Raw genomic sequence first — 144,179 nt, 5'->3', positions numbered from 1 at the left:
GTCGGAGAGAACCCTGCACTGGACAGTGCCACATCAACTGCTCTTAAACCAAAACCATGTTTAATTGATGTATAAAGCTTCCTGGGGGTCAGTCTCTGTAGCAGAGATTGAGTTGAAGAATAGAATGAAGTCCAGACTTGGGAACGTTTCAATCGTGTTTACTTGAATAACTTGAACTTGACCTTTCAAGGATTTAGCTAAATTCTCTTTTCCTTTACCATGGGGGCATGCCTTAGTACTCTGCTCTTTTTGCTGTGCTAATCTCAGTCTTCTGGCTGGTTACTGCACTTTCTAGAGGTTCAGTTACTGTTGAGTGGGGTGCCTTTGGCTGTTGACCCCCTCGTAATATTCAATCTATTAAATTCAAGGAGTGAAGGTGCTCCACAAGCTGCTTCCCTTGGAAGTATCCTGCTGCAGAAGGGGAAAACACTCACTCATTGCGCCATGTTTCACTAGGTAACCACACAGACAGGGCAGATGGAATATCCCAGGTCAGGTGCATAGTTCCTGCACCCAGCAAAGCTGAAGACAGACTCACCCCCAATCCACAGCTCACAGGATAGTAAAGCAGGTTAACAAGATCATCTGACTACCTAGCAAACACACCAAGACTAGAATATTAACCCCACATGAACCGAGATAACCAGGGAGGGGAGTATGCATATACAGAGAACAGTTTACACACAGGCTGCCGCAAGTACAAGTCCCCCAAGACAACCAGCCTACACAGAAAGCCTGCAGCCAGTATGCCAGAGCAACTAAGGTGAGCTCACACGGCAACCGGTGTCACAGTGAACCACATTGTGACAGGACCTCTTCAAGACCTTACTGCAAAGTAAGAATGCTTTCAAAAATGGAAGTTTTATTGGTTTATTTTTAGCAAAGTGCAAATTGAAGAAAAAAGTTCAATATTTGGTGTGACTACCCTTTTCCTTGAAAACAGCATTAGTTCTAGGTAGACTTACACACAGTTTTTGAAGGAACTCGGCAGAGAGGTTGTTCCAAATGTTTTGAAGAACTAACCATAGATCTGAATTTCAGGTACGATGACAAAGTATCATGAACAAACAGGGATAGTGTAGGCCTAAAAACTTCTGAGACCCACTATCCCTGCCTACTTGCAGAGTCACCCTAAGGGGTGACTGTTTATAAGTTGATTTTCTGTATTTATTTTGGTTATCAGATGCAGTCATTGTTAATACCAGGAAAGCCGTTCATGTCAAACAACAGATATGGGCCCCATCCATAGAAGGCCAGTCTAGGTCAGCACAGACCAGAGCACAGTTCTAAATGTGTTTGTTTATTTAACATATGGCATTGTTATTCTGTACAACAACCTCCACAGACCAACAGTGAACAACAAACTTGTGTGGCCAACTGAAAAGGTCACAGATTTTTGTAAAAACTCTATATATATTATAGAGATGAGCAAAACCACTAATCAATAGGTTCCCACCTGCCTCTTGAATGACAGGGTCATTTAAGTGATAGAGGGAGCCTCTTGGGCAGCCAGGACAGGCCCTCGCTGCATAAGAACTGTGATGTACGAATCTATTCGCTCATCTCTAATAGAGACATATCAAAAGTTTTGATCGGTGGGGGTCTGGGTGCTGAGACCCACCCAAATCGCTAGAATATGGAGAGAGAAGCGCCTACATATTGCGCTCTTTCTCTTGCAGAGAAAGGAATCAAGATGGGGCCCATAGACTTCTATTGAGCCCATCTCCTGGAGCAAGGAGAGAGAGAGAGTGATTTAGCTATCAGTTGAGGTCTCAGCACTCCCATCTATCAAAATTTTGATATGACTCTATGACATATCAAAAGTTAAAAGAAAAAATCTGTTAATACATTGCCTGTACTGAGCGCTGGGTGATGATATAGCAATGCTTGCTTTGTCACATTTGCAAGTTGCAACATTTTCTAATTGAGATAGATAGGATCAGCTATTAAAATATAGAACATAGCATTTTCAAATATATACCCCAAGGCACATGCTGATCTACATCTGTAGAAGAAACTTAAAAAAAATTACTTGAAACAAAGTTCAAAGTTTAAGCTGTAGACTTTTAGGAGGGAATTTATCATGAAGGTAATTTTTGAAGTCAGCTTTGCTCAAGTCTGCGTTGTAGTACAATGCACAAAATTTGTCAAATATTGCATGGTGTTTGTCATGTTCTAGGGGTCAACAGACCCTCTGAACAGATCACAAGCATACAAAAAACAGGCAAACGGATCAGAGAAAACAAAATGAGACTTTATTAAACATGACCAAACATGAGAGACATAATCCTGGACAAACAGGCAAAGTAAACAGTGGCAGAAAGAAAACCACTGGACCAAGTGCACTGGCTTGACTTGAGGCCAAACCCTAAGGGTGTTGTCTAAGTAAACCCCTCGATCTTCACAGTATCCCTGATAGTGGGGATAGACTTTGCCGAGGGTTTACCCGGTCACTAGCTCCTGGGAAGGTCCCGTGCACTTGGCTGAAACCTGCAAGATAACCGACGCTGGCGGCGGTCTAGGCACAAAAACAAAACAGGAACTGGAACTCAAACAATCAGAACATAGGATACTATAGCCAGCAAGCACCACCAGCAACCAGCATATATGGGAAACGCCCACAGCCAGTACACAATATCGCAGGCAGCCAGCCAATACGGCAACACAGAGAACTGTCCTGTGATACAAACACAGCGAATAGCTACATACACAGGCCCACGTTCAGACACAGAAGACTATGGCCAGCATGCAGCAACCAGCAAACACTGGTAGAAGCCTGCAGCCAGTACGCAGAGCTTATGCAGCCAGCCTGCACTGCAAGCAGTGTGAGGAAATGCACTGTGATGCAGACACGGGGAGTACACATTCACAGGCCCACATTCAAACACAGAAGGCTGCAGCCAGCACATAGCACCCAGGTAACCAGTGTACATGGGTAGAAGCCTGTAGCCAGTACACAGAGCGCATGCAGCCAGCCTGCAAGGTAACAAGTGTCCCAGTGAACTGCACTGTGACAGTGTTTGTTAAATTTGGTGCATCTTTCAACCTAACACTTTTGTCTACAAATGTTACTTCAGTTTTCCTATGCCCCCTTGTACTTGAATGAGTCTGCAACTTTTTTTTTTTTTGCAACTTTTTCAAAAGTTTCAGTGATAAATCTGGAGTGAATATCATTAACATAGCTAAACATGTTCATTTTACCACCCACTTTTCAGAACTGGAGTGAATGGTATAAAAATGCAAAAAGTCACAAAATGTGACTCAAAAAGTCACAATGTCCCTATTATGCAACTTTTCGAAGCCAGAATTCTGAAATGCAATCTATAATAAATTACCCCCATTGTCTTAATAATGGCTATATACTTTTTGTAAGTGTGTAAATTGTACTTTGATCCTGATATGAAGAACATCTGTATTGCTTCTTGAGATAAGAATCAGGACTCCAAAGGATATGGGGAGTGAAAATGAATCACTGCAGAAATATGTCCTGTCGAGGACACTTGAGAAAAAGGAGATTTTTAATGCCTTTATCTATGCAAGAAACTTAGCCTTCCATTATCATGTGACACTTATTTCTACTGACTCAACCACATACATGCGCACTCAGGTATTGCAGATTATATCACCATAGGTCTTATATTGCTCATAACTTCGATGATGACTGTACATAATATGAATAGAAAAGATGAACACTAATAATTATTGTACTGTATGTCATTAAATGGATTGTTTTTTTCAGCCTTTAGTGATTATGATAGCATTTTATGGAGTTCTCCAGGAGTATAACACTGATGGCCTAGACCAGCGGTTCTCAACCTTTTCATGTCAAGAACCCCCTGGTGACAAGTTTGGACTGAGTACCCACAAATTATAAATGTAAAAATAATAAGGTTATTCTAACGCTGCTGTCATGGGCTTAGTTCTAAGCCTCTGTCAGCAGTTCCTTCAGATTTGACAAAATGAATAGTGCAGCATGCAGCACTAATCTTCCTGTCATATTGACATACACCACATGATGGATGACTATTTTTAAATAACATTCTGCACTACCAAACATACAGGAGAATACAAACTCTACATACCTCTTACATCCAGTGACATCTCCTCTGATATAGATGTTCGTTTCCTCATCTTCTCCATTTGGACCACACCACCATGACGACTTCTTTCAGCCATCTCTGCAGAGTTTGTGACTGAGTTTGTGGCATATTAGACTCCTAATTTTCCATCATATTCCTCACCTTCTGAACACCCCATACTGCCATCCCCAGTACTGTGCCCACTTTGTTCCCCAATACTATACTGCAGAAACAGTCCTGCACAGTTGGTGCCTCCTTCAATAATTATTGCCACACAGTAGGGATGTCCCAATACCGATACCAGTATCGGTATAGGGACCGATACTGGGCATTTGCACGAGTACATGTACTCGTGCAAATGTCCCCGATACCACTGCCGATACCTGTGCACCGCTTCTATGTGTCCGTCCGCGGCCCCTGCATCTCCCACAGCTAACAGCTTCACAGGCAGCAGCAGGCAGTGTAATTGGAGCCTAGAGTGGAAGCTAGCCCCGCCCCTCCCCGCCCTCCAACCAATCAGAGGCAACCAGCACTGACTCACAGCACAGGGGGAGTCGTGCAGAGACTCAGAGAATCGTCTGACAGTTTATTAGTTAAAAGAATCCAATGAGTCACAGACTGTGTCACCGAGTCCCTGCCAGGCTTCCTGCTCTGCGGCTCCCTGTAAGTCCGTCCGGGGAAGGGGGGGCATTATTAGCATAGCATGTAGTGGAGCTGTGTGTGTACAGGGTGCATGTAGCAGAGCAGGAAGTCTGGGGTGACACAGTCTCTGACTCATTCGATTCGTTTTAACTAATAAACTCTCAGACGATTCTCTGAGTCCCTGCAATAACTATACATTGTAATTACATCAGTCTGCTCCACTGCATTCACTGCAGCAGAGCTGTGTTTGCCAGGAGCGAGTCCCTCTAAAGGTGATAGTGTCTGTCTTCTATGGCCCTGGTCCTTCCCTTCCTGCCTGCAAGCTGCACATTGATCTCTAAAAGCAGGCATTAGGGCAAGTAGAAATATACATTACTGTATGATGGCCACAAGACTATTATACTGAGGAGGGGGGGCTTCAAAAATTGACTCCTTACAGTAGCGTCTCCTTGTGGCTGCCCCCATACAGTGTAACGTCTCCTTGTGGCTGCCCCCATACAGTATAACGTCTCCTTGTGGCCGCCCCATACAGTATAACGTCTCCTTGTGGCTGCCCCATACAGTATAATATCCCCTTGTGGCCCCCCATACAGTATAACGTCTCCTTGTGGCTGCCCCCACACAGTATAACGTCTCCTTGTGGCTGCCCCCACACAGTATAACGTCTCCTTGTGGCTGCCCCCATACAGTATAACGTCTCCTTGTGGCTGCCCCCATACAGTGTAACGTCTCCTTGTGGCCGCCCCATACAGTATAATGTCTCCTTGTAGCTGCCCCATACAGTATAATGTCTCCTTGTAGCTGCCCCATACAGTATAACGTCTCCTTGTGGCTGCCCCCACACAGTATAACGTCTCCTTGTGGCTGCCCCCACACAGTATAACGTCTCCTTGTGGCTGCCCCCATACAGTATAACGTCTCCTTGTGGCTGCCCCCATACAGTGTAACGTCTCCTTGTGGCTGCCCCCATACAGTATAACGTCTCCTTGTGGCTGCCCCCATACAGTGTAACGTCTCCTTGTGGCTGCCCCCATACAGTGTAACGTCTCCTTGTGGCTGCCCCATACAGTATAGAACGTCTCCTTCTGGCTGACCCCATACAGTATAACGTCTCCTTGTGGCCGCCCCCATACAGTATAACGTCTCCTTGTGGCTGCCCCCATACAGTATAACGTCTCCTTGTGGCCGCCCCATACAGTATAACGTCTCCTTGTGGCTGCCCCCATACAGTATAACGTCTCCTTGTGGCCGCCCCATACAGTATAATGTCTCCTTGTGGCTGCCCCCATACAGTATAACGTCTCCTTGTGGCTGCCCCCATACAGTGTAACATCTCCTTGTGGCTGCCCCCATACAGTATAACGTCTCCTTGTGGCTGCCCCCATACAGTGTAACATCTCCTTGTGGCTGCCCCCATACAGTATAACGTCTCCTTGTGGCTGCCCCCATACAGTGTAACATCTCCTTGTGGCTGCCCCATACAGTGTAACATCTCCTTGTGGTTGCCCCCATACAGTATAACGTCTCCTTGCGGCTGCCCCATACAGTATAACGTCTCCTTGTGGCTGACCCCATACAGTATAATGTCTCTTTGTGGCCCCCATACAGTATAACGTCTCCTTGGAATGTTATAGTTCTGTTTTTGGGCCTTTTTGTTGGTCAGTGGTCAGAAAATACATGTGTGTGTATTTTATTGTTAAAATTAGTATCGGTAATTGGTATCGGTGAGTACTTAAATAAAAGTATCGGTACTCGTACTCAGTCTTAAAAAAATGGTATCGGGACATCCCTACCACACAGTGCCCTCAAAAATAATTGTTCCCAGCAAACAGTGTTCCTAACAGTATTTGTGCTAAAATGATACTGTGCTAGGGTGCCCCCTCGCCAGTAATAGTGCTCCCCAAAGTCCCCCCAATAATATTCTCCCAGAGTACCCTTAGTATTAATAGTGCCCCTACTCTGCGTAGTCCCCCAGTAGTACTAATTTTCCCTATGGTTCCACCAGTAGTAGGAAAACCTACCATAATCCCCACACTCACTGCGCCTGCGCCGAATACAGAAGTGAACGGCGCAGGCGCGGGATTTTGTCAGCGATGCTGCGAACCGTGACATCAATCAAGAGGAGCGGGGCGGGCAGAACAGGGGACCTGGGCGGGATAAAGGGTGAGTAGACGGAACCTCTAGGTGCTGATTTTACGCCCACATAGCATCTAGGGACTCATTAGCATATTATAAAAGTGCTTATTTTATCAGAACGGCTGCAGGGAGAAATGTAAAAAACATACTGTTATGTAGTGCTGACATTAGTGCATCGCTAATGTCAGTCAGCTCCATAACAGTATTTCTGGTGGTAGAAACCCTTTAAACTGCATGGAGACTGCAGGGAGATCCTAGGTGCCTGCTGTACTACAGACTCTCCTACAACTTATCGCTGCGTACATAACTGTGCAGTGCTGCAATATTCAAGTAGTGGCCCTATGACAGAGTGGGAAGGTGGCAGCAGCAGCAGTGGCAATAGCAGTGACAGTAGTGGCCCCATGATAGAGTGGGAAGGGTGGCAGCAGTGGTAGTAACAGTGACATTAGTGGCCCCATGACAGAGTGAGGAGGGGGTCAGCAGCAGTGGCAGTAGCAGTGACAATAGTGGCCCCTTGACAGAGTGTGGAGGGTGAGAGCAGCAGCAGAAGCAGTAACAGTGACTATAGTGGCCCCATGACAGAGTGGGTAGCGTGGCAGCAGTGGCATATATCACAAGATATCAGCAGATCACAGTAGTAGCAGAACCTAACAACAGCAGTGTGATAGCAAGACCCAGTGGTATGCATATCCATGTACTTATCAGTAGGCCAAGAAGCCCCATTGTATGAATGGCATTAGAGGCAGCAGGTGGGTGGCATCAGGCAGGTGGCAGCATCAGAATGGTGGCATGAGGAAGGGGGCACAAGTAACAGCCCATCATTCCAGTAGGGCAGCACACTACAGTATGAGTATTAGTGGCAGAATCATTTATTCTGTTGCATCAGGCACTGGTGTCTGGAAATCCTGGTTGATCCAAGCCTGATTCATCTTTATAAAGGTTAGTCTCTCAACATTGCCACACTACTTGCTGGCCAGGAAAGTATGCCCATGGCAAACTCGGCCAGTTGCAGCCACATTTTAAGTTTGCATGTCCAGTAGTCCACGGGATCTTAGATCATGGGTGACAGGGTGCAGTCCAAGTATGCCACGGCTTGCTGGTTGAGGTTCTGCTGGATGTCCTGCTGCTACTGCTGGGTGGTTTCTTTAGAAGGTGGCTGAAGAAAACTGCTCATCAGAGACTCCAGACTTAAGTTGCTGCTTATGGAGCTGCTCCTGCCTCCTCCCACCCAACACCATCATGGTGGTGGAGTGCAAGCGCAGAGGTTCCCCCCTGGTCACACCTTCGTGGTGTTTGTGGGCAGCAACCAACCGACTACACAGCATGTCTTTATAGTAGTCCATTTTTGCATCCCTCCAAGGGTCTAAAAAAAAAATTTGACCGGTAGCGAGGGTCTAACAATGTGGATAGCCAAAAGTCATCCCTCTGCCGAATCCTGACAATGCAGCTGTCACTACAGAAACAGGAAAGCAAGCATCAGGCTTTTTGCACAAGGGACTCGGAGGGCCTCCCTGCCATGTCCACTACATAATGCCACGGTCTGTCGGGGTCATCTGAGTCGTCTTTCTCATTTCCCTTAAATAAATACATAATTGTTGAGGAACGGTTGAGACGTATGCATATATCCATGCATGCCTGCAAACACGTGCGGCCATGTATGGTATATATCTGCATACATTAACCACAGCATCATGGGACGATGTGCGCAGATGTGCCCAGCATCTGCGCACGTCTGCCCATGGTGATCCCCAGGGGCTCATGGTGGCCCTTGTGGGAAATATGTGGTCCCTGGAAGCTGTGCCCCCTTATATGTGACCTCTTATAGTTAGTATATATTTCCTGTATGACCGTGTATATATTGGCCCTGTATGGCAAGTGGGGACATATGCATGTCCCCTGTATGTGATGCCCCAGATATATGCGAGGGTGTGTGTATATATAGATATGTGTATATGTATTTGCACACGTGTCTATGTATATACACTTATGTCAGCATGACAGTATGTATGTGGGCTTATTGCTGCCCATTCATACCCCCGGTTTTGTATGTGTTTATAGGTGTGCCCCAAGCATCTGTGGATATATATATGCATATATGCAATTCCAACTGTTATCAACAGAGTTGTTCTGATAGCCTGTAGGATAACAGCTGATTAGCATCTAGTCCCCTTTTGTTCAGGCCCCTTACAATCAGACTCTCTGGCACCGTTAGGGCCTTCTAACCAGAGACATCATAACCTGTTTTCCACACCTCTGCCCCATGGCCATGCCCATTACTCCCAGCATTTTTGGGACTAGGAGGGGGGACTAAGGCACACTATGATGTCACATGCCTGAGGAAGGAGGAGGGGGTTGCTTTTGGGCTATAAAACCCCAAACCGGACAGAGGTGCCTTCTCTTGCAACCAGACTAGATTCAGAGACGCATGGGAGAGAGGAGCTCCATGATGACCACCTGGAAGAGGCCTACTCTGGAAGGATTAAGTATATCCCCTGACCCCCGACCGCTATATCTCTCCCCTGGTTAACCCACACCCCTGGTCCTGTAACCCCTATCCCCCAAACCCTTGCCTTATTGTATCCTTGTTTGTACCCCTGATCCTGTGCCACTGGTTGTATTTGTGGTTCAGTTACACCCCCCTGATGACCCCCACTGTAACTCCACCGTGTAACCCTTTTCCTACCCTGATTAACCCCTGGTGGTAACCCCTGCTCAAACCCTGCCACCCCCCCCCCCCCCCTCACTGTACACTTGCAGGGTATTCACCCTTGCATTGCTGTACAGTTCTGATATTATCCCCATTGTTAACCCTTTGTGTTTGTGGTCGGTTTACACCCCCGTAGGGACAGTGAATAGTCAGGTGGGGTGGGCGGTTATTACTTGTATGTGTGAATTGTCTAGTTAGTTGATGGGTGGAATTGGGAACGTGTAGTGTAGTTTAGGACTGTATATTTAGTGCTGTATTGTTAGTATTGCGTGCATAGTGTATTGTTAGTAATAAATACTGTGTTTGGTTTATAGCTGTATATCTGTGTGGCGTGTAGTTATTGGCGATAGTTAGTTTAGTAAGGCGCATGCAGCTAGCGTAGTGATTTAGTGTAAAACATAGCGAAGGTATTGTTATTATTATATAAAGGCATAAATGGGCGGAGTCATCACTAGATGGCTCCTCCGATTTATGAATATTAATTATTGATATTTGCATAAATATTGATGATCAATACTCCCCCTTTACATTGGCGAGTCAGGCCCACTGCTTAGATTTTGAAATCTGTGTTTGGTTTTGAGGTTAGAGGTCGGTCATCCTGTGAATTGTCAGGCAAGAGAGACGTGGTCAGCGGTCTGAGCGTCTAGGACCTGATAATTCGGACAGGTAACGCGACTCTTCCTTACGGCACCAAGCGCAGATCAAAATCTTTAGCAGAGAATCTATAATCTGTTCTGTGAATTAATATTTTGCTATTTGCTTTGCACGGTCACTGCATCGCTCAAGTGATTGCAAGGGAGAAGCGGACACGTCACTGAAGGAGATCCATCTTCGTGGGAGCGGCGTACAAGTCCGGCTGGTCGGGAAGAAGCGATCCGGGAAAATGGACTTCTTCCAAGCAGCTGCGAGGTACGGCGCCAAGGAGAAGATGGACACTCATCAAACGGTGAGTATGGACTTCCCCACACTGCAACACTTGAGCAGACACAGCACATTTAACCCCATCCTCCCCACTACATACAAGTCAGCAGAAATGCTGTGGTCCGATTTGTTAGCACAGGCTTGTAGTTACGACAAGCTTTGTGTTAACAAACGGACGGTTTTGAACAAGGCCACCAAACGGCTTCGGATGCTAGCCAAACTCGTTCATACGTTTGAGGCTAGCATCTGTAAGCCAAAGGAAGTGGCGCTGGTGTCTCAGTCAACGGAGACAATTCCTCCGGCCATTCACTGCCAGTGCTGTACCAGTAATTCGTGCAGTAATGTGCAGTCTACTGTTGACCGAGATGCGCAGGTGGCTAGGATAGAGTCACAGTTAGTAGAGCTGCAGAGGCAGCAAGGAGCGGACTGCCTCTACTGACGTGACGGTAGCCAAATTGAAGGCTCAGGTTGCTGTAAGGTCCCAGCTAATGTCTGGCATGCAACAGGTTATCACCAAGTTGGTGCCGGCCCTTTCTTTTTCCGTAAAGCCAGGGTCGGACTCTCCCAAAATGTTGCCCTGTGCAGGGCCACAAGGGGGGAGAGTAGTCTGTGACCGGTCTGATCATCAGGTCAAGCCGGTCCAGACTAACAGAGATTTTTCCCTGACTTTGGGAAAAAGAACTGTGAAGAGTGCGTCCCTGAGGATGGTACAATTCAGGAGAAGGGAGCACGGCTGCAGTGTAGACGGACCTGGGCCATGCAGAGCAAACATCAGATGTTTTGCATGTGGTGGCCTAGGTCACATAGCGAGACACTGCAAAACACACAGGACAGGAAACCAAGTTACGTGTTTCAGGTGTGGGAACAAAGGACACATTGCAAGGAATTGCCCTTGTGCAAGTAATTGCAATGTGTCCAACAGTATCAGCCAGGTAACAAATTGTGCAGTGGGGTCTAGTCAGCCTGGCCATAAAGGGGTTACCTCTCGGCAGCATCACCGGGTGCTGAGGGGTCAGAGTGGCCAAGCTAGGCTAGGCAACATTTGACACCCCTGTACTATTTGTTACACCGTTTGTTCCCTGTGTATGTCCATGTTGTGTGTTTTTGTTATCTGTTTGTAAGTTTTTCTTGATGTTGATGGTGGTAGTCCTTGCCTACGGATGTGTTCTACCATGCTGATTTATGTAGTGTTGTAAGTCCCGTCTGCTGTCTTGTTTCATTCTGTGTCCCCTTGGAGTGGAACAGTGTTATACTGTGGATCGAGAACGTATAGGTTCGCGAGCAGATAATGTCACACGGGAAATCCTGCTGGTCGGGAGAGGGCATAAGGACCTTCTCCATGCAGCACACAAAGGATGATGTGATATTATTCTGGGCAACCAGGGTCTCAGATCAATACGGATAACACTGTTTTGCTCAAGGTTTTCGGTAGGGCTGTGTTGCGCTGGGGACAGGGGCGGACAGACAACATTGGTGTAATGTTGTGCTGCGCACTTAATTCTAGTCCGAGCAGGCAGCACAGCTCTGACAGGGATTGGACGCAGAATGTTTGGCAGCAGAGTGTGGACTGTGTTCTTGTGTTGTGGGGGCCTGGGGAGCCAGGGCATGCCTATGCCATTGGTTCTGCGGGCCTCCACAAGGCGGGATCACAGGGGGAAATCAGCCTGGGTACACATGGGTGGACAGGGATGCGGTGCCATCAATAACAAGATGGTGCTTTGTCCACAGAACTCCAGTTATCCTAACCTAGTAGGGTGGCCATCCTTATCTGTTGGTGCAGAGGGACACGCTCCTCTGAAGGTAGGATGTTCAGACACCAGTGTTGGGATGACGAGGGGTCCTGTGAGATAAAGGGCAGCCCAATACCTTTCTCTACCCATGGGTCAAAGGTATTGGTGCTGGGAATTTTCACATTTAATTGCACTGTTGGGGGAGAAATTCCCCTGGGAGCGCCTGGTGTTTTCTTCTGCCATAGGTGTGATTTTATATGGAGCGGAAGAAAAACCTAGGAGATGCCACAGAAGAGGCCAGCTATTCCCCCTGACACTGTTGTGAAGCTCCAGAGGATCCCACTGGATTTTGGCAACGAAGCGACCTCTGCCTAGAGGTGTTCTAGAGAAGACTGTGCCACAATCCAGCGGGAGCATTATTTAAGGCTCTGGAGGAAGACTTGGGAGACGTTCGGGTGGAAGAACTTATTCAATTGTTTCACCCAGTGAAACTTCTTCTGGTTCTGGTCATCGTAATCGGAGGGTCAAGGGACTTACTGACCAAATACACCAGAACCAGACAGAACTTTACAGAACTATCCGGAGGAGGAGGCTCAGGACATAACTCAAACATGGTTCCTGTAACCAAATATTGTATGGACACACTTTGTTTCCTATGAGGGTTCGGGACGTATAACTTGTACTACCCCGAAACCCCATAGCACATTGTATTTATTGATTGATTGTGTTTGTTGCTCGATGGTGTACCCATAGACACTCTAGGTACAAATGTGTGACAGCCTATATTCGGCTGTACACATTTGCATCCTATAGTCGTTTCCCATTGACACAGGGGTCTGCGACCTACCTGTGTCTTTGGAGGTGTAGAGATATGCCAGGTTGCATGAGTCTCTATGGGTACACATACATATAATGATTTTGGTGGTGTTGGGAGGGATGTGACATGTGTTTTGTGTGAATGGGGATAAGGTTAGGTCACGATAGGGACAGGCATCATTCATTTGCCACCTTGAACCCTGGAACGGTGAGGTTCTTAAGGGAAGGGCTGGAGGTGTAGTGTGGCGGAGGTGTTCTCCGCAGTAGAATTTAGGTACTATGACATCACCGCTTAAGAGTCTGACCTGCCTTGTAAAGACCTATTAATCTGTCCACGGGAGAACCGCACCCATCAAGATGGAAACAGACATTGGATAGAAGAAAGTTGGGACAAAGACTGTAAGGGTGAACCCGCTCCAGAATTGGGGGGGGCGAAGATACCTGAAGATCGGCAGAATTACCGAGAGACTGTGGGGGTGTGGCCACTCCAAAGTGGGGGTGGCCAACACCAAGAGACTGTTATAGAAAGGTAAAGACTGTAAGGGTGAACCCGCTCTAGAATTGGGGGGGGACGAAGATACCTGAAGATCGGCAGAATTACCGAGAGACGGTGGGGGTGTGGTCACTCCAAAGTTGGGGGTGGCCGACACCAAGAGACTGTTATAGAAAGGCCAGTTAAAGACTGTAAGGGTGAACCCACTCCAGAATTGGGGGGGCGAAGATACCTGAAGATCGGCAGAATAACCGAGAGACTGTGGGTGTGTGGTATCCTAAAGATGTCAAGAAGTAGACGGTGTATCCTGTGGACGGAGGAGGAGGTTACGGTGAAGGGCAGGTCGGAGGAAGATGAGGGATGTCTAAGTACCTAAAGATCAGTGTGCACTACAGTTCTTCCTGAACTTCCACCAAAGATGGGGTTGAAGGGGGGCAAATATATCTCAACCCGTTCCCCCAAGATATTGTCGTATTATAGACCGACAACAGGGGGATTGTTGAGGAACGGTTGAGACGTATGCATATATCCATGCATGCCTGCAAACACGTGCGGTCATGTATGGTATATATCTGCATACATTAACCACAGCATCATGGGACGATGTGCGCAGATGTGCCCAGCATCTGCGCACGTCTGCCCATGGTGATCCCCAGGGGCTCATGGTGGCCCTTGTGGGAAATATGTGGTCCCTGGAAGCTGTGCCCCCTTATATGTGTCCCCTTATAGTTAGTATATATTTCCTGTATGACCGTGTATATATTGGCCCTGTATGGCAAGTGGGGACATATGCATGTCCCCTGTATGTGATGCCCCAGATATATGCGAGGGTGTGTGTGTATATATAGATATGTGTGTATGTATTTGCACACGTGTCTATGTATATACACTTATGTCAGCATGACAGTATGTATGTGGGCTTATTGCTGCCCATTCATACCCCCGGGTTTGTATGTGTTTATAGATGTGCCCCAAGCATCTGTGGATATATATATGCATATATGCAATTCCAACTGTTATCAACAGAGTTGTTCTGATAGCCTGTAGGATAACAGCTGATTAGCATCTAGTCCCCTTTTGTTCAGGCCCCTTACAATCAGACTCTCTGGCACCGTTAGGGCCTTCTAACCAGAGACATCATAACCTGTTTTCCACACCTCTGCCCCATGGCCATGCCTATTACTCCCAGCATTTCTGGGACTAGGAGGGGGGACTAAGGCACACTATGATGTCACATGCCTGAGGAAGGAGGAGGGGGTTGCTTTTGGGCTATAAAACCCCAAACTGGACAGAGGTGCCTTCTCTTGCAACCAGACTAGATTTAGAGACGCATGGGAGAGAGGAGCTCCATGATAACCACCTGGAAGAGGCCTACTCTGGAAGGATTAAGTATATCCCCTGACCCCCGACCGCTATATCTCTCCCCTGGTTAACCCACACCCCTGGTCCTGTAACCCCTATCCCCCAAACCCTTGCCTTATTGTATGCTTGTTTGTACCCCTGATCCTGTGCCACTGGTTGTATTTGTGGTTCAGTTACACCCCCCTGATGACCCCCACTGTAACTCCACCGTGTAACCCTTTCCCTACCCTGATTAACCCCTGGTGGTAACCCCTGCTCAAACCCTGCCACACCCCCCCCCCCCCCTCACTGTACACTTGCAGGGTATTCACCCTTGCATTGCTGTACAGTTCTGATATTATCACCATTGTTAACCCTTTGTGTTTGTGGTCGGTTTACACCCCCGTAGGGACAGTGAATAGTCAGGTGGGGTGGGTGGTTATTACTTGTATGTGTGAATTGTCTAGTTAGTTGATGGGTGGAATTGGGAACGTGTAGTGTAGTTTAGGACTGTATATTTAGTGCTGTATTGTTAGTATTGCGTGCATAGTGTATTGTTAGTAATAAATACTGTGTTTGGTTTATAGCTATCTGTGTGGCGTGTAGTTATTGGCGATAGTTAGTTTAGTAAGGCGCATGCAGCTAGCGTAGTGATTTAGTGTAAAGCATAGCGAAGGTATTGTTATTATTATATAAAGGCATAAATGGGCGGAGTTATCACTAGATGGCTCCTCCCATTTATGAATATTAATTATTGATATTTGCATAAATATTGATGATCAATACTCCCCCTTTACAATAATAAATACAAATAAGACAAATAAAGTGGCCTCCTCAAAGGGCCTGAGCAAACAGCACGTGTCACGCATGAGCTAACCAGGAAGTTACATCGGAGAGTAGACCTGTCCGTCTGCAGCATTAAGAAATCTTGGACTGCCTTCCTCTGCTCGAACAGGCGGTCTAACATATGTAGCGCAGAGTTCCAACGGGTGGAAATGTCGCATATCAGATGATGTTGGGGAAGAGTTTGCCTTTGCAGCTCAAGGAGGGCGTGTTTTGCACTCTAAGGCTTGGTTCAGACCTGAGCGTATTCGATATGCGCTTTTTACAGGCGTTTTTAATGGGCGGAAACAATCAAACGCCCATTTAGGCGCGTTCCCACTGAAGTCTATGGGTGGGAACGCGTGACAATACGCCCCAAAGAAGCTCCTGTACTTCTTGAGGCATTGGACATTTTACAGCGCGTTCGTACGCGCTGTAAAACGCTCAGGTGAGAACCATGCCCATAGGGAAACATTGTTTAATTCCTGTTGAGCGTTTTACAGCGCGTAGGAACGCGCTGTAAAACGCTCAGGTCTGAACCCAGCCTTAGACTCGCTGAAGTGCATGCACAGTTTCCTTGCAGTTCAGTGGAAGACTTGAGGAACTGGTTGACAGCAATATTGAAGACGTGCGTCATGCAGTGTTCATGGGTCAGCCCTTCCTGATGCAGCGCAGACAAAATGTTCTTCCGGTTATCAGTAACCATGGCTTCTATCTCCAGTTGGCTAGGAGGCTGCCAGTGTTGGAATTCTTTATTGATTACGCAGTTCCTCCTTGGTGTGACTCTGTTCGCCAAGGCCGACCAGGTGCAGAACCGCGTGTCAATGTCTAGTTTTGCATAGGTGATATGCAGGAGGACCACTGTGAACTGTGCTTGAGGGGAGGATCAGGATAAGGTGGTGGATGAGGAGGCAGACGAGGACATTGGCGCAGAAATCCCAGCATTAAAACGCACATGCAGCATTGCGATCACCTGGCCAAGTTGCTGGTGTGCATATGCCAGAATCACATTTTCCCAGTAAGCTGTGAATGACATATATTGTCTTTGACCATAGTTACAACTCCATATGTCAGTGCTGGTGTGCACAGCTGGTATATCTTTTTTGGAAAAGTAATGTCAGCTTGGGACTCTTCACTTTGGGTGGGCACAAGCCATCAGTGCTCTGAAATGTGCAGAGTCAACTACATGGAAAGGGAAGGACTGTAGTACCAGCAACTTGGCCAGGTGCACGTTCAGCTTCTGCACCATTGGATGAGCACACACATCCTGTTGTCTTTTTGCAATCGGTGATCATAGTAACATACTGTAGTAACATAGTACATAAGGACGAAAAAAGACATTTGTCCATCCAGTTCGGCCTGTCATCCTGCAAGTTGATCCAGAGGAAGGCAAAAAAAAAAAACCCTGTGAGGTAGAAGCCAATTTTCCTCACTTTAGGGGAATAAAAAATTCCTTCCCGACTCCAATCAGGCAATCAGAATAACTCCCTGGATCAATGACCCCTCTCTAGTAGCTATAGCCTGTAATATTATTACACTCCAGAAACACATCCAGGCCCCTCTTGAATTCCTTTATTGTACTCCCCATCACCACCTCCTCAGGCAGAGAGTTCCATAGTCTCACTGCTCTTACCGTAAAGAATCCTCTTCTATGTTTGTGTACAAACCATCTTTCCTCCAGACGCAGAGGATGTCCCCTCATCACAGTCACAGTCCTGGGGATAAATAGATGATGGGAAAGATCTCTGTAGCGACCCCTGATATATTTATACATAGTAATTAGATCTCCCCTCCCCTCTCCCGCCCCATTCCAGTTATTACTTTAGTTGCCCTCCTCTGGACCCTCTCCAGCTCTGCTATGTCTGCCTTGTTCACAGGAGCCCAGAACTGTACACAGTACTCCATGTGCGGTCTGACTAATGATTTGTAAAGTGGTAGGACTGTTCTCATCACGGGCATCTATGCCCCTTTTGATGCAACACATTATCTTATTGGCCTTGGCAGCAGCTGCCTGACACTGGTTTTTGCAGCTTAGTTTGCTGTTTATTAAAATTCCTAGATCCTTTTCCATGTCAGTGTTACCGAGTGTTTTACCATTTAGTATGTACGGGTGACTTGCATTATTCCTTCCCATGTGCATAACCTTACATTTGTCAGTGTTAAACCTCATCTGCCACTTATCTGCCCAAGCCTCCAATCTATCCAGATCGCTCTGTAGTAGTATACTGTCCTCTTCAGTGTTAATTACTTTACACAGTTTAGTGTCATCTGCGAAAATTGATATTTTACTATGCAAGCCTTCTACAAGATCATTAATAAATATATTGAAGAGAATAGGGCCCAATACTGACCCCTGAGGTACTCCACTATTGACAGTGACCCAATCTAAGTGTGTACCACTAATAACCACCCTCTGTTTTCTATCCCTCAGCCAGTTACTTACCCACATACAGACGTTTTCTCCCAGTCCGCGCATTCTCATTTTATATACTAACCTTTTATGTGGTACAGTGTCAAATGCTTTGGAGAAGTCCAGATGTACGACATCCATTGATTCGCTGCTGTCAAGTCTAGAACTTACCTCCTCATAGAACACCTTCTGATTTATACTTTTTAACATTTATATAATTGAAGAACATTTTAGGGTTAGTTTTACTCTCTTTGGCAATTAATCTCTCGGTCTCAAGTTTGGCCGCTTTTATTTGTTTTTTACATGTTCTATTTTTTTCCTTATAGTTTTTCAGTGCTTCCGTGCTACCCTCCTGTTTTTGTGATTTATATGCTTTCTTTTTGTCATTTATTGCTTTCTTTACAGTTCTGTTTATCCACATTGGTTTATTTTTGTTCCTTAACCTTTTATTCCCATACGGTATGTACCTCCCACAATGAGATTTTAGGATGCTTTTAAAGATATCCCATTTTGTGGCTGTATTTTTATTTTTGAGGACTTGGTCCCAGTTAGCTAGGCCTATAGCCTCTCTTAGTTGGCTAAATTTAACTTTTTTGAAGTTTGGTATTTTTGTTCCTCCCTGTAGAAACGCTCTTTTGAATGATAATTGGAAGGTAATTACTTTATGGTCACTATTTCCCAGGTGTCCCCCAACCTGCACGTCTGTTGTTCTGTCAGGCCTATTGGTTAATACTAATTCCAGTATGGCCGTCCCTCTAGTCGGGTCCTGAACCAGTTGGGAAAGGTAATTGTCTTTGGTTATTGCCAAGAACCTGTTTCCTTTATGAGATATACAAGTTTTAGTTTCCCAGTCTATATCTGGGTAGTTGAAGTCCCCCATAATAACCACCTTATTATAATTTACCGCCTTGTCTATCTTGTTTAGTAGTGGATTTTCTGTGGACTCTGGTATATTAGGTGGTTTATAGTAAACTATAAACTTATATTATTAATTTATTGTTGTTTTTAGCTCCATGTATCTCTACCCACAGTGACTCCACATGTTCATGTCCCTCACTTATATCTTCACGGAGTGTGGGCTTTAGATAGGACTTTACATAAAGGCAGACCCCTCCCCCTCTCAGGTTTTGACGATCCTTTCTTACAGACTGTAACCTTGTACATTAACCGCCCAGTCATAGCTATCATCCAGCCATGTCTCAGTTATTCCCACTATGTCATACTCCTCCTCACACATCACTAATTCCAGTTCCCCAGTTTTATTTGTCAGGCTTTTGGCATTAGTATACATACATTTGAGAGGTTTATGTATATTTTTAACCCTACACCTTTCCTTCTGAACTGTTCTAGTACCTCCTTCCATTCCTCCCCCAGTACCACTACCTTGCCCCCGGTCTCTATCTGCACTATTTTCCCCTCCTATAGTGTAATTTCCCTCCCCCCCAGTCCCTAGTTTAAACACTCCTCCAACCTTCTAGCCATCTTCTTCCCCAGCACAGCTGCCCCTTCCCCATTGAGGTGCAGCCCGTCCCTACGATAGAGCCTGTAGCCGATTGATGACGAAACAAGTGACACGTCGGAGGAGCATCAGGAGCAATAGACGACATTGAGGTTGATGGGAAGAAATGACAGCTTCCTTCTTCTGATGTTGATGAGCCCTGACTGCTTGAGAGGCGGTGCGGGTCGGTGGGAGATGCAGCAGTTGCTGCATCAGGCTGTAAGACTAAATGAGCAACAAGGTTTTCCCACGCCAATTTATGGTGATGCTCTATGTGTTGACGCAGGGCCATTGTGCCAACATTAGCACCCTGGCCACGCCTCACCTTCTACCCACACATCCTGCATACTGCCACACTAACATCCCCCAGTGACTTGGTGAAAAACTCCCACATTGCCGAGTATGGCATTTTCCCTCCACCACTGCGTGATGCCTGCCTACTGCTACTTTTATAAACCCATGCACTTTAGTGTGTTGCTCACAGGCAGCAGACGGTGTACCCCTCCCGTGTTTGGTTCCTGATCTCCCACTGCTTCCACCCTGCTGCCTTACTGTCGCATGGGCACGCTGCCACCCTCGCCCCCTGATGATGCCCCTCTTCACCTTGCTCCCATGTGCGATCGGCTACATCATCATTTACAAATGTTTTGTCGTCGCTTGTGTGACACTCACCTGTCTCTTTTGCACGCTCCTGACCTCTCGCAACATGTGCTCCCACCCAAGGAGCAGAAAAATCAAGAGGCAGATTCAGGACAGGTAAGGGCATAGAGGCTGTTCCTGAGCCATGCCAACTAAGCGTGGTGTCAGAGGTCACCAATTCTTGGCTGTGTGTATCTGTCGTCACTTGAGATGATGTTGAAGAGCGAGGCAACCATTCAAGTACAGCTGGATTATTGGTCAAAACACGCTGGATGACAGTGACAGCTCTGGCCTGTTGCTGTGGCTGCTACCATCCCCCCTTCTTATGTTGCTACTTGTGCCTGCTACAGCAAAATTTTTGCCACTGTCCATTCCTTTGGAGGGCTCAGGCAACTATCTGTTAGCCATAGTGTATAACAACTGTATCGCAAGCAGAACGGATTAGCTATAATACATTTTACTCCACTGCACACCTATATACAGGGCAATACATTACACCTGTCCATGATATGGACACAATGTAATGCTACAGACAGGGTGGATTTGATTTAAATCAAAATGATTTAAATCACGATTTAAATCACGATTTAAATTACTAGTCAGTAAGGCTTGATTTAAATCATAGTTTTCTACATAAAGACTAATTCTTGCTGGTATAACTTATAATATGCAAGTAGATGAAGATTTAAACAACTTTTCATATTAGTTTGATTAGGTTGATTCTGCATTCATAGGTTTGTAGGAGTTAGGATTAAGGTATTTTTCTCAACTCTGTTCATGTTATAACATTGTTGCTGTGAAGAAGAGGCATGTGATCTCTGCTGAGTCAAATTCAGTTTTGAGAACTGCAAAAGTAAACCAAGCATCTGTGATAATATCTTGTAGGCAAAGAAACTGCCCAATAATCTTACAAAAACCTCTGGAAGAGCAGGACATTGTGAATGGATTAATAGAATTTATTTACCAAAAAAATTACACATATAGAAACATAGAATGTGTCGGCAGATAAGAACCATTTGGCCCATCTAGTCTGCCCAATATACTGAATACTATGGATAGCCCCTGGCCCTATCTTATATGAAGGATGGCCTTATGCCTATCCCATGCATGCTTAAACTCCTTCACTGTATTTGCAGCTACCACTTCTGCAGGAAGGCTATTCCATGCATCCACTACTCTCTCAGTAAAGTAATACTTCCTGATATTACTTTTAAACCTTTGCCCCTCTAATTTAACACTATATCCTCTTGTAGCAGTTTTTCTTCTTGTAAATCTTCTCTCCTCTTTTACCTTGTTGATTCCCTTTATGTATTTAAAAGTTTCTATCATATCCCCTCTGTCTCGTCTTTCTTCCAAGCTATACATGTTATGGTCCTTTAATCTTTCCTGGTAAGTTTTATCCTGCAATCCATGTACCAGTTTAGTAGCTCTTCTCTGAACTCTCTCCAAAGTATCAATATCCTTCTGGAGATATGGTCTCCAGTACTGAGCACAATACTCCAAATGAGGTCTCACTAGTGCTCTGTAGAGCGGCATGAGCACCTCCCTCTTTCTACTGGTAATTCCTCTCCCTATACACCCAAGCATTCTGCTAGCATTTCCTGCTGCTCTATGACATTGTCTGCCTACCTTTAAGTCTTCTGAAATAATGACCCCTAAATCCCTTTCCTCAGATACTGAGGTTAGGACTGTATCACTGATTGTATATTCTGCTCTTGGGTATTTACGCCCCAGGTGCATTATCTTGCACTTATCAACATAAAATTTTAGTTGCCAGATTTTTGACCATTCCTCTAGTTTTCCTAAATCCTTTTCCATTTGGTGTATCCCTCCAGGAACATCAACCCTGTTACAAATCTTTGTGTCATCAGCAAAAAGACACACCTTACCATCGAGGCCTTCTGCAATATATATTAAACAATATGGGTCCCAGAACAGATCCCTGAGGTACCCCACTGGTAACAAGACCATGGTCTGAATATACTCCATTGACTACAACCCTCTGTTGTCTGTCCCTCAGCCACTGCCTAATCCATTCAACAATATGGGAGTCTACGTACAGCCTTATTCTACATAATTAAAAAACTAATCTTTATTTCATGATGGAATAACCTTTGGATGGTAATATATTTTCCTCAAAAAGCATTTTATATAAAAAAAAAATCCGATTTAAATAAAAAAAAATCAGATTTAAATAAAAAAAAATCAGATTTTTTTGATTTTTTTTTTAAAAAAATCATTGATTTTTATCCACCCTGGCTACAGATAACAGAACGAATTAGCTATGATAAATTTCACTTTACTACACACTTGTGTGCAGGGTAATGAATTACACTTGTCTGTAATACGAACGCAACATAATGCTACAGCTAACAGAATGGATTAGCGATGCATGTTGGTGCAGTGCACAGTAATGTACACGGCGATAAATGACACCTGCCTTTAATACTGAATCACACTGACTGTATCACTAAAATTACATATTAAATCTGATTGTCGGTGCACTAGAACGTGATGCATACGATGATATATGACACCTTCCTGTAATACTGAGGCACACTAACTGTATCACTAAATGACAGATTAAAGAGGTTTTGCAGCTTTTTGTTACTGATGATCTATCCTCTGGATAGGTCATCAGCATCTGATCGGCGGGGGTCCAACACCCAGGACCCCCACCGATAAGCTGTTTGAGAAGGCAGCGGCGCTGCCAGTAGTGCTGTAGCCTTCTCATTGTTTCCCTGCAGGCCCAGTCGGGTTGTCACCCTGCCGGTATCTCATCGGTATTTTAGTGGCCCTGCCGATGCCGGTAATTTTTTTATAATGGCAATATTAATTGCCGGTATTTTTCTATAAGACCTGTTACTAATGAGCGCGTTCATTGTGGAGCGCTCATTAGTACAGCCTTTACCTCCCCGCCACTTATGTTAATTATAAAAAAAAAAAGCATGCTGGAGCACAGGTCCTGTCCTGGGCCTCCAGTCAGCAGCGAGTGTTCACCGCGGCGTGAGCAAATGGATGAGGTGATTATTTTTATTTTTTTGCAGAAGCAGAGAAGGGGGCACTAATGGGGAGTAATTCACTGCGAAAAACAATACTGTGGTTTACGTTCCACAACTGAAATAACCTATAACTGCCTGAAGGAACGTTGAAAACGAAAACATTAATTCTTTATAAGGTATCTTAAAAAAACTTAATACGGGAAGAAATAACCCTATATAAATCAGAAATGTCAAGGCTAAGGTGATAACTGAGGTACCGAAGGAGGTATTTAACACCCCCGAGGTATTTGATTCATCTGACACTTCTGAGACTCTGAGCGCAAGGTCGCCCCTCGGAGTAAGCCTGTGTAGGGGCGATGGGGAATCGTGGCTTAGCCGCGCCTCCTGCCTTCCTATTCGCTGGCTTAGGGGCTCTATCCGCTTGGTGGGAGGGGTTTCCTCCTTATAATGAGCGCATGTTGGTGACCATGTTACAACCACCCCAGCGCCGATGCCACCGCCTCACCACACTAGGCGGACAGCGTTCTATCTGTTGTTTGTCTGCGCTCGATGTACCCACAGCTCCTGATGACCCTATATGACGAAACACGTAGAGTGTATGTTAGGGTAGAGCTATACGCACGCAGCTAGTCATATCAGTGTTATAAAGATGGCGCAATATCCGCTGTTGCTACTGGATCCATATAAAAACATTATGTATGAGCGCGAATAGGGGAATGGGGGCACGTGCACCTTAAATGGGACACCAAATAGGCCACTTGTTAATAGTGCTTACTAAGTAGCCAAGACCTCGGCGGCAATAAATACCTCCTTCGGTACCTCAGTTATTACTTTAGCCTTGACATTTCTGATTTATATAGGGTTATTCCTTCCCGTTTTAAGTTTTATTAAGATACCTAATAAAGAATTAATGTTTTAGTTTTCAACGTTTCTTCAGGCAGTGGTAAGGCACTAATGGGGGCATTACTCTTATTAGGGGCACTAATGGGGGCATTATTCTTACTAGGGGCACTAATGGGGCTACTACTCTTACTGAGGGCACTAATGGGGCCATTACTCTTACTGGGGGAGCACTAATGAGGGGCATTAATTCTGGGGCGCACTAAGGGCACGGCTAAGCCCCACTGAAGTGAACAGGGCTTAGTCGTGATTAGGCCAGTGATACTAATCGTGACATCACTGGGCCTGCGGGAAACAACGAGAAGGCCGCGGTCCTTCTCAAAGTCCTGATCGGAAGGGGTCCCAAGCGTCGGACCCCCGCTGATCATATGCTGATGATCTATCCAGAGGATAGATCATCAGTAAGAAAAAGTAAGAAAAAGCTGCAGAACCCCTTTAACTCTGAATGTCCATGCATTGCACAGCAATGCACATGGCGAGACACTCTCCCTGCAGTCTCCGTGCATTCTCCCTCTCGAATATTGTCCTATTAAGACTTTAACACAGAAACCTACATTCACCTCTGTAAATTTGTATTTTTGATTAGAGCACAAGCCTCATCATTTCAGAGTTCATAAACTTCACCATGATTTGACTGTTAGTCACCATTTGTCAAAGTGTCATTTCTTTTAGTGTGTGTAGTGGGGATTGACTAATTAAAGGATTACCTGTCTAAGTGGCTTGTAGAAACATGCTGGCTGACGAGATAGAAAGGGTTAGAGCGACTGGCACTAGGCCATGGAGGGGGATCTCACCAGGGGTACATATGTACAAATTTGTAATTTTCTAGTTTTTAACACAACATAATGTTTAATGGCATATACAGGGAGAAAGAAGACATTTATTAATTACGCTAATGATGGTTATGTGAAGTCTCTTTCACTTGAATCATATGTTTAGGCTCATTAGACAAATTTAAAGGGGTTGTCCAAGTTAACTATACATTTTCCCAATGCCACTAAATGCTTTGAAATAAAAAAAATCAGGGACGTAGCTATAGGGGAAGCAGGGGAAGCGACTGCTTTGGGCCCCGAATTCAGAAGAGGCCCACCCAGGAGGAGGACTAAAAGATTTTATTGTCGAGGTCTCTTCAACAGTATCACACAATGATATTATATACAGAATATACATGTAGGAAACCAATAGAGCGGCTGCCATGCTTCATCTAAGACAGCCATGTAGACTAGCCACAGGAGTTGGGGTTGCAAAAAAGTTGCTGAGGGTGGAGGGCCTGTTCAAAAATTTGCTGTGGGGCCCAGTCATTTCTAGTCACAGTATGTCACTGTAAAAAAAAAAAACATTATATACACATGTTTCTCCTGCGTTGCTCTCAGCACCGCCGGTCTGGATCTCTTCCTGCAGCGACAGACAGGTATATGCACATGACACTGCTGAGGACAGTGATAGACTGCTGAGGTCACGTGCTGTATACCCCTACATCACCACTGCAGCCTTATATGCAAAGTAGGGGAGGAGGACTGGACCTGAGATGATGAGAATGGTGCAGGAGGTACGGTATGTTTAGACGACGATTTAGCATTTTAAAATATTTGGTGGTTAACTTAGACTTGAATGGGGCCGCAAAAAATGTAGACAGCATGCGGTTTTGCGGACAAGAATAGGCATTTGTAACATACAGCAGTACCTGCAGAAGGGGTCGGTAGCCGTGTTTTGCAGATCGGTGATTGTACATGAGGCCTAAAGGTCCTTTCATACAGGAAGATTACCCAAGGAGATGTACTGCTGAAAAACTGTGATTTTTATGTCAACGAACCACAAGTATTTATTATTTGTCATCTGATATCTGGACATGTTTACAGAGGGCGATGATCAGGCGTGACCCCCATGTAAAAGGCACTTCAAATATAATTGAATTTTCCATATAAAGTTAGTGGGATTATTTTTCATGAAATGAACAAAAATTATTTGGAAACCCCCAATGAATAGAATACTAGGCCTACAAAACCATAGGTGCCAAAAGTAGCATTTACTGCAATACAGACATAATTGAACTGACACAACCTATTCCCTTAATGACTGGTCCTGAAAGGGCATTAATAACCAGCTGAAAGGGAATCAGTTACCTCTGGCAAAGTATCTGGAATATTCCCATCTGGGTCATTGATGGCATATGAGTGTGAAGAATCCCACGTCTGGTGCCCCCGAACTGAAGGAGATCATACCGCATATTGGCAGCTCGCTGTCCATTCATGTCCATGAACTTTTGAAAGTAGCTGAGTGAGTGCACTTGGCAATTTCCAGAAGTCCCATAGCAGTGAATGCAGATCAAGCTGCACCAGCACGGCAACCCTCCATTCACCACTAAGAAAATGCCGGGCTAACCCAGCACTTGGCTATTTTTGGAACTCCCATAGCGGCGTATTAAGGGTGACCATGCATGCACAGTATGCTCTCCCACCTCTGACGTTGATGGCATAACCCTGCAGGGGGCAGAACGGTGGTTCAGTGGTTAGCACTGGTGCCTTGCAGCGCTGGGGTCTGAATCTGACCAAGGACAACATCTGCATGGAGTTTGTATGTTCTCCCCGTGTTTGCGTGGGTTTCCTCCCACACTCCAAAGGCATACCAATAGGGAACTTAGATTGTGAACCCCATTGGGCACAGTTGGATGCTAATGTCTGTAAAGTGCTATATAACTGCATAAAATAAATAAATATACCATCAATGTCCCATATATAGAGCACCTGCTGCCGACTGTGGATCCCCTATTTGTATGCTGTTACTCACTGCTGTTCCCCTGCTGCATGCTTGTAAACTAGTTGCTCAATACATAGAAAGGGCTTCTCGTCCTGTCCATTAGGGCTCATGCACACGACCATGGCGTTTTTGCGGTCCACAAACCACGGATACCGGCCACATGCATTCCGCATTCTGGGGAACGGAATGCCCTGCCATCTATAGAATAGTCCTATCCTTGTCCATATTTTTTTGCAGGTGCCGCTGAACGGACATATGGATGCAGACGGCACACCGTGTGTTGTCCGCATCTTTTGTAGCCCCATTGAAGTGAATGGGGATAAAAAAAACACGGTCGTGTGCATGAGCCTTTATATGCATGCGCCCATGAGGAGCCCTCTCAATGTATGACAGTTTGCAGGTGCACAGTGGGGGTGCGGAGGATTGAAGGAGGTGACAGACCACATATCATTTTTTCTCGCTTTTGCCTCTGACTCGGCAGCCATAACTTTTTTTTTTTCCACTGGCGAGATGTTTTATGTCGGGTCCAATAGGGTCAGATACTTCCTCCATAGAGCTCATTCAGTGGTAGATAGGGTTAAAACAGAAGAGAAAAGCAATTATAAATCTCAAATAGCCGGAATATAATCATTACTGCAGCAATGGTGAAGGGTGCTGCTGTATACCTGCACCGCTGAACGATCGCTAAGGTGTGGAAAATATGAGTAACATTTGTAACAATTATTGCTATTCATTTCCTATTATATTAAATCTCATGTTATTACAGTATATCGGGTCATCTAAAAACACTCCGGATAAGACTGTGAATGCACTGTTATGTCTGATGCACAGCAATTCTCTGGTGATCTTTGAATCTCTGCTTGAAATGTCCATTTTTTATTAGGAAGGCTAAAATGGTTACACTTTATAAAGGCATTGCTGACCATTTTATTGAGGCAGCACAGATAGTTTTTTTTTCCGTATGGCCATGAGAATTGTTCAAAAAGACAACAAAAATGCATTTTTATGTAACACATAGATTCTGTTACATTTCGAGAACTCTATTTTGTCAGCCTTAGGGCATATCCAGGACTTAAATGAGAATCACAACCATGTGAATTTACTGCTAGTGTCAGACTAAATGGATCTTTCACATGTCAACTGTGTAGATCTTAATCGAGGACATTTGACAGACCAGGTGTGTCCTCTGCTCTCTGTGCTACATGAATAGTATTCATCCTCTGAACATTGCAGTGTAATGCTGGTGATCACAGGGCCTTCTATGGTGAAATATACAATAATATATCATGTATAGACTTTGATTACAACTTTCATGATGTTCTGCTGTGATAGGTATAACACAAAGCTCTTGGACCTCGACACTAAATCTGTAACAACTATCATGTCCCCAACAATCATGGGTAGTGGTCTGCTGTCATGTGGCAGATGGGCCCCCTCAGGTATCAGGACCCAGACTGCCACCTACACACTTATTAAGGTTATGTTCCTCTCTGCCCCAAATAGAATGTACAACGAGCTGAGTTATGATGATTGACTAATTATCTTCAGCTGAAACCATGATTTTGGTAGGACCTCCCCGAACAGGAGATGTCAGAAGAAAGAAGAATTGGGCAAGTTGAAATTCCATGCCTGATTCTTTTGGTCAAGCGTTTAAAGTGAAAGGGTTTTTTACCTGTGAATCAAAAAATGTGATTTACTTGATTAAGTGTCCGTGTGCCTGGGATATGTGGGAGAAACAATGCAGACAGTGAGGGACAAGATTTGTAAACACAAGTCCACCATTAGGACCAAAAATCTCCTATTACCACTACCGTATCATTTTGATAAGTGTAGACATTGAATCTCGCAGTTAAGATTCCAGGTCCTGGAACAAGTGACGAGACCAAGGAGAGGAGGGGATATCAAAAAACTCCTCCTCTACCGTGAAGCCTATTGGATACATATGTTGGATACATTGTATCCAAAAGGTTTAAACCGTGATTATGCGGTTGCTAGACTGTAATTTATGGTATTATTAATGATATGTGCTTCTTTCTTTCTTTCTTTTTCTATTTAGACACAGCAGATCCGCTGATTTCTATTCTCTGGCACTGGATATCCTATACTCTCTGGTGCTCCTCTTGATGAATAGTAGGTGATCGATTGGTGGGTAGTGAATACCCTCCTATTAGTGGGTGGATGACATCACTTGTACCTGTAATTGATCTGCCTATATATATCTGTGTAACACATGTGGAATGTACTTGCTGAGAAAGGCAGTGTGCCGAAACGCGTTATATATTGTTACTTCTTACATAATAAGCAATAAAAGAAGAAGATTCAGCATATTTCAGCAGTTGCCGGGATTTACTTTCACTTTCGTTCTCGTGGAGTTTCACTCCTCCCCGCAGCAACGCTGACTCGCAGTAGCTAGCGCTGGCTGGATTTGTCTTGATTCTTTTGTTCTGACAGGAGATAGGCCACCATCAGAGGGTCTGGCAACCATACACTCTCTTGCCACTGAAGACACATGCATGCTTGGCAGAACTGTGCATGTTTATGGTGGGAGAAATAGCGGTCAGCTGAACGAGCGCTCAGCCAACAGCTATTGAAAGAATATTAGCACCTTTATACATATGCACTGTAATGATCAGGTATTAAAATAACACCAAGCTACCTGAAAGCCCGATTGTGAGACGCAGATAGGTTAACATAACAGCCAGGTCCTAACAAAAGTCGCCAAGTCTGACATAAGCCTCTGCTTAACAGGTTGCCTAGTGAAAGACTAACATATAATAATTCTTTGGAACATTATGGGTGTCATTTATTAAACAGAAATACGACTAAATTAGGTGTATTTCTGGCGCAGGTTGCGGCCCAAAGGTCCTTTGCACCGCAATCTGTGACTCCTCCCCGCTCACGCCAGGTCTAAAAAAGTGGGTGTGGTGTAGGCGGCGAAGAGAGACGGACCATCGGGCCTGTCTTATTTACCATTTTCTATGCCTGTTTTAAGCGTAGAAAATGATCTAAATATAAGACAGATAGGAAGCTGTCTTGCATTTAGAAGCCGCGGTGGATACTGTGCCTGCTCCTCTTCATAACTCAGGCGGATCCACCGCCAGATAAAACGCTGATCTTAATAAATGTGCCCCTATGTTTTTAAAAGAATTATGTAAGAGAGCAAGAGATCAGTGGTTCAAGTCCTCCTAGGGTAGTGATCTCTAATTTGTGGCACTGCAGCTATCAGGGCATGATTGGAGTTGTAGTTTTGCAACATGTGGAGAGCCACAGTTTTGCGATCACGCCCTAGGGACACACACACAAAAAAAAGGAAACCTAAAGGTCATCCCTTTCCTCTCCTGAATTGGTCATCCTCTTGAATACTAAGTAATTTGCAGTATTTAGGCTACTTTCAAACTAGCGTTTTTGCTGGATCCGGCAGAACTCAGCATAAACACTTCTGTTACTGATAATACAACCGTCTGCATCCGTTATGAACGGATCCAGTTGTATGACGGATTCATCATGAACTCCATTGAAAGTCAATGGGGGACGGATCCATTTTCTATTGTGTCAGATGTCAGAGTTAAACGGTTCCGTCCCCATTGACTTGCATTGTGGGTCCGTCTTGCTTCGCATCCCATGATGAAAACAAAACTGCAGCATGCTGCGGTTTGCTCTCCGGTATGGGAGAACAACCAAATGGAACGGAATGCATTTTGGAGCATTCTGTTCTGTTCAGTTACGTTTTGTCCCCATTGACAATGAATGGGAACAAAACAGAAGTGTTTTTTTCCGGTATTAAGACCCTATGACGGAGCTCAATACCGGAAAATAGAAACGCAGGTGTGAAAGTACCTTACTGTTATTAATCTGACTACTAGTATTGTATGTAATATGCATGACTGTACATACACTTTGTATTATTATGTTCCCTTTCTATTTGTATGAACTTTAAAATTCATTAAAATAATTTGTTTTGCAATAAAGTTTCATTTAAAAAAGTCTAAATAAGCCCTTTTTTAAATCCCTTTTTCATTAAAAATTATTTTTTTATTTTTTTAAAAATAGTTCACCATTAAAAATAAATATTTTGTACTGACGCAATCATAATAGCCAATAAAATAAAGATAACTTGTTATGTTTACCATAGCAAAACAACAGCAAAGGACAGTGAAAATAAAAAAAATGGTGGAACTGCTGTTTTTTTTTTGCATTCCTCCTGAAGACCGTGATCAATCAATTACAGTATATGTGCCCCAAAATGGTTCCATGAAAAACTACAAACAACAAGCTCCAATAAAGCTATCTTGAAGAATAAGCCAAGGGTCCTGGAATGCTTCGACACAAAACCTTTTTCCATAACACATTTGCCGCCGTGTGCTACGTCGGCATTAATAGGGCCTGTGCTGCCGGAGTAGGCATGTAATTTATGACGAGGTGTAGGCCTGCCTCCTCCGCCTCTCTGTGCACCAGAATGAAACCTACGGCAGCTCAGCGCTGCTATCTGAAGATTATAGTCATTATTTACACCAGCTTCTAGTGTAAATAATGATGACTTAGCTGGGGCCAATGGCCCCGACCTGGAACACTCACTCCACCATTCCCATGCCCATTTTTGTAGACTTGGCGAGGGCGCGTAAAATGAAGATTGCGACTAGAAATGTCACAAATGCATTGAAAAGCTGCACATTCTGTGGATCTGCAACTTTTCTATACCAAAAAAAAGGGGAATGATAAATTTCCCTCAGTCTTTTTATTGTAAAAATTTAGAAAAAAAAGTACACAAGAAAAAAATATTTGCCGGAATGCGGCCGGATCTCCAATGGTCCGCATTATAGTTAATGGGGCCAGACGGAGACTTACAAACTTCCAGCAATGCTGGAATGCAAAGAGATCCCTGCCTGAACAGCCTGCTAGTGTGAACTAGTCTAATCCCCCAAACCACTACCCAAACTTCAGTTTTAAAACACAAGAAACACTATATAAATATGCTATTGCTGTAATCATATTGATCCAGAGAATGAAGGTAACAGGTCAGTTTTACTGCATAGCGAACGCCATAAAAACGATTCCCATAAAACTATGGGGCAATTGTCGGTTTTTTTTTCCAATTCCACCCGATTTTCACTATATCGTAAGCAATATTAAATGGTGCCATTAGAAAGTGCAATTTGTCATACAAAAAAGCAAGCCCTCATACATCTATATTTACGGAAAAATAAGTTATGGCTCGGAGAATGCATGGAGTAAAGAATTAAAATGCAAAAACGGAAAATCTTCAAAGGGTTAACAGTAATGGTCTTTTCTGAACATATCTAATCTGCGATGGAGACACTCAGTATTATTAGTTAGTGGACAGTTCCAGTCACTTTTTATGCTCAGTCCAGGATCAGACTGGCTATAGACCCTACAGGGAATTTTACCCGGTGGGCCGATGCCCACAGAGCCACCCGAGCACTCCTCACTGCTGCTGGCCGGGTACATATTACTGGTGAACTGTAGAGGTAATTATTAGAGGAAGTCCAGGCAGAATGCTGAAGGTAGGGCTGGCTTGGTGCAGGGGCCCCCATCTCACCTCCTAATCCCCCTGCCCCATATACATATTAGAGACAATTGGAGGAGGAGGACAGAACATGGCAGCTGATGATCACCACAGAGGGACACGCTTCTCGGGAGGTTTTTGTGATGTATTGTGGTATTTGGTTCTGTGGAATGGTATTCTGTGCTGCAGTATGGTATTACTGACCCTACCAACTTGAATTGGCCCCATCTACCTGTGTTGCAGCATCTTCTGTCAATTTGGATCCACCTACAATATTGGGGCCACTTTTAAGTTTTTTCCAGGCCACTTTAAGTTCCCAGTCCACCCTGGCTCAGTCACATAGTACTTAACCTCAGGGCTCCACACTTGTGCTCACTTTGCAGAGGGGTCTCTCGCACAGCAATGCTTCTTCAGTGTGCAGTGTCACTCAGACCCAGGCACGGCCTAATCAGGAACCAGTCTTTATCTCTGTGTGCTCTGCCTGCATTCAATTCACTCCATCCAACTACCTGGGGATAACCCCGGAAGTCACGTAGTCTCCTAGAATCAAGGGCATCCAGTCTTTCTCTCTATGTGCGCAGCCCGAATTCAATTGTGGAATCCTACTGCCTCTGGTGCTACATCTAACTAACCGGCGATAACCACAGCAGTCACGCAATCTCCCAGAAACAAGGGCATGGCTTAAAGTAGTTCCTCTCACTTGCAGAGCTATGCTACACACTCCTCTGCTCTCAGACTGTGCTCTCCCTCTCTCCTCGGGGGCCTGCCTACAGGAAGTGACATCATCCAAGATCTCTCATCGCTCAATGTGCAAAAGACCACAGTTTTGACACCAGATGGAAGCAGAGCAACAATAATTACATTAGTATGCAAAAATAATTTTGCATAGCTTTACAGGATGTTTGTCCTTATTCAGCTTATACCCCTTACACCTCCATCTGGGTGCCTGGCCCTGTCAAGTGAAAAGGCAAGTGTCCAGGGAAGCAGAACAGAGGCGCTAAGGTACAACAAGACACTAGCTCCCTCCTGGTGCATTTAAGCCCTAATTTGCACATAAAAAAATAAAATAAAAAATACGGATTAGGAAAAAAGATATGTTTTTAGCCAGCAGGGTCAACCCTACCAGAGAATTATTACTGGTTTAATAGAGTTGATCCCACTGACAGATGCCCTTTAAATTTCTAGGAGTCCCCTGAAAGGCAAGTTGGAAAGAAAAACAAATTTTGTTGGGTCAAGTAGAACAATCATTGATATGGGTATTAAAGCTTTTAAATACTGATGACCTATCTTCCATCAGATCTGTGATGGTCCAACACCAAGCACCAGCACTGATCAGCCTCAAGCACCAGAAACTAAACAATGGATGAAGTCGGAATCAGAAGGCTCCATCCACTCCATTCAAGTGTATGGCAGCTGAGTTGTAGTACACCGACACATCGACTACACAATGGAAGGATTCTTCTGCTTCAGGCTCCTTCCACTGTTGTGTTACTGGTGCTGCTCTGTGACAAAAATGCTGATAGATTGGGGTGTTTGATATTTGACCCCCCACCAAACTAATTGGCCATCAATATCTAAAAGCTGGAATACCGCTTTAATAGGAAGCTCTGGGTGACTAGATCCCTCACTGGAGTTCACAATCTACTTTCCTCCTAATATTGTAATCGCTAAAGACCTGAAAGTTTAAAAATAGATTTCTTAGAAAATAAAGTCTAAATTATTTCTTAAAATCTAAAATTATCTACACTAATTCTATAGATGAACTATACACACTTTTCCACTATAAATAACACTCACAAACATGGCTTTTGACCTGTGCAGCAGAAAACAGGGACTACAAAGGCAAAAAAAGTAAACTTAAGATAGCCTCACCTTTGAAGACCATATATCCATCAACACTGAAACGGAATATCCGAGCTTTGACACAAGCATGCACCCATTATTCCATGGATGCTGTAATTTTTTCATGTCAAAGGTCAAATAGCAGATATTATCAGTAAAGCTGCAGGCTAATGGTGGTTACATGTTATACCATTTGCTGATTACTATGTCAGAATGGTTAGCCATACACTAAAGGCTAATTGCAAATGTTCCCTGACTGCCTGCCCCACCATGTTCAAGGAAAAAATACACCTTTCTACTATATTAGCCAAGAAAAAAATAAAATAAAGTGTCACTCACTACTTAAAAGAGTCTTCCAAGATTTTAATATGGATGACCTATCAACACTTGGGACCCCCGTCCATCAGCTGTCTGAGAAGGCACAGGTGCCCCTGTGAGCGCCACGGCCTTCTTCATGCTCACCAAGCACAGCGCCGTACATTGTATTGCGACTGTGCGTGGTATTGCAGCTCAGCCCAATTCACTTCTATGGGGATGAGCTGTGCCTAAGCCATGTGACCGATGAACGTGTCATTACTCAGCCTGGCAAAAACAGCGAACAGCTGATCAGCGGAGGTGTCAAACCCCCACCTACCAGATACTGATGACCTATTCAGTATGCAGACCAATCCAGTATTAAAATATCGGAAAACACCTTTAGGCTGGGTTCACACGGGCGTTGCCGGAAAAGATGCGGGTGCGTTGTGGGAACATGTGCGATTTTTCCCTGCGAGTGCAAAGCGTTTTAATGCGTTTTGCACGCGCGTGAGAAAAATCGGCATGTTTGGTACCCAGACCCGAACCCGGACTTCTTCACAGAAGTTCGGGTTTGGGTTCAATATTCTGTAAATTTTATTATTTTCCCTTATAACATGGTTATAAGGGAAAATAATAGCATTCTTTAATAGAGAATGCTTAGTAGAAGGTCAATTGAGGGTTAAAAAAAATAAAAAAAATTAACTCACCTCCTCCAATTGATCGCGTAGCTGCCGGTCTCCTGTTCTTTCTTCAGGACCTGTCGTGACGTCACTGTGCTCATCACATGGTCCATGGTGATGGACCATCCGATTGGACCATGTGATGAGCTCAGTGACATCACCACAGGTCCTTTGACAGGTCCTGAAGAAAGAACAGGAGGAGGTGAGTTAATTTTTTTTAATTTTTTTAACCCGTAATTGACCTTCTACTAAGCATTCTGTATTAAAGAATACTATTATTTTCCCTTATAACCATGTTATAAGAGAAAATAATACAGTGAATAGACTTTTATCCTAGCAACCATGCGTGAAAATCGCACCGCATCCGCACTTGCTTGCGGATGCTTGCGATTTTCACACAGCCCCATCCACTTCTGTGAAAAACGCACAATATAAAGCTTGCTGCGATTTTTACGCAACGCACAAGTGATGCGTGAAAATCACCGCTCATGTGCATAGCCCCATAGAAATGAATGGGTCCGGATTCAGTGGGGGTGCAATGCGTTCACCTCCCGCATTGCACCCGCGCGGAAAACTCGCCGTGTGATTAGGCCCCTTTCACACGGGCAAGGTTATGACTAGAGTTGAGCAAACCTGCCTTTTGGCAGGTTCGAGTTCGGGTTCGGGGTTTAAGTGAATTGCGTAATGGATTCTGTTCTAACAAAATCCATCCCATAATTCAATGCCAGCATGCCGCATAATACAAGCGCATGGCCAGCTCTGAGGGATCCGTTCTTCTGGCCATACACTTGTATTATGACAGCATGCTGGCATTGAATTACGTTATGGATTTCGTGAGAACGGAATCCGTTACGTAATTCACTTAAACCCCGAACTCGAACCTGCCTTTTGGAATCTCAACTTTTATCTTCTCTGCCCCGCCAAGTTACAGTCCTTCCTGAATTCACACCAATGCTGTAAACGGATTCACCTCTTCAGTTACAGTATGTGTTGTTTTACATAGAAACTACAATGACTAGAAGACGGAAATGAACAACCCAGTGTCCTCCAAATTGGAACATTTCACTGGTTTACGCAATTTTTCTTAAAAAATAGCCATAACATCATATTGCATTCTATATATGACACATTTGTATGATAGCAGTGACTGTATGCCATGACATAAATGTACACAGAATATATATCTTCATATAATGCCCTGTTCAAAAGTCGGGCACTGCTGTGGTGTTTTAGATTCTAGCCTGAATGCTCACTCCATGGAATTTATAATATACAGGAATATACAGGAAACATACATTGATCACAAAAAAGATGAATTCCCCCAACAAATACAGTATAAAATCTCTAAGAGGGTCATTTATGATTAGATATACACCACTTTTGGTGTATATCGGTCACAGATTTTGGCGCAAAGGTTCTTTGCCGCAAAATCTGCAACTTTTTACACTTTTATGCCGCTCGCGCCAATGCAAAAAAAAGGCGTGGCATGGGAGTGCAAAAGAGCTGTCTCATTTACCATTTTCTACGCCATGTTTTGGCAAAATATTTATTCTCTGACCTGCTAGAAAGTGATGTCATGTGACCAACTCTCTGATCTCCAACTGACACAGGACAGGAAGTCAGTTGCTTCTCTATTCATTCCTGTGAGACTGACATTGAGGCTCCCATAGGAATACATAGAGAAACAGACTTCCTGTCCACACAAGATGCTGTGTTATTTGGAAAGTCTGATTGCTGGTCACATGACACAGCTGAGGATCAGAAGGGAGGGGATAACTCACAAATGCAGCCACTGGTGAGAAGATTATAGTCACTACAGATTACATCATGTACCGTTCTAACAGGTCAGAGAATAACATTTTTAGCGGAAGTTCTTCTTTAAATCTACGCCAGCTCCCATGCTGGTGTATGCTGGCAGATCATGCGCCAAAGTTATGTAAAGTGCTGCGCCTCTATCAAGTTCCCTATCAATATGTCTTTTGGAGTTAAATACGTTACCCAGGATTATAAAACAATGGCTTTTTTCTTTCAGACACAGCACCACCGCGGGGTGTCTGGTTTGGTTCTCTACTCCATTCGGCTGAATGGGGCCGAGCAGCAGTACTGTACCACTCAGATCTTGTGGACATTCATGCCTCGGTTTTTGGAAGACATAAGTGGGATCAGACCTACGTAGCAGGCTAGCTTTTGCTTAACATGTTCTTCAATGAACCTTTGATTCCCATTCCCTTGTTGCCAGTTCAAGGATTGTCCTTCTTTGGACCACTGCATCCCAGGAGTACCCCTCAAGACCTGCCCATTTGGAGATGTTCTGTCCCTGTCGTTTAGCCATCAGTTTGACCCTTGTCAGAGTTGCCCAAATCTTTACAATTGCCCATTTTTCCTTCTTCCAACACCTCTACTTCAAGAACGGATTATTTACTTGCTGCCTATTATATCCCTTTCCATGAAGGTGCTATCTTATGTATTGTATTAGTGTATGGCTGATCAGTGCATTCAGCAGTGCTATATAGTACATGCTAAGGGCTCATTCAGACGGCCGTATGAATGAGTCCACATCCGTTCCCCAAATTTGTGTAATGGGGACCAATTCATTTCATGCAGACCAATTCATTTCAATAGGGCCGCACTTCTGTTCCGCAGAAAAGATAGAAACAGACAAGAATAGGCATTTTCTATTATGGTTGCGGCCATGTGGAATCCGCTAATTGCGGAACACACACGGCCGGTATCCGTGTTTTGCGGAACCGCAAACTGCGGATCTGCAAAGCATTACTGCCGTCTGAATGGGCCCTAAAGGCCCGTCATATCTGTAGTCTTAGCTTTTTGCAATGTACAGTACTACAGATTATGTAAAATTTATATGAATGAACTGGTGGAAAATGGAAATCATATGGCTATGGCTTTTTGGCACCAGATAAATAAGCAGGTGCTTAGGCCTCGTTCACATCTTCGTCAAGCAGATCCAGCAGATTTCAGCCTGCTAGATTTTGCAGGATCCGGCATTGCCAGAGTCTATAGTTCAGCGCCGGATCCCCATTAAGGGCTCGTTCACACGACCGTATGGCTTTCTCTGTGTTTTGCGGACCGTTTTTCACGGACCCGTTGTTCCGTTTTTTGTTTCAGTTGTGTTTCCGTTTCTGTTACGTTTTTCCCTATGGCATATACAGTATACAGTAATTACATAGAAAAAATTGGGCTGGGCATAAAATTTTAAAAAGATGGTTCCGCAAAAACGGAACGGATATGGAAGACATACGGAGGCATTTCCGTATGTGTTCCGTTTTTTTGCGGACTCATTGACTTGAATGGAGCCACGGAACGTGATTTGCAGGCAATAATAGGACAAGACCCAAAATGTAGTGGAACGGAAATGCGGACATACGGAAATGGAATGCTCATGGAGTACATTGCGATTTTTTTTGCGGACCCATAGAAATGAATGGTTCCGTATACGGAACGCAATAAACGGCCTGTATACGGAACGCAAAAAAACCTTTGTGTGAACGAGCCCTAACTGTAATGAAGTCCGGCAGTGATCCATCCACTTTCCGGCATAAATGTCAGGTTTCGGCCAGACAAAAAATGTTGCGTGCAACAGTTTTTTTATCCAGCTGACAGTTGTGCCGATCAGGCTTGACTGAGATGTGAACGAGGCCTTACAGAGAAGGTGGCTTCATTTCTTGTAACTGTATTCTGAAGACATCAGAAGACTGTTCATACCAGACATAGCCAAATGTGGAATATTTGCGATAAACAGAAAGCGACAATGAGCACAGCCTGAGGTTGGAAATCGGGGGTGATTGTACTTTTCTTGCGCCGGTCTGCACATTACCCCAAGGCTGAAGCATCCAGAGGTAAAATAGTTTTTTGTCAAGTGGTTGTAATAATTGACAACTCAGTTAAGACTTTGCTAAAGGTGGAAGAGCTCTGCATAAGAAGTGTAGAGTAGCACCATCCTCAGCATTGCCCACTAACAGACACCTGTCAGACGGCGACTCGCTGAAAGGACAAATGTCATCTCTTGTTAAGTGACTGCCCAAGGGAGTAATAGAAACTCAGTCGTTACAGATGTAGTAATTGTTGAGCAAATTTGCTAACGTTAGTTTCATGCTAGTGCTGTTGACCATAAGTAGTCGTCACTCCGCTCCTTTAAATAAATCGGTCTGACCTATAATACTAAGGCTACTTTCAGACTCGCGTTTGGTGCGGATCCGTCATGGATCTGCACAAACGCATCCGTTCAGAACGGATCCGTTTGTATTATCTTTAACATAGCCAAAAACGGATCTGTCTTGAACACCATTGAAAGTCAATGGGGGACGGATCCGTTTTTTATTGTGCCATATTGTGTTAGTGAAAACGGATCCGTCCCCATTGACTTACATGCGGATCCGTTTGGCTCAGTTTCGTCAGACGGACACCAAAACGCTGCAAGCAGCGTTTTGGTGTCCGTCTCCAAAGCGCAATGGAGGCTGAACGGAGGCAAACTGATGCATTCACAGCGGATCCTTATCCAGTGTGAAAGTAGCCTAAATATGGCCCAATAGTGGACTGTTTCTTAAAAAAATAAGACCCCATTTCCTAGCCTAGTGCAACCCTTTGTTGCAACCTATGCCAGGAGAAATTGTAAAATATCTCATCCTGTAGTGATCTCCTACATGTGAGGGTCTCTTCTCACGCTGCACTGAAAATCAGCCCATTCACTTGAATAGGCCAGCAAAGACATGGATTTCTGCACGTCCCATTCAGGTGAATAGATGTGGTTTTCAGCTGCGGAAAATTCTACAACAAAATCCGCAACGTGTAAAGGCACCTTGACTCTTCACCTGCAACTATCACTGCATGCTGGGAGTTGTAGTTATGCAACAGCTGAAGAAACATAAATTGGATTGCTGCTTTAAAGGGGTTGTCTCATGATATCAACTTGGGCTGTCCTTAAACACCAAGGTGCGAGTTCATGTAGGGCAGCGTTAGGCCTCTTTCACACTACAGTTTTTTTTTTTCGTCTTGCGGGCCGTTTTTTGCGTTCCGTGTACGGAACCATTCATTTCAATGGTTCCGCAAAAAAACTGAATGTACTCCTATGCATTCTGTTTTTCCGTTTTTCCGTTCCGTTGAAAGATAGAACATGTCCTATTATTGCCCGCAAATCACATTCCGTGGCTCCATTCAAGTCAATGGGTCAGCAAAAAAAACGGAATACATACGGACATGCATCCGTATGTCTTCCGTTTTTGCGGAACCATCTATTGAAAATGTTATGTCCAGCCCAATTTTTTCTATGTAATTACTGTATACTGTATATGCCATACGGAAAACGGAACGGAAACACAACTGAAACAAAAAAAAAACGGAACAACGGATCCGTGAAAAACGGACCACAAAACACTAAAATAGCCATATGGTAGTGTGAAAGAGGCCGCAATACACGGCCACAGTTCCGTGTGCATTCCGGATCACCGATGCGGACCCATTCACTTCAATGGGTCCGCAAATCCGGAATTGCGGAACGGCCGCACGGAACGGAACCCCTCGGAAGCACTACGGAGTGCTTCCGTGGGGTTGCGTCCCGTACTTCCGTTTCGCAAAAAGATAGAACATGCCCTATCTTTTTGCGGAACGGGAGGATCGCGGACCCATTAAAGTGAATGGGTCCGCGATCCGATGCGGCTGACCTACGGCCGGCGATCGTGCATTGCGGCCCGCAATTTGTGGGCCGTAGCACGGGCACGGGTCTCACACGTTCGTGTGAACTCGGCCTAAGGCCCCTTGCAGACGAGCGTGTCCGGATTAGGTCCGGATGCGTCCCGGTGCATTGTGGCAAACCCGCGCGAGTAGGTACTCAATTGCAGTCAGTTTTGACTGCGATTGAGTTCCGATGTTCAGTTTTTATCGCGCGGGTGCAATGTGTTTTGCGCGCGCGTGATAAAAAACTGACTGTGGTACCCAGACCCGAACTTCTTCACAGAAGTTCAGGTTTGGGTTAGTTGTAGTGTAGATTGTATTATTTCCCCTTATAACATGGTTATAAGCGAAAATAATAGCATTCTGAATACAGAATGCATAGTACAATAGGGCTGGAGGGGTTAAAAAAAAAATAAAAAATTTTTTACTCACCTTAATCCACTTGTTCGCGCAGCCGGCATCTCTTCTGTCTTCATCTGTGAGCAATAGGACCTTTGATGACGTCACTGCGTTCATCACATGGTCCATCACATGATCCATCACCATGGTGATGGATCATGTGATGAGCGTAGTGACGTCATCAAAGGTCCTATTGCTCACAGATGAAGACAGAAGAGATGCCGGCTGCGCGAACAAGTGAATTAAGGTGAGTTAAATTATTATTATTATTATTTTAACCTCTCCAGCGCTATTGCACAATGCATTCTGTATTCAGAATGCTATTTTCCCTTATACCCATGTTATAAGGGGAAATAATAATGATCGGGTCCCCATCCCGATCGTCACCTAGCAACCGTGCGTGAAAATCGCACCGCATCCGCACTTGCTTGCGGATGCTTGCGATTTTCACGCAACCCCATTCATTTCTATGGGGCCTGCGTTACGTGAAAAAAAAACAAAGAGGAGCATGCTGCGATTTTCACGCAACGCACAAGTGATGCGTGAAAATCACCGCTCGTGTGGACAGCCCCATAGAAATGAATGGGTCAGGATTCAGTGCGGGTGCAATGCGTTCAACTTACGCATTGCACCCGCGCGGAATACTCGCCCGTGTGAAAGGGGCCTAAGGCCTCCTGCACATGACCGTTTTTTCCCCCGTTTACTGGCCGTTTTTTGCGTTCCGTATACGGTCCGTATACGGAACCATTCATTTCAATGGTTCTGCAAAAAACCGGAATGTACTCCGTATGCATTCCGCTTCCGTATTTCCGTTTTTCCTTTCGTTTAAAGATAGAACATGTCCTATTATTGCCTGCAAATCACGTTCTGTGGCTCCATTCAAGTCAATGGGTCCGCCAAAAAACAGAACACATACGGAAATGCATCCGCATGTCTTCCGTTTCCGTTCCGTTTTTTGCGGACCCATCTATTGAAAATGTTATGCCCAGCCCAATTTTATCTATGTAATTACTGTATACTGTATATGCCATACAGAAAAACGGAACGGAAAAACTGAACAGAAACGGAAACACAACGGAAACAAAAAACGGAACAATGGATCCGTGAAAAACGGACCGCAAAACACTGAAAAAGCCATACGGTCGTGTGCAGGGGGCCTAAGGCCTCTTTCACACTACCGTTTTTTTTTTTCTGATTTGTGGGCTGTTTTTTGCATTCTGTATACTGAACCATTCATTTCAATGGGTCCACAAAAAAAACGGAATGTACTCCATATACATTCCATTTCCGTGTTTCCGTATCTCCATTCCGTGCAAAGATAGAACATGTCCTATGTTTGGCCGCAAATCACGTTCCGTGGCTCCATTAAAGTCAATGGATCCGCAAAAAAAATGGAATGCATACGGAAATGCATCAGTATGTCTTCCGTATCCGTTCCGTTTTTTTGCGGAACCATCTTTTGAAAATGTTATGTCCAGCCCAATTTGTTCTATGTAACTACTGTATACTGTATATGCCATACGGAAAAATGGAACGGAAAAATGGAAACACAACGGAAACAAAAAAACTGAACAACGGATCCGTGAAAAACAGACTGCAAAACACTGAAATAGCCATACGGTAGTGTGAAAGAGGCCTAATATATATTATTATGGCCCACAATATAAAAATATGAATCCACAGAACAGGGTGGACTCAGTACTCAGCCTCTGGCAGTTCCATGGAGAATGAATGGAGCAACATTCATGCGATCAAAGGGGATCCCAGTGATCAGACCCCTACCAATCAGATATCAGTACATCCTATAAAATGAAGTGAACGCGCAGGTGCACATCACTGTAACTTAACCAAACACAATACAACAGCACCCTGCAAACATTGAATATATACATTGTTACATTTGCCACTTTAACCCCTTGGATACTGGAGGTTTTTTTTGTTTTTGCGTTTTAATTTTTCTTCCCTGTCTTCCCAGAGCCATAACTTTTTTATTTTTCTGTTCACATAGCCATATAGGGCTTGTTTTATGAGGGACAACTTGTACTTTCTAATGCCATCATTTAATATGGCATACTATGTAGTGGGAAGTGGGAAAAAAAAACTCCAAATGGGGTGGAATTCGAAAAAAAAATTCGGCCATAGTTTTACGGGTTTTGTCCCTACGGGGTTGTCTATGAAGCAAAACTGACTTGTGCCCTTCATTTTCTGGGTCAGTATGATTACAACAATACTACAGATGTGTAGTTTTTTTGTGTTTTAATACTGAAAAAATTATAAAAACTATGGTGATGTAAAAAAATATATATATTTACATCACTGTATTCTGACCCCCCATAACTTTTTTATAGTTATGTCTACGGAACTGTGTGGGGGCAAATTTTTTGCAGGATGATCTGTAGTTTTTATTGATACCATTTTGGAGTGTGTGACCTTTTGTTCACATTTTATTAAATTTTTTTGGTATGTGAAGCGATGAAAAAATGGCGAATCGGCTATTTAGTTTTTCTTTTCTGTTACACCATTTGCTGTATGGGATAAATATTTAAATACTTTAATAGTACAGACGTTTTGGAACGCGGCAATACCCATAATGTTTATATTTTCTTTTGTTTATGAATTTATTTTTTTATTCTAGTGAAATGTGGGGTGATTAAAATTTCTATATTTTTTTTTATATTTTTTAATTTTTTTTTTACTTTCTTACACTTTTTTTAGCCCCTCTAGAAGGCTACACTATTTACTAGTTAGATTTAATTTTTTAGCTTATGCTATAGTTCCATAGAACTATAGTATAAATTGAATTAGTTGTTATCTTATGTTGGACTGCCACCTGCAGGCCAACATAGGAACTGCAGCTCTAATACGCTGGGTCTCTTTGGAGTATTAGAGCAAAGGACTATCTTCCCCGAAAGACGCTTGGGGGAGCCAATCTTAACCTGGAAACATGCCTGCGATCTGCATTATTGCCAGTTGCAGATATTAGCCATGGGCCTGTGCTGTTTGAAACAACAGATACCCACTGGCTATGGCACCCACTGCATGTGTGGGTGAACGCCATGTTCAAAGACCCTCCCAGCGCTGTACATGTAAGGCGCTGGGAGCCTAAGGATTAAACCTAAGACTTTTGTCAAGAAGCACTACACCCACTGGAGTGACTTTGTGACTTTTTACAGAGGTGTAGCTAGGCTTTCCTGGGGCAAGGATTCAGATTTGCGCCTACACTAAACTTCTCTCCACCTGGCTGTGCAGGAGGCTGATTCCTGGGCTTTTAGCGCTCCTCCCACAGCCAGCAGTATGATGTGCGGATTCCTGGGCTTTTAGCGCTCCTCCCACAGCCAGCAGTATGATGTGCGGCCTGATGGGGGAGCGCCAGAGCTCAGCAGAACAGTGAAGCAGGGAGTAGACCGCTCCCTGCTTCACTATGGAAAAACATTGCCTGGCAGTGAAAGGAACTGCCAGGTGGGTGTGCCGGCCCCTTATCCCCAAGCCTCTGCGCCTGGTGCACGTGCTCCTTCTTCCCCCCTCACTACACCCCTGCTTTTTAAAAAGTTGCAGTGATAAATCTGGAGTGGGACTAATTAACATATCTAACCACACCCACTTCCCTATGCACTGTTCAAAACTGGAGTTAGTGGTGTAATAATGCAAAAAGTTGAAATTTTTTTGCAAGTAACCACAAAAAGTAGAAAAATCCCTATTTTGTGACTATTTGAAGCCAGAATTCTGGAGTGCAGGGCATTAATGAAGCTGGACAGGTGCCAGATACAGATAAACAAATTGATTCGTAAGAGTTCTGCACCTGTGATGGTCTAAAGACGCCCCCCTTGTGCTTGATTGACAGGACTGAACATCTCGGCCTGTCCTAACAATCCTAGTATATACTGGTAATGAGTTCTTATCTGTACATTGAGATATAGACCTGTACAGGGGCGTAGCTATAGGGGAAGCAGGGGAAGCGGCTGCTTTGGGGCCCTGACCCAGAAGGGGCCCATCCAGGAGGAGGAGGACTAAAATATTTTGTCCGGGCCCCCTCAACAGTATTACACAATGAAATCATATACAGTGGCAGTATAGACGGTGTAGGAAACGGATGGAATAGCTGCCGGGCCTCGTCTAAGAGAGAGCGATCTTTACTAGCCACAGGAGGGGGGCCCCCATTAAAAAATTTGCTGTGGGGCCCAGACATTTCTAGCTACGCCACTGGACCTGTATTACTTATAATATTTATCATTCATTATGGTTTTCCAATTAGTCTGTAAAAATGTTAGTCTGAGATAAGTTGTCCAGAAAAAATAAAAATTCTGGTTGGCAACCCAGGAGTCCTCAGCTTTGGGGACAATCTATCACAGGCACACAACTCTGCTCGAAGAAGCAAATGGATTTTTACTAAATAATTTACCCATCTCTAGTGCCAGATCATCAAGTATTCTGGATTATTGAATGATCTTAGAAACATACATAAAATTCACTTGTAATGACAGAGATCCTCCAGGAAGTGAAGTCTTTAGGCTACATTCTCACTGCAAGAAACAGAGCTAAAAATAAATCAGTGTCAGATCTCCATGGACATCTGCCCCTAAAATACCTTGTTTTTGCAGCATAAATGCTACCAAATTACTCCAGATCCACCGCCTACTCTTCAATGTACAGTATTTTACCACTTTTCCATTGACTTCTGTAACCCCTGCAGAGAAAGCAGATGTTGCTGCTGTCAATTACAAGCAGGGACTCACAGCAGCAGGCAGTAGTACTGGTTCTCCTGAGGTGAAGTGGACTACAAATCCCATGAGCACTTGCCCCTCCCTGCATCCAATAACAGGGGGACCAGGAGGAAAGGCTAAAGAAGGAAGTGACAGCAGCATGGCCATTAGATAGACTGAGAGATCTCCACAAACAGAAGTGAGCATTGCTTCAGGAAAAACAGTACAATCCAGACAGCACCTGCGGAGGCAAGGAGAGAGTCCAGCTACTGTGTTACATCCACAATCCAGCCTGCATCCCAGGAGGATCCTGCCACCAACTTCACAGCCATCCAAGCCTCTGAATGCTGCCGCCCCCAGCTGGTTCCCGGACAGGACAATTGTAAGTGCACCAACGTTTCTAAAACCGGGCCCCAACGTTCGGGCTGGGTCAATTGTTAGACAGGAGTTAATGCAGCATGCCAGACCTGCAGGGTATAGCGAAGCGAGGTCACGGTTATAGGCAATCGAGGGTTGCTCACTATATTGGAGAACCCTGGGCAGGCATGCAGCAGTGAATGAGAGGTAGACACAGTTCCTCTGGGGCACACTCTGTATATAGGGACCAGGCCTGATGGTGGATGAGGTGCCCTGGATGTTACAGGTATTTTTAGGGCCTGGGGCAAGGTCCCTGTTGGATTCGTGACGCCAGTGCCTGTAACGGTGGCACACCGATTTATAGGAGGAATAACTGAGTACTCAGTGGGTAAACCAAACGTTGCTTTACTTGGTGAACACAGTCCAACTTTGTACATACAGTTACAGGTGATTGTGATGATAATGCAGTCCCTTGAACAATACTTCACAAGCAGGTAGACTTTAAATAGTGGCAGGTATTAATCATGCAAGATACTTGGAGGGTGCAACAGTTAATGCTTTGCAGTGCAATGCTGCTCTATTCCCTTCAGCTATTCTAGCTGGCTGAATCCCAAGGCCCGGATGCCTGAATGCTGGCTTTAATCCTTGGTATATAAAATCCTCTCTCCAGTATTGGCGCTTGCTGTACTTTATAGAACCTCTGCCCATCAGGGTACTTATCTGACTTGTATTATCCTTGCTTGGTTGGGAAGCTGCAGGTTTCTCCCAGGAGGTGCTGTCCTGCAACTGGGGTGTCTCTACTGAGCTAATCCTAGCCTCAGGAGCTTCAGGTGGACGAAGTAACTCCTCTAGTCCCCTGGAATGAACTACCACTCCCCTGCCTGGGCCTTCCTATATATATCTAGGGCTCTCTGGCTCCCTCTAATGTCTGGGAGGCTAAACTGCACCCTAATAGGCCTGACACCAGTTAAACACAGGGAAATGCATACACATAACATTAAATGTAATAAAGACACATTAACCCCTTTTGTGCAGTGCCCACCTTAACCTAGTGGGACACTACATACCACCACGCTATAACGTTGCCCGTCCTCGGCGCAACATGGAGGGGCCCTGCCCGGCTGGATACTGCAGCCTGAAAGACAAAATGAGAACCGGCATACATGGCAAATATCACAGCAACAATACAAACATTGTAATTGAAGGAATGGTGAAAAGGGGCGTCGTTCTCTTCTCTCAGGATAATGGAAGGGAACAGGGGCGCTGACCTGGTGCAGCGTATCAATAAACCAGGATAGTCCATAAATGCAAATTGTCCATAATATAACAGTAGAACAAAATAAAACGATGTAAAGTTCTTGGAGGCTCAAGGAACAAATATGAGTCCGTACCCCGGCTTGCAACAGAGTTAAACAGGGGTTTCCCGTGAGGGGCTACCTGGGCTCATGATGTAGTCCTCAAACCTCACAGGTGGGTGTCCCCTGGTAGAACGGGTAGACCTCCTTAGTGGCGGAGATTCTTCCTGCCTGAACTCAGGAAGGTCAAGGGAGCTCACCGCCTCTGGAACTTCTTCAGGAACTCTCTGAGGTAAGGTCTCCTGAGACGGGAGACCAACAGGAACAGGAGCAGGAACCAGCCAATTCAACCAAGGCGTGAGGGCCCAGTGGAGTGGCTCTTTATCATGGATCAAGTTCTCCACAGCCTGCATAGGGTCCATAGGTGGAGCCGGCAATTCCTCCTCAGAAGGCTCAGGCTCCATCTCCTCCGCCGCTGGTTCTCCTTCGATACAGGGTTTGAGACGGTTCCTGTGAACGACTTGGGGACATTTTCCTTCTCTGGAGACCTGGTAAATGTGGGCTGCAGCATTGGGTATGGCAGTAATAAGGTAGGGAATCCTTTCCCATTTGCTGTCCAACTTGCTGGTCCGGTGGTTGTTTCTCAACCATACCTTGTCTCCCAGAGCCAGGGGTCCCGCATGGGCAGTCTGGTCATAGTCCTTCTGCTGCCTCTCACGAACAATCTCCATCCGTTCTTGGACAATCTCCTTAGCATTGAGGAGACGCCTTTGATGCTCCACTACCCAATCGGTCCTGGGCAGTGGGTTGATTACATCCGGTACCTGAACACCCAGGGAGTGGTCCGCAGGCAATCTCCCTTGTCGGCCAAACATCAAATAGAACGGGGTGTAACCGGTGGAACAATGGATGGTGTTGTTGTAAGTGTACATGAGCTGCGGCAACAGAGTAGGCCAATCACCCCTTGTCTCAGGGGGTACTGCTCTCAACATTTCAATGAGAGTCTTATTCATCTTTTCACAGAGTCCGTTACCTTGCGGATGATAGGCGGTGGTCCGGACTTTCTGGCAGTTGTGCAGCAGGCACATCTCATGGAACAGCTGTGACTCAAACGCAGACCCTTGATCGGTGAGGATCCTTTCCGGACAGCCGTAGGGCAGAAGGAAATGTTTCCAGAACGCCTCCGCTGTAGTCTTGGCTGTCAGGTCTTTCACAGGCACTGCTACGACAAACTTGGTGAAATGGTCAATTATAGTCATGGCATATGTATATCCAGAGCGACTTGGCTCCAACTTCACATGATCAATCGCGACCAATTCTAGAGGAGCTGTACTTAGAATAGGATGGAGAGGCGCCCTCTGGTCATGGCGTTCCGTCCGCCCCACAGCACAGGCAGTGCATTCTCGGCACCATTTCTCGATATCTTCTCTCATCCCAATCCAATAGAATCTCCTCCGTATAGTGGCCTCAGTCTTTTGCACCCCGAAGTGTCCGGACTGGTTGTGGTACATGTCCAGTACCAGGCTGGCATCCCGACGTGGCAGGAGAATCTGGTAGACTCTATCACAGGACACTGGATCCAGACTCCTTCTGAGCAACAGGCCTCTTTGAAGGAATAGTTGGTGGCGATGTCTCCACAGTCTTACTGGTTCTGGGTCTGCACTCTTCCTGCGGATTCTCTCAGGGATTTTCCCACTGGTAAGGAAGTCGAGCAGTTCACCGAGGACTCTACTTTCGGACTGGAGCTTAATCCATCTTTCTTGATCGCCTCTAGACTCAGGATCATCTGATGAGGGAGGATCAGCAGCAGGGAGATTTTCAGTACGGATATTATCCTGCTGGGCGAATTTATTGTAGAACGCAGGCATCTCCACTTCTTCCCAGGCATCTTTTAGATCATCTGGGGCCTCTGTAGTGGGAAGCCACGACAGGGCATCAGCATTATCATTGGAGCGGCCTGCCCTGTACTTCACAGTAAAGTCATAGTTGGCAAGGCGGGAGGCCCATCTTTGCTCCAGTGCCCCTAACTTGGCCGTGTTCAGATGCGCCAGGGGATTATTGTCCGTGAAGGCAACAAACGGTGTGGCAGCGAGATAGTCTTTGAACTTTTCAGTCACAGCCCACACTAAGGCAAGAAACTCCAGCTTGAAAGAACTGTAATTCTGATCATTCTTTTCGGCTCCCTTCAGGGATCTGCTGGCGTAGGCAATTACCCTTTCTTTGTTGTCTTTCACTTGAGCCAACACGGCCCCCAGGCCTCTTTTACTGGCATCCGTGTAGAGGAGGAACGGCTTCTGATAATCTGGGTAACCCAGAACAGGGGGTTCAGTCAACTTCTTCTTTAGGATTTGAAAGGCAATTTCTCGTTCTTGGTTCCATTCAACAGGAATAGGGGTTTTCGGGCTCTTTTTTGGATGCCCCCTCAACAGTTCCTGGATGGGATCCGCAATTTGTGCGAAGTGCGGGATGAAACGCCTGTAGTACCCTGCAAAACTGAGAAAGCTTCTCACCTCTTTCACGGTCGTTGGAGTAGGCCAGTTGCGGACAGCAGCAAGTTTATCAGGATCAGGCTGTATTCCGTCGGCACTCACAACGTGCCCAAGGTATTTGACTGCTGGTTTCAGTAGGTGGCACTTGGATGGCTTGATCTTGAGGCCATATTTAGCAAGAACTTGAAACACCTCACCCAGGTGCTTTAGATGGTCCTCATACGTTTTGGAGTATACAATGACGTCATCCAGATACAAGAGTACAGTCTCAAAATTCCTATGGCCTAAACAACGTTCCATCAGCCTCTGGAACGTTCCTGGAGCGTTACACAGTCCAAACGGCATATAATTGAATTCAAACAGGCCCATAGGTGTAGTGAAAGCAGTCTTTTCTCGATCTTCTGGGGCCATGGGTACTTGCCAGTACCCACTGGTTAAGTCCAAGGTAGAGAAATAGGCTGATGACCCCAGAGCAGTCAAGGACTCTTCAATGCGTGGCAATGGATATGCATCTTTGTGGGTGATTTGATTAATTTTTCTGTAATCCACGCAGAACCTTATGCTGCCATCTTTTTTTCGGGCAAGAACTAGGGGCGCAGCCCAGGGACTATGGCTGTCCCGGATTATATTAGAGTCTTTCATCTCTTTTATCATCTCTTTCACAGACTGATAGGTAGTAGGTGGTATGGGTCTGTGCCTCTCCTTACTAGGAGGATGAGAGCCAGTGGGTATGGTGTGTTTGATTACACTGACCTCTCCATAGTCCGTGGAATGCTTGCTGAAAGCCTGGTGGTGCTCCTTCACCAGCTTCAGGACTCCCTCTATTTGCTCTTTTGGGGTGGATTCGTTCCCCACATGTAGTTCTTCCCACCAGGATGTCGTAGGGGTGCTGCTGCTCTGTGTGGTCTGGAACGCCTCCGTGGCAGGCAGACGGATCACATCCTGGAAAGACACTTGAAAAAGCTGAGCAACTGGGCAGTGTTTAAGGAGAGTAACGGGATGATCACCAAAGTTAATTAAGCGGACAGGCACTTTACCTTGAGACACAGTCACCATGCTCTTGGCTGTCCGTACGAAGGGATGATTTTCAAAGGGAATAGGTTCCACTAGGGCTTGATAGTCCTGGCCCTGGATCCCTAACACCGCACGGCACCACAGGATGATCTGGGAGTTTGGAGGCAGAATTACCGGTCGGTTATCCCGGATCCGGACAGTGCAAATTTCTCCTTTCTTGTTGGCGAACTTTTGTTGAGCACTCAGCACACTAATAGTCTTTTGGATAACTCTTCTGGAAGCAGGTGAGGCTGAAGATATAGTTTGATTTAAGGCGTCAAGCACTTCAGAGTAACAATTTTTCAGAACGTTAGTCCCTAAGATCACAGGGTGTCCTCCTTTATCTCCTTACCGTTGCTGGCGATGATATCTAGCCAGGACTCTGGTGGCTGGGTGAGAAGACTTGGATCCCAGAACTTGTCAAAGGCAGGCCGTTGAATGGTGGTGACCTGTGACCCAGTATCCAAGAGGGCTTCAAAGGGTACTCCGTTGATGCATATATTAATTTTTGGACGGGATCCTACATACTTAGGCATCCAGCTTGGATCCTTTGGACCTACTGTTCTACCTCCCGAGGGGCGGTCCTCTGCCTCAGGGGTTGCCCGTTTAACTGCCAGCACATTGATTCAGTATGTCCATATTTCTTGCAGTGGTGACAGACAGGCTGTTTTCTGCTTCTGGGCCGGTACCTTGGTCGCCCATCAGGCTCTTTTGGATATACGTCTCCATATGCAGGTGGGAGCCTTGGAGGAAGAGGACTTTCATCTTCTAGTAATAATGGTCTCTCCCATTCCTCTATCTTCTTGCACACCTTCTCTAGACTTAGAGTAAGATGGTTCACTTGCTCCATGAGGGCTGCCACTACATCCGTGACTGGAGCTTGGGTGGCCTGACTGACCCCTGCAGACCCCACATTAACAGTCTTTGGCTGACAAGCCTGGGGTTCATAGGAGGCTGCCGGCCCTGGAGCCGGGTTCTGGCCCAATATACTGATGGCCAATTCTTTAAAGTCCAGAAAGGCACAGTGGGGGTGTTGAGCTGACAACATGCGTAGCTGGCCCTTTAAATGCTCATTACTTACGCCTGCAATGAATTGCTCTCTAAGAGTCCGGTCCTGGTCCTCAGCTTCTTTAGGATCCACTTGGACTACAGCTCTCAGTGTCTTTTGTAAGGACAGGGCAAAATCACGGAGCGACTCCCCAGGTTGCTGCTTTCTGCTGAAGAAACGCATTTTAACTTCTGACACCGTTCTGGCCTCAAACGTGGTGCCCAAGCGATCAAAGATCTGTTCCAGGCTACTTTTCTCAGAGCGGGGCCACGACATGACTTCCCTGCGGGCGGCCCCTTCCAACTGAGCTAGGAGGATCTCCATTTGCTGTTCGGCATTTATGGGATAAAGCCGGAACAAGGCCAGTATCTGTTCCCTAAAGTCCTTTAACTTATGGGCTTCCCCTGAATAACGTGGGAACCAGGGGGCCCCAAAATAGTACGGCATAGTTAGCGGCATCATGCTTGGCGGTGCCGCGGCGGCAGGGGCCCTAGGGTTGGCTGGGGATACTCCAGAAGGCACGACTGGGGCCACCTGTCCGATTTCCTCAGGTGTGGACATGGCGTTGCTAGGTGGGTATGGACCGGAGCGGCAATGATAATAACTTTTTTTTTTTTCTTCACAGAAAAGTCTTTTGTCGCTAACGGGGCTCCCTCCGGTGCCCTGGCAGGGGTCGAGAGCGTTCCGGTAAGGTAAATAGCAGAGCCGGCAACAGTTTTAAGTTGGTACTCACTCCGGTGGTGCTCGCTCCAAGTCTCGCGAGATGCGCGGCTACGGGCGTCGGACGTCCTGCGTACAGCGTCAGCAGGTGGGCGCGGCCTCTCGTAGCTCCGGGACTCAGGTAGGCGGCACCTTTTTCTCCAGACAGGGCAGCGTTCTTCCTCCTCGCCGGCTGGGTGATGACTCCGCCTGGTTCTTTTCGCGCCAAAGTCCTCTTTTTCGCGCCAAACAGTTCACCGGGCGCACTTGTAATCCACCTCAGGTTTAAGTGGCAAAATGGCTGTCTATTCACTGACAGCAAGCGGTGGCTTAAACAAGCAGCAAACAGTCCAGAAAACGTTCTCTTCACACCGCTAATTATGACAGTTCTTTGGCCCAGCAATTTTGAATAAAACAATAGGGCTTGGTCACTTTAACGCAGTCTTTAGCACACAGTTTTATATCCGCAATGGCGCAGGAATGTTCCGTAAATCCTGTTCGTGACGCCAATTTATGCAGCACGCCAGACCTGCAGGGTATAGCGAAGCGAGGTCACGGTTATAGGCAATCGAGGGTTGCTCACTATATTGGAGAACCCTGGGCAGGCATGCAGCAGTGAATGAGAGGTAGACACAGTTCCTCTGGGGCACACTCTGTATATAGGGACCAGGCCTGATGGTGGATGAGGTGCCCTGGATGTTACAGGTATTTTTAGTGCCTGGGGCAAGGTCCCTGTTGGATTCGTGACACCAGTGCCTGTAACGGTGGCACACCGATTTATAGGAGGAATAACTGAGTACTCAGTGGGTAAACCAAACGTTGCTTTACTTGGTGAACACAGTCCAACTTTGTACATACAGTTACAGGTGATTGTGATGATAATGCAGTCCCTTGAACAATACTTCACAAGCAGGTAGACTTTAAATAGTGGCAGGTATTAATCATGCAAGATACTTGGAGGGCGCAACAGTTAATGCTTTGCAGTGCAATGCTGCTCTATTCCCTTCAGCTATTCTAGCTGGCTGAATCCCAAGGCCCGGATGCCTGAATGCTGGCTTTAATCCTTGGTATATAAAATCCTCTCTCCAGTATTGGCGCTTGCTGTACTTTATAGAACCTCTGCCCATCAGGGTACTTATCTGACTTGTATTATCCTTGCTTGGTTGGGAAGCTGCAGGTTTCTCCCAGGAGGTGCTGTCCTGCAACTGGGGTGTCTCTACTGAGCTAATCCTAGCCTCAGGAGCTTCAGGTGGACGAAGTAACTCCTCTAGTCCCCTGGAATGAACTACCACTCCCCTGCCTGGGCCTTCCTATATATATCTAGGGCTCTCTGGCTCCCTCTAATGTCTGGGAGGCTAAACTGCACCCTAACTAGGCCTGACACCAGTTAAACACAGGGAAATGCATACACATAACATTAAATGTAATAAAGACACATTAACCCCTTTTGTGCAGTGCCCACCTTAACCTAGTGGGACACTACATTAATAGCAAGCTGAGTGCTAGGAGTAGATCGCTGAGAAGTTATTCTGTATTTGTCTGTTAAAGGAGAGTGTTTGCTCACCATCACTGCTTACTGTTACAGATCGCCCACCCCCTTCACCTGTGGTTTCCTTTAGACAGAATTGCAATCTGTGCTCTGTTCTTTTTATTACATTATCTTTATGTTCTTCACCATTGTTCACCCTTTCCTAAATAAACCTGTTAATCAGTTAACTCCTTCCTGGGGTGAGTGTGTACTGAGCTGGGCAGAGGAGGTCCCTCTTGCTATCCTATAGAGCTCCAAGCAAGGTTTGGGTGGAGGCACTGCGTCATATTGAGGTGAGAACCACCATACACTCTGCCTACTGAGGGCTGCCCAAAGGTGTTACACATCAATGGCTAAAGCGGCCAAAATTAGCTTCAAACACATCAGTGTAAAAACATGCACCCATACGCAGTAGGGTGTGTATTTTCTATGGAAATCAATGAGAAGTTTCTTTATAGTGTTTTGGGCATGTATTGCTCCACGTAAGACAATGCGAGCATAGACTAAAGGTCCTTATACACGGTCCAACTTAGCAGGCAGAATAGATTCTGACAATCTAATTTGTCCTGAATTTTGTAAAAATTTTAATTGCACCTGAATATGAATTTTAGGTGATTAAAATTTTGGGGGGGTAAAAAAAAAAAAAAAAAAAAAAAAAAAAAAAAAAGGGAGAGACAAGTAAGAAAACATATCTATACCTCTGAGTCTCCTAAGGTAAATTTTCTTGCCAATTGGTACACTTTCAGTTCAGGAAGAATTGATTTGCCACCAATTCAAACTGTCAACTGTTTGGCCAAATTAAGTCGAATCTAATCTGTAGTTCTAGATAATTGCCTGATTGTCAGGGAGGTGAGAACTGCATTTACATGCAGTCATCATCTCCTCTATATGGGGACAAGCAATCGCTTTTCCCTATACAGTTTCATTGTTTCTGGGAAGCCACCACTTTTTACACAGAGCAGTTATCAGGACTGAACATTTCTACAAACACTCATCCCAGATATTCGGCCTGATTGTCAATCCATGTAAAAGGACCATTACACAAAATCTACTTTAGAACAACAAAAAAAACTTAACCCCTTCAGGACAAAGCCTTATTTCACCTTAAGGACCAGGCCATTTTTTGCAAATCTGACCAGTGTCACTTTAAGTGTTGATAACTTTTAAACGCTTTGACTTATCCAGGCCATTCTGAGATTGTTTTTTCGTCACATATTGTACTTCATGACACTGGTAAAATGGAGTAAAAAAAAAATCTTTTTTATTTATAAAAAAATACCAAATTTACCAAAAATTTGTAAAAAAATACCAAATTTACAAATTTCAATTTCTCTACTTCTATAATACATAGTAATACCTCCAAAAATAGTTATTACTTTACATTCCCCATATGTCTACTTCATGTTTGGATCATTTTGGGAATGATATTTTATTTTTTGGGGATGTTACAAGGCCTAGAAGTTTAGAAGCAAATCTTGAAATTTTTCAGAAATTTTCAAAAACCCAATTTTTAGGGACCAGTTCAGGTCTGAAGTCACTTTGCGAGGCTTACATAATAGAAACCCCCTCAAAATGACCCCATTATATAAACTACACCCCTCAAGGTATTCAAAACTGATTTTACAAACTTTGTTAACCCTTTAGGTGTTTCACAAGAATTAATGGAAAATAGAGATACAATTTCAAAATGTCACTTTTTTGGCAGATTTTCTATTTTAATAATTTTTTTCCAGTTACAAAGCAAGGGTTAACAGCCAAACCAAACTCAATATTTATGGCCCTGATTCTGTAGTTTACAGAAACACCCCATATGTGGTCGTAAACTGCTGTACGGGCACACGGCAGGGTGCAGAAGGAAAGAAATGCCATACGGTTTTTGGAAGGCAGATTTTGCTGGACTGGTTTTTTTGACACCATGTCCTATTTGAAGCCCCCCTGATGCACCCCTAGAGTAGAAACTCCATAAAAGTGAGCCCATCTAAGAAACTACACCCCTCAAGGTATTTAAAACAGATTTTACAAACGTCTTTAACCGTTTAGGTATTCCACAAGAGTTATTGGCAAATGGAGATGAAATTTCAGAATTTCAATTTTTTGGCAAGTTTTCCATTTTAATCCATTTTTACCAGTAACAAAGCAAGGGTTAACAGCCAAACAAAAAACTCTATATTTATGGCCCTGATTCTGTAGTTTACAGAAACATGCCATATGTGGTCGTAAACTGCTGTACGGGCACACGGCAGGGCGCAGAAGGAAAGGAATGCCATACGGTTTTTGGAAGGCAGATTTTGCTGGACTGTTTTTTTTGACACCATGTCCCATTTGAAGCCCCCCTGATGCACCCCTAGAGTAGAAACTCCATAAAAGTGACTCAATTTTTTGAAACTATGGGATAGGGTGGCAGTTTTGTTGGTACTAGTTTAGGGTACATATGATTTTTGGTTGCTCTATATTACACTTTTTGTGAGGCAAGGTAACAAGAAATAGCTGTTTTGGCACAGTTTTTATTTTTTGTTATTTACAACATTCATCTGACAGGTTAGATAATGTGATATTTTTATAGACCAGGTTGTCACAGATGCGGCGATACCTAATATGTATACTTTTTTATTTATGTAAGTTTTAGGCTACATTCACACGTCAGTATTTTTCTATATCCCGATTTTCGGTCCGTTTTTTGCGGATCCGTTGTTCCTGAAAATGTTTCCGTATGTCATCCGTATGTCATCCGTTTTTTGCGGATCCGTAAAAAACGGAAACATGTATAAATTTCAATAAGCAAATAAAGTTGTTTGGATTTCTTTGAAAAAAAAATAAAAATAAAATGTTTTAATGTAATTTCCAGGAACGGAATCCGCATAAAACAGATGACATACGTAATGACATCCGAATGCCTTCCGTTTTTTGCGGATCCATTGACTTTGTATTGTACCAGGATCCGAATTTTGCGGAAAAGAATAGGACATGTTTTATATTTAAACGGACATGCGGAACGGAACAACGGAAACGGACAGCACGCATTGTGCTGTCCGATTTTTTCCAGGACCCATTGAAAATGAATGGGTCCAGATCTGGTCCAGATCTGTTCCGCAAAAAACGGAACAGCTCAGGAAAGAAAAAACGGACGTGTGAATGGACCCTTACACAATGATTTCATTTCTGAAACAAAAAAAATCATGTTTTAGTGTTTCCATAGTCTGAGAGCCATAATTTTTTCAGTTTTTGGGCGATTACCTTGGGTAGGGTATGATTTTTGCGGGATGAGATGACGGTTTTATTGGCATTATTTTGGGGTGCGTGTGACTTTTTGATCGCTTGCTATTACACTTTTTGTGATGTAAGGTGCCAAAAAATGGCATTTTTTACACAGTTTTTTTTTTTTTTTTTTTAAGGTATTCACCTGAGGGGTTAGGTCATGTGATATTTTTATAGAGCAAGTTATTATGGACGCTGCGATACCTAATATGTTTACTTTTTTTATTTATGTAAGTTTTACACAATGATTTCATTTTTGAAGCAAAAAAAATTATGTTTTAGTGTCTTTGTCTTTGAGCCATAATTTTTTCAGTTTTTGGGCGATTACCTTGGGTAGGGTATGATTTTTGCGGGATGAGATGACGGTTTGATTGGCACTATTTTGAGGTGCATATAACTTTTTGATCGCTTGCTATTACACTTTTTGTGATGTAAGGTGACCAAAAATGGTTTATTTAGCACAGTTTTTTATTTTTTTTTACAGTGTTCATCTGAGGGGTTAGGTCATGTGATATTTTTATAGAGCCGGTTGATACGGAAGCGGCGATACCTAATATGTATACTTTTTTATTTTATTTATGTAAGTTTTACACAATAACAGCTTTATTAAAACAAAAAAAAATGTTTTAGTGTCTCCATATTCTGAGCCATAGTTTTTTTATTTTTTGGGCGATTGTCTCAGGTAGGGGCTCATTTTTTGCGGGATGAGGTGATGGTTAGATTGGTACCATTTTGGTGGGCAAACGCCTTTTTGATCGCTTGCTGTTGTACTTTTTGTGATGAAAGGTGACAAAAAATGGTTTATTTAGCACAGTTTTTATTTTTTACGGTGTTCATCTGAGGGGTTAGGTCATGTGATATGTTTATAGAGCCGGTTGATACAGACGCGGCGATACCCAATATGTATACTTTTTTTTCCCCCCTATTTTTTACCAATTTTTTTTAACTTTATTTGGGGAAAATTACGTTTTTGTTTATTTTTACTTGAAACTTAGAATTTTTGGGGGGAAAACTTTATTTTTTAAACTTTTTTTCACTTTATTTTTTGTCCCACTTTGGGACTTGAACTTTTGGGGGTCTAATCCTTTACAATGCATTCCAATACTTCTGTATTGGAATGCATTGGCTGTATAAGTGATACTGTGTGTATTACTCATACAGCTTCCGGCCTGTGAGATCCAGGCAGGGATGGACTGGGACAATAAAGTGGCCCTGGACTTCAGCCAGACCGGCCCACTTTATTTTTCCCAAACACACTAAAAAAAAAAACATAAGTAAAAACATTCCACTGTAAGTATAAACAGGTTTTTTATTTTTACTCTTAATTTAGAAAAATGGCCCCCTACACCACATTACATTATTGACAACTGTAAGTTTTACCTTGACTGGTGGTGGCCTAGGTGTGTTTATCAGCAGGTCTGCTCCAGTCACTGTTATAGGGGATCTGTGGATGACACTTATGGGGGGGGATCTGTGGATGACACTTATGGGGGGGGGGGATCTGTGGATGACACTTATGGGGGGGATCTGTGGATGACACTTATGGGGGGATCTGTGGATGACACTTATGGGGGGATCTGTGGATGACACTTATGGGGGGATCTGTGGATGACACTTATGGGGGGGGGTCTGTGGATGACACTTATGGGGGGGGTCTGTGGATGACACTTATGGGGGGGGTCTGTGGATGACACTTATGGGGGGTCGTCTGTGAATGGCGCTGTTATGGAGGGGATCTGTGAATGGCACTGTTATGGAGGGGATCTGTGAATGGCACTTTTATGGAGGGGATCTGTGGATGGCACTGTTATGGAGGGGATCTGTGGATGGCACTGTTATGGAGGGGATCTGTGGATGGCACTGTTATGGAGGGGATCTGTGGATGGCACTGTTATGGAGGGGATCTGTGGATGGCACTGTTATGGAGAGGATCTGTGGATGGCACTGTTATGGAGGGGATCTGTGGATGGCACTGTTATGGGGGGATCTGTGGATGGCACTGTTATAGAGGGGGATCTGTGGATGACACATACCGTATATAGCATCTTATGCTATGTGTCATCCACAGATACCCCTCCATAACAGTGCCATTCACAGATACCCTCCATAACAGTGCCATCCACAGATCCCCCCATAACAGTCATCCACAGATCCCCCCATAATAGTGTCATCCACAGATCCCCCCATAACAGTGTCATCCACAGATCCCCTCCATAACAGTGTCATCCACAGATCCCCCTCCATAATGGTGCCATCCACAGATCCCCCCCATAAGTGTCATCCACAGACCCCCCCCCATAAGTGTCATCCACATGACAGACCCCCCCCCATAACAGTGCCATCCACGGATCCCCCTCCCTATAACAGTGCCGTCATCCATAGATCCCCCTCCCCGCCACTCACAGTAGTATACATTAATAAATCGGTATCCGGCTGCAGGCTGCAGACAGTAACTTTAATTTTAACACAGCGCTCATCTCATCTCTTTACTACAGTACCTTACATTCATTCAGCTCCCGCCTCCAGCCTCCAGTAACAAGTGCGGGCGGCAGCGCTCACTCACCCGCCTAGTGGGAGGAGCAGGCGTGTGACGTCAGTGAGTGAGCGCCGCGCCGCCGCCCCCACACTGCCTGCTGTTACTGGAGCTTTACCCCCCTGATGGCGGCCCTGGCCGGCCCATAATTCGATCGGCCCACCGGGATTCTCCCGGTACTCCCGATGGCCAGTCCATCGCTGGATCCAGGGGGCTGGATCTCACAGGCTCGTCACCGGAAGGCAGCGCGATTCCTTCCTTAGGCATCGCGCTGCCTTCCATGCCATCAGGTCCCCCCTACAGCCGCATGGGGACCCGATGGCACCGCCGATAGCCACCGCAAACAGCAGGTCTGAATTGACCTGCGGTTTGCGGCGATCGCCGACACGGGTGGTCACGGGGACCCTCCTTAAATTTAGCCAAGGTGCCCGCTCAACGATTTGAGTATGCATCGGGTTACGATCACCGCCCGCCGGGCGGCAGTGATCGGAAATATACAGGACGTACCCGTACGCCCTGTGTCCTTAAGTACCAGGACATCAGGGCGTACCGGTACGCCCTGTGTCCTGAAGAGGTTAAAAAAATCTTCAAACTATCTTTTGCTTCTGGTCTTGTGAATTTTACATTATATTACCGTTTTGTGCTGGAATATCAGATTTTTCTGATTATTGGATTTTTACTGTATTTATAGAGGTACCATACAGAGAAATGCATTCTACTATGAAACATAGAAAAACACAGGATCAGATGCAGCCTTTAATTCCTAGGACATATTGTTATGGAAATTCAACAGGCGATGACCAACGTAGAGGGCTGATGTCCATGTTTAGTAATTCCAGTTCATTTATGTGATTTGCTTTCCATAAAACAGGGTCATTCTTATGAGATTTCTTTTCCAAATGTCTTTGAAGTGATTGTTAAACAAGTTGATCCTAGTTTTCCTGCACCATTGTCCATTACTGCCGAGTTTCAGGCCCTACAGGCTCCCTTTATTTGGTAGGTGTGTCCCTTGTTTCAGCACAGACCCCATTAGTTTATTGTAATTGCACTTTCTGGTCAGTATTCCCATGTCTTACGCCCACTGACCCTAATAATGCTAATAACGTGGAACAGATCACCTTTATTGCACACATTGCAGGATCTACCTATGGTTGATGTCCACACCTTGCACATTAAACTGAGTGAAGGATCATCAATCATACCCAACCTGATTCTCTCCATTGAGGTTACTCTAGCAGAACAGAGCAAAGAAATCTACAGATGACTGACAAACTCCAGCAGCTTTCTGCTTCTGACCCGTGCTACCTAATTTCTGGTCTTTCTCATAATGAAACCTGGGCTACAAGCCAACATTAGGCAGGGTCAACCTGACCCTGACCAGTTGCTTACAAAAGCCTTTTATACAACTAAGCTCCACTGCTTCCCTGTATGAGTGTTGCTAGTGTTACCTAGGTGTGCTTTCCAATGGAGAAGCTGTCCCCATATGACCTCCTGTTGCTAATCCCAATGCACCCTTACCAAATTATCCAAAAACCTTGTAGTCAAGTGACTAATGGGGTCATTTATCACACTGGTGTAAAGTAGAACTGGCTTAGATGCCCATAGCAACCAATCAGATTCCTGTCAAAAATGAAAGGTGAAATCTGATTGGTTGCTATGGGAAACTAAGCCAGTTCTACTTTACACCAGTGTGATAAATGACCCCATAAATGACTCAGGTTTTGCTTTATTTATTTATGGTCTACATTAATTATGTAGAGAGAGACAGCAACATACACTGTAATGAGTTTCTAAGTGGTCAGCATATACAAAAAGTGCATCCTTTGAAGATAAGGGCCATATGCATGGTCTGACATGCAGGCTCTGTTGGGTGATGTACCGAATCTGGAGATTTGTATGGAATGCAACAGGAAAAAACTAGGCATACGGAGGTAAAGTAGAGACAGGATAACTAGAAGAAGAAGAAAATCCCTTTATTGTTCCTCAGTGGAGAAATTTTGGCATAACAGCAGCAATCACATTCATAACACGAGCAAAAATAGGAGTAATTAGAAATTAAAGAGTAAAATACAAGAAAAACATAAAACAGAATTTATTTTAAAAATTCACTACTGGGTTTCTGGAAACAGTGGTGGTTATAAATCCTAATCGCTGCTGGGAGGAAGGACCTCTGATAGGATGCAGAAGTCTGTCACTCTCCAGCTCCACAAAAGCTTCGTGCATGGGGTGGGAGACATTGTCTAACGGTGATGTTAATTTTGCTAGAGTTCTTCTGTCACCCACCTCCTGCACTGGATCAAGGGGACAACCTAGGACAGAGCTGGCCTTCTTAATGAGCTTATCCAATCTCTGCTCTGCACCAATAGACCTGGATGGTTTACATACAGTCCATTGTATAGTACAGGGTGGCCCACAAAAAAGTAGGCCGCCTCCAATATCTCCAAATCAAACTGCCTAATAGTAAATCTGTCTTAGTTGCCCATAGCAACCAATCATAGCTCGGCTTTTAGTTCCTACAGGGCTCTGAAAAAAATGAAAGCTAAGCTCTGATTGGTTGCTACGGACAACTAAAATAGATTTACTATTAGGCAGTTTGATTTGGAGATATTGAAGGCGGGCTACCTTTTTGTGGGCCACCTCGAAATATAGTTTTGCATGTGTAGTACATATTTTATATTCACATTTATGTGTTTTGAACTATAGAAGATACCTGGACAAATTTACTAATCCTCATAAATTGTAAACTTAGACCAGGCAGACTAAAGATGTCCCAGATTTATCAAAGTGATCCACTCTACCCACTAATTCCAAATTGTGAAATTAAAAAGTAGCCTTTATTAACATCAAAAATAAAGTATGTGGGATTAGGTGAAAAGAATCAGCCTAGTGGCTTTTCAGAAAACTCATCCAGGTGGAAATTAGGTATTTTTATTGCCCTGTGGCAAACCTTGTGGTCCGACAACCACAGGAATTTTAGTTATGACCCTAAAAGAGCTCAGCCTAAAGGAACACTTTCCTATTCATCGGTGCTCCTTGCCAACACTGAGGGTTCTGTCCCCACTGCCTACTGTTCGCTGTGGATCGAAAGTGTTATGTCCCATTCATTGTCACATGCACTGCTGAAGCCATTCATTGGCATCTGTGATCATGCACCACTTAGGGACACGTCACTGCAGAGGCCAGTGAATGGCTGCAGCAGTGCACGTGATGATAAATGGGACATCACATTTCCAGTCCACAGGTGACCGGAAGCATCAGGGACTGGACCCCCGGCACTGGAAGAGAGCATCGGTGAAAAGGCTTTGTTTCTTTAGGCTAAGTACCTTCAGGGCCATACCTTAAAGGAAAGGGGTCACCAAAATGTTATCTGCCAGTTAAAACCAGATATTAACAAATATTCATTTTTTATAATCTATTATTTATTTTCTGCTTTCAAATTTATTTATTCTATTTCCTGAACATGATTATGGCGGCAGCCATCTTGCCGCGGTTCTTAACAGCATTTACAACGTCTAATCCGTTACAGTATCTGATAAATACCTCTCTCTAACATATACACCCGTTTATAAAGTAATGCAATAGCAAAGGTCTGTGGAGTATGGGGAGGACAGCAAGGGCTCCCAGAACATTTTAAAAGCAGTAAATGCATCCATACGGATGGCCGTGAGCCGCTCGTATAAGAGGGTCCTATTAATCCTGTGTAGAACTGCCTGATAGCTAAGTGAGGAAGATCGCCATTTGAAAGCAATGTGGATTCTAGCCGCTAAGAGTATAAATTGTGATAATTTATATCTGGAATATGTTAGCCAAGAGGGTTTGTCCCCCAGAATTCTGGTGCATTTACCCTAGTAATCTACCCCATTGTTTTCTCTCTTGGCCCTTGTATTTTGGGGAATGGTTTGACCCCACTAAGTTCTCTTCTCACATGTCACAAACTGAGGGTTCACCCTTTCAGATTTATGAACAATATTGGGAGGTTAAATTGCTGCATTCTCTGTATTGCATCCATTTTTAGTATTCTTTTGTAATAAAGACCTAACTTGAAGTTCCAGGGCTCCAATGCAAAATCTGTCACTACCAGGGAGGCTTTAGGCCTCCACAGACACCAGGGACTAGGTGGGGCTGCTATCTAAGCCCCCTCATTAGCTTTCCTCCTGGTTCTGCACATTAAGTAGTGTTTTTTATTTTGGCACCTCCGACCATAGAACAAGAAGCATTTATATGGCCTATGGCTATAAGACTGCTTAGCCACAGTTTGCCCACCACAACTACATGGCATACATGAATGTGGGGAGCTGTGGTACTCATTACATCATCACTTTTGGGAACACATAGAGATAATGACGCATAGCATTCCAGCTATGTTATATCCAAAGAAGGGATCAATGTTTTGGTCAATCTCTAATCCTTTGACTAATGTTGGCTAGACAATGGTTTACAGAAACATTTATCCTGGCATTAGGTGAAGCTGTTACTACTACTGCGTGGGCAGACATCTATCAGCGCTATGTGCTTTCACCATGCTGTTGGCAGCATTGACTATTCCGTACATCTTTCATCTAGGGAAGTTATGGGTGTGCCACGCTAATCAGCATGCCCATACTGTATAATCAATTATAATAAATGACAATTGCCAAACCTATGTCCCAAATACATATTTATCTTTTGTTCATAGTGGTTTTAGCTTGTTTTTTGGAGCACACGGCTACTAGTCATTATATAGAGAAACAGATATTAGTAAAAATACAATAATAAGGCTCTTTTCTAATCTTTGAGGATGGCATAAAACTTTTATGAACACATAGTAAATTTGGCACAAGCCATGTACATTACTATGCTCCACACAAGTGATTCAGTTATCACTTTATGGGTTTCTAGACTTCTTATAATAGCCATGATACTAATGGATTTCCATTACCTGTGCTGTGTATAGATCCACCTTGACTTCATTAATTATTTCAATGTCTATGATTATTTCATTGGCCATGACCACTTTCACATGTAAGTCGAAGCCAGGATTTCATCAGCCGACACATTAACATTTTTATAATCTTTTGGGTGATCAAGGAGATGATTGGGAGAAAGATCATTCACTATAATCAGTTAGGTAAAAGTCCCTTAGGACTACAAGTCATCTGTGACCTTGGTCAGTCTGTGCAGCATATCTAAGCAAAGTTTTCTTAAGTGCACTATTGGAATCATACCAGAATTGAACCAGAAGGGAACTCCTTGTGTGAGTTAACTTTCTCGTCCTCTGCTTGACAAGATTACTCACCATGTTAACTGTTTCTTTATTTATTTAGCTGTTGCTTGCTTAAAACCTACCACCCATTCAGGTTTTCAAAAGATTTTATCCACATCAGTCCCTCTCTCCATCTATCGCCTATGTACAGCTTATGCATCTGGTTCTTCGATGAAACTCTGATTCATAAATCACCAAACCATCTCCTGTGCTTCTATACTATCTTGCTGTCAGTTGCAAGCATATGTCGCCTTATCCTGGTCCACCTTCTTCTGCTGATAATATCAACTTACTACCCACCACACAAAGAAACCCTGCAGATCTAACATTCATGGTGTACCTTTTCTTGTCTCATATAACTGTGCACTCTGGAACTCTAGATCACTCTGCAACAAAGTCAAATATATTCATAACTTATGCCTTTCAAAATGTATTACATAGCTGACTCTCGTAGAAGCATGGGTTCTATAGTCTGACACTGCTCCCCCTATGGTAGCCTATTCATTTCTCATACCCACATACACCAGGAGAGGCACGGCAGAGGAATAGACATACTTCTATGTTCTTTCCAGATCTTTCCCCAGGTACCCTCAATCACATTCCATACCCTGAGCCTCTTCTACCCATTCTTCTTGTGTGTGGCCGTTGTCTACCATCTCTTTGGACTATCCCCACCAGTTGCTGAATCACTTTGCTGCCTGGCTTCTCCATTTGCTACCTTCCTATCACACATACAGAAATCTGTGTAACATATAAACACTCTACATTCATCACTGTCCCCAATCTCTTCCCTCTCCTGTCCTGATCTGGATGCCATCCATTATAATGAAACTCTCAAAAACACCTGGGACAAAGGATCATCTCTACACTCCGAATCTCTTGAGACAGACAGGGTCATCATTGGCACACGCCTCAAACTCATGTTCTTCAGTGGTGCTCAAGGAGTGTGATATGCCTGTTGAGAAAAATACTTATGTTAGCAGATTCCCTCCATCACAACCTCATGCCCTTCACCACTCTCATTTCCTCACTATCCAATAATTCAAAATGCCTCTTTGATACTTTCCCTCTCCTTACTTAGTCCTAAAGTGTAGATGCCTATTACAGACCTCTGTGCCAAAACCGGTCTACATATTTCAAAGCAAAAATTGATATCTGGCAGGAAATAATCTCCAAGTAGCAATGATCCTCTTCCCCGATGCACTACCTCTTGTTCCCTCTCAGCCTTTGACCCAATAACTGAAGTCTACAGTCTCCTCTCTTCTACTTCCCCTGCTACCTGCATTAATGAACCTATTCATTCCCAATGTGTCTAGTCTCTTTCCCTAGTTTTCACCACAAGTTTGACATACTGTGCTGCTAAGTAGTACGGATCTGTCTCTAATATCACCTCCAAACTCCTAAAAAAGTCTCCTTTATCTGTGACCTCTATTAAACCAGGTGTAATGTGGGGCTATCTCAGCTGAATGTAATACCTTCCACTCAGTGATTAATTGCTTCATTGTGTAGGAAAAGTGCCTTTATTCCATATGAAACTGTAGACAATCCCACAGCGGTGGTCGTGCGTGCACACTATAGGACAGGCATGCTCAACCTGCGGCCCTCCAGCTGTTGCAAAACTACAACTCCCATCATTCCCGGACAGCCTACAGCTATCAGCCTACAGCAGGACATGGTGGGATTTGTAGTTTTACAAAAGCTAAAGGGCCGCAGGTTGAGCATCCCTGCTATAGGATAAAGTGTCAGCCTCTCTGGTGGCCAACCACCTCGTATCTGCGCTGCAGCGGCAACTGTAACCACTGTAAAAGTGCAGTGTGTAATATGATGAAAAAATGAATCAAGCAAGTAAAGGAGGCAATATCGACAATACATTAGTAAGTGCCTTGTATTGACATGATAAATGGCATTTGCTGAAGTGAGACAACCTCTTTAAAGAGCCAATACCAAAAGGTAAAATACACTGCTCAAAAAAATAAAGGGAACACTGAATTAATTAAATATTCTTCTGAAATACTTTGTTCTTTACATAGTTGAATGTGCTGACAACAAAATCACACAAAAAAAAAAATGGAAATCAAATTTTTCAACCTATGGAGGTCTAGATTTGGAGTCACACTCAAAATTAAAGTGGAAAAACACACTACAGGCTGATCCAACTTTGATGTAATGTCCTTAAAACAAGTCAAAATGAGGCTCAGTAGTGTGTGTGGCCTCCACGTGCCTGTATGACCTCCCTACAACGCCTGTGCATGCTCCTGATGAGGTGGCGGACGGTCTCCTGAGGGATCTCCTCCCAGACCTGGACTAAAGCATCTGCCAACTCCTGGACAGTCTGTGGTGCAACGTGACGTTGGTGGATAGAGCGAGACATGATGTCCCAGATGTGCTCAATTGGATTCAGGTCTGGGGAACGGGCGGGCCAGTCTATAGCATCAATGTCTTCGTCTTGCAGGAACTGCTGACACACTCCAGCAACATGAGGTCTAGCATTGTCTTGCATTAGGAGGAACCCAGGGCCAACCGCACCAGCATATGGTCTCACAAGGGGTCTGAGGATCTCATCTCGGTACCTAGTGGCTGTGCGGCCCTCCAAAGAAATGCCACCCCACACCATTACTGACCCAATGCCAAACCGGTCATGCCGGAGGATGTTGCAGGCAGCAGAACATTCTCCACGCCGTCTCAAGACTCTGTCACGTCTGTCACATGTGCTCAGTGTGAACCTGCTTTCATCTGTGAAGAGCACAGGGCGCCAGTGGCGAATTTGCCAATCTTGGTGTTCTCTGGCAAATGCCAAACGTCCTGCAAGGTGTTGGGCTGTAAGCACAACCCCCACCTGTGGACGTCGGGCCCTCATATCACCCTCATGGATTCTGTTTCTGACCGTTTGAGCAGACACATGCACATTTGTGGCCTGCTGGAGGTCATTTTGCAGGGCTCTGGCAGTGCTCCTCCTGTTCCTCCTTGCACAAAGGCGGAGGTAGCGGTCCTGCTGCTGGGTTGTTGCCCTCCTACGGCCTCCTCCACGTCTCCTGATGTACTGGCCTGTCTCCTGGTAGCGCCTCCATGCTCTGGACACTACGCTGACAGACACAGCAAACCTTCTTGCCACAGCTCGCATTGATGTGCCATCCTGGATAAGCTGCACTACCTGAGCCACTTGTGTGGGTTGTAGACTCCGTCTCATGCTACCACTAGAGTGAAAGCACCGCCAGCATTCAAAAGTGACCAAAACATCAGCCAGGAAGCATAGGAACTGAGAAGTGGTCTGTGGTCACCACCTGCAGAACCACTCCTTTATTGGGGGTGTCTTGCTAATTGCCTATAATTTCCACCTGTTGTCTATCCCATTTGCACAACAGCATGTGAAATTGATTGTCACTCAGTGTTGCTTCCTAAGTGGACAGTTTGATTTCACAGAAGTGTGATTGACTTGGAGTTACATTGTGTTGTTTAAGTGTTCCCTTTATTTTTTTGATCAGTATACATAGAGTGACTTCAACTAATTATATCCAGAAGACTATTCACCTGTTTTTTTATTTAAAAAAATACATAGAATATTCACATATTGGTTATCAATATGTGATAACATTTTTGAAGGAAACGTCTCAGTTTCAAATGATCTCCTGATGACAAAATTTAAGGACTGGAGTAGATGGAGTCTAATTTATGATGAGGCACACACCTTGTCTTAAATTAGGCGGATCCTCCGGCAACGCAGGGGGTTTCAAAGACCGGCGTAAAACATTGGTCTTTGATTAATGACCCCCAATATTTTGAGAATTTTTTTTTGAATTTTCCGGCTATTTATTGTGTCATTGAAAATTAATCACAAAATATTGTCCTTCTGTAGCAGTCAACGCACATGAACACCTCAAACAGGCAATCATTTTATTTTCAGATTACTACTGCTGTGAGGGGAAGATGTTTTTGCGAAGTAATTCTCATAATAGTAGTTTAGAATTGGGATAAAAATATGAAAGCTTTGTTGTTCTCTTTTTACGCCTAGATAAAGATGCCTACACAGGCTCCTTGCACTTACAATGCATTTAGAAAGTCTTCCGACCCTTTAACCTTTCTCACATTTTGTTATGTTGCAGCCTTGTGCTAAAATTTAAAAGAAAAATTCAATTTTTTCGAAATCATTCTGTACTCAGTCCCCCTTAATGAGTAAGTGAAAACATGTTTCTAAGCCTCAACTGGAGTCCACCTGTGTTAAATTCAGTTGATTGAACATGATTTGGAAACACACGCCCATGTCTATATAATGTCTCACAGATAAAAAGGCATATGAGATAAAAAAACGAAGCCATGAAGAGGAAATAACTACCTGTAGAGCTCCAAGACAGGATTGTATGAAGGCACAGATCTGGAGAATGTTACAAAAAATTCTGCTGCACTTAAAGTTTCCAAAAGCACAGTGGCTTCCATAATTCTTAAATGGAAGAAGTTTGGAACAACCTAGCCACTCCACCAAACTAAGTAATCGGTGCAGAAGGGCCTTGGTAAGAGAGGTGACCAAGAACCCAATGGTCACTCTGGCTGAGCTCCAAAGATCCTGTATGCAGATGGAGAAACTTCCAGAAGGTCAACTATTAATGCAGCATTTCACCAATCTGGGCTGTATAGCTGAGTGGTCAGAAAGAAGCCTATTCTCAGTAGAGGACACATTGAAGCCCACCTGGAGTTTTCAAGAAAGCACCAAAACGACTCCCAAGCTGTGAGAAACAAGATTCTCTGGTCTGATGAAACCAAGATTGAGCTTTTTGCCTTAAGTGTCATGTCTGGAGGAAACCAGGCACTACTCATCAATTGCCCAATACCATCCCTACAGTGAAGCATGTGGTGGCAGCATCATATTGTGGGGGAGTTTTTCAGATGCCAGGACAGGGAGACTGGCCTGGGTTGAGGGAAAGATGAATGGAGCAAAGTACTGAGATATTCTTAATGAAAAGACAACACTGAGAATGTCCTTGAGTGGCCCAGCCACAGCCCTGACTTGAACCCAATAGCACACCTCTGGAAAGACCTGAAAATAGCTGTCCACTGATGGTCCCTATCGAACCTGACAAAGCTTTAGAGGATTTGCAGAGAACAATGGCAGAAAATCCCAAAATCCAGGTGTACAAACCTTGTGATATCATACCCAAGAAGATTAGAGCCTATAATTGCTTCCAAAAGGTGCTTCAACTAAATACTGAGTAAAGAATCTAAATACTTATGTCAATGTAATATATATTTTTTTCCTTTTCAATAAATTAAAGATTTCGAACATTCTTTTTTTTATTTTGTCATTAAGGGGTATTGAGTGCAGAATGATGGGGGAAAAACTAGATTTTTTTTGTAATTTTACCACAATTATTATAGTAAATTATAATTTATTAACAGAAGAACACTTTAGGCTACTTTCACACTAGCGTTCAGAACGGATCCGTCTGCTGTCTGCACAGACGGATCCGCTCCTATAATGCAGACGTTTGGATCCGTTCAGAACGGATCCGTCTGCATTATAGCTTAGAAAAAATTCTAAGTGTGAAAGTAGTTCAGACGGATCCGTCCAGACTTTACATTGAAAGTCAATGGGGGACGGATCCGTTTGAAGATTGAGCCATATTGTGTCATCTTCAAACGGATCCGTCCCCATTGACTTACATTGTAAGTCTGGACGGATCCGCTTGCCTCCGCATGGCCAGGCGGACACCCGAACGCTGCAAGCAGCGTTCAGGGGTCCGCTTGCTGAGCGGAGCGGAGGCTGAACGCCGCCAGACTGATGCATTCTGAGCAGATCCGCGTCCACTCAGAATGCATTGGGGCAGTACGGATGCGTTCGGGGCCGCTTGTGAGCCCCTTCAAACGGAGCTCACAAGCGGAGCCCCGAACGCTAGTGTGAAAGTAGCCTAATAAATTTGTCACATCTTCCACTCTCCTTACTCCAGAAATTAAATCTACTACAGGCCATCTCCTTTCACCCACTTTTTTTTTTAGAAAAGTGGCGAAGGCGTTGTAAAAGGCAAAATTTGTCGTAAAACAGCACCTGTGACAAAATTTGTGACTTTTCTATACCATAAATCTCCATATGTGTACACTGATGCACTGGTGACTCACTTGTGCAGCTTTATGCATACTACCTTGTTTTATAAATTATGGCTGGATCATTGTACAGAACAAGCACTTGCATCCTTATCTCTACATAGATTGTAATCTCTTGGGTGCAGATACCTCAAAGTTTGTTACTCCGTAACATCTGATTTTGCTTGTCTGATTTGTAATGTGCTGAAGAATATGCAGACACTATAGAAAAAAATATTATTTGCAACAGAATTCTTGTGCATTTTGCAAACTAACCCACCCACATTTTCTTTTTTTTTTTGGGCTGATCTTCATGTATTAATGATAATCTACTGGTTTATCTCTTTACCTCAGGTATGCTCTAACTGGCAGTAGCACAAGACAGCCCTGGGAGCCTCATGTGAGAGCCAAACTACCTTTATATATAAAGGTATAAGAAAAATGAAAAAAACTGCAGTAAAACTAATTTTTTTAATGCCCATATTTCCATTGACAGTTTTCATATATGAGACTAGTCATAAAACAATAATGCACTAATCCTACCTCAAGATTAAAATGTCAGAAGCCTCTCTTTTTGCAGGAGACAGGTGTCATCACTCAGGCACAGATATTTCACACAATGGTATCATAATCCAAGTCCTGATTCTCGATCCAGAGGAGTCTCAGTGGATTTACATGAATCGCTGCAAGGTTCTGTGGTAGATGTCAAAATGGATGGAGAGGAGAGCTACATATTTCTTAAGCTGAGGGTTTATTCAGGGGTCTTCCGAGATTTTTTTTACTGATGACTTATCCTCTGAATACACCCGCAGATCTGCTGTTTGAGAAGGCACCGACTCTCGCAGTATCACAGCAGCCTTCTCGCAGCTTTGTCTAGGTCATGTGATGTCATGTTCATTGGTCACATGTCCCAGTGATGGCTAAACCTCGGCACTCCAGCTGTGGTGAAACTACGACTCCCAGCATGCTCTATTCAGTTCTGAGAACAGCCAAGCAAGTGTACATCTTGGGAGTTGTAGTTTTACCACAGCTGGAGTTGCCGCAGGATAGCCATCACAGGCCTAGGCGCATCTCAGCCCTATTGAAGTAAATAGAGCTAAGCTGCGATACCAGGCACATCCACTATACAATGTATGGTGCCGAGAAGGCTACCCTGCTACTGCAAATGTCGATGCATTCTCAAACAGTAGAAGGGCGGGGACCTGGGTGTCAGATCCCGACTGATCAAATACTGGTGACCTGTCCAGGGGATAGGTCATCAGTATAAAAGTTTAATTAAACCCCTTAAAATACTAAACGACGAGTTCCAGGTGTACTACACAGCACTGCATTCAAACCCATGAATATGATTTGCCATTCCACTGTGCAGTCTTCAATCACTGCCGATCAGCTCTTTGAGTGAGGCAGCCTTCCCTCTGCTTTTCCTAGGCCGAGTGACGACACGTTCATCGATCATGTGGCCTAGCAGCAGCTCAGCTCATAGAAGTGAATGGGGCTGAGCTGCCATACCAAACACAGCCGCTATACAATGTACGGTGTTGTGCTTGGTATGCTGCGAGAAGGCAGGGGTGCTCACAGCGCAACAGATCCCTTGCAAAGTCAGATTTCTTTGATATCTTTAACCTTAAGGCAAGTGCAGTTCCATACACTCTAAGGACATGTGCAGGGACAATTGAAACCACAGGGAGAAGAGCTACTGACTTTACCATTGAATCCTTCAATAAGAAAGTGCAGTTCCCACTTCCTACCCTAATAGAGTGTGGCATGATACCTGACGACAAAACTGAGATTCCCTCTCCAGAAGTGGCTCATCACCCCCCTCACCTCCGCTCAATTGCTCACTTTATCCCAGTTGTTGAGCCAGATGTTTCTATCCTTCTACTTCTTGGAAGAGATATCCTTCAGGTACACAAGGTATGCCAGCAAATCAATGGACCTTATAATGCCCCCTATGCACAGAGACTGGACCTGGGGTGGGTCATTGTAGGAGAAGTTTGCCTGGGGACAGTGCACCAGCCTGACAACATTAGCACTTTGAAGACGTCTGTGTTAACAAATGGACGCACATCCCTTCTCAGCCCCTGTCACAATAACTTCATTGTCAAGGAAAGCTTTGGCAGGTCAACACAACACTGGGACTCTTCTACACTATATGGTAAAGAGGAAGTCAATTCCAACATTGAGGCGGACAATCTAGGGATAACAGTATTTCAGAAAACTAAAGATCATGATAAACAGGCCCTCTCTATAGAGGATCAAAACCCTGCAGATTATGCCACTAGACCTACTGAAGCAGCATGCCTCCAGAACTCTATATGGTGCTCAGGCCAATCCTTTCTGTACCAACCACACTGTGAGCAGATAGACACTGCTAATGTTTTTCCACTCATAGAGCCCGAAGCTGACCCTGAAATCAGATTTGAAATTACAAGCTTCAGCACCAAAGCTTCTGAAGCCACACTTCACTCACATTGCTTTGATAGATTTTCTTGCTGGAAGATATTAGTTAAGACCCTAGCCAGACTCATCCATGTCGCTAAAACCTTCCGGAGGGAAACCAGCAGCAATCAGGTCAGAAGGTGGGAAAGTTTCCATGAACAGGTCAATCTAGAAGAACTTGCTCAGGCAAAGTCCATTATAATCTCTTCTGTTCAAAATAAACATTTCCAGAAGGAAATTGACTGCATTAAAAAACAAAAGATGGTTGGAGATGTGTACTTCCAGCGTCTATTTCTGGTGTTGAGCTACCTGGGAACAGCTGATCAGTCAGGGCATGGGGTTTTGGACCCCTACCGATCAGATATTGATGGCCTAACACTGAGGATAGGCCATCAATATAAAAATCCTGATCCCACTGTCCAACACCCAGCATTGTGCACAGGTCCTACTAATTAGAATAAGAGGATTGTGCGATACTCTTTACGTGTTAGATGGTTGCCTTAGCAACTGCACAGTCCAGCACACAGTTGCATCTCTCCACACTGGATGTCAGATTAGACTCCTTTAAAGGAGTTTACATGCGTATATAAGTATTCCAATAGTAAATCAGACAAGCATCATTGAATCACTCATGGTTCTTTATTTACATAAGATTTACAGTGGACGACATATTAAAGCAAATCTGAAATCCAACCTAATGGAGCAGATCTAATGTTATGAATGAAAATGATCATTGTAGAAAGGGTGAGGATGTCCACAGATGTACAGCTCATATGGGCTTAGAGATTTGAAGGGCACATTACAGTTCCCAAACTGGTGACTCAGATCAGTGAGGGTCGGGTTGTGTGCTTTAACTTTTCATCTCAATGTTATTCCTGCAAAGGGAATTTCATGACTTTTCCTGCTCCTGAGCCACAGGTTACACCTTGTCTACAAATTTCTGCGTTTTCAGGCTGTTAAAGTATACTGGATTAGCGTAGTACAAGTTGTCATTTCATCCAAAAATGTGGGCATTAAATCAACTAAAAGTAAGATTCTCTACATCACATCTACTAAAATGGTTCATGTAGAGGACTCCGACTTTGTCAGAGCCAACTAATTTTCTTAGACTGCCCAACGTGGCATGGAAATGTGTGATGTCGGGGTTCAGAGAGTCTGCCTTTTAAATTTAGCTATGTACATGTTATAGTCTTTATGTTAGTGTGTGCATATACAATATACTGATGTTCGATAGATTACTCCAGGGCTGTCCCATAGACTTTAAAGGGTAACTGTCATGTTTTCATCAAAATATCAATTTTAGCATATGTTACTGTTGCAGCAGCATTATGCATAAAGCAATCTTTAGTTTCTTCACATACCACTGTTTTCCTTGAGTTTTTCCCCTTAGTTACGGCTGTTTAAACATTTACACTATGAGGACCTTCTCAAGATGGCTCCTCTGCCAGTTCTCTGAGGCCAAAACTGCTTTCCCTCACTTCCCATACACACTTGCTGAAGCCAGCAGCTCTCTGCCAGCCAATCAGATGGGATTACTGAGAGACACGCCTCCTCACTCTGAAGCGTAATGCAGGCATGCAGTGTGAAGGACCACCCCTCCGTCTTCTTAGCCAAAGACAGACAAGCCATAGCAACTGTCTTTTAAAAGAGAAGTGGAAAGGGACAGAGGACATTAATGAAAGCTGTTATTATAAGGTAATTACAGATCTTTTGACAATCATTGACAGACTACATGGTATACATGCCTAGCTCTAATAAACTAGCAAATAAAATAAAAATATGACAGTTACCCTTTAAAGCTTTGTGCAGATACTCACAACCTAGTGATGTACTGCCTTGCATTACAGACATGCTTGCACTGAGAAGAATATTGGCCTGAACTGGAATGTATTAATAAAACCTAGGCCCTCGATAAATCTCCCACTATATCCTCCTAAATATGTTAACACTCAAAAATATGTTTGGTTTTAGGATGTTAAAAATATATTGAGCCAAGAACAGACTTCATATATGGACTGAGCAGATAAAGACCAATGCACAGGGATTCTCCTTCTCACGCGGCTTCAATAGAGTCATCATCTACGTGACGTCCTTGTGGCTGAAAGACAAAGCAATATTGCCAATTGGTGCAGTGATATATTACACAAACTGCTCACATGCTAAACACTGGATTTGTGGGCTACAGATTCCCAGCAACACAATACTGAGGAACTGGCGGAACAACATTTTTCAAGGATCTGGCACCAAAATTTTGAAAAAGAGCAAAACCATTCCATTCTCAGGTATGACTCCAGAACTGGTTCTACCAGCAGGGTTGCAAAGGAAACCAATAAACTGCACAGAGGCTAAATTACAGTCAGCACGGGTAAATTATTTAGATCACTTTAGAGATCTAGGTCACATTATTTAGATCATTTTATTATTTAAATCACTTTTATTGAAAACTACTATGTAAAGAGGCATCTCCCAAAAAAGAGAACCATCTCGCCATCGCCACCTATTGAAAGTGGCCCCCTGACTCAAGATCAGACTTTCCAACAAACCTTGGGATTTGACATGGGAATATAGCCAAGCCAGATATCTATCCAAATACAGTTTCGGGGTGCTTGCCGCTCATCAGTACGCGTAGGATTCTGGATGGCTCAGAGTGACGCCTTGAAATCGGCTTCAGCAGGGTGTTGAATATCCTTAAAGAGACCAGCCCTATATGGAGACTTACTGGAAGTACTCCAGGGTATGGAGACTTATTAGAAATGCTCCATGGGAAACAAACATGCAAAGAGGTATCTCCCAAGAGAAGAACCATCTCGCCAGCGCCACCTATTAAAAGGGGCTCCCTACGAGTCAAGATTTCACTCTCCAACAAACCTTGGGATTTGACAAGGGAAAATAGCCAAGCCAGATATCTAATGAAAATCTACATAATGAAAGTTGGCCCCACACAGTATGACAAATATATAGACACTACTGGGAACACTGAAATACCAGCTAGGAGACCAGTACAAGACAGCTATGGGTTGTCATATGTATGACATGGAATATAAAATAAATTAACTCACCTTCACAAATATATGAGTTGGCAAGAAACGCTTTAGCATGTGGCTAGTGTAATTTGGGAATCTCAACACATTGATATTGAGAGATGGAAGTTGTTGGTATCCAGCCATCAATGGGTAAAAGTTATACAGCATCTCTTGCTCATTACCAGGTAGGATTTGTAATCGGATCTACAATATAAGAAAATAATTTAAAGGGGTTGGTCCCACCATACCCTATCTGCAGTACAGCTGATAAATATGTGATTAGTGGGGGATTGAACCTGAAGGGGACAGCCACTGATCACAAGAATGGGGTCCGGAGTCCCTGAAGTGAAGGTCAAGCATGTACAATGTCACTTCATTCATTCTCTATGGAGACTGCTGGAGGTAGCCAAGTATTGTACTCCGCTATCCCCGGCAGTCCCATAGAAAATGAATGGACTGTCGCTCCATTCACTTCACTTTGGGACACAGTGCTCATGAAAGGTGATGGTCCCAGTGGTCGAAACCCCACTAATGACATACTTTTCACCTACCTATATGGTGAGACTAACCCTTTAAGAAAAAAATCAAAGGTAAAAATAGAAAGCAATATACTACAGAAATGGCTATGTACACCAGCTGTTCCATGGTTACAGACTATAAGAAAACCCTGTGTGAAGTCCGATACTATAGTCACATATTCCTTGCTTGCTTCTTGCTAACCTGCTCCTGGTCACAGTGGGTTAGTACTGTTCTCACGTGACTTATTACATAAGTCAAAGGAGTCTTCTGAGCTGTACCTGCTTCCAGAAATCACAGCCCCATCAGAGTAATAGAGGGAGGGATGAGCAGACATAAGAACATTAAAGGGGTACTATCATCTCAGGTCTTGATGACACATCATTAACATAGGTCATCAAAGTAAGCTAAGGGCGGCTCCCACCTCTGAGACTCGCACCTATCTCCAGAATGGGCCTTAAAGTGAAGGAGAGCGTGCATGGAGAGTGCATGCATGGCGTGCTCTCCATTCATTTCTATTGGAGTTCTGAAAATAGGCAAGTGAGTGTGCTCGGCTATTTTTGGCAGCCCCATAGAAATGAATGGAAAGCAGCTGCCCATTCGCAGCCGCTCTCCCCTCACTTCAGGGGTCCTGTTTTGGAGATAGATGCGGGTCCCAGAGATGGGACCCACACCTATCTGACATTTCTGGCATGTCCTAGTGATATACTACCAATGTTTAAGATGAGACAACCCCTTTAAGGGACTGATTGAAGGGAGAGTGAGAATGTTTCATAATGCCAGGTGAGCTCTAAACTTGCCGCCCCATGAGCAGGAGTGTCAAATAAAGTGTGCATTAAAACAAGCGGGTGTCATATACAAGACCTACCTGTTTGAGTCCAGAAAACATAAATGCGTCACTTGGCTCCACTGCAATTTCGATGTCCTGGACCAAATTGGTCTTATTCTGTAGATGATACTTGACTGGCACAGATTCCCTTACCCTTCCAAAAGATGGCAGATCTGCACAAGTTAAAATGAGGAAGACAGCTGTAATGGTGAACTCAAAAAATATATACCATGTGTTCAGCCAATTAGTAAATTACTTTATATGTATCCATTTTATTTCTGACAGAGGAGGGTTTGGTTTTTTTCATACTATTGTCCCCCATGATAAACCAGTATCAGAAGGCTAAGCATTAATATACCGTATATCAACTACACGTGCATTTCTACCATGAGTCTTTATGTTTCGTATGTTTTTTTTCTATTACACTGATTCACACATGCGGTTTTTGATGTAGATTTTTAAGCCAGAAATGTATTCACAAAGATAAGGACTTCTACCCATTTCTGGTGCGTCTTCTCTTGGCTTTGGCTAAAAAAAAAAATGCATCAAAAACTGCCAAAAAAGGGGCGTGGCCTTGTCGGGCATGTGAGAGGACAGCACTGAGAGGCTCCCGTCCTGCCTTCCTGTAAGCCTCCAACATCCTCAGTCTGCAGCGCTACTTACCGCTTCTACAGACCCTGGGCAGCTTCCCACGAGCTGTGCGGTTCCCCTTTGTGCCGGAATGACTCACATCGGGAAGAAGGAGAGGGACCAGAGAGACATCGGGCCTCTGGAAACCCCAAAACAAGATGGCGCCGCATCGGAAGTGCGGGCCGTGGAGGTCGCGGCTCGCCTGAGTAAAATATGCTCGCTCCTCCTCTGTGCCCCCTCCAACACCCCGTAGGGGAGCTCATGTCAAACCCTTCTGAAAGCTCTGAAAAGGTCCACTTGGCTCCCAAAATGGAGGCCTTACAATCAGCAGGGAAAAAGGTTATACAGGAAAACGCCCCATCCTGTGAAGTACCAGTTAAACTTATAGAGTTGGAGCACTCTGTTACTACTGGAGATGAGCCCACCATTAAAGATATCTTTACTGCTGTGAAACACTGCAGCAGCTCATTACATATTCTTAATACACGTGGGCAATCTGCAGGAAAATGTCTCCCTCATCAGGCAAGACCTCAGGCAGGTGAATGAGCGGATCAAAGAGGTGGAAGATAGAGTGAGCACTATTGAGGATCAGCTACCCCCAGTGAAGAGGGATCTCAACAGAAACATACATAATGTGTCTTTATTAATGTCCAAAACTAACGACCTAGAAAACAGGTCGCGCATAAATAATCTCAGGCTGATTGGGGTCCCTGAAAAGGCTGAGGGATTTTACCCAGTGAAGTTTTTTGAAGACTGGACGACCCTTAAATTTGGCAAGGACTCTTTGTCTCGTGTGTTTGCCATTGAAAGAGCACATAGGGTGCCATTCCGCGCTCCGCCACCAGGGGCCCCCCTCGTCCAGTCCTGATGAAGCTGCTTAACTTCAGGGACAGAGATACTATCCTCAAGAAGGCCAGGGATCATCCTGATCTCCTAATCAATGGAAATAAAATATCTATCTTTCCGGATTTTTCCGCTGAGGTCCAGCGCAAAAGAGTGATATTCCAAGAGGTGAAACTTCGCCTAGGGGACTTACAGATTCCCTATTCTATGCTGTACCCTGCTAAACTGCAGGTGGTAGCGTGTGGAGAAGTTTGCATATTTGAAACACCATTGAATGCGGTGCAGTGGTTGGAAACCCAAGAACGCGCCCTTAAAGCTTCAGCGAGCACAGGCTGAATACGTTTCCTAAAAATACGTGGGACTTTTGTGGATCCCGCTTGGTTCGCAGGACGCGTCCGATAAGTGCAATATATATATATTTTTTCCTTAGTTACTGTGGTTTCTCTCTTTAGTATTAGACCTCTGATAGAACTGTTATAATACTTACTATTGGTTCACAAGAGGTAGTGTACTTTTACTACAGTGTATACGACTGTTTTAGGCCACTCGGTTGAGAGGACGCACTTTATATAGTACATAATTCGTTTATATGTTGCACACTGCCGACTGTACTGCCTAGGAGGCAGGTTAGAGAAGCAACCGTGCTTAATGATGTTTATTCAAAATATGTTTTTACAACAGGAATGTTTTTTGCCCCATATATTTTTTGTTACATTCTTTATGGAACGCATTTCTGGAAAATGTCTTTACGTTTAAAATGTTTGTCTGGGTTTGGGGATTGGGTGGGTTTAGCGGTGAGATGGGTACACTGATAATCTGGTTTTGGATGGAGCGATGGTCAAAGCACCTGAGTTCCCGAAATACTTATCCTAGCATGTCTCATCACTATGCAGAATATGGCTGACAAACTTAGAATTGTAGGATGAAATGTTAGGGGACAGGGAGAGGCAGCAAAACGTGCTGCGGTGTTTCTTGTGCTGCAGCATTGTCAGCCCGCAGTGATATGCCTGTCAGAGACGCATCTGGTTCCCAACACTACTCACTTGCTACACAAATTGTGGGTGGGTCGCTCATATCACTCGACACTCTCCACGCATGCTAGGGGGGGAGGGGGGGTGGAGTGTTCTTCTACATAAATCTCTGCCATTTACATGTCACTTGTCTCGTTTAGATCCTATGGGTAGATATGTGTGCCTGTATTGTACCACTTCACCACTATAGGGGGAGGAATATATACCGCGACAAGGATAAAGGAGAAGTTCTGAAAGAGATAATGGCCTATGTTGAGGAGCATCCTCCGTGTCCCATTTTAATAATTGGAGTTTTCAATACTTGCCCGTCTGCAAGGTTGGTCAGGATGGGGGTGTCGGATGCAGATAGAGACACTAACTTTACCACAGTACTACGAGATCTGAATTTGCACGATATCTGGCGAGTGAGAAATCCGGACAAACGCTGATTCTCCTGTTTCTCCAGCTCTCATCACTCCCTCTCTAGGATTGACCTAGCTATAGGGTCCCCGGATATGTTGTCTTTGGTAAGGGATGCTACCTACCTGCCGAGAGGTCTATCTGACCACTTCCCTCTTCACGTAGTTCTTAAATTTCGTGAAAGGAGACCTTTTGGTGTTGGTACTTGGAGAATCAACCCTTTTATGCTGCAGCTGGTGGATGGTGGGGAGGGTATCGCGGGAGCGCTGCAGGAATTTTTTTTACTAACAATGAAGGGTCGGTACCTATGGGAGTGGTGTGGGAGGCCTGTAAGGCATTTATCCGTGGACTATACATCCAGCGGATTAGTCAACACAAAACGAGGTCTAGAGACAGTTTAAAACAGCTCCAGGACCTAGTTATGGAAATGGAAGAGAGATTTGTTGAACACCCCTCACGTGAGCATGAGACGTCTTTGGTGACAGTGCAGACAGATCTAAAGACACATTTACTCCATACCGCTGATAATAGACGCTTTTTTCTCAAGCAAAGATATTTTGAAGCTGGGGAGAGTTCTGGCAGGCTGCTGGCCAGAATTGTGCGGGCACAAGATGGTCCATTAAAAATAATGTCCATCCAGAAAGCCGATGGATCTTTGTTCATGGCAGACTCTGATATTCTGGCGGTATTCCACACGTATTATAAAACTCTATATAAGTCTAAGTTAGCGGTGGGCCCCAAAAATATTGCAGATAACCTTGCTGGGATCTCTACCCACGGCTCTCAGCAGAGCGTGCGGCCTAATAAGATCAACCTCTGTCATTGACAGAATTAGAAGTGGAGCTTAAATCATTTCCGAATGAAAAAGCTCCTAGGTTAGATGGACTACCGACCGAGTTCTTTAAAAAATATAGCACCCTTTTACTACCTCCGTTGCTATTGGTGTTCAACGACTCCCTTCAAAAAAGAGAACTACCTGCTTCTATGAAGGAGGCAATAATCGTTGTATTGCCAAAACCCGGGAAAGACCCGACTTTTCCTGATTCATATAGACCGATCTCCCTGTTAACATCAGATGTTAGGATTCTGGAGAAGGTCCTGGCGAACAGGCTACAAACCGTAATCTCGACCATTATACATAGTGATCAAGCTGGTTTTATGCCTGATAAATCTACTTCAATTAACCTTCGACAGCTATGTCTTAATATCCAGAGGCGGTCGGAATCAGCAGAAAGTTGGGCTATACTATCCCTGATGCCACCAAAGCCTTCGATAGTGTTGAATGGCACTACCTATGGGAGGTATTAAGAGTCATGGGATTTGGGGATACTTTTATTTCCGGGGTTCATCCACTATATTGCGGCCCCAAAGCTAGGATTAGAGCCAATAGTGGTACATCGGAAACCTTTGAGTTGGGAAGGGGTACCCGTCAGTGATGCCCGTTATTCACTCTTCTATTCGCCATTGCAATTGAGCCACTTGCATGCCTGCTTCGATTATCTAATAGACTTGTGGGGTTTCCAATGGGAGTAAGAGAGGAACGCGTCTCCCTATATGCAGACGACATGCTCATATATGTGGGGAATGTGGAGGGGTCCTTAGGCCCATTGATGTCCCTTATACAAGACTTTGCAGACCGGTATGGTCTTCGTATAAACTGGGACAAGTCCATTCTGTTTCCGTTGGACCCGGTCCCCGCTGGCCTCTCCCTCCTGTCCACCTGTTTGCAGGTTGCTCACAGTTTCAAGTACTTGGGAATTGTGGTCTCATCGAATATTGGGCTCTACATGAAAAATAATGTGGATCCACTCCTAAACAACATGTCTGAATAAAAAATTATCAGTGCGTGGTGTAAACCCCCAATGTCTGAAATAGGTAGAAGTAACCTCCTAAAAATGATACTTATGCCGAAACTTATGTATGTCTTACATAACTCTCCTATTTGGATCCCACAACGGATCTTTTTTAGAATACAAGGTTTATTCAGAAGTTTGATTTGGCACAAAAAAAGGGCCAGGATTAGGTTGGATACTCTACAAAGAGGGAAGGATTCAGGGGGTCTCTATTCCTAATCCATGGTTATATTTTATTTCCTCTCAGCTGCAGCAATTAAGGGGTTGGGGGAGGACCCCTGGGGACAACGCATCTGCGCGGCTAATAGCCCACATTATAGAAAACGAATCCCCTATAGCCTTACTAGAAAATAGTAGTCTCTCCGATAAGTTGGCGGTATACCCTACACTTAATTTGATATGTAAGGTTTGGCATAAATGTCGTGACTTGCTGTCTATACAAGGTTTCACCCAGGTCACTCCTCTATGGAGAAATCCCCAGTTGCCTGAAATGTTTCGCCTAGAGGGACAAAGTCCTCAAAAATAAAAATACAGCCACAAAATGGGATATCTTTAAAAGCATCCTAAAATCTCATTGTGAGCGGTACATACCGTATGGGAATAAAAGGTTAAGGAACAAAAAGAAACCAATGTGGATAAATAGAACTGTAAAGAAACCAATAAATGACAAAAAGAAAGCATATAAATCACTAAAACAGGAGGGTAGCACGGAAGCACTGAAAAACTAAGTAAAAAAAATAAAACATGTAAAAAACAAATAAAAGCGGCCAAACTAGAGACCAAGAGATTAATTACCGAAGAGAGTAAAACTAACCCTAAAATGTTCTTCAATTATATAAATGTTAAAAAGTATAAATCTGAAGGTGTCGGCTATTTAAAGAGTAATGAGGGGGGAGTCGCAGAGAGCGACGAGGAGAAAGCAAAGCTGTTAAATATTTTTTCTCCAATATATTCACTGAGGAAAATAAACTGTCAGATGACATGCAGAATGTAAAAATAAATTCCCCATTAAAAGTGGCCTTTCTGACCCAGGAAGAAGTACATCAGCGACTTAAAAAGATTAAAATAGACAAATCGCTAGGACCGGATGGCATACACCCCCGTATCCTAAGGGAATTAAGTAATGTCATAGCCAGACCTATTTGATATTTGCGGACTCTATACTGACAGGGAATGTCCCACAGGATTGGCGCATGGCAAATGTGGTGCCAATATTCAAAAAAAGGTCCAAAAACAGAGCCTGGAAACTATAGGCCGGTAAGTTTAACATCTGTTGTGGGTAAACTGTTTGAAGGTTTTCTAAGAGATGCTATCTTAGAGCATCTCAACGGAAATAACAAATAACACCATATCAGCATGGCTTCATGAGGGATCGGTCATGCCAAACTAATTTAATCAGTTTCTATGAGGTGGTAAGTTCTAGACTTGACAGCGGCGAATCAATGGATGTCGTGTATCTGGACTTCTCCAAAGCATTTGACACTGTACCACATAAAAGGTTAGTATATAAAATTGTGAATGCTCAGACTGGGAGAAAACGTCTGTATGTGGGTAAGTAACTGGCTCAATGATAGAAAACAGAGGGTGGTTATTAACGGTACACACTCAGCTTGGGTCACTGTCACTAGTGGAGTACCTCAGGGGTCAGTATTGGGCCCTATTCTCTTCAATATATTTATTAATGATCTTGTAGAAGGCTTGCATAGTAAGGTATAAATTTTCGCAGATGACACTAAACTGTGTAAAGTAATTAACACTGAAGAGGACAGTATACTACTACAGAGCGATCTGGATAGACTGGAGGCTTGGACAGATAAGTGGCAGATGAGGTTTAACACTGACAAATGTAAAGTTATGCACATGGGACGGAATAATGCAAGTCACCCGTACATACTAAATGGTAAAACACTTGGTAACACTGACATGGAAAAGGATCTAGGAATTTTAATACACAGCAAACTAAGCTGCTGCCAAGGCCAATACGATAATGGGTTGCATCAAAAGGGGCATAGATACCCGTGATAAGAACATAGTCCTTCCACTTTACAAATAGCTAGTCAGACCACACATGGAGTACTGTGTACAGTTCTGGGCTCCTGTAAACAAGGCAGACATAGCAGAGCTGGAGAGGGTTCAGAGGAGGGCAACTAAAGTCATAACTGGAATGGGGCAATATATCAGGGGTCAGTACAGAGATCTCTCCCATCATCTATTTATCCCCTGGACTGTGACGAGGGGACATCCTCTGCGTCTGGAGGAAAGAAGGTTTGTACACAAACATAGAAGAGGATTCTTTACGGTAAGAGCAGTGAGACTATGGAACTCTCTACCTGAGGAGGTGGTGATGGGGAGTACAATAAAGGAATTCAAGAGGGGCCTGGATGTGTTTCTGGAGTGTAATAATATTACAGGCTATAGTTACTAGAGAGGGGTCGTTGATCCAGGGAGTTATTCTGATTGCCTGATTGGAGTCGGGAAGGAATTTTTTTATTCCCCTAAAGTGGGGAAAATTGGCTTCTACCTCACAGGGTTTTTTTTTTGCCTTCCTCTGGATCAACTTGCAGGATAACAGGCCGAACTGGATGGACAGATGTCTTTTTTCGGCCTTATGTACTATGTTACTATGTTAGAGGGGTTCTTCCCATGGAAACGGAAGGGTGTGGTGTTCCTGTATCAACTGCAAAGAGATGGTGTGTTTAAATATTTTGAACAATTCAAGAATGATTTTGCCCTTCCTCATACAACCTTTTATCAATTTTTGCAATTAAGACATGCATTCCAGGTACAGGCAAAATCTATGTCGCTTACATGTACAACACTCCCATTGTTGTGGTTCCTCGAATGGACTAATATTGTCCATATACAGGAATCTGTTCGCGAAATCTGTGAGGGATGACTCCTTGGTGTTCAAACAAAAATGGGGGGGGGGAGGTTGGTTATATATCAGAGGATCAATGGAAAGCCGCACTGGCACTAACACCTAAGTTATCAGTCTGCGAGGGCCAGTGTATGTCCCAATTACTTCTTGTTCACTGTGTATACCGGACTCCATCCTTTCTGTTGGAAGACTGGGATTAGGAATGCTGCCCCCCGCCCCAGATGTGGAGAGATTCCTACATGCCTGATGCACATGTTCTGGGAGTGTGCGGAGCGTCGGAATTTCTGGACAGGCTTGTTAACCTGTACTAAAGAGGCTTATCACATTGTGGTCCCGCCAGGTCCTAGAATGTGCGTGTTGGGACTGGTGAACATTAGAAATCGCAAGTCGCGCCTGGGGGTGCAGCGTCTGCTCTTCCAGGCCAGGAAATTCATTGCTAAATACTGGCTTAGACCCCAGCCCCCTTCTAGGGTTGAATTTTTGAACAGAATGGATGAGATTCTTCGTCTGGAAAAAGGAGTATATATTAAAAGGCAGTGCTTGGCCAAGTTCACAAAAATTTGGGACAAGTGGGTATCTTATAGGATCAATGTGGCATAGTTTGGCTTACGATTGCCTTGGATGTAATGGGAGGAGTGGCCTTGGAGCTGCGCTTGGTTTCTGAGTTTGCGTATGCGAGACCGGGATTGGGAATGATAACTATGGTGGGTGATCTGAGGTGAAGGATTTAAGAGACAAGTTTATCATGGAAAGTGAAGGGGCTAAGACCCTATCCAGGGTGACAGTTATATCTTCCTCAACGTGCTGTCACACGCTACCTATACAAGTGTACCCTTCTCATCGCTGGGAGGTGGGTTGTGGGAGGGCGATTAATTTTATTTCGTGTTACATCTGATAGGGTATATTTTTGTTTCTTTTGCTTTCACTATTGAAATATCGATGTCAATTACGAAAAAAAAGTCTTGACAATTTTCTGAATGCCAAACTTGATTGTCTATACTCACCCCTTTTTTCTGTTCTGTATCGTGAATACTTGTTTAGAGTTCAACATTTTTATTGAAAAATTTTTGTTTAAAGATCAGCAAGGCGTGACATCACATAAACAGTTTGGGGTGGACGCAGCCACCAATAATGTGAATAGTTCCAGTAATAATAATCTTACATTTACTATTGAAGACATGGTTTAACAGTGACATAGGTACATCGTGGATTAGGATCATAACTGTGAATACTTGTTTAATAAAAACTATCTGATAAAAAATAAATAAAAAAAATGCATGTTTGATACCAGCATAAAATAGAATTAGTATTGTAAAGGTACAGTGGAAAACAGTCAAAGCCACCATCACTATTATTTGTCTTCTAATTGGATCTTGCTGCTCAGTCATAAAGTACTGCACTTAAACACTGGATTATTAAATGCTGGATACTGCAGTAAACTGAAGATTAAAGTCTATACCGACTCTCATATCTAGTATATAGGGCATTGGACTCAGACAACTAGCACTGATAGCTCTTGGCTGTTCACAAACCACTAAGAGGACACAATGTCATTCTCCATCAATATACGATAGGGAAGTAAATAAGTTGCAAAGCAGCTTAGTTTTTATGGCGGTTACAAGTAAGGTGCATTTACCCTGTGTTTGTAGTGTGTGTTTGGCATATGCTTCAGGAAAGCTTCCAGCATACAGTGCGGCTTGAAAGTTTGTGAACCCTTCAAAAAAAAATTATATTTCTGCATAAATTGGACCTAAAACTACATGAGATTTTTAGATTTCCTAAAAAGTATATAAAGATGACAAAACCAGTCAAAAATATTAGACTTGGTAATTTTTTATTTAAGGAAAATGATCCAATATTCTTCTGCGGTCCTCAGAAATCTCCTTCATTCGCGCCATGATACATTTCCACAAAAGTGTTGTGAAGATCAGACTTTGATAGATCCCTGTTCTTTAAATAAACAGGTCGAGCCCTCACACCTGAATATCATCCCATTGATTGAAAACCAGAGTTGAATTGCACCTTCAAACCTTCTGCTATCCTAAAGGTTCACATACTTTTGCCACACATAGACGTGATATTGGATCATTATCATTTTCTTCAATAAATAAATGACCAGGTCTAATATTTTTGACTCATTTGTTTGATTTATCTTTATCTACTTTTAGGACTTTATGCAGAGATATAGAAAATTCTGAAGGGTTCACAAACTTTCAAGCACCACTGTATATCTCAATTGTTAGTCCCCATTTATCTAAGTCAAAAGAGTATCCTTTTGCTCTCCGTTAAGCTGAGGTAAGTTGGTATACTGCTTTTTGCTACATAGAACAGCAGAGTCATCCAGTACAAAATGTATACCATAGGGTAGTGATGGCAAACCTTTACAGACTGAGTGCCCAAACTGCAACCCAAAACCCACTTATTTATTGCAATGTGCCAACTCTGCAATTTACCCTGAATACTACAGTCCTGTATAGTATATCTTCCATGTACTTTATCACTTAGCTATAATACCCTGCCTACATGCAGTTCGCTGCCTGTGCTGTTCATAGCGCACCCTGATGAGTGGTAGAAAAAGTCTAAGGCATATTTGTATACCATAGACTTTTTCCAGGATGCGGGTGCCCACAGAGAGGGCTCTGGGTGCCGCCTCTGGCACCCGTGCCATAGGTAATACTGTAGGCTTATAATATGGGAGTCGATGGGTGACATATGCCTATACATTGGTATACACCAGAGGCATGTCAATTGTATGTTGGGAAGCCCTCCCTAGATATAATGCTAAATTCTCTGCAAATACAGTTTGACCGTCCTGTAAAACGTTGCATAAAGATGATCCTATGCTTCAAAGTTCAAAGGCCTGTTTATTGAGCTCTATGAGAAATATTCATATCTCAGAACAGCTTGACTTAGTAATGACTTACCTGCTCGTATGTGAAGTGGAATACTCTCGACCATAACATGGGGTAACGTAACCACTGTCTTCACAACGGGTACATTTTCTGTAGCTGAGCTCCTTAAAAAAAAATAAAAAAATAATATAATATAGACAGAAGATCAATAGCGTTAAAGGGGTTTTCCAGATTTTTTACATGGATAAGTCATCAGTATCCGATCATGGGCCTGAGCTGCGATACCAAGCACAGCCGCCATACAATGTACGACGTTGTGCTTGGCGAACTGCAAGAAGGTTGCGGCACTTACAGGTGATCCGCGGGGGTCCCGGGTGTCAGACTCCACCAATCAGTTACTGATGACCTATCCTGAGGATAAAAAGTCTTGGAAAACTGCATAATAATAATAATAATAATAATAAAAAAAAAATGTATATAGTGCCACAATATTCCGCAGCGCTTTACAAGTTCATAGGGTTCATATACAAAACAAAAGCCCAATAATAAGAGAAATGGTACAACGACAAGGAAATAACTGCAGCCCATACTCGTGTTTCTTCCTACTCAGGTATAAGTAAATGGCTTCCTAAGAGATGACACCGTGACCTGCACTAGGTGAAGGGCTAACATGAGTGATCACAATATGAGAACAAAGCTGAGGAATATGTTGGTGCTGTATAATCACTAGGAAATAAGGAAGTAGTAAGACACTGTTCCCACATCTGTGTTGTGGCTTCCATTTATAACAGACTGCTGGGCCAGATTTAATGCGTGATGGAATCCATTGACTTATAATAGGGTTTGACTATATGCGAATTTTATGGTGTACAAAAGTCGTAACTTTTTGCAAAAGCCATACTCCAAAGCACTTCTGATAAGGACGGAGATATGAAATGACAGTCTCAATAAATTTCCCCCCATTCTGTAAGAATGAAGTAGAGAGCCCATGCCATAAATGGAAGAATGATCCTACAGTGACTGAAGACTGCACAGTGGCATGGCAAACCATATTCATGGGTTTGAATGCAGTGCTGCGTAGTACACCTGGAACTCGTTGATTAGATAGGAGAATTTAAAAGGTGTTTTTCCAAACTTTTATACTGATGACCTATCCCCTGGATAGGTTACCAGCATTTGATCAGTGGGGGTCCGACACCAAGGACCCCTGCTGATCAGCTGTTTGAGAAGGCACCAGCAGTAGCGGGGCAGCCTTCTCTCAGCTCACCAAGCACAGCGCCGTACATTGTATAGTGGCTGTGCTTGGTATCGCAGCTCAGCCCCATTCACTTCAATAGGGCTGAGCTGCGCCTAGGCCATGTGACAGATGAACTTGACATCACTAGACAAGAGTGCCTTCTCAAACAGCTGGTTGGTGGGTGTCCTGGGTGTTGGACCCCCACCAATGAGATACCGATGACCTATCCAGAGGATAGGTCATTTGTTCAAAAATCTCAGAAAATAATTCAATTTGTAGCTACATTTTAATATGTACTATTCTTAACAAGTACTAGGTTATGCTTCTCTAAGGACCTTCTCTTACCTCTTCCAGGAAATAATATAGCTGCCAGTGGCCACACCGGTTTGAGGATTGGCTATGGGTGGACAGTGAAGACAGAAGCATTCACTGGCGCTCTCTCCAGTCTGTAACACAACTGGTATCCACACAAGACAAACGTTAGCTCATGTATTATATTTATATGTATCAATTTATTTCATAATATCAGGTATCATGATGTCACGCATGTTTCACTCAGATTAGATCTAATGCCTTGAATCATAGTCACTTTAAATAGAATGGCCAGAGTTTTTTCATTTAAAGGGGATTTAAAGAAGTTCGATATTGATGGCCTGTCCTCAGGATAGGTCATCGAGATCTGATCAGTAGGGGTCCGACTCCCAGCACCACCGTCAAACAGTTGTTTCATCAGTCACATGGCCTATCTGCAGCTTAGTCTCATTAAAGTGAACTACAATACTAAACACAGCCACTATACCATGTATGGCGCTGTGCTTGGTTAGCTGTGAGGGGGCTGCAACACTCACCGAGGTGCCGCTGCCTCTTCAAACTGCTGATCAGTAGGGAAGGGGGGTCGGGTGTCAATATTGAACTACAGGACAACCCCATTAACTTGCTAACGGCTCTGCCTGAGTGCTCCAGCAGCAGTGGGATGGGGAGGGCTGCATTAGCTGCTTATATCTCTGGACTGATAGAAGACAAGAATACCAGGAGCATAGTATTATCTTCACTACATCTGAAGATATCGCTGTTAGAAATCGGGATGCCAGTGAATGCAGATTTTACCGCGTTCACTCCCGACTCAATTTCTAATTATGATATTGCCTGCTGATGCTGTGCTAATTCTGTGATTTCTGGTCTTGTATGAAAGCTTGCACTGCCATATCTGCCCATATCGCTATCTGCTACCAATCCAGAGATATGAGCAGCTAAAGCAGCCCCCCTTCCCCTGCTGTCCGAGTTGTGCTGGGAAATAACTGTTAGGTGGTTATTAGACCATTGCTGATTGGGAGGAGGGGGGTCTCTGCAGTGGTTATGATTATCAAAGGAACAATGCTTTTTTCCTGGCTTTCTCCACCGCAGCTTTGCAAATCGCTACCAATGCGAGAGCAATCAGACACCTTAGGCTCCTCACAGTGAAAGATGGGGTGTTTGGCTACATGAGCTGTCACACTGCTATTTTTAGCACCAATGACAGTCTATGCCGTTAAAAAACGGGTTCACAAGGACAATGTGGCCTCTTAGGGGTAAAAAAAAAAATACTCACCTCATTCACATGCAGAGGCAGTCGTTCCTCTCTTCATTGAAAAGGACCTGCACTCAGAGTGATGACGTCACCACGATGCTGGGAGCGCACGTGACATCATCAAGCTGAGCGCAGGTCCTTCGGCGGGTCCCTTTCAATGGGAGCAACTGCCTCTGCGCATGCAAGGGATGAGTTGTTTTTATTTTTTTTGCTAAAACAAAAACATATCTGGGGCCACTATGTGTACTGAGGGCACTGCAGGGGTTGAGATCTTACCAAAAAAAAAAAAAGCCAATGAAATTAATTTGTTTTTCATGGCCATTTTTAGCAGCCATTAAAAACGGATGCAAAATGGCCATTAAAACCGGACCATCAGCCTGAAAATGGATGCACAAATGGTTAAAAAATGGCCATGAAAAACTGAAAGTGTGTCCGTTTTTAATACCCTTTCATTGTGGTGTGCATGTAGCCTTTCTCTGCTCTGCCCCATAGAGTCAACCCTCCTCCGTGATTTCAAAACACTAATAGGACATCTATAAAGGAGTGGTCACCACTAACTCACCATTCTCCACGTGTGACTCCAGCTGATCCACAGGGGACACGAATGACGAGAGCTGCAGATGACTGGATAAGATGGTGAGAGCCCACGGAGAGGCGCTTAGAATATCCGTCATTAACAAAAATGGGATGTCGGTGTAGACACGGTCTAAATGTTCAAACTGTCAGGGCACAAAAGAGCAGAGAACGGGTTTACATCACTGCTATAAGCTGGACATCCATCAAAAAAGGTTTTTATGATCTTTTTAGATCTTTCTAGATGTAATGCTGACCTTTATAGAGACAAACTTCACAGCTACGTCAAAGGGATACACCGTCTCAATGGTTACAGTCTCATCCTGGAAGGGAAAGGAAGAGTCAATATCATATGTAGCCTCGGAAATGTTCAGTTCTATTTACTGTCGATTTTGCAACTGCTGTTTCAGTAAAATAACACTTTTTGACTTCTGATGTTACCCCCATGACACAATCACCCCGAATATCTACAGGTCATAAATATACAAGCTGATCATGTGAGACACCTCCATCCCATGGCACGAGAATATCCGCTTACCCTGTGACATCTGCAGACAACCTCTTTGCCATCCACAGAGGTATCTATCAGGTATGAAACATAAACCAGGAATACCCGCGATCCAACAGTGCTGCAACGGATGTACAAGGGCATCTCCCGCTATACAGATAGCAAGACGCAACAGTTAGTACACGGTAATATAAAATACAGCAGCGTATATTTCAAAGGTAAGTAGTTTGGTTTTATTGCTAAACGGAGAAAACAATACATAGGACGCCAATTATCATTACTAAGAATGGAGGCTCCCATAGGGATATTCGGCAAAAACCAATGGCTATGTGCAAAACAGCACCACCTAGTGGTCACATCAGAGAATCTCAGTGATGTATAGACATACAGTATACACGGAACTGTATAGATGAAAATGAGAAAATAATGAAATGTATGTGAAGTATGCAGATTTCACTGCCACTTTTATCTAATATACATCATATACGTGATTGCAGAAGAGCTGGCAGTGTAATAATAAAGCTCCCTTTCAGATGCCTTTTATACATTTCTGGAATGTATGCTATAAAATACACAGCAGTAACAAAGCCATGTATAACAACGTTCGTACTGTACACAGCAACCATCAGGCTTCAGTGTCCTGCCCTCAATCCCTATATAAACATATGGCTGCGGTATTACACCAGTATATATAGCAGGTGAGCGTGTATTTGCTTTCTGCAGGTATTTTCTCCACAATACACACTGGCTCACCTTTTCTCCAGGCTGCAGCTTTCCTATGGGGATGTCAGTGAGAAGCGCCGGGCTTGAGTCATCGCACATTTCTGTTCCCTGAAGCGTGACCAGAGTCTTCTGTGTGAGGTTGGCGTCTTGCCCTGTCAGAGACATTGTTTTCCTGGGTTACCGCACAATACACACCATGGCGTCAGATAAGGTGATGAAAGGGACAGTAATGACGCCGCTCTAGCCAGGACTAAAGTCCTATTTAACATGAGGACTACCATCAATGACGTCTAAGCGGTCAACAGATGCACTTCTACTGCCAAGTCTACACAGTGCAGTTTAGGGAGTTTCTTTCAAAGCCGAAAAAACAGGAATAGGCTGGGTTCACATCACGTTTTCCCTCTACGTTTACGCGTGTAAGTCAGGAAACCTCCTACGTCTATGGGGTTCCGTTAGTCAGATGGAGGCCAAAAGTGCATCCTTCTCAGAGCTGGCTGGTATACGTCAGTATACAGCAAAAAATAGTAAAATGAATAAATAAAAAATAAAAAACTGTGTAGAATAGTGTAGTAGACTGCACTATGCCATCCTGTCGTGTTCTGTAATTAAAAGGGATTCATATAATAGCCTACGTATATAATAGGCTGGGGGTAAACAGTCCCCTCAGGGAGGTCCTATGTCGTCACTGCCCACATATGGATAGCGGTCAAAGGAAATCCCAGAGGCAGAGGAAATAAATAAAATGGCTGCCCTGCCCGCAGTGCGATATTGTAGGTATGGGGGTTCATGTTATAATTAAGAATATGCATGTTAAAACTGTGAGCACTACCTTGTCATTGAAAGTGTTAAAATGCCCTTGTCTTGTTCTATGGCAAGTTAAAAAAAAAAATCCCTACAAGCCTGTCTCCTTGGCAACAGACTACAAGCTACCATCTGTCAGCATTCACTGTAATGGAAAAATGCGTCAGATTGTAGTCTGTCACCAAGGAGATGATAAGATTAACCTGAAAAAATGAAGTTTGAAGGTTTTTTCTTTTGAATTGTAAAAACATCTAGAAATGGTGAAACCACATATGGTCTTTCATGTGGCACATAAGAAGGCAACATTTAAAAGGACAAGGAGTGGGCAAGGCACACTCGTCACATTTAAAGGGACACCTTCAAGTGTGAATGCGCTCCTATTTTTATCCTGGGAGTAGCGTTCTTGTGCACTTTTGCTCTTCGTACCAAACAGACCGCCTTGATTTAGTGGTACATATAGCTGTGCTTGGTCCTCCTCTCACTGGTTACTTGGTACACATAGAGGGGACTTGGAGCAGCATACTATATGTGCTGAATATAGATGCCCATACGGCATAGATAGGTTATGTTTAGCGTAGGACCTGCCTGACTGAGACCACCGCGGCGGAGGTAGGTGGGCACAGATGTGTTTTGATCAAAATATATTTGCTGAAAGTCTCAGATTTTATTATATCAGAATGAGGGCTTAGTCTATATGTAATGCTTGCAACCATTGTGTTAGAGTATTATTATTTTTTAAGTGATTTTTTTCATAAACGTAGCCATGGACATCCGCATATTTATTTATCATATCGTGCTGCAGGTCTTAGTTTTTTATCTTTTTTTGTGATTTTTGTTTAACCACCTCAGCCCCCAGTGCTTAAACACCCTGAAAGACCAGGCCACTTTTTACACTTCTGACCTACACTACTTTCACCGTTTATTGCTCGGTCATGCAACTTACCACCCAAATGAATTTTACCTCCTTTTCTTCTCACTAATAGAGCTTTCATTTGGTGGTATTTCATTGCTGCTGACATTTTTACTTTTTTTGTTATTAATCGAAATTTAACGATTTTTTTGCAAAAAAATGACATTTTTCACTTTCAGTTGTAAAATTTTGCAAAAAAAACGACATCCATATAGAAATTTTGCTCTAAATTTATTGTTCTACATGTCTTTGATAAAAAAAAAATGTTTGGGTAAAAAAAAAATGGTTTGGGTAAAAGTTATAGCGTTTACAAACTATGGTACAAAAATGTGAATTTCCGCTTTTTGAAGCAGCTCTGACTTTCTGAGCACCTGTCATGTTTCCTGAGGTTCTACAATGCCCAGACAGTACAAACAACCCACAAATGACCCCATTTCGGAAAGTACACACCCTAAGGTATTCGCTGATGGGCATAGTGAGTTCATAGAACTTTTTATTTTTTGTCACAAGTTAGCGGAAAATGATGATTTTTTTTTTTTTTTTTTTTTTTTTCTTACAAAGTCTCATATTCCACTAACTTGTGACAAAAAATAAAAACTTCCATGAACTCACTATGCCCATCACGAAATACCTTGGGGTCTCTTCTTTCCAAAATGGGGTCACTTGTGGGGTAGTTATACTGCCCTGGCATTCTAGGGGCCCAAATGTGTGGTAAGGAGTTTGAAATCAAATTCTGTAAAAAATGACGAGTGAAATCCGAAAGGTGCTCTTTGGAATATGGGCCCCTTTGCCCACCTAGGCTGCAAAAAAGTGTCACACATCTGGTATCTCCGTATTCAGTAGAAGTTGGGGAATGTGTTTTGGGGTGTCATTTTACATATACCCATGCTGGGTGAGATAAATATCTTGGTCAAATGCCAACTTTGTATAAAAAAATGGAAAAGTTGTCTTTTGCCAAGATATTTCTCTCACCCAGCATGGGTATATGTAAAATGACACCCCAAAACACATTCCCCACCTTCTCCTGAGTACGGAGATACCAGATGTGTGACACTTTTTTGCAGCCTAGGTGGGCAAAGGGGCCCATATTCCAAAGAGCACCTTTCGGATTTCACTCGTCATTTTTTACAGAATTTGATTTCAAACTCCTTACCACACATTCGGGCCCCTAGAATGCCAGGGCAGTATAACTACCCCACAAGTGACCCCATTTTGGAAAGAAGAGACCCCAAGGTATTCGCTGATGGGCATAGTGAGTTCATGGAAGTTTTTATTTTTTGTCACAAGTTAGTGGAATATGAGACTTTGTATGAAAAAAAAAATAAAAAAAAAAAATCATCATTTTCCACTAACTTGTGACAAAAAATAAAAAATTCTAGGAACTCGCCATGCCCCTCACGGAATACCTTGGGGTGTCTTCTTTCCAAAATGGGGTCACTTGTGGGGTAGTTATACTGCCCTGGCATTTTCCAGGGGCCCTAATGTGTGGTAAGTAGGTAAATGACCAGTGAAATCCGAAAGGTGCTCTTTGGAATATGGGCCCCTTTGCCCACCTAGGCTGCAAAAAAGTGTCACACATCTGGTATCTCCGTACTCAGGAGAAGTTGGGGAATGTGTTTTGGGGTGTCTTTTTACATATACCCATGCTGGGTGAGAGAAATATCTTGGCAAAAGACAACTTTTCCCATTTTTTTATACAAAGTTGGCATTTGACCAAGATATTTATCTCACCCAGCATGGGTATATGTAAAATGACACCCCAAAACACATTCCCCACCTTCTCCTGAGTACGGAGATACCAGATGTGTGACACTTTTTTGCAGCCTAGGTGGGCAAAGGGGCCCATATTCCAAAGAGCACCTTTCGGATTTCACTCGTCATTTTTTACAGAATTTGATTTCAAACTCCTTACCACACATTTGGGCCCCTAGAATGCCAGGGCAGTATAACTACCCCACAAGTGACCCCATTTTGGAAAGAAGAGACCCCAAGGTATTCGCTGATGGGCATAGTGAGTTCATGGAAGTTTTTATTTTTTGTCAAAAGTTAGTGGAATATGAGACTTTGTATGAAAAAAAATAAAATAAAAAAAAATCATCATTTTCCACTAACTTGTGACAAAAAATAAAAAATTCTAGGAACTCGCCATGCCCCTCACGGAATACCTTGGGGTGTCTTCTTTCCAAAATGGGGTCACTTGTGGGGTAGTTATACTGCCCTGGCATTTTCCAGGGGCCCTAATGTGTGGTAAGTAGGTAAATGACCTGTGAAATCCGAAAGGTGCTCTTTGGAATATGGGCCCCTTTGCCCACCTAGGCTGCAAAAAAGTGTCACACATCTGGTATCTCCGTATTCAGGAGAAGTTGGGGAATGTGTTTTGGGGTGTCATTTTACATATACCCATGCTGGGTGAGAGAAATATCTCGGCAAAAGACAACTTTTCCCATTTTTTTATACAAAGTTGGCATTTGACCAAGATATTTATCTCACCCAGCATGGGTATATGTAAAATGACACCCCAAAACACATTGCCCAACTTCTCCTGAGTACGGAGATACCAGATGTGTGACACTTTTTTGCAGCCTAGATGCGCAAAGGGGCCCAAATTCCTTTTAGGAGGGCATTTTTAGACATTTGGATACCAGACTTCTTCTCACGCTTTGGGGCCCCTAGAATGCCAGGGCAGTATAAATACCCCACATGTGACCCCATTTTGGAAAGAAGACACCCCAAGGTATTCAATGAGGGGCATGGCGAGTTCATAGAAATTTTTTTTTTTTGGCACAAGTTAGCGGAAATTGATATTTTTTATTTTTTTCTCACAAAGTCTCCCGTTCCGCTAACTTGGGACAAAAATTTCAATCTTTCATGGACTCAATATGCCCCTCACGGAATACCTGGGGGTGTCTTCTTTCCGAAATGGGGTCACATGTGGGGTAGTTATACTGCCCTGGCATTCTAGGGGCCCTAAAGCGTGAGAAGAAGTCTGGAATATAAATGTCTAAAAAATTTTACGCATTTGGTTTCCGTGAGGGGTATGGTGAGTTCATGTGAGATTTTATTTTTTGTCACAAGTTAGTGGAATATAAGACTTTGTAAGAAAAAAAAAAATAATTCCGCTAACTTGGGCCAAAAAAATGTCTGAATGGAGCCTTACAGAGGGGTGATCAATGACAGGGGGGGTGATCAATGACAGGGGGGGGTGATCAATGACAGGGGGGGTGATCAATAACAGGGGGGTGATCAATGACAGGGGGGTGATCAGGGAGTCTATATGGGGTGATCACCACAGTCATTGATCACGCCCGTGTAAGGCTTCATTCAGACGTCCGGATGCGTTTTGCGGATCCGATCCATCTATCAGTGGATCCGTAAAAATCATGCGGACATCTGAATGGAGCTTTACAGGGGGGTAATCAATGACAGGGGTGTAATCAATGACAGGGGGGTGATCAGGGAGTCTATATGGGGTGATAACCACAGTCATTGATCACGCCCGTGTAAGGCTTCATTCAGACGTCCGGATGCGTTTTGCGGATCCGATCCATCTATCAGTGCATCCGTAAAAATCATGCGGACGTCTGAATGGAGCTTTACAGGGGGGTAATCAATGACAGGGGGGTGATCAATGACAGGGGGGTGATCAGGGAGTCTATATGGGGTGATCACCACAGTCATTGATCATGCCCCTGTAAGGCTTCATTCAGACGTCCGGATGCGTTTTGCGGATCCGATCCATCTATCAGTGCATCCGTAAAAATCATGCGGACATCTGAATGGAGCTTTACAGGGGGGTAATCAATGACAGGGGGGTGATCACCACAGTCATTGATCATGCCCCTGTAAGGCTTCATTCAGACGACCGGATGCGTTTTGCGGATCCGATCCATGTATCAGTGCATCCGTAAAAATCATGCGGACATCTGAATGGAGCTTTACAGGGGGGTGATCAGGGAGTCTATATGGGGTGATCACCACAGTCATTGATCATGCCCCTGTAAGGCTTCATTCAGACGTCCGGATGCGTTTTGCGGATCCGATCCATCTATCAGTGGATCCGTAAAAATCATGCGGACGTCTGAATGGAGCTTTACAGGGGGGTAATCAATGACAGGGGGGTAATCAATGACAGGGGGGTGATCAGGGAGTCTATATGGGGTGATCACCACAGTCATTGATCACGCCCCTGTAAGGCTTCATTCAGACGTCCGGATGCGTTTTGCGGATCCGATCCATCTATCAGTGGATCCGTAAAAATCATGCGGACGTCTGAATGGAGCTTTACAGGGGGTTGATCAATGACAGGGGGGTAATCAATGACAGGGGGGTGATCAGGGAGTCTATATGGGGTGATCAGGGGTGATTAGGGGTGATCAGGGGCTAATAAGGGGTTAATAAGTGACGGGGGGGGGGTGTAGTGTAGTGTAGTGGTGCTTGGTGCTACTTTACTGAGCTACCTGTGTCCTCTGGTGGTCGATCCAAACAAAGGGGACCACCAGAGGACCAGGTAGCAGGTATATTAGACGCTGTTATCAAAACAGCGTCTAATATACCTGTTAGGGGTTAAAAAAAACACATCTCCAGCCTGCCAGCGAACGATCGCCGCTGGCAGGCTGGAGATCAACTCTCTTACCTTCCGTTCCTGTGAGCGCGCGCGCCTGTGTGCGCGCGTTCACAGGAAATCCCGGCTCACGCGAGATGACGCGTATATGCGTCGCTGAGCGCAGGGCTGCCACCTCCGGAACGCAATCCTGCGTACAGCGGTCCGGAGGTGGTTAATTTAAAGCGGACCTTTCATGTTTTTTTTATTCTAGATAAATACCTTTACTTGTGGGGTACCCCCCAGAATGCATTAGGGCAAAACTGATCCGTTTTGGACCGCTTGTGAGAGCCCTGAACGAATCTCACAAACGGAAACCAAAACGCCAGTGTGAAAGTAGACTTAACATGCTGAGTGGGAAAACTACAGAAGGGGGAGGGGGGGGGGACAGCGGGGTGTAGGAGCCATATTTTAAAAAAACAGGCAGGGTGGCAGCATCAGCAAGTAAAGGTTTTATCTAGAATAAAAAATAAAATAAAAAAAAACACATCAAAGGTCTGCTTTAAAGGGACACTTCTATCAGAATGTCATAATTTGTTAACTCAAAAACAGCGGACACTTTCTTTCCTTTTTCGTTTCATCAGTACTATTTCTGTGAAAATGAAACAAAATATTGTCCTTCTGTAGAAGTTAGAAGAGAGAGATAAAACTCCTAAACAGATAGATAGCCTATTGTTTATTTTACTGCTGCTGTGAGGGAAAACATGTTATCTGTAATACCCATGCTGGGTATAAATGACCTCTGACCCCATGCTGGGTATAATTACCAGATGTTGATTCAGTTACATATTTATTCCGAGAGAATTCTTGTACAGTCACTCAGAATTGAGAAAGCTCGTTGGAAGAACGAGTGAAACGTTTTCAAGAAATCTACAGTAAGTCCAGTTGCCTTGATTTATTCTTTACAGCTGTATATACCATGACCTGGATAAATGAGAACCTTCACAGACATGTTATCTGTTGGTATAATGGTAGATTTGTAGAAGTAGGATAACAGTCGGTTAGCTCTATTGTTTTATCGATGGGACTAGATAAAGGCATCTAAGAAGAGCATTGCACTTATCAGTGTAATGTATGAAGCTATAAATTACTCTCTCTGGTCACAGTGAATGGTCTGACTGAGAAAGTCAAGCAAGGCTGTCTGCTGTGCTAAAAGTCAAGACAAAGGCGGAAAGTCAAGAACCAGTACAGGAAGTAGAATACAAGAAGTGACTTATATACAGAAAGCTCATCCCCCAAAAGCTGAATACCTGGTTTGAGTCCTGCAGTCAGCTTCACATCCTTGATGACCGTGTCCTCCTGAGACTGTATGGTAATCATCAAGCAGTACATCTCATTATTTAGCGCTGGCGGCTCATGGCGCAGTTGCATGGAGACTTTAGGTACTCTGGAAATAACCCTGCAAAGCAAAAACATATTCATTTGAATCTTGAGCTGGTGAAGTAAGAGAAGTATGAGATATTCCATGACACTTATCACTTACATGGTGTTGGCTTGGATTATGATGCTATCCCAGTGCACTTCAGCATCAGGTAGCTTAGGCCTGCGTTTAAAGGAGCGAGCGGCCTGGATGGCTTCCTGAGCTGAGGCAGCATCTCCTCCACCACCCCTCCAGTTCAGAATGACACAGCGGCCAGTCTCACTGCCCAGGATTAGATCTACGGATGTTATCTGCACAGTGGAGAAAAGAACCCTTATTATTGTTTTGTCCTACATTCCGTGCGGATACGCTAGATTTGATCAATTCCGAGTTAGATCTTCTTCTGCTCTCACTCACCTCAATCTTCTTACCAACATCTTCAGTTTTAGCAACAAACTTGAAGGTGAACTTTCTGGTTTTTCCAGGCACCAGGCACATGGTTCCTTGTGCTGACTGCTCCAATATATCGCTGGACTGGTACTGCTCTTCAACCACACAGTACTGGTTGTATTCCTTTCCAAAAAATGCAACATATGTGTCACAATATTAGTCTCTGCTCACATTTTGTTGGTCAATTCTTCTTCTCTGCAACTTTAATGACACCGAACTTTTTATGTTCATTTACTGTTAGATGCAATGAATAGTTTCTAAACTTACATGAGTCCACCTTGCTTGTACTAAAACATGAGGACATAGTGTTATTTCATATACAAAGCAAGTCATGTGTATGGAAATGATGTTCATTGTCACTGCCCTCATTCTGTAGGCTATGGATTGCCATTTACCACAGTTAAAGTCACCATAAAGGACCCAGGCAACTGTCTACCGTCTCATGAAAGCTAGGAGGGACAGACAGTGGCGGCTTCAACGAGTTCTCACTCTTCTTAAATTTCTATGGCATTGATCTCTTGGTTGGAGATGGTGCACACTAGTTTCCATATTCCCCATTCTTTTCAGAATGCAGACTGATGACTTCCCCGCCATGAATACATCGTCAATATACCATAAATGCTTTTGGTAACAAAAAAAAACCTAAAACAAAACTCCTTCAATGTAACTGAACTTGTATTTATCACCTGGTTGCAGAATCCAACACAGAGCTTGGAGAAGCGGATAGGATGTGGGCAATCTGTTTTTAAATAGACGTACAGCTCCACCGGTGTATCGACATGAAAACTTGGTGCCAGAAACTTGGCCTTGCATTGTACTGCACAGCAAGAGTTAAAAAAAACAAAAAAAAAAAAAACACAGAAAGGTTCAGATCAGAACACATACATCCAAGTATGACACAAAGCATGCAGAAGTCCGCACCATCTCACGTACCAAATGGAACAAAGTCTTGCACTTCAATGGTAAACATATTACTGCCCGCCAAGGACACCCTGTCCGCCCACAAGCGTTGCGCCAGTTTCACCATGGATGCATCACATTCTGGCTCTGGATCAGGACTCTCATTCTGCACATTATGGAAGAAAATATTAGCACTTTTGGGTCTACATAGAAAATTCTGCTCAGTTTTTGCAGTGTAGTCAACTCACCATTAACACCATAATTAAGTTCTTTTCAATTCTGGACTTCTGATCGTCCTTTAACGTTGATGCTGTTTGGAGAATAAAGAAAAAACAACTTTGCAACCCGAACAGTTGTAGACGTAAAGGGGTTGCCCCACGAAAAATAGTCTACATTTTCCAAACCAGCACCTGGATCTGAATACTTTTGCAATTGCATGTACTTAAAAATGTAGTATAGCCGGTGAGCTATTCAATAAAATGTATAGCGCCACCTGCTGTTTGCTCTTTTTCTAATTTCTCTGTCCTGCTCAGTTTCATCCTTCAGCTATCACCAGCTGCACTACAAAAGGACACACTCCCGGAGAAAGGACCCCCCCCCACCCCCCCCGAGCTGCCAGCTTGAAGTAAATCTAGCAGAGTAAGTGCAATAAGATCTCTGGATCCATGTACAGGGTACAGGGTCGGATCTAGCTTTGTTAGAAAGAGATTATCAATACTATAGGATCTTGGATTTCCATTTTTCACATTAATCATACGACAACCCCCTTTAAAGGGATATTTAAAATCTTACATATTGGCATATTGCTAGGAGATTGATTAATGGTCTTTGGGCGAAGGTCCAACCTTTGGGGGTCTCCTACTGGTCCTAAGAATGAAGGGGCGGCAGTACTGACGTAGTGCTCCCTCTTCTAAGCTTTTCCTGGACAGCGGCACTCCCAACCAGAGGGAGGGGTAAATCTGCAATGCGGGTCCTTCATTCTTAGGGGGGGTGTCAGAGGATTATACATTGATGGCATGTCCTACCAATATGACATCACTTTATAGGATGGGGAATACCCCTGGCCACATGGAAAAATGTGGCCCTGGTTTAATGAGCGGTCCAGGGTTTTAGTTAATCAGGACACTTGTCAGGAAAGAAGCATACATACTAAAACTAGTTCTTACGATATGAACAGCCATCCCTATAGAAAATGATTCATATGGATGGTAATACTTATCCTTGTGGTGCTCCATCACTGTAAAGGATGACGTATATGCTTATTAGAACATGTACTTTATAACACTGACAGTCTCCACCTGCTTGAACAGACTGGCTTTGGGGTTCCGATTACCGACAGTTAAAGGAGTTGTCCGTTTTTTTTTTATATTGATGACCTATCCTGAGGTATCAGATTGGCCGGGTTCAGACTCCCGGGATCAGCTGTTTGTAGAGAAAGCAGTGATCGTACGAGCGCTGCCTTCTCTTCATTGTTTAGCTGCTTGCTTGCCGTCTCAACCGCAGCGGTGAGCAGTGTAATTACAACAACACTATCCCATTCACTTCAAAGGGATGGCTCTTTTCTATTCACTTGGAGCCAAAGACGTCCCATTGAAGTGAAAGGGATAGCGTTCCTGTAATTACATCTGCTCGCCACTGCAGTTGCATCGGCAAGCAGGTAAACCATGAAGAGAAGGCAGCGCTCGTACGAGCACAGCTTTCTCTGCAACCAGCTGATCGGCCAGGGTGCTGGACCCCCTGCCAATCTGATATTGATGACCTATCCTGATGATAGGTCATCAATTTAAAGACAGTGGACAACCCCTTTAACACCAGGGTGCACAGCCCCACATATTTAATAAAGCCAAAGGAGCTTTGAAATGTTCAAGTGGCCTCCTTAGGACTGAACCTGCAGTTTTTTTAAAAATGGTTAACCCACCATTACTAAAAGATAAAAACCACAACCATGGTGTTAATGGAGCGCATACCTCTTCCAAGCAGCTCCAGAGAGTAGGTGATGTAATCTTTAAGTTGTGCCATTAGATAAGCACATTTTAGAGCTGTACTCAGTATAGAGGTGAGCAGGGTCCACCACCTCTCACTGCGGTAGTCACACATGACATAATCCAGCAACCTGGGATATTAAATACAGCAAGTGAATACAACTATACACCAGCTCCTACTGACATATTATTCAGATTGTGCATGCTAGGAGAAATATTAAAGCAGTTGTATCATTTTGCCATTACTAAGGCAAGAGGAGACACAATCCCGACCACCTCCAAGTCGGGAAACAGCAGAGCACTCCGGCACTCCCATTGCCGTGCATGACCGCATAGAACACCAAGCTATGCTGTTTCAGAGTTAGGGAAAAAGCACAACTTGCCGTGCGACATTGTTTCCGTAGCTCTCTTGTACGGCAATGGGAGCTAATGAAACTGTGAGCACCGTTTCCTGGCTGGGAGGTGGTCGGGACTGTGCCTCACCTCGCCTTAGTAACGGTGAGACGAGACAACCCCTTTAAGAGCTATGGATTACACCGTTTACACATAATGGCGCAATGTGGGGCAGATTTCCTAATGAAAATGCGTCAGAATTCTTACTCACAAGGCATGCGCCACATATACTTAGGAAGTCATTTAACATTACCCAGTACGCAGAAAACTGGCGTGAATACCATTGTGTCTAGATTTAGGTACAAGTGGGGTTTCTACGCTCGGCCCTCTGCACTGGTTATTGGGGTGGGCAGGGCCATCAACCCTGGCCCATTTACCATCATATAGGACCGTTTACTGGAGTAAATGATGACTGACATCTAGAGATGAGCGAACTTCTGTTTTAAGTTCGGCGTCTAAAGTTCGGCTTCCGGTTAGCGGAGGATCCCGATATGGATTCCGAATTCCGTTGTGGTCCGTGGTAGCGTAATCAATAATGACCATTATTGATTCCGCTACCACGGACCACAACGGAATTCGGAATCCATATCGGGATCCTCCGCTAACCGGAAGCCGAACTTTAGACGCTGAACTTAAAACAGAAGTTCGCTCATCTCTACTGACATCTACTTGCACCTGGAGTAAATTTCAATCTGGGCGCACACACTGCTGGAGGATGCAATTATTTTGGGGATATTGAAGACCAGCGTTGAAATGCCGGTCTTTGATAAATGACCCCCTAAGTGTCACAGACATTTGGGTGTGGCTCAACAGGAATAGTTCAGCAGAAAGAGGTCAACTTTGCGTCAAATTTAGGTGAAAAAGTATGCTACAGAGTAAGACAATTAATAGGTAGTGTAAATCTTGGCTAGAAAGACTAAAAATGCACCAGTATCGGCCAATGTGATACCACATCCGATGCATCTTTAGTCTGTCTAGTCTAAGTTTACACTGTCTAAATATTAGACAGGATTAGTAAATCTGTCTAAATGTAACAGACATTCCAACTTTAGAAGAATTTAATCTGCTAGCAATATGATCAATAGAGCTTCCCTATAGTATTCTACCATTATATTGATTATTACTCGAAAGATCCAATGTAAAGGTTTAGAACTTACTTCAGGGCCTTAGTGTAGTCTTTGGCGTAGTAATATTCTTCACCCATCTGTACCACTGTAAAAACAGACAACAAACAAGACCACCTCATAGTAAGAACATGTATCGGCCAGCCTTATAGTGTACCTGAATTTATTTTATTTTTTTATTTGCATAATGGCAGACTTCTTTGTATAATCAAAACTGTGAAGGAACAAGTATTTTTTTGGGCTTCCCTAAAGTCTTCCTCAGCCATATTATTCACTGTTCCATCTGCACAGCTAGATGCATTTAACTCAGAAGCAGGGGGCAGATCCCATCTGTGAAGTCTGCCAGCACTGTACTGTACGTTTCTTTTCCTTCCCACTATGTTTGTTTTCAGCTCCAGAGCTCATAGAACAGATAAGGAGGGGGAAATCAGACACAGGAGGCACCTATAATCTTCAAAAGCTGTGTAGAAGCAGTTGCTTTATCAGACTCAGGATCTCAGCTAGCGTTGATACTACAGCTACATGTAGGACATGATGTGATGGGTTCAGGTTGTACAACTTCTTACAGGAAAACTTTGACAAAAAGTCTGCACCAGTTTTTTTTTTACCAGACTCTATAGGATACAAGAACGTGGTGTGCTGTGTTTTTGTATCCATCAAACAGAGGCATTAAATGTGATGTGAACCCACTCCTGAAGGGGGTTGTCACAAAACATATTGTCAATTTTTCAAACAAGCACCTGGATCTGAATACTTTTGTAATTGCATGTAATTAAAAATATAGCGTAGCCATTGATCTACTCAATAAAATGTATCCGTACAGCGCCACCTGCTGTTTGCTCTTCTCCTTATTTTTTCTCCACGTCACTGAGCTGGCTAAATGTATTAAATTTAAATCTTCAACTGCCAGCAGCCTTATGTTCTGTTAGAAGCTGTGGCAGTTACAGGGAGAGAGCTGCAGCAGAAAGGACACGACCGCGAGCTGGCAGGCTGCAGATAATCTAGCAGAGCAATTGGAGCAGGGAACGTGGAGATTTCAGGACCCATGTGAGGTACAGGGCTGGGTCTAGCTTTGTTACGATTTCTGATTTTAATTTTTTACATCAATCATGGCCTTTAAAAAAAGTACTCACTTAAGTGGCTTTTCATTCGTGGGCATTTGTACTTCTTGAACTGAGCCACGGCATTGCTGAGGAGGCTGATGATAAGTTCCTAATCAGAAAAGGGATAACAGTTACAGGAATATTCATATAGGTAGGACCCACATCTATGAGACATTTATGGCATATTCTCCAGATGCCCCTTTAAGTAATCACTTCTATTAAAAGCTTAGGGAAAGAAAATAGTAAATCTGCATACCGAGTGGATGACATCTCTCTCTTTTAGTTGAAGTGCGAGTATACCGGCCTTCTCCTTCTCCGGATCGGAAAGGTCGAAACCTAGATAACACACAGAACAGTCATTCATGGCCCGGGTACTACTGATGGTGTCCTGCAACAAGACACTGGTATAGAACGGCGGAATGATCTGCCTCTCATAGAATGTGATCATTCCCAACGTTCCAACACATAAAGGTCCCTTAACACAAGCCAATTACAGCCCCCAATGAGCCTGATGCAAAGCGAATGGGGCAACAAGTGTTGGTACAAACATTCATTCCAGATGACTGGTCCAACCATCTGCAGGTTGTAAAGGGTCCTATACATGAGGACTACAATAAAGATGACCAAGCAAATGCTAATATCAAACTATACCCCCAAGACTCAATTTTAAGGGAATCTATCATCAGTATGGGCTCCTGTTTAAATTAACATAATTATTTTTTTAAACTTGGAGATTTTTTTTTAATTTTCCATGTCACTTTCAGTTTAAAAATAATTCTGAAAAGCAATCAGAGTAAGGTAACAGACTCCGTTCTGGTCAGTTTTCTGCGGATGCAGACCACTTTACGGCAGCTTGTGTCTACTAGGGCGCAGGCAGAAGGCAGGTGGGTTTCTACTTCTAGTCCTTCATGGCGAGGGCGGTGGGGAGATCCTGCTGTGTTGTTGCTCTTTTTATTAGAAAGATTGACCTGTTCTACTAACAAAATTTCTGTACACGTAGGCCTTTTTCTATGTGGGTGAAAATGTTTTTTTTTGGCAAGAATGTAGGGGGGGGAAAAAATGAATATCTGCATTTTTTGGCTTATTTTCTTATACTGTTCCACACTTAAAGGGGTATTCTGGTTACATAAAGTTATCCCCTATCCACAAGATAGGGGGATAACTATTAGATCGGTGAAGGATCTACCACTGGAACACCCACTGACCACCTGAACAGTGGCCCCATAACCTGTGGAGGTCCACAAAATAAATGGAGCTGACAGTCGGTCATACATTTCTATGGGAGTTCCAGAAATAACAGTACAGCGCTGTGGATAGGGGATAACTTTCTATAACCAGAATACCCCTTTAATAGCCTGTTATATGTATGCTTCAGGTTATTACAGTCGTGTCTATACCTAGTAAGTATAGTCTTTGTTGTTTTGTTTTGATGTAATAAGAAAATAAAATGTATTTTATACTTAGGGTACTTTCACACTAGCGTTATTCTTTTCTGGCATAGAGTTCCGTCACAGGGGCTCAAATCCGGAAAAGAACTGATCAGTTTTATCCTAATGCATTCTGAATGGAGAGTAATCTGTTCAGGATGCATCAGGATGTCTTCAGTTCAGTCTTTTTGACTGATCAGGACAGAGATAATACCGCAGCATGCTACGGTTTTATCTCCGGCCAAAAAAACTGAACACTTGCCGGAATGCCAGATCCGGCATTTTTTTCTATAGGAATGTATTAGTGCCGGATCCAGCATTCAAAATACCGGAATGCCGGATCCATCATTCCGGTCTGCGCATGAAAAAAAAGGTGAAAAATATAAATGCCGGATCCGTTTTTCCGGATGACACCGGAAAGACGGATCCGTCATTTCAATGCAATTGTAAGACGGATCAGGATCCTTTTGACGGATCCGGCAGGCAGTTCCGGCGAAGGAACTGCTTGCCGGATCACTCTGCCGCATGTGTGAAAGTACCCTAAGTCTGAAAAATGCCTGATCAGTCAGAAAAAAATGACATGCGTTTGCATACAGTTTGCCTGATCAGGAACGGAACTGCCTGCCGGAATCAAACAACGCAAGTGTGAAAGTACCCTAAGCAATTACTTTTTCAATTATTTGTTTTCAAACACTTTTATATATCTTAGTACTTTTAAATCCTGTTTATAGGTTGCTTATTTACATGTTTATTTTAAAACTTATAGGGGGCACTTAATCATGACGGTAATATCGGAAGTAAGTTTTGCTTTAGTCTGCGTTGGAGTACTTTGCACCAAAATTATCAAGCATTGCACATTATCAAACATTGTTATATTTGGTGGATGTTTAAACCTAACACTTTTGACTAGATAATCCCACTGCAGCTTTGTCCCTCACCCCCTAAGGGTCCATTCACACGTCCGTAGTGTATTGCGGATCCGCAATACACCGGGCCGGCTCCCCCGTAGAACTGCCTATTCTTGTCCGCAATTGCGGGCAAGAATAGAACATGTTCTATTTTTTTCGGGAGCCGTGGACCGGAAGATCAGGGCCGCTCTCCGGAAATGGGGATGCGGACCGCACACAGCTTCCGGCCCCATAGAGAATGAATGGATCCGGATTCGTTACGCAATGTTGCGGAACGGATCCGGACCCATTCTACGGACGTGTGAATGGACCCTAAGGGAGTGAGTTTGTGAACTTAAAAAAAAAGTTGCAGTGAAACTAATTAATATAGCTAACCATGCCCACTTCCCAACCTGCTTTTCGAAAACTGGCAGGAGTGGTGTAAAAATGTTGCAATTTTTCTGTGCAAGTAAGGCCAGAAAGTAGCAAAAGCTCTAGCTCAAGCTTTTGCAACTTTTTGAAGCCAGAAATCTGTTGTGAAGGGCGTGATAAACTCCCCCAATAATGATGAAATCCCATGTTGACTCACTTAGTATGCCTTGTCTCCAGGCCCTCTGTCCATAGAAGTCCAACACGCCATTGGGAGTCTCCAGAGGATCTGGATTGGGATATGCTACAGAGGGCTAAACATACAATATATATAAAAAAAATGCAAAACTTACTTCAACAAACACAAAGTAATTTTAAAACAAAGACAAAAACAAGCCCTTTAAAGGCAGGTTTACATGGCCTGATGGAGCAGGCGATTGTCGGGAAGCAAACAGCAATTTCTTCCGCAGTGCTGACAGTGTACCGATGTTAGGGCAGTATATGGTATTCATAGCCATCTTTAGGGAATATATGGGGCAGCGCAGTGAGGGAGGCAGGTCTTCACTATTCAGTACTGCGCTGACAGTGTACCGATGTTAGGGCAGTATATAGTATTCATAGCCATCTTTAGGGAATATATGAGGGAGGCAGGTCTTCACTATTCAGTACTGCGCTGACGGTGTACCGATGTTAGGGCAGTATATAGTATTCATAGCCATCTTTAGGGAATATATGAGGGAGGCAGGTCTTCACTATTCAGTACTGCGCTGACGGTGTACCGATGTTAGGGCAGTATATAGTATTCATAGCCATCTTTAGGGAATATATGAGGGAGGCAGGTCTTCACTATTCAGTACTGCGCTGACAGTGTACCGATGTTAGGGCAGTATATAGTATTCATAGCCATCTTTAGGGAATATATGAGGGAGGCAGGTCTTCACTATTCAGTACTGCGCTGACAGTGTACCGATGTTAGGGCAGTATATGGTATTCATAGCCATCTTTAGGGAAAATATGGGGGAGTCAGGTCTTCACTATTCAGTACTGCGCGGACAGTGTACCGATGTTAGGGCAGTATATGGTATTCATAGCCATCTTTAGGGAATATATGAGGGAGGCAGGTTTTCACTATTCAGTACTGCGCTGACGGTGTACCGATGTTAGGGCAGTATATAGTATTCATAGCCATCTTTAGGGAATATATGAGGGAGGCAGGTCTTCACTATTCAGTACTGCGCTGACGGTGTACCGATGTTAGGGCAGTATATAGTATTCATAGCCATCTTTAGGGAAAATATGGGGGAGTCAGGTCTTCACTATTCAGTACTGCGCTGACAGTGTACCGATGTTAGGGCAGTATATAGTATTCATAGCCATCTTTAGGGAATATATGAGGGAGGCAGGTCTTCACTATTCAGTACTGCGCTGACAGTGTACCGATGTTAGGGCAGTATATGGTATTCATAGCCATCTTTAGGGAAAATATGGGGGAGTCAGGTCTTCACTATTCAGTACTGCGCGGACAGTGTACCGATGTTAGGGCAGTATATGGTATTCATAGCCATCTTTAGGGAAAATATGGGGGAGTCAGGTCTTCACTATTCAGTACTGCGCTGACAGTGTACCGATGTTAGGGCAGTATATGGTATTCATAGCCATCTTTAGGGAAAATATGGGGGAGTCAGGTCTTCACTATTCAGTACTGCGCGGACAGTGTACCGATGTTAGGGCAGTATATAGTATTCATAGCCATCTTTAGGGAATATATGAGGGAGGCAGGTCTTCACTATTCAGTACTGCGCTGACGGTGTACCGATGTTAGGGCAGTATATGGTATTCATAGCCATCTTTAGGGAAAATATGGGGGAGTCAGGTCTTCACTATTCAGTACTGCGCGGACAGTGTACCGATGTTAGGGCAGTATATGGTATTCATAGCCATCTTTAGGGAAAATATGGGGGAGTCAGGTCTTCACTATTCAGTACTGCGCGGACAGTGTACCGATGTTAGGGCAGTATATAGTATTCATAGCCATCTTTAGGGAATATATGAGGGAGGCAGGTCTTCACTATTCAGTACTGCGCTGACGGTGTACCGATGTTAGGGCAGTATATAGTATTCATAGCCATCTTTAGGGAAAATATGGGGGAGTCAGGTCTTCACTATTCAGTACTGCGCTGACAGTGTACCGATGTTAGGGCAGTATATAGTATTCATAGCCATCTTTAGGGAAAATATGGGGGAGTCAGGTCTTCACTATTCAGTACTGCGCGGACAGTGTACCGATGTTAGGGCAGTATATGGTATTCATAGCCATCTTTAGGGAATATATGAGGGAGGCAGGTCTTCACTATTCAGTACTGCGCTGACAGTGAAGATGGGCTGCTCACTGTCAAAAAACAACTTCAGGGTCAGATTTTTCTTTAAAAAGATCCAAAATCAATAAATAAAATGTTTATTATCAATTTCCTACACACTTAAAAATACAAAAATGGCAGTTACACCTAAACAATAAGATTACGTGAGGAAAGCCTTACATCATGGTTACACAGAAGGCCTGCTAGGTGCTTGCGCTCCTGGGCATAATATGCAGCCTGCTGGTAATAGAATCCCGGATTTTGGGTTTGAATGGCAGTCAGACCGAGTTTAATAGCCTCATCAAATAAATCTCCAAAAGCCTGGAACCTTTAAAATACACAAATGACATTACACCACACAGAATATATAATATCGATATCAAATCAGATAATGCAGTCACGTAGAGAAGTCCATACTGTTTAGACATCCAGGCCGCATGTTCGAAGGACAACTCGGCACTGCCTATCTTCTTCTTGCACAAATCTATGTGCTTTCTGAACTGTGCAATGGCATCTAGAGGAGTGTTGTGCTGGAAACACAGGCGGCAGATCTACAGCAGGAAGGAAGAGATGATGACCGTAAGACAGCGCGTGACTGCACTCTGACTCTCCGAATCATACCGCGTCTTTGGTGTGGACTGGACGCCTGTCTCTCTATTCCCTTCTAAGAGGGTCTCATTGCGAGTCTCACAGGGAGGAATGCAGAGACAGACATCAGGCCCACACCGAAGACGCTGCATCCCTGGCAAGCAAATGATATACATTACATTCATATCAAAGAACGATATTTTCCTAGAGTGATTCTTTAAAGGGAGTCTTTCACCTAAAATCACCCTTCTAGAACACCAACATCTGGATCTCGATTACATTCCCCATATTAGAATGCTACCTTCCATATAGCTGTCCATCGCCGATTTTCTCCGAAAAACACTTTTATTTGATATGGTAATTAGCTTCTGAAGGTGCTCAGGGGCGGTGTTCATGCGGCCGTTGCCCAGGCCCCTCGTCGCTTTTCATACGAAACCCCTCCCCTTTCACCCCTCTGGCCCGCCCTAGGATCTTCGGATTACGTCCTCCTCTTAGTGAGAAATCCAGTGCCAATGCCGTTCAACAGATTCGCCGCGCCTGCGCACTTCATTCCCCATAATGGGCAGAGGCACAAGAGCGTTTAATGTGCATGTGCCGGCCCGTATATCCCGATCTAGCCAGCCTTGTGCCTCTGCCCATAATGGGGAATGAAGTGCGCAGGCGCGGCAAATCTGTTGAACGGCGCTGGCGCTGGATTCAGTTGTTCAGTTTTTTCCGTGCAGGTGCAATGTGTTTTGATGTGTTTTTCACGCACGTGATAAAAAACCTGAAGGTTTACAAACAACATCTCCTAGTAACCATCAGTGAAAAACGCATCGCACCCGCACTTGCTTCCGGATGCAATGCGTTTTTCACTGAAGCCCCATTCACTTCTATAGGACCAGGGCTGCATGAAAAACGCAGAATATAGAACATGCTGTGATTTTCACGCTACGCAGAACTGATGCGTGAAAAAAACCGCTCATGTACACAGACCCATTGAAATGAATGGGTCCGGATTCAGTGCGGGCGCAATGTGTTTAAGTCACGCATTGCACCCGCGCGGAAAACTCGCCCGTGTGCAAGGGGCCTAACAGTTTTGCCTGGAGTCTTCCTTTAACCCTTTTAGGCCTGGGCCGGTCTCCATTTTTGCACATAATTATTATTATTTTTTTTTTTTTAACTCCCAGCCTTCCCACAGCCATAGCTTTTTATTTTTCCATTTACACCGCTGTATGAGGGCTTGTTTTTTTGCAGGCTAAGTTGTACTTTCTCATGGCACCATTTAATATTGCTTATGATCTATTGGGAAGCTGGAAAAAAAATCCAAATGGGGTGGAATTGGGAAAAAATTAAATTCCATCACAGTTTTATGGGTTTTTATTTTAACAATGTTCCCTATGCGGTAAAACTGACTTGTTACCTTCATTCTCTGGGTCAGTATGACACAACATTTATATAGTTTTGCTTGTGTTTTAAAACAACTTTGGAAAAAAACGTATTTATTCTGACTCCTATAACTTTTTATAGTTATGTCTACAGAGCTGTGTGGAGCTAATTTTTTGCGTCTATAGTTTTTATATTTAACCATTTTATATTGTGTACGACTTTTTTATCACTTTATTCAATTTTTTGGGGAGGTGAAGCAACCAAAAATGGTGGAATGGTCATTTTGATTTTTTTTCCCCGTTACGGCCTTCGTCGTACGAGATAAATACATTTATATTTTAATACTTGGGGAGTTTTTGGGACAAGGCGATGCCTATCATCTTTATTCTTATTTTAATTATGGCTTTAACACTGCAGTCTATAGAACATTCCTGTGTATTCCAATGGCGCCCTGCCACCTGCAGGCCTCCAAAGAAACTACAGCTGTGGCAGGCTGGGATTCATCAGCGGGACCAAGCCTAGAACAGCAAAGGAACAGCTTCTCCGATCGCAGACATTAGCCCCAGTGTTTGCCGTTTGAAACAGCAGAAACATGGCGGCTATAGCGGCAGCTCTGCTTGCGAGTGTGCACAATTTTTAAAGAAGTCAAGTTCAACCACACATGTATGACGGCGGTCCTGAAGCGATTAAATCCTTTGTTGTGACCTTCCACAAATGTATGCACTGCAGCATTGCTTTGTCCACTTTTTGGTTAGGGCCCATTTACACATCATAATAATTACCCAGTGTGTATGAAGAAAAATACAAAAGATGAAACCGTCATTTAGGTTTGATCTTCATAGTTATGCGCTATAAAAGTTATTACAGACATGACTGGTCGCAGCTACAGCTACAGTCGGGAATGCTGCATTGTGCATGCATCTTTGGAAAGCTGTAGTTATGCAACTGAGGAAGAGTTTCCTCCCTGTCGACGCCTAGCGATGTCCTGATGGAAACGGCCAACAGATCCTCACTTCAAGATCATTTTCAAAGTTTAGATTAGGCTACTTTCACACTAGCGGCACGGACCTCTGGCAGGCTGTTCCGTCGGGTGAACAGCCTGTTGGATCCGTCCTGCAGCTAGTGACCGTGTGATCCTGGACTGCCGCTCCGTCACCATTGACTATAATGGGGGAAGAGTTCCGGCGGAGGCACGGCAGCGCACGGCGAGAGGCTGCCGGAATAAATGCCGGACATGTCGTAGTTTTATTCTGGCAGCCTCTCGCCTTGCGCTGCCAGAACTCTGCCCCCCCCCCCCCCCCCCCTCATTACAGTCAATGGGGACAGAGCGGCAGGACGGATCTGACAGGCTGATCACCCGACAGAACAGCCTGCCGGAGGTCCGTGCCGCTAGTGTGAAAGTAGCCCTAGGCGGCATGGAAGAAGAGGACTTCAGAACTTGAAGAAGAAATGGCTTTTAGTTACTACCCTTCAACTAAAAGAGGAGCAATGTCTGGAAATCCACTGTGCACGTGTCCCACCTCACTGGTATGAGATCTAAATTGCTTTTGTTAAAAGAAACAAAATAAATTGCTAGAGCAGACATAACAGGCAATCAAAGGGTGAAAGAGGAGCAGGATTTGTCAATGTCCAGTAGAAATGTCAGACACCAGGATGAGTGGAGGGGGCCTCAGTGTGAAACACCTAGCATGGATAGAATCAGATGTCTGTACAACGGCTCACCTTATAGTTTATGAAGCCAGCCATCGTCTTTATTTCCAGCATGTTGGTTTCATGAGCCCTCAGTTCATGCACCAAGTTATAAGCTGTCCTGTAATTCCTAAGCACAAACGTATTCAGTTACAAGAAAATAAACGCAACATTTCTAATAGCCATCTCGCCTAAACTAAAAGATGATGAAGATTCCTTCTCAGATTTTACTCCTGCGCAGGATTCATGCGTGATGCAAGCACAGCACTGGAAATTGTATTTTACATACATTTACATCTGCTGTGTTATTAGGCGCTTACTTTAAGGCATTCTGTGTATCCTGCTTCAGTTCACTGAAAAATCCAATCTTGAACTGATGCCTCACGAACAGGAGCTGGAAGAGAAAAGACACGACAAGCTGTGCATTAGTGACACGTCCAAAGGTTACCAATATGTAAAGGGGTTGACAATCCCTGGGATCTGCCTGAAATAAAGAAGTAAGTACAGTACCTACCTGACAGATCCCACACCGCTGCTCCAGTTCTCCTGGGCGCCATTTACCTGGCTGCAGCGGTGACGTCGTGTCAGCAACATGTGACCGACGCAACCAATCACTGGCCTTTAGTCGTGCGTTAAAAAGGCTGGCCTACATAAAACACGTTTCACCTGTTCACAGACGAGGTGACAAACATATGACCACTGGAATCCTCACCGATCATAAGAATGGGGGTCTGAGTTCCCTGGGTGAATGGATTGGTTGTGTGCATACAGACCACCACTCTAGTCACTTCATTATAATGCATCTCACTCTATCATATGCATAGGGATCTGATCAAGATACCCTCTGCCCTATTTTAAACATGACATGGACGTCCTAATATGGTACAAGCAATGTACGACAAGATAGTCTTGTACTATACCTGTGACAAATTCTAATTTGTCTATAAACTTACCTGGTGAGTGGTTTTATTTAAGAACTCCTTGTGGGACTTTATCCTTCGGATTTCGGAGTAGTAGTAGGTTTGTGCGTGTTCATAAAAAGCATTCTCCAATCTAAGGGGGAAAAATAAGTGAAAACGGTAGTCATTTCAGTTGTCAGGAGATATCAAGTTCAGGGGTCTCCAAGTCTATGATTTAGTATGTGCAGGGCAACGCAAGCTGCAGACCCAGAACAGAGACTGTGATCTGGAGTGAACCACGGAGAACATCTTACTTCTTACACATCTAGCAATTTGATAGTTTACGGTTATTCATATAATCATAGAGAGCCCCTACATGCAGTACACCACAATGGCATGAAGAAGGCAATGTATAAGAGTAGAAAAACCAAATGATACACTTAAATGTGCCAGCAATTAGAATAATGTCCATGGGTTAGCACAGTATAGTTACCGGATGATATAGCCCACCAAGTGATCAGTGTGTGGCAACACGAAGAGAGACTTCCCCGACAGGTCACAGGCATTGCACAGGGCAGCAGCTCTTTCTGAAGCAATCAGATCTTCACCTGCACATGAAAATGTATAGTGATTGCCAGTAAAGTGGAACTGACGTTCTATTTTTATTTGTGAAACGTACAGGTGAAACTCGAAAAGTTTGAATATCGTGCAAAAGTTCATATATTTCAGTAATGCAAATTAAAAGGTGAAACTAATATATGAGAGACTCATTACATGGAAAGTGAGACATTTCAAGCCTTTATTTGTTATAATTTGGATGATTCTGGTTTACAGCTTATGAAACCCCAAAGTCACAATCTCAGAAAATTATATTATTACATGAAATCAATAAAAAAAAGTATGTTAAATAGAAAAAAGTAGGACCTCTGAAAAGTCTAATCATGCATATGTACTCAGCACTTGGTTTGGGCCCCACGTGGCATGGATGCCATCAGCCTATGGCACTGCTGAGGAGTTATGGAAGACCAGGATGCTTCAGCCTTCAGCATTGTTCGGTCTCATGTCTCTCATCTTTCTCTTGGCAATGCCCCGTAGATTCTCTATGGGGTCCAGGTCAGGCGAGTTTGCTGGCCAATCAAGGACAGTAATCCCATGGTCATTGAACCAGGTTCTGGTACTTTTGGCAGTGTCGGCAGGTGCCAAGTCCTGCTGGAAAATGAAGTCACCATCTCCATAAAGCTCGTCTGTGGAAGGAAGCATGAAGTGCCCCAAAATCTCCTGGTAGACGGCTGCGTTGACTCTGGACTTAATGAAGCACAGTGGACCAACACCAGCAGATGACATGGCTGCCCAACACAGACTGTGGAAACTTCACACTGGACGTCAAGCATCTTGCATTGTGTGCCTCTCCATTCTTCCTCCAGATTCTGGGTCCTTGGTTTCCAAATGAGATGCAAAAGTTGCTCTCATCAGAAAAGAGGACTTTGGACCACTGAGCAACAATCCAGTTCTTTTTTTCTTTAGCCCAGGAAGACGCTTCTGACGTTGTTTGTTGTCAGGCTTGACAAGAGGAATACGACATTTGATGTCCAGGATCGGTCTGTGTGCGGTGGCTCTGGATGCACTACCTCCAGCCTCAGTCCTCTCCTTGTGAAAGTCCCCAACACTTCTGAATGGCCTTTCCTGACAATCGTCTCCAGGCTGCGGTCATCCCTGCGGCTTGTGCACCTTTTTCTTCCACACTTGTCCCCTCCACATAACTTTCTATCATTGTGCTCTGATACAGCACTTTGGGAACATCCAACTTCTTTTTCAATTACCTTTTGAGGCTTTCCCTCCTTATGGAGGGAGTCAATGATGGTTTTCGGCACAGCTGTCAGGTCAGCAGTCTTTCCCATGATTGTGATTCCTACTGAAGCAGACTGAGAGACAATGTAAAGACTCAGGTCCCCTTAGCTCAGGGGGTATGGATTAATTAGCTGACTACAGTCTGACACTTTGAGCCTAGAATATTGGACCTTTTCACAATATTCTAATTTTCTGAGATTGTGACTTTGGGGTTCTCATAAGCTGTAAGCCATAATCATCCAAATTATAACAAATAAAGGCTTGAAATATCTCGCTTTGCATGTAATGAGTCTATCTCATATGTTAGTTTCACCTTTTAATTTGCATTACTGAAATAAATAAACTTTTGCACAATATTCAAATTTTTTGAGTTTCACCTGTATAGGGGTAGTGATACTGACCATTTTTGTAATATACTTTCATTACTGAAATAAAAAAAATAGCTGTAAAGTGGCCCATTTTGAGCCTTAGCAACGCTCCTCTGTCTTCTGTTTACATAACAGTCAGTGTTGGCAAGTCTCCAATGTTATGTAAACAGAAGACAGAGGAGCGTTGCTAAGGCTCAAAATGGGCCACTTTAGAGCTAATTTTCTAATAGAAACGTATGATTTCAGTAATAAAAGTATATTACAAAAATGCCCTTATACATTACAGAAATAAAAATAGAATGGCAGTTACACGTTAAAGTGGTTTTCAAGGCGTTTAATATTGACGACCTATCCTCAGGATAGGTGATCAATACCTGGTTGATGGGGCCTGACCCCCTCCAGTGAGCACCGTTGCCTCCTCACAGCATACCAAGAACAGCACTGTATATTGCATATTGGCAGTGCTTGGTATTGCAGCCCAGGCCCGCTCATTAGAGTCGTAACCCCGCTCTTTAATGGCTAAGAAATTAAATGGTTAAAATAACTGGACGGCCAAGGTGTAAATGATGTAACATTACTGACTCCATATTGATTCATAAAAATCTCCCTCACTGTGTTGTACCCTCAATGTTCATTATACACAAAGCACACATTAAACCATTGGTTACCATACCTGGCGGTAAAGGTGTTTTCTTCTGAATAAGAACAACTGCCACCTTGGTGTTTCTTCCCTGCAAGCTCTGCCTGTGGCACAAAGATAGACAGTCACTGTACAATGTGACTGCAGTGTATACAAATGTAGCCATATATACCGTATACATACGTGAATCGGCTTACACTACGCTTCTCTCTTAGCCTCTCACACATCACACTGCTATGTACAGGACGTGTATTAGATGCAGAACTCCTACATGAACTTTCCATATGGTCACTATTTAAGGAATTGTGGTTGGTGGAATCTGGGCGATTAGACCCTCATCAGTCCCTCCAACAAAATGGCAGAAGTAGGTCTATTAGACTGTAGAAGTCTTACTCGGTCTGTCCGAGAAGAGGTGGAGAAGTGGCACAGTGTTCAGCTGTTTCTGCCCACTGTTCTCATTACTGGTCGGGGTCTCAGCACCCAGAACTCCACAAATTTAAAATTTCTGATCTGTCTCAAGTTTTTTTAATGGCACATATACTTTACGGAACAAACAAAGACAGGAGCCGGCTGCTAGTTTTGACGGCACTCAGGAAAAAAAATGTACCTCCAAAAAAAAAAAAAAAAATAGGAGTCGGCCACAGAATAAGTAAATGACGGTTAGATCAGATGAAACATTCATGGTATACTTCAGTAGCTGAAAATCTGTCCTGCTCTGGTCCTCGTCTAGACAGCTGCACGGCTTGGTAAAGGGCTTGTCTGTCCCTGGCAAAGTGACCCATCAAAGCATTACGGTGGCACTGTACTTTAAATATGTTGAAGGGAGATATCAAAAGTTTAGATCGATGGAGGTCCGAGCGCCGAGACCCCTAACTGATCTTTAGAATGCAGGGAGAGAAGACCACGCATATGGTGCGCTCTCTCCTCGCAAGCGAGACAGACTCAATAGAAAGTCTGAGGGCCGTGTAGCTCCCGTCTCGTGCAGCGAGGAGAGAGAGCATGATATGCGTACAGTGCCACTTTAAAGAGGGTGGTCCTTCAAAACTGGGGGACCCTGCAAATCCATGGATGACATGGACAGCCATTCATATGCGATGGCTTCTCTCTCCTTGTTGACCCGATCAGTGGAGACCTCAGCACTCAGACCCACCGATCAAAGCCTTCAAAGTCTGACAGCTTTAGTTTTACATCAACTTTACCTGACAATTTCCACTCTGGTCGCACATTCTGACTGTTTCTCCTTCCACTGGCCCTCATCCCAGTCAAGTTCGTAAAACACAACGACCAAAGCGGGCACCAAGTTCAGGTGTTTATTCATCCAACCAGTCTTTAGGATTCCTTTGGGGATGTACCATTCATATGATGTTCTCTAAGGAAAGCAGAGTAGCATTGGGAGAAGACAGGTGTAAAGACTATGAACATATGTGGCCTCTCCGAATCCATATAATTCACTACCTTTGACTAGTACTTGCGTGCTACTTAGGCCTCTTTCACACGGGCGACATATTTTTGGCCCGGATAAGAGGCGGGTGCGTTGCGGGAAAATGCGCGATTTTTCCACACGAGTGCAAACATTGTAATGCGTTTTGCACTCGCGTGAGAAAAATCGCGCATGTGTGGTACCCAAACCCGAACTTCTTCACAGAAGTTCGGGTTTGGGTACCACACATGCGCGATTTGTTTCGCGCTTGGGATCGGTGTTCTGTAGATCGTATTATTTTCCCTTATAACCATGTTATAAGAGGAAATAATAATGATCGGGTCTCCATCCGGATCGTCTCCTAGCAACCGTGCGTGAAAATCGCACCGCATGCGCACTTGCTTGCGGATGCTTGCTATTTTCACGCAACCCCATTCATTTCTATGGGGCCTGCGTTACGTGAAAAATGCACACAGAGGAGCATGCTGCGATTTTCACGCAACGCATAAGTGATGCGTGAAAATCACCGCTCGTGTGAACAGCCCCATAGAAATGAATCGGTTGGGATTCAGTGCGGGTGCAATGCGTTCACCTCCCGCATTGCACCCGCGTGGAATACTCGCCGTGTGAAAGGGGCCTTACTGTTTTGTGTTAATAAATGCTGCTCTCTGCCTACACCATGCTTTACAGTGCATGTCTACCTGTGTGCACAACTAGAGCACCCAATGATAATGAACATACACTGAGCTTCTATAAGGGAGTTTCTCAGTAAATGTTATATAGGTCGCTCAATGGCAGAAAAGTCAAGATGGTACCTTTGTTCTACATTTTGGAAATTCGTGGTCTCCTGGAAGCACTTTAAAGGAGATGGGGACGCGGTCTGCACGTCTATTTGCACAAAAGGCATCCCAAATGGCGCGATGAACAGCATTGTATGTCACATCTAATCCAGTGAGGGTCACAAAGGCCATGGGGCGACAGCATAATTCCACAGGAAAATCCCACTGGGTGGGGCTCATTTTTGATCTTAGTGAGAATATCTGAGAAATAAAGAAAGGAGATCCTACTAGTAGCATGCAATGCAGACGGTACATGTGTCAGGGTATTAGATGATAGGGTCTACACATTACGAATGGTAGACGCCTTAGACGAGCTGCTCTCAAAATATCTACTTACCAGGCTGTTCACTATACATCACACACAGGTATGTTTTAGCCCCTTGCCATATTATATATAGCTTTTCTGTCCATCGATATCAGACCCTTTCATGTAACAATGGCTACCACCGATGGATCTTGATCAATGCCTGGACATATACATTAGATAGCGTACATGGGTGCAGCCTGACTGTCCGCGACGTCTGCCATTGGACATAATAACATTTAGGCAGGCAGCAGAGGTGACTGACAGCCGCCTACCCCCTCTCCCTATGGTAGTAAATAGGCATGCTAGGCTGAACCAAGAGTTTGTTTCTAAGGAGAAGTTGTCTTCTTAGGACATATGGACATGATAGAGAAGGGAAACCCTGCTGAGGACCAGGGGGGCTGCAGACAGATACTCTTGCTCTGGCGTACCCAACCAATTTAACTGAATGGCTGCTATGTAACACCCCATTCTCCCTGCAGCAGGGGAAATGTATGGCTGGACGGAGCCCATCCCACTGATGGAAGGCAAAGCCTTGTCAATGTCAATAGAGAAAGGGCTGTCGAGGGATGCAGAAAAGCAAAGCCTTCGGAGACCATAACCCTATCTATCCCCGGGAGCCTTAGCACTCCCATAAGTGCACAGACACTGAGGAAGAATACAAAGAAACAGTAATTATGCAGAAATCTATTTTTGCACTTTTAGATTTGGTTTCAAAATATAGATTTGTAGCTTTAACAATACAGAAGGGGACGGTGGAGCTCCAGCGAGAGCAGTGACATCTTTATTCTCCTTATAAGTTCCAAAGGTCACACCCACACCGACCATACAATAATTTAGCACCCTAAAGACAGGCCATCAGTGGGAAACCCCTTTAAAAGGGTTTTGCGGGATTTTAATACTGATGACCTATCCTCAGGAGGTGAGGTCTGTGGGTGCTGCTCTACAACTCTTTTTACTATCCTCAGGATGGGTCATCAATATCAGATTGGCGGGGGTCCGACACCCGCACCGATCAGCTGGTTGAAGAGGAGGTGTGCTCTGTATGAGAGCAGCCTTTCCTTTTTTGTCTACCTGCTCGCCGTCAACATCACAGCGGTGAACAGGTGTAATCACAAGAAGCTCTGTAGTATACACCTGAATAGGAACGAGCCGTCCCATAGAAGTGAATGGGATGGCTTGTAATTACATCTGTTCACTGCTGAGATGTCAATGGCGAGCAGCTAAACAACGAAGGGAAGGCTAAGTTCGCACAGAGCACACCTTCTCTTCAAACAGCTGATTGGCGGGATGCCGGGTGTCGGACCTCCGCTGATCTGAGGATAGGTCATCAATATTATTACCCCAGAAAACCCTTTTAAGGAGGATCTTTCACCGTTTTTTTTCTTCTGTTAAGCGGAGCGTGCAAGCAGGGTACGCTCCGCTGATGCTGTTAACTTTTTTTTTTTTTTTAAATGACCCCTCGGCTGCCCCTGTTCTGTTTTTGCACCCTGTATGCTAATAGATAGCATCGGTACAGGGAGGAGGGGACGCCAGCCCTTAGGGGGCGTCTCCTTCTCCCTGGATGTGGAGCGGTCCAATCGCAGCGGACCACGTCACAGCCAGGGAGAAAAAACAGCTCATCTTCCGCTGCGATTGGGCCGATGCCATCTATTAGCATACAGGGGGCAAAAACAGAACAGGGGCACAGCGGGGCAGCTAAGGGGGCATTTGAATAAAATAAATGTTATAGCAGCATCGGCAGAGTGGACCCCGCTTGAAAAGGTACCTAGTTTAACAAAAAAAAAATAAAAAAAAAAAGGTGAAAAGTCCTCTTTAATATAAAATATTCAACCAGTCTGTGCAGCACAGTTAAATGCACTGGGGTATATTTATCAATGCAACATAACAGCAATGAAAAAGAATGGCCCTGAGACTGGATTCATCAAGTCCTCGGACACAACCAATGAACAGGTTAGCGCTCAAGATGGACTGTGCGTGGCTAATTTTCCTACAGTTTTCCTGCAAAGTACTAACTAGTAACTAACTAGTACCTGCTGATCCAACTGAAAAGCAGTAAAAACAAATGATATTAGGATGAAGTGTTTCAACCGTGCTCCTCGATAAAAAAATGAGAATGAATGTTGTGAAGTAAACCTTTATGTTACACACACGACTGACACTGTGCAGATTTTCTGCAGGAGAAAAAAAAAACGACAGCATTTCTGCTGGAAAAAAGCAGAGAAATGACACCAAACGATGCAGATTTTGTTGCAGAATGCTGCAGATGTGACGCAGACTTCACTATATGCATTGGAAAACGGTGAAATCCGCAATGCAAATCCACCGCATCAATGGACACGCTGCTAATTGCTTATCCGCACCACAGGTCAATTTCTGCAGTGTGTGAATGAGAATTGCTAAAAACTCACCCACTCTGCTGGTACTGAACAATGCTGCAGATCTGCCTCACGAAAATCCACGATGGCAAATGTACCTTTAAACTTCCTTTTTGCCAAAATGAGGCACCTGCTTAGGATACAAGGGATCCCTGCAAAAACTAGAGGAACAGAAGAGTTGGGTCCTGGAGGCGGAGTGGAGGGGAAATGCTTCTGACAGGTTAAAGAGAAAGACAGGGGCGGATTGGCCATAGACCCTACAGGGAAATTTTGCGGTGGGTCGATGCCTAGGAGGGCCACTCAAGCGCTCATCACGGCCGCAAGCTGGGTACATAATGATCCGATTCTCTCCTACTCACCTGGCCAGCAGCCCTCCTGAATTCAACTGTATGGACGTCCTTAGGACAGCTATACAGTTGAATACTGTGGCACAGGTGGCAGTTTTCTGTGCTGCCCTGTGGTATTTGGTTATGCCGGGGAGGTACATTGCTCTGCACTATGGTATTTTGTTATGCCGGGGAGGTACATTGCTCTGCACTATGGTATTTGGTTATGCCGGGGAGGTACATTGCTCTGCTCTATGGTATTTGGTTATGCCGGGGAGGTACATTGCTCTGCACTAAGGGATTTGGTTATGCCGGGGAGGTACATTGCTCTGCACTATGGTATTTGGTTCTGCCGGGGTGGTACATTGCTCTGCACTATGGTATTTGGTTATGCCGGGGAGGTACATTGCTCTGCACTATGGTATTTGGTTATGCCGGGGAGGTACATTGCTCTGCACTATGGTATTTGGTTATGCCGGGGAGGTACATTGCTCTGCACTATGGGATTTGGTTATGCCGGGGAGGTACATTGCTCTGCACTATGGGATTTGGTTATGCCGGGGAGGTACATTGCTCTGCACTATGGGATTTGGTTATGCCGGGGAGGTACATTGCTCTGCACTATGGGATTTGGTTATGCCGGGGTGGTACATTGCTCTGCACTATGGGATTTGGTTATGCCGGGGTGGTACATTGCTCTGCACTATGGTATTTGGTTATGCCGGGGAGGTACATTGCTCTGCACTATGGTATTTGGTTCTGCCGGGGAGGTACATTGCTCTGCACTATGGTATTTGGTTCTGCCGGGGAGGTACATTGCTCTGCACTATGGGATTTGGTTCTGCCGGGGAGGTACATTGCTCTGCACTATGGTATTTCCGGCCCTCCTGCTTATATTGCCCTCTTTCAGTATGGACCTGCCTGCCACATGGGTCCACTTTTAGTTCCCAGTCCGCCCATGGAGAAAGATATCACAACTAGTAATGAGCGAACTTGTTTTTTTAAGTTCGGCGTACACCTGTTCACCGAGCACACCTTCTCTTCAACCAGCTGATCGGTGCGGGTGCCGGACCCCCGCCAATCTGATATTGATGACCTATCGTGAGGTGAGAAGAATTCCGCTACCACGGACCATAACTTATATTCTGTGGTTACGCAATTCTCATCCCTAATCACAACCAGGGGTGTAGCTACAGGGTGCACGACACCGGCAGGAGCAACACCAGGGCCCTGGTACCTGAAGGGGCCCCTCTGTCACATAAACAGACACCAGAATTATAAATAGTATACGGCAGGCAGCAGGGGCCCTGTTACAGATTCTGCATTGCCCCCTATAAGTCGCCATCTGTAATCAGTTTAATAGTGATTTCCATTAATAAAGCAAATAGGAGGATCGATCCTCGTACATAGGAGGCAGAGGATGAATGGTGCAGAGTATACAAGATAGGCAGGAGCCATGCCAGTTACCAGAGGAGGTGGGGGCAGGGCCCTCAGTACATGCCGGTCACGTCCCGGGGCTGCAGGTCCTCAGGCTACGACCACCCCGGATACACAACACCGAGCAGTCACTTGTCACCCCCGGAACACAGCCCTAGCCCTGCTATGTCAGCTGATCCGGCCGCACAGCCTGCTGGGAGCGCTCCGCCATGTTTACTTTGGGCAAACTATTACATTTATTAATCAAGTCTTTTTCCTCTCACTTATTATTTTTAAAGCAGAAACACATTTCTTTCCCTAGAAGTGATTCCCCGTTCCATAAAACTAAGACTTCTGTTATAGGCGACCCGTCCCTTATAGACGCTTCCATCAACCAAAATGGCCGCTTATTTTTTATTTTTTTTTTTTATTTTTTTTTTTACCTGTCCCAATGTGTCGTGAAGTGATGAGGTGGAAGGCTTGACGCGTGCGCAGTGCGCGTTTGGCGAGTTCTGGGAGCAGTGGCTACAAGTGTTGGAGGAGCTGAGCTGGTGGAGTGCGGGCTCATGTGACAGCTGTGTGCTCGGAGCCGCGGCCTGCACACGGAGTGACAGCATGGCCGCCAACGAGGACCAGGAGGTGAGCGGACGTGGCCTGCTTCTTCCCTTCAGCCATGTTGCATTAGGGCTGGGATCAGCAACCTCCGGCACTACTCCAGGTGGTGAAACTACGACTCCCAGCATGCACACTAGCCTGGCTGTTCTCGGAACTCCTATAGAAGTACATGGAGCATGCTGGGATTTGTAGTTTCACGAGTGCTGGAGTGTACTCTCAGGAGCTCCCTCTGCACCTGTGGCTTTAAAGGGGTTGTCTCATCTCAGACAATGGGGGCATATCGCTAGGCTATGACCCCATTGTCTAATAGGTGCGGGTCCCACCCTGCAAAGTGGTGGCTGGAGGACTCCAGCGGTGGGACCCGCGCCTATCAGACAATGGGGGCATATCCTAGCGATATGCCCCCATTGTCTGAGATGAGACAACCCCTTTAAGTAATAGGGCAGCTACTACGAATAGAATGTGCCCACAGGTGCCATCCTAGCGCCATCCAGTCAGTGCATGCTTTATTTGTAGTGGCGGGAGGATCAGAAAAGACCCTGACTTCCATTGACAGAGTATGTCTTTGGCGCTGTGTAATCCCCGGTGCTAGGACCCGGCTTCCCACCCTGTACAAGTGGTAGAAGAAGGCGCCAGCACTGCAAGGAATTGTGAGGCACTTTCCTGAGTTACTTTCATGCGACCACACAAGAGACGCCTCGGTCCAGAGGGACCTTCATCAAACAATTGCCGCTTGGAAGAACAGTAGCAGTAAGGACCGGCGCCTGGAACGTGCAGACGCGTACGTGTGTTACCGCCTAAAAATAAATCACGGAAGTCATTTTCCTGCTGTTCCTTCATTTACAAATGCAGGCGCTGTAAAGGCTCATGTGTTGTACGGAGGACACCAGGAGGGCCTCTGTGGGGCAGTGTCTCAGGCAGCCATCACACGTCAGTGATTGGGAGCCAAAACCAGGTGCGGCTCTAAACAGAACAGGAGCAGATCTTTCCCTTCTACCTGATGTCTGTGGAGGCTCCAGTCCTGGTCACAATCCCTGATGGAAATGACTGCGAGAGCAGCCAAAACCAGGACTGGAGCCTCCACAGAGAGAAAGTAAAAGGGTACTTTTATACTAGTGTTTTTCTTTTCCGGTATTGAGTTCCGTCACAGGGGCTCAATACCGGAAAAGAACTGATCGGTTTTATCCTAATGCATTCTGAATGGAGAGTATAACGTTCAGGAGGCTTCAGTTCAGTCTTTCTTAGGTTTCTTGGCCGGAGAAAATATCGCAGCATGCTGGGTAAAAATCTTGAACACTTGCCAGAATGCCGGATCCGGCATTAATTTCCATTGAAATGCATTAATGCCAGATCCTGCCCCAAGTTTTTCGGCAAAACGGATTCGTTCTTTCCGTCTGCGCATGCGCAGACCATTAAATCTGTGAAAATAAATAAATACCTGATCCGTTTTTCCGTATGACAACCGGAAAGATGGATCCGGTATTGCAATGCATCCGTCTGCACCCAGATTGCCAGGCAGTTCCACCGCAAGTGTGAAAGTAGCCTAATGGAAAGATCTGCTCCTGTTCTGTGTTTTTTGGCCTGCACAGGCCCCCATACAGAATCATTGTTTCCACAGCACGATCTGCTGACAGCACACTATAATTTTTGTGTCCACATGAATGATCTTTTAGCTAATCTGGTAATCGGCGGCACATTTAGGCCCCTTTCACACGAGCGAGTTTTCCGCGCGGGTGCAATGCGTGACGTGAACGCATAGCACCCGCACTGAATCCTGACCCATTCATTTCAATGGGTCTGTGTACATGAGCGTTGTTTTTCACGCATCAGTTCTGCGTTACGTGAAAATCGCAGCATTTTCTATATTCTGCGTTTTTCACGCAGCCCTAGCCCCATAGAAGTGAATGGGGCTGCGTGAAAAACGCATTGCATCCGCAAGCAAGTGCGGGTGCGATGCGTTTTTCACTGATGGTTGCTAAGAGATGTTGTTTGTAAACATTCAGTTTTTTATCATGCACGTGAAAAACGCATCAAAACGCATTGCACCAGCGCGATAAAAACTGAACAACTAAACGCAACCGCAGACAAAACTGACTGACCTGGCTTGCAAAATAGTGCGAGTTTCACTGAACGCACCCTGAACGCATCCGGCCCCAATCCACAACGCCCGTGTGAAACCAGCCTTAGGCCTCTTTCACACGGGCGTTACGGGAACACCCGCGATTTTTCCGCGCGAGTGCAAAACATTGTAATGCGTTTTGCACTCACGTGAGAAAAATCGCGCGTGTTTGGTACCCAAACCCGAACTTCTTCACAGAAGTTCGGGCTTGGGATCGGTGTTCTGTAAATAGTATTATTTTCCCTTATAACATGGTTATAAGGGAAAATAATAGCATTCTGAATACAGACTGCTTAGTAAAACAGCGCTGGAGGGGTTAAAAAAAAAAAAAAAAAAAAATTTAACTCACCTTAGTCCACTTGTTCGCGACCCGGCATCTCCTCCTGGCTTCATCTGATCTCTGTGCAGCAACAGGACCTGTGGTGACGTCATTCCGGTCATCACATGGTACGTCACATGATCTTTTACCATGGTGATGGATCATGTGACATACCATGTGATGACCGGAGTGACGTCACCACAGGTCCTTTAACTATAATTAATGCTCACCACAGGTCCTATTCAGTAAAGGGGACAGAAGGAGATACCGACATCGCGATCAAGTGGATTAAGGTGAGTTAAAAAAAATTATATTTTTTTTAACCCCTCCAGCCCTATTTTACTTTGCATTCTGTATTCAGAATGCTATTATTTTCCCTTATAACCATGTTATAAGGGAAAATAATAATGATCGGGTCTCCATCCCGATCGTCTCCTAGCAACCATGCGTGAAAATCGCACCGCATCCGCACTTGCTTGCGATTTTCACGCAACCCCATTCATTTGTATGGGGCTTGCGTTACGTGAAAAACGCACAAAGAGGAGCATGCTGCGATTTTCACGCAACGCACAAGTGATGCGTGAAAATCACTGCTCATGTGAACAGCCCCATAGAAATGAATGGGTCTGGATTCCGTGCGGATGCAATGCGTTCACCTCCCGCATCGCATCCGCGTGGAAAACTCGCTCGTGTGAAAGGGGCCTTACACTGCCAGATCAGCGCTGACGAGCGTTCCTATGAACACTTGTTAGTGATTATCTGTGCAATTGTTGCCCGAGTAAAGGGCCTTTCCCCTTTACATTCCTGCACTTCTGATAAAAATCTGGAGAACTGCTTATAATATGGCCGCCAGTATCTTAACCCCCAATTGAATCTATAACGGGACCTAGACATAAAATCTGCAGTGTATAAACCAATGATTATGAATGTGAATAAAGCTAATAAAGGCCACTCAGTCATACAAGATATTACCTGGCTGGCAAGGAGGGGGGAGATTAGGTATAAGGGTTAAAGGGGCTTTTTGAGATTTAAATTATTATTATTATTATTTATTATTAAAGCGCCATTCATTCCATAGCGCTGTACATATGATAAGCGGTGCACATACATAATACAGACAATTGCACTAATCATAAACAAGACGAGTTACAAACTGGTACAGAAGGAGAGAGGGCCCTGCCCGTGAGGGCTTACAATCTACATGGTATGGGAGAAGGACACAGTAGGTGCGGGTGAAGTTGGTCATGGCGGTATAGAGGCAGCAGGGTCACTGGTTGTAGGCTTGTCTGAAGAGGTGGGTTTTCAGGTTTCTTTTGATGGATTCCACTGTAGGTGAGAGTCTGATATGTTGGGGTAGTGAGTTCCAGAGTATGGGGGATGCACGGGAGAAATCTTGGAGGCGATAGGTCATCAGTATCTGATCGGTGGTGGTCCGACACGTAGGACCCCTGCCAATCAGCTGTTTGAGAGGGCACCAGTGCTCCTGTGAATTCTGTACATTGTATAGCGGCAGTGCTTGGTATCGTGCTCAGCCCCATTCCCTTCTGAGCTGCCACGTGATCGTCACTGGCCTAGGGAAAGCAGTGAGAAGGCCGGGCTGATACTGCGAGCGCCGCTGCCTTCTCAAACTACTGATCAGCAGGGGTCCCAGATGTCAGACCTCACCAATCAGTAGAAAAATATCAGAAAACCCCTTTAATGTGCCTCTTGTATAAAGTATGAGTACGGGAACGATGCTGGGATTACTGCGCTTTTTTATTCTATACATAAAGGAACAATAGATGATCTTACTGAGCGTATTTTGTGGTCGCCATCATGTTTCTGTTATTTTTCAGATGGAGCTAGAAGCTCTTCGATCTATCTACGAGGGAGATGATTGCTTTAAGGAGCTCGGGCCTACTGTTTTCCAGTATCGGGTAATATAATTCTCCAGTTGCATACTTACTATTAGTTGTATCCTAATATTCAGTTCATTGTCCAGGAAACCAAAACTTTTTTATAAGCTATAGTTGAAAAAAAATATGTATCCTGAATTGCAGAGTATTTCATATAAAAAAACAAAAAAAACAAACCCCAAAGATATTGATTCCCCCTGCTTTAATCTTACAGGTTGGTGACATTGGGGAAGTCAAAGCCTTTCTTGTTGAAATCTCATGGCCAGAAAGCTATCCGGAAACCGCCCCTACCATAACTATGAATGCGTTTTTTAATAATCAGATGTAAGTGTTCTACTGTACAGTTGGGTTATTGGGCCGTTATTGCTCTCTTTATGCATTTCTGTGTCTTATTTAGTTCTCACGCTGTGAAACAGAACATCATAAATAAGTTACAAGAGCAGGTGGAGGCAAACCTTGGTACCTCCATGATGTACACGTTATTTGAATATGCCAAAGACAATAAGGAAGAATTAATGGAGAACCATCAACCATTCAGCAACAGTACAGTAAGTGACAATCCAGCTCCTTTTATATTCCCATGTGGGGATGAGGCACTTTTTTCTGAAAGTGTTCTATTGGATGGGCAGACATTATCCGTGTATCACTGAGTATATTAACCTTTAGAACACACCAAATACGCCTTTTTATGGCAGTTACTAAGACTACATTCACACAACAGTGAGAAACGGACATGAGACGGCTGTTTTTTCAACGGCTGTAGCACTTTCTTTTTAAGAACAATAGTAATCTATGGGATTATTCACATGACAGTTTTTTATGATGGCCAGCAAATAACGGATGTAAAAAAATAGAAAATGTTCTTTCCTGTCCATTTTCACCGACCCCCCCCCCCCCATTCAGTTAAAGGAGAGCAGTTTTAATGGCCATTTCTCAAAAAGGCATCCGTGAAAAAAACGTCTGTTAATGGGGCTATCCAATCCCTATAACGACCCCCAGAATTCCCGGGCACCTCCTCTAGAGCATACTTAACTGCTCCCCAGCACCCACGTCCCTCCGGATCCCTGCACGGCCGGAGCAGCCAATAACAGGTCGTGACGGTGACCAGCCTCCCTAGCATCATGGGTGACAGGTAGTATGCAGGTAAGTATGCTCTAGAGGAGGGGCCTGGGCATTCTGGGGGGTCATTACAAAAGTAGTAACAGAGGCAGGGAAGCACTGCGGAGTGCTTCCATGGTTTTCTGGGTCTGGATCCGTCTGCGGCAGCCACGCAGATGTTGCCCGTGCATTGGGGACCGCAAACTGCAACATCCGTGTGAATGAAGTTATCCTGTTATTTATGTCACCAAATGAATTTCTCAAAACTTAAAATGTAAAAATGCTGTGGCAGTATTTTATTTTATTTTTTCATTTACCCCTGAGGGTTAATAAGAGTTAATAAGTTTATTTGTACACCAAAATGCGCAGTGCGCCCCCCACCCCCATACCAATCCCAATAGTAAAAACATTGGTGGTGCAGTGCGCCCCCCCACCCAGTATTACTCATTGGTGGCAGTGGCCACAGGATCCCCTCTCCCCTGCTCCTCCGATCGGAGCCCCAGCTGTGTAAGCCTGGAGCTCCGATCGGTTACCATGGCAGCCAGGACGCTATTGAAGCCCTGGCTGCCATGATAAGCTCCATGCTGCTGTGTGCACAAAGCACAGAGCAGCAGGGACAGTGTGAGCTCCTATTCACCCTGATAGAGAATCTATCAGGGTGAATGGGACAAGGGTTCTAGTCCCTAAGGGGGCTAAAAGTTAGTAAAAAAAAAAAAAAAAAAATATTAAGTATAAATGAAAAAGATTTAAAAAAACAAAAATAAATACACATTAACAATAAACAAAAAAAATACACATTAACAATAAACATTAATTTTCATCAGATTTGTGTAGGAAATTTTTTTTTTTCTCAAAAATGAAAATTCCCAGAATATCGGTATAAATTATCGGCTATCGGCCTGAAAGTTCACAAATTATCGGTATCGGCCCTAAAAAATCAATATCGGTCGATCCCTAGTCAAAATGGCCGATTTTTCATTGCTTCTCTTACGCAAATAAATTTAATAAAATGTGATCAAAAATTCACGCATACTTCAAAATAGCATCAATGAAAAGTACAGATTGTTCCGCAAAAAATGAGCCCCTAAACAGCTCAGTATACAGAAGTATAAAAAAGTTATGGGGGTCAGAATATGGTAATATAAAAAAAATAAAGTTTCAATTTATACACTATTTACACATAAAGAACCTATACATATGGGGTATCGTCCATCCGAGCCATCCATTTAACGTATACATTTTTTCTACAAGTTAAACGTAAGACAAAAAATGTGATGTGAACCCAGCCTAAAATGTTTCTGTATTATTTTTTTTGGTCTAGACATTAATAGGAAATGATGGCACAGTAGAAGGAACAAATATAACTCAATCAAGTAAGAAAAAAGAGAAAAAGGAGCAGTTAACAAAATCACAGAAGAGAAAACTGGCAGATAAAATAGGTAAGTTATATGGAGTAAAGACATACACAATGGTACGCTCACTGCTTATCCTGTGATTTTGTAAGCTTAAAGGGAACCTGTCACCTAGATTTTGTGTATAGAGCTGAGGACATGGGTTGCTAGATGGCCGCTAGCACATCCGCAATACCCAGTCCCCATAGCTCTGTGTGCTTTTATTGTGTAAAAAAAAACGACTTGATACATATGCAAATTAACCTGAGATGAGTCCTGTATGTGAGATGAATCAGGGACAGGACTCATCTCAGGTTAATTTGCATATGTATCAAATCGTTTTTTTTACACAGTAAAAGCACACAGAGCTATGGGGACTGGGTATTGCGGATGTGCAAGAGGCCATCTAGCAACCCATGTCCTCAGCTCTATACCCAAAATCCCGGTGACAGGTTCCCTTTAAGGCCTCATGCACACGTCCGATCTGTTTTTTTGGCGGATAGGATGCGGACCCATTCATTTCAATGGGTCCGCAAAAAACGCGGACCGCACACCGTGTGCTGTCCGCATCAGTATGTCCGTTCCGTTGCTCCGCAAAAAAAATAGTGCATGTCCTATTTTTTTCTAGTTTGCGGACAAGGATAGGCATTATTACAATGGATCCGCAAAAAAAACGTATCCGCCCAAAAAACGGATGCCATACGGAACGTCATCCGTTTTTTTTTGCGGATCTGCAATTTGCAGACCGCAAAACACATACGGTCGTGTGCATGTAGCCTAACAGTGGGTGCAGCGAGGAAGATCCTGTATCGGACTCAGAAGCATCAGAGTGATAGTCCAATGAAGAATTTCTCGATAAAAAAGATATCCTTTATTGAAAACACATTAAAAACATCTTCCAAAAAACATTAAACTGCTTACGTGTTTCAGACAGTGTGACTTATCTTTAGCCATTAGTCCGAAACACGTTGGAAGTTTTTTGCAAGATGCGTTTGATGTGTTTTCAATAAAGGATATCTTTTTTAATGTAGTGCTGGAAACTGATTTATATGAAGACCTGCAAATTAACCTGAGATGAGTCCTGTACGTGAGATGAGTCCTGTACGTGAGATGAGTCCTGTACGTGAGATGAGTCCTGTACGTGAGATGAGTCCGGGACCGGACTCATCTCAGGTTAATTTGTATATGCATCAAATAGGTTTTTTTTACACAATAAAAGCGCAGAGAGCTATGGGGACTAGATATTGCGGATGTGCTAGCGGCCATCTAGCATCCCATGTCCTCGGCTCTATACCCAAAATCCAGGTGACAGGTTCCCTTTAATAAGACTAGGGTATCTTTTATACAACCCACAAATAATCATTGACTTATACATTTTTTTAGACCACAAGGGAGAACTACCACGTGGATGGAACTGGGTTGATGTCATTAAGGTAACCCTGAGCTACTAGTATTATATGTGAAATTCTAAAGTGCGCTCTTGTTTTAATTTAATGTTTTTCTCTTTTTTTTTTATTATCTGGGCTGTTGTTGACCTGGTGGGTTCTGTGCTATGTCACCTGATTCCAGCATGTAAGTATCAAGTCCATTTAAAAACAGTACTGCTGCCCTTAACCTGTTAGCCTAGGCCAGGGATCAGCAACCTTCGGCATTAAAGCTGCTGTGAAACTACAACTTCCAGCATGCACACTTACTCTGCACCTCCCATAGGAGTGAAAGGCGGATTCTGAGAGTTGTAGTTTCAGAACAGCTGGAGTGCCTGAGGTTGCTGATCCCAGTCTAGACTGACGGCTACATTTTGTTTGTGCTAATCCATATATACTAAAATGCTATGTCCACCACTGAGCACAATTGGACGGTGTATGTATCCACATAGTCTGTATAGAAAGCTGAATACCTTATTTTGCATTGATTCTGATGCATTCTACATCATATACACATGGTCATTATTAGTTGGAATCCATGTATAAGCTCTTCAGACACATTCCCACCAGCTTCCCTCAGCTCCTACAATGCATAGGGACTTTGTATTCTGTCTTGTCATCAGCTTGCTGTGCAGCGCCTGGTGTAAAGATGTCACCTACCAGAATGTAAATCCCTAGAGCAAGATCAGTGCAGATATATTAAAGGAGCTTTCTAATATTGGTGACCCACCCTCAGGCCATCAATGTTAGATCAGCGGAGGTCTGACTCTTGGAATCCCCCACCTATGATTTTTCATAGCAGCCTTCCTTCATTCACTGAGTATCTATTAATATTGGTAAGTGATGTTGGGGCAAAAACCCCTTCTCTATAATTGCCGGGGTCCCAATTAAAGTGGATTTATGAGCGCTCAGAGAGCTGACACAGACACACTTGCTGAATCAAATTCTCGCTCTAATCGAAACTAATGATTTTGATTGGTTATTCATAAAAGGAAATACTTCCGCACTATACTAACAGAATTCTAATAATTAAAAAGTTTCTGCAACATCTTATCTCAAAGTTGACATTCTCCAGCTGCACATCCCTAAATTCAGGAGGAACATAACTTTCTTGTATGTCATCCTCTGATAGGCCTTGTAGCTAGAACACATTTTAATTGTATACACAGAGACTGCCATGTCTTCACAGCTGGGTCATTAATTTTTTCCACATATGTACAAAATGGAGGACATGTTTATACAAAATGGATTCTTATCCCTCACAGTGATGAAGTTGTGAGTCAGATCCAGGGGGGGATATTGATGACCTAATTGCTTGGTATGGGAGCTACCATTGTACAATTTCTGATAAATCTCCCGCAATCTGTTTCTGACTAATATAAGCTACTGATAGAGGCAGATCTACGTAACAAGGGCACCCTTTTTGGAAGGGCTCAGGGTGATGGGTCCTCTCTTTGAAGATTAAGGGCTCATTCACATGAACATGGTTTGGTTCCGCATCCGAGCCGGATGCAGACCCATTCACTTCAAAAAGATGCGGACAGCATTCCGTGTGCTGTCCGCATCCGTTGCTCTGTTCCGTGGCCCCGCAAAAATTATAGATCATGCCCTATTCTTGTCCGTTTTGCAGATAACAATAGGCATTTCTATAATGGGCTGCCCGTCCGTTCTGCAAATTGCAGCAGGCAGACGGACAGCATCCGTGTTTTGTGGATCCGCAATTTGCGGACCGCAAAACGCGGCACGTTCGTGTGCATGAGCCCTAAGGCTTATACTACACTAGCAGATAATCTGGTAGGAACACTCGTTAGTAGTGATCTGCCCGATGAACGAGCAAACAGAGTCTTTTCAGCAGGTTTAAGAATCGTTGCTTGCCGGCGGATCGCGCGATCTAATCACAATCTGCTGCCGGCAAATAATGAATTTGTATGGGGATTAGCGATGGCATTGGTGATCTTTCCTCCCCATACTGAGGAGGAGATCGGTGCGAGTACTAGCAGCGGTCTCCTCCGCTGACGAGCAGGCGATTGCCAGGAAGGAAAGCTTCCCTCCCGACAATCGCCTGGCTGATCTGTGTGTGTAATATAACCCTAACACACCACCTCCAACCAATGAAAATAAGCTTGCTTCCTTCATTAAATTGAGAGTTAAAAGCGAGTGTAGTCATCCCTAACACCATCCATGAATGAGCGGCAGGAATATTGGTCTGCAGAAGTAACCAGTTTGCAGACATTCAGGGAATATTTCATGGTCAGCTATTCTGTTGTTTTTTGCATCTTGGTGTATGGAGCGGCTTTTCTAACCAGTATTTTATCTCCTGTTGCAGCTGTCTAAAACTGGCTCCGCCGAGGATGACTAGAAATCATGAAGAGTCTTTTTAATAACAAACCATGACTGCAGTTCATCATCTACACATTTTTTTTCTTATTTTACTTTGGTAATTTATTTAAAAAAGCCACATTTTATAAGAGAAGCCCCTTTTGTAGGCTTCTTGTTTAATAAACATGTGCTGTGTTTCTGTAACTGGTATTTTTTTTTCTTAAACAAGTAAATTTGCCTGTTTTTTTTTTTTTTTTTGTGAGTTTTTGAAGACGAAGGCTATATCAGAGAGATTAACTCCTTTATGCAATTTCACGTACATGTATGTTGGTGAATGTGGTCAATTGCTGCATCTCCGAGTACCTGTACAGCAATGTGATTGCGCAGGCACATGACCTGTACCCACCCGACATGCAAGGTCGCACAGCAAAACAGTACCATTAAAAAAAAAAAAATTCACTCATCCTGCAAAAAGCAAGCCCTCATACAGCTACATGGATGGAAAAATAAGTTGTTGCTTTTGAAATGTTAGGATGAAAAATGAAACAAAATGCCTGGTTCGAACAGGTCTGTTTTGTTATGTGGTTAATGAAATTTTGAACAGTTAGTGCTCTTGTAAAAAATAAAAAATCTGTCCTAAAACCCTAATTACCAGTCACACCACCAGTCACATTAAAATTGAAAAACCTTCCAAATGTCACTTTTTTAATTGTATGTTTTGAATTTGTCTCAAGTAAATCTAGTTGGCACACAACTCGGGTAACTGAAGTGTTTTCAACCCCTTAGGCTACTTTCAGACTAGCGTTCAGAACGGATCCGTCTGCATTATAGTTTAGAAAAAAATCTAAGTCTGAAAGTTGTTCAGACGGATCCGTCCAGACTTTACATTGAAAGTCAATGGGGGACGGATCCGTTTGAAAATTGAGCCATATGGTGTCAACTTCAAACGGATCCGTCCCCATTGACTTACATTGTAAGTCTGGACAGATCCGTTTGCCTCCGCACGGCCAGGCGGACACCAGAACGCTGCAAGCAGTGTTCGGGTGTCCGCCTGCTGAGCGGAGCGGAGGCTGAACGCTGCCGACTGATACATTCTGAGCGGATCCGCATCCACTCAGAATGCATTGGTAGCTGGACGGATGTGTTCGGGGCCGCTTGTGAGACCCTTCAAACGGAGCTCACAAGCGGACACCCGAACGCTAGTGTGAAAGTAGCCTTTAGTGATATAACTAATTTTAGCATTAGATGGTTTATCCAAGGCTATAAAAAGCTTCCCCATGTGCCGGGCCCTTCACAATGAATATACTTACCTGGCTTCCAGCTCCCTGCGCCGCTCCTTGTCCCCGCACCGCCACTGCTGCTTCTCCCCGTGTGCGGATGAAAACATACAGTGTCGAGGAGGGGGAGCAGCCAATGGCAAACGGGGACAAGCCTCCCTAGTGTCAGCCGTGATGCTAGGGAGGCCCGTCCCAGTCACCACCTGCCATTGGCTGTTCCAAACGATAGCAGATGGTTTCATTCGCGCACGGGGAGAAGCGGCGGTGCGGGGACCAGGAGCGGCGTGGAGAGCCAGGTAAGTATATTCACTGTGAGGGACCCGGCATATGGGGCAGCTTTGTTTATCCAAGGCTATAAAATCTAATGCTAAAATTAGTTATATCACTAAGGGGTTGAAATACACATCACCTTTAACCACCTCAGCCCCCAGTGCTTAAACACCCTGAAAGACCAGGCCACTTTTTACACTTCTGACCTACACTACTTTCACCGTTTATTGCTCGGTCATGCAACTTACCACCCAAATGAATTTTACCTCCTTTTCTTCTCACTAATAGAGCTTTCATTTGGTGGTATTTCATTGCTGCTGACATTTTTACTTTTTTTGTTATTAATCGAAATTTAACGATTTTTTTGCAAAAAAATGACATTTTTCACTTTCAGTTGTAAAATTTTGCAAAGAAAACGAGATCCATATATAAATTTTGCTCTAAATTTATTGTTCTACATGTCTTTGATAAAAAAAAAATGTTTGGGTAAAAAAAAAATGGTTTGGGTAAAAGTTATAGCGTTTACAAACTATGGTACAAAAATGTGAATTTCCGCTTTTTGAAGCAGCTCTGACTTTCTGAGCACCTGTCATGTTTCCTGAGGTTCTACAATGGCCAGACAGTACAAACACCCCACAAATGACCCCATTTCGGAAAGTAGACACCCTAAGGTATTCGCTGATGGGCATAGTGAGTTCATAGAACTTTTTATTTTTTGTCACAAGTTAGCGGAAAATGATGATTTTTATTTTTTTTTTACTTACAAAGTCTCATATTCCACTAACTTGTGACAAAAAATAAAAACTTCCATGAATTCACTATGCCCATCAGCGAATACCTTGGGATGTCTTCTTTCCAAAATGGGGTCACTTGTGGGGTAGTTATACTGCCCTGGCATTCTAGGGGCCCAAATGTGTGGTAAGGAGTTTGAAATCAAATTCTGTAAAAAATGGCTGGTGAAATCCGAAAGGTGCTCTTTGGAATGTGGGCCCCTTTGCCCACCTAGGCTGCAAAAAAGTGTCACACATGTGGTATCTCCGTATTCAGGAGAAGTTGGGGAATGTGTTTTGGGGTGTCATTTTACATATACCCATGCTGGGTGAGATAAATATCTTGGTCAAATGCCAACTTTGTATAAAAAAATGGGAAAAGTTGTCTTTTGCCAAGATATTTCTCTCACCCAGCATGGGTATATGTAAAATGACACCCCAAAACACATTCCCAAATTCTCCTGAATACGGAGATACCAGATGTGTGACACTTTTTTGCAGCCTAGGTGGGCAAAGGGGCCCATATTCCAAAGAGCACCTTTCGGATTTCACTGGTCATTTTTTTACACATTTTGATTTCAAACTCCTTACCACACATTTGGGCCCCTAGAATGCCAGGGCAGTATAACTACCCCACAAGTGACCCCATTTTGGAAAGAAGACACCCCAAGGTATTCGCTGATGGGCATAGTGAGTTCATGGAAGTTTTTATTTTTTGTCACAAGTTAGTGGAATATGAGACTTTGTAAGAAAAAAAAAAAATAATAAAAAATCATCATTTTCCACTAACTTGTGACAAAAAATAAAAAATTCTAGGAACTCGCCATGCCCCTCACGGAATACCTTGGGGTGTTTTCTTTCCAAAATGGGTTCACTTGTGGGGTAGTTATACTGCCCTGGCATTTTTCAGGGGCCCTAATGTGTGGTAAGTAGGTAAATGACCTGTGAAATCCTAAAGGTGCTCTTTGGAATGTGGGCCCCTTTGCCCACCTAGGCTGCAAAAAAGTGTCACACATGTGGTATCGCCGTATTCAGGAGAAGTTGGGGAATGTGTTTTGGGGTGTCATTTTACATATACCCATGCTGGGTGAGAGAAATATCTTGGCAAAAGACAACTTTTCCCATTTTTTTTTTATACAAAGTTGGCATTTGACCAAGATATTTCTCTCACCCAGCATGGGTATATGTAAAATGACACCCCAAAACACATTCCCCAACTTCTCCTGAGTACGGCGATACCAGATGTGTGACACTTTTTTGCAGCCTAGATGCGCAAAGGTGCCCAAATTCCTTTTAGGAGGGCATTTTTAGACATTTGGATACCAGACTTCTTCTCACGCTTTGGGGCCCCTAGAATGCCAGGGCAGTATAAATACCCCACATGTGACCCCATTTTGGAAAGAAGACACCCCAAGGTATTCAATGAGGGGCATGGCGAGTTCATAGAAAAAAATTTTTTGGACACAAGTTGTCTAAAAAATTTTACGCATTTGGATTCCGTGAGGGGTATGGTGAGTTCATGTAAGATTTTATTTTTTGACACAAGTTAGTGGAATATGAGACTTTGTAAGAAAAAAATAATAATAATTCCGCTAACTTGGGCCCAAAAAATGTATGAATGGAGCCTTACAGGGGGGTGATCAATGACAGGGGGGTGATCAGGGAGTCTATATGGGGTGATCACCCCCCTGTCATTGATCACCCCCCTATAAGGCTCCATTCGGATGTCCGTATGTGTTTTGCGGATCCGATCCATGTATCCGTGGATCCGTAAAAATCATACGGACATCTGAATGCAGCCTGACAGGGGGGATGATCAATGACAGGGGGGTAATCAATGACAGGGGGTGATCAGGGAGTCTATATGGGGTGATCACCACAGTCATTGATCACGCCCCTGTAAGGCTCCATTCAGACGTCCGTATGCGGTTTGCGGATCCGATCCATCTATCAGTGGATCCGTAAAAGTCATGCGGACATCTGAATGGAGCTTTACAGGGGGTTGATCAATGACAGGGGTGTAATCAATGACAGGGGGGTGATCAGGGAGTCTATATGGGGTGATCAAGGGTGAATAAGGGGTTAATAAGTGACAGGGGGAGGGGGTGTAGTGTAGTGGTGCTTGGTGCAACATATTACTGAGCTACCTGTGTCCTCTGGTCGTTGATCCAAACAAAGGGGACCACCAGAGGACCAGGTAGCAGGTATATTAGACGCTGTTATCAAAACTGTTTTTTTTTTGCGGACCCATTGACTTGAATGGAGCCAAGCACCGTGATTTGCGGACAAGAATAGGACATAGGTTCTATCTTTTCACGGTACGGAAATACTGAAACGGAATGCACACGGAGACACCATTGAAATGAATGGTTCAGTATATGTTCCGCATACTGAACTCAGAAAACGGCCAGTATACGGAACGCAAAATACTGTCGTGTGCATGAGCCCTAAGGGAAAGATCATCTCTCTGTTTCACTTTCCCTTCTTCTAATCCATCAGAAGAACAGAAAAGAAAAAAAAAAGGATCCAGTTGCACGTTTGGCATCCGTTTGAGCTACTTCCGTATTAGATCCATATCTTGTGAATAGCATTGGGGGACACAGCACCATAGGTATATGCCCAGCTGACACTAGAAGTAAAAAAGTGTTTGCTCCTGCTATTTGGGCTATACCCACTGCACATGCAGGAGCAAACCATATATTTTTTTTCTAGTGTCCATAGGAGGCAGACACGACCTACTTTTTTTCTGCAGTCTTGCTGCTATTTTGTTATTTAATTTTTTCATCTTGATGTTTTTCTTCCTTAGGCTACTTTCACACTAGCGTTGTTTAAATCCGGCGTTCAATTCCAACACCGGAACTGCCCGCCGGATCCGGAAAAACATGTGAAAACGGATTACATTTGAATCCTGATCAGGATTTTGATCACAATGAAAAAATGCATTTGAAAAAACGGATCCGGCATTTATGGACTTTAACTTTTTTTTCACATTTTTCGGGTTTAACATCCAAAAGCCGGATCCGGTTTGACTGAACACACGGTGCCGGATCCGGCGTTAATGCAAGTCAATGGGAAAAAGACCGGATCCGGCGTTCAGTCAAAGTGTTCAGGATTTTTGGCCGGAGGTAAAAATACAACATGCTATGGTTTTCTGAAAAGCCTGATCAGTCAAAAAGACTGAACTGAAGACATCCTGATGCATCCTGAACGGATTGCTCTCCATTCAGAATGCATTAGGATAAAACTGATCAGTTCTTTTCCGGATTTGAGCCCCTAGGACGGAACTCAGCGCCGGAAAAGAAAAACGCTAGTGTGAAAGTACCCTTATGTAGGTTTTTCACCTGCTGCAGGTGGGTGCTCCATCGTGGGCTGCCACTTTAGTTGCACCCTCTGTGGGGGCGCTACTTTGGTACCTCGCCGTTTACCCAGTCCCCATTACTGCCTCTGCAGCCACTGGGCTTGCCAGCATTCCCATGGGTTCCGTGTTGAGTCTGCTGATGGGGGTGACCCTGCGGCGCCTGAAGGCGTCATAGGGTATGTACAAACCGGATTCCAAAAAAGTTGGGACACTATACAAATCGTGAATAAAAACTGAATGCAATGATGTGGAGGTGCGAACTTCTAATATTTTATTCAGAATATAACATAAATCACGGAACAAAAGTTTAAACTGAGAAAATGTACCATTTTAAGGGAAAAATATGTTGAATCAGAATTTCATGGTGTCAACAAATCCCCAAAAAGTTGGGACAAGGCCATTTTCACCACTGTGTGGCATCTCCCCTTCTTACAACACTCAACAGACGTCTGGGGACCGAGGAGACCAGTTTCTCAAGTTTAGAAATAGGAATGCTCTCCCATTCTTGTCTAATACAGGCCTCTAACTGTTCAATCGTCTTGGGCCTTCTTTGTTGCACGTTCCTCTTTATGATGCGCCAAATGTTCTCTATAGGTGAAAGATCTGGACTGCAGACTGGCCATTTCAGTACCCGGATCCTTCTCCTACGCGTGATTGATGCAGAATGTGGTCTGGCATTATCTTGTTGAAAAATGCAGGGTCTTCCCTGAAAGAGATGACGTCTGGATGGGAGCATATGTTGTTCTAGAACCTGAATATATTTTTCTGCATTGATGGTGCCTTTCCAGACATGCAAGCTGCCCATGCCACACGCACTCATGCAACCCTATACCATCAGAGATGCAGGCTTCTGAACTGAGCGTTGATAACAACTTGAGTTGTCCTTGTCCTCTTTGGTCCCGATGACATGGCGTCCCAGATTTCCAAAAAGAACTTCGAATCGTGACTCGTCTGACCACAGAACAGTCTTCCATTTTGCCACACTCAATTTTAAATGATCCCTGGCCCAGTGAAAACGCCTGAACTTGTGGATCTTTCTTTGAAATGGCTTCTTCTTTGCACTGTAGAGTTTCAGCTGGCAACGGC

At 44.0% G+C, this 144,179-nt stretch overlaps 2 protein-coding genes across 2 annotated transcripts; one reads left to right on the top strand and one right to left on the bottom strand.

Moving 5' to 3' along the window:
• Positions 1–75,498: 75,498 nt before the first annotated feature.
• Positions 75,499–126,436, bottom strand: TRAPPC11 (trafficking protein particle complex subunit 11). The gene is made up of 30 exons (XM_040418715.1): positions 126,290–126,436; positions 121,791–122,015; positions 120,755–120,924; positions 119,589–119,659; positions 117,193–117,307; positions 116,754–116,853; positions 116,121–116,194; positions 115,834–115,930; positions 112,573–112,706; positions 112,336–112,483; positions 110,019–110,112; positions 107,372–107,451; positions 107,146–107,224; positions 106,046–106,100; positions 104,481–104,626; positions 102,762–102,823; positions 102,547–102,679; positions 102,300–102,430; positions 101,581–101,736; positions 101,287–101,474; positions 101,054–101,202; positions 93,523–93,644; positions 92,800–92,919; positions 92,519–92,584; positions 92,251–92,407; positions 90,467–90,578; positions 88,957–89,048; positions 78,438–78,571; positions 77,090–77,257; positions 75,499–76,128 (listed from the first exon to the last, which is right to left on the bottom strand). Exons 2-30 carry the CDS (start codon positions 121,992–121,994, stop codon positions 76,084–76,086), a joined length of 3,402 nt encoding a protein of 1,133 aa, XP_040274649.1. The 5' UTR covers positions 121,995–122,015; positions 126,290–126,436; the 3' UTR covers positions 75,499–76,083.
• Positions 126,437–126,714: 278 nt separating this feature from the next.
• On the top strand, positions 126,715–137,546 carry RWDD4 (RWD domain containing 4). The gene is made up of 8 exons (XM_040418714.1): positions 126,715–126,877; positions 131,127–131,207; positions 131,401–131,510; positions 131,584–131,734; positions 133,606–133,723; positions 135,059–135,108; positions 135,245–135,247; positions 137,426–137,546. Exons 1-8 carry the CDS (start codon positions 126,854–126,856, stop codon positions 137,456–137,458), a joined length of 570 nt encoding a protein of 189 aa, XP_040274648.1. The 5' UTR covers positions 126,715–126,853; the 3' UTR covers positions 137,459–137,546.
• The last annotated feature ends 6,633 nt before the right edge of the window (positions 137,547–144,179 follow it).

The sequence above is a fragment of the Bufo bufo genome, chromosome 2 (genome assembly GCF_905171765.1).
Source record: "Bufo bufo chromosome 2, aBufBuf1.1, whole genome shotgun sequence".
Lineage (NCBI taxonomy): Eukaryota > Metazoa > Chordata > Amphibia > Anura > Bufonidae > Bufo > Bufo bufo.
Note: the sequence above shows the minus strand (reverse complement) of the source record. Positions and strands in the feature narration are given on the sequence as shown.

What these genes read in the sequence shown, in the direction of transcription:
- RWDD4 (XM_040418714.1), top strand. Translation starts at nt 126,854, where the DNA reads ATGGCCGCCAACGAGGACCAGGAG. An exon ending in CTACTGTTTTCCAGTATCGG is followed by an intron (nt 131,208 to 131,400) that starts GTAATATAATTC and finishes TTAATCTTACAG; the next exon opens with GTTGGTGACATTGGGGAAGT. An exon ending in AACCATTCAGCAACAGTACA is followed by an intron (nt 131,735 to 133,605) that starts GTAAGTGACAAT and finishes TTTTTGGTCTAG; the next exon opens with ACATTAATAGGAAATGATGG.
- TRAPPC11 (XM_040418715.1), bottom strand. Translation starts at nt 121,994, where the DNA reads ATGAGCCCCACCCAGTGGGATTTTCCTGTGGAATTATGCTGTCGCCCC. An exon ending in TTCCAAAATGTAGAACAAAG is followed by an intron (nt 120,925 to 121,790) that starts GTACCATCTTGA and finishes TGCTTTCCTTAG; the next exon opens with AGAACATCATATGAATGGTA. An exon ending in GCGGCCTGGATGTCTAAACA is followed by an intron (nt 112,484 to 112,572) that starts GTATGGACTTCT and finishes TGTATTTTAAAG; the next exon opens with GTTCCAGGCTTTTGGAGATT.